At 38.6% G+C, this 120,965-nt stretch overlaps 2 protein-coding genes across 3 annotated transcripts; both read right to left on the bottom strand.

The window, feature by feature from the left end:
- Positions 1-20,528: 20,528 nt before the first annotated feature.
- STPG4 (sperm-tail PG-rich repeat containing 4) lies at positions 20,529-56,064 on the bottom strand. Its single transcript, XM_058169241.1, has 6 exons — positions 55,798-56,064; positions 47,271-47,333; positions 45,682-45,939; positions 39,564-39,628; positions 37,556-37,604; positions 20,529-20,663 (listed from the first exon to the last, which is right to left on the bottom strand). The coding sequence occupies exons 1-6, from the start codon at positions 56,062-56,064 to the stop codon at positions 20,529-20,531; spliced, it is 837 nt and encodes a 278-aa protein (XP_058025224.1).
- Positions 56,065-57,097: 1,033 nt separating this feature from the next.
- CALM2 (calmodulin 2) lies at positions 57,098-73,193 on the bottom strand. Of its 2 annotated transcripts, none has more exons than XM_058165180.1 (6): positions 73,023-73,193; positions 66,096-66,126; positions 59,939-60,082; positions 59,732-59,838; positions 59,207-59,342; positions 57,098-57,724 (listed from the first exon to the last, which is right to left on the bottom strand). In XM_058165180.1, the coding sequence occupies exons 1-6, from the start codon at positions 73,023-73,025 to the stop codon at positions 57,696-57,698; spliced, it is 450 nt and encodes a 149-aa protein (XP_058021163.1). In that variant the 5' UTR covers positions 73,026-73,193; the 3' UTR covers positions 57,098-57,695. The 2 variants fall into 2 exon arrangements, with proteins under 2 accessions (XP_058021163.1, XP_058021164.1); XM_058165181.1 differs by lacking the exon at positions 73,023-73,193 and adding an exon at positions 69,329-69,429.
- Between the last annotated feature and the right edge of the window lie 47,772 nt (positions 73,194-120,965).

Below are 120,965 nucleotides of genomic sequence, written 5' to 3'. Positions count from 1 at the left end.
CAGTGATTCACTTGATTTCAGATATTTTTATTAGGATATTTTTTATAAAGTTTGACTTGTTCTTGAATTTATTTATTTCATTACATTTACAAATATGGCCACTTGTCTCACAGACAAGTGCCTCTTGAAATTTCCTTTGTAATGCAAAATTAAAACCATAAACAATTAAAATAATATGAACCTCTTTCAGATTGGCCCACTTTTCAGATTTTACCTTTATTTTTTTCTAAGAAAATATTTAATATACAATGTTTAGCTGCTAATTTCTTCCCAACTCCTTACATGCTAACACGTAAGCCTGTAAGCATGTTTTCCTGCCTGCCTATTGCAACAATATTCAAGTTTACTATTCTGACCCCTTCAGAAATCCTTCTTGCCTCATTCTCCAACACCTGAACCCCTTGACATTTGCTTCCCCATGGCCTATGGTCCAGAGCTGTATTTTCCTTTCTGCAGATCCTTTGCTGTTTCCTATTAATTTATCTTCTTTGAAGACATACAATAATGCAAGTCTCATTTATCCCAGTGGTTAAGACCTTCTCGAAAACGATGGACTAATAGGCGTTCTGACCAACCTCATACTTTACCCGCCAGACGCTTGAAGTCCCAAATGTACTCCTTAGCAGGCCGTCCTCTTTGTTGGACACTGTACAGGTCTGCCTCTGCCTGCTGGGCTCTGATGGTATCCTTGAAACGATCCTGGAGAGCAGCCAAGAAAAGGCCAAGGTCACCTAAATCATTGGCATGCTCTCCATACAGGTTGGCCACCCAATCAGCAGCCTTCCCCTCCATCGCCATCGTAATGGCCATTACTCTGTCCCACTGGGAGGTATAGAGGTGGTCATACTGATCCATGTGGTTTAGTATTTTCCCTATAAAAAGGGCCACCTTTTCCTCACTCCCATTGAATGCTGACCTAATTGCTGATGTATCCCAGCAACCCACAGAAGGCTGGCCTTGGGCATGTCCTGCAGCCATACGTGCCATGAGGCCTGGCCCAGTGGTGGGTTTCAAATTTTTTTTACTACCGGTTCTGTGGGTGTGGCTTGGTGGGCATGACATGGCTTGGTGGGTGTGGGTTGGTGGGTATGGCAGGGGAAGGATACTGTAAAATCTTCATTCCCTCCCCAATCCAGGGTAAGGTACTGCAAAATCCCCATTTCCTCCCGATCAGCTGGGACTTGGGAGGCAGAGAATAGATGGAGGCAGGGCCAGACAGAATTTTTACTACCAGTTCTCTGAACTACTCAAAATTTCTCCAGAACTGGTCAGAATTTGCTAAAACCCACCTCTGGCCTGGGGCCCCATAGCCCCGAGAGTCCTCTGTGTCCTCCCACAAGGCATACAACACTCAGCTTGCCTATGCCATGTCCATTCGGGGCCTATGGTCCTGCAATCCCAGGGGGCTTTGTCTCTCATATCCTTGCCCCTCCCTGGGTTCCCAGAGTTGTCTGGCCACAGCACCTAGAGGGTGTTGTTCCTGTGGAGGATAAACCTCTGTCGTGGATGTCTGCCAGTCCCTGGTCTGGCCTGCGCCCCTAAACCCCATAGCCCCAAACATCTCTTGTAAAACATCCAACGTCTGGTTGTCCACCACTGTGAAGTAACTCCAGTCGTCATCTGAGATCCTCCTCTCCCTCTAATGAGAGAAAGGGACCCCAGAAGGTGTGAGCTGCTGACCGGCAGACTGTTGAGCCTGGCAGTCCCCCAGTCCCAGGGCCCTCAGCAACTCATATGTTTCATGCTACCCAGAGTCCAAACCCTCCTGGCCTTTCTTGCCCCAAGGCCGGGCGGTTTCTTTGGTCTTACTACTGTGGGAACTGCTGGCTCCACAGCCTCCAGCACAGTAACCTCTGTGGCTGCCATGGATTCCTCCAAGTCTGCAGCCTCCAGCCCTGGCACCGTACCTTCAGCCATGGTAGTCGTTGTGAGCTCTAACAAACTGTCAGATTCCGGTGTATAAAGAAAACGCCACACACACAAATTATGGTTTGAATCCTTTACCAGCACGAACTAACATCCATAAAATAATACAGGAAGATTTTGTTGGAGCTAATGCTTTGTGCTCCCCACTACCTTATAAAGCTTTATCACCCAGGTGACCCTTAACCCGGCTCCTCCCTACTTATTAATCATTGTTCCATTAGATATCGCAGTTAGGCATTACTCCCTCACCCTCCCAGCCCAATGGCCACTCCTCCAGATTGGCCAGCATTCCAGCCATTTCCAAGCCTCTCCAAGTTAGTCATCATTACAGCCATTTCCAAACTTCTCTGTAACTCTCAGCCTCTCAGCCACCTTCAACAGCTGCTCAGTCAGGTATCTGAGAGGGATCTCTTTTTTAAAAAAAGTTTTTTATTTTATTTCACATAAACAAATTATGAATGTACAGTCTCTTATCCATTGTTATTCATATATAAACTCTTTAATTTTTCATTTTAATTCATCATCCTAAGGAAAAAATTAATAATATAATTATATATATATGTATTTATATTCGGGACTGCTTTTTTACCAATTCTTCTCCCTTATTTTACAACCATCCTTCTTTCCCTTCTTCTCTCTTTCCCTTCCCTCCCTTCTTCCTTTTCTACTTTCTTCTTTTCTCCTATCCTTCCTCTTCTCTCCTTCCCCTTCCCATCCCCCACTCCTCGCTCCTTCCCCCCTTTCTAACCTTCTCTCCTACTCTTTTTTCTCCTTCCTTTCCTCCTCTCCTTTTCCTTTTCTTCTGTTCCTCAGGAAGAGGGATCTTCATATTGCTTGGTGGCCGAGTGGTAAACTGAGGCACCAGGGCGCCATGGGAGCTGCTGCATTGCCAGAACCTCCGCACACACCGGAGTGGCAGCCCCGACACGCGGCCACACATTAGGGTTGACATACTCTAGAAAACTAGCTGATTTCTCATGATCTTATCATCTCACAGGGTTTAGTTATAATTATGTTATAGCTGTAAACCTTGACTTGTTCTTATCTGTCCTCTATTGCATGTTGGAAGACTTTGAGCATGCAACAATTTTGCCCCTTGAGTAATTACCAATATAATTTCCAAACAAACATGGCCTTTTTGGAAATCCCACACCTAATAAAATCAAAGTACCATACTGTGTGTGTGTATGTCTGTAACTCTGTAAATCCCTCCATAACAGATGTTATGTATACTGGAGTTTTTGGCAGTGGTTTGCTCTCCAAACTTGTTTTTACTGGAGTTTTATCCTTCTCTCCCTCTCCTCTCTCTTTCTCTCTCTTTCTCTCTGTCTGTCTCTCTCTCTCTCACACACACACACACACACACACACACACACAAATTGTATTTATGTGTCACACACATAAGTACAAACGACTACAACTGAGAACTAATTCCATTATATATGTGGTGGCTGCCTAGAGTCAGTGGTTTGACAAGGGAAGCTATATACAAATAAAGAAGACAAGTACTGAATGAAATTTCTCCCACAAGTTCTCCTTCTGGTCAACAATCTCAAGCCACTCCCTGGCTCTCTGAAGAGCTATGAGAGATGAAACATGTTAAAAGATGCCTGTAATAACAATGGCAAAAGAATGAGATTTTATACCTTAATTGGACCTATATGCTGGCAAGAAGAACAGCAGAGCATGTGTATTATTTTCTTTTTCTTTTTTTATTTATTTATTTATATTTTATTTTGGGGAAATCGCGGGGGTCAGCACACCCGGAGTGCAATGGATGAGCTTCACCTTGGGAAAACCTCTTCGTGATCAAGGTATTCCCCTGCCAGGTAAGTAGCATGTGTATTATTTTCATTCTGCCCTCCAGTTCTTGCCTTGCATCCATTCTCAGGCTAAATCTTATTCTTTTAGGATAGGTTTGGAAGACAAGTTGTCTGCAGGCTGGTCTGCTGTTGTTGCAGGCTTCTTTAAGGATAAAGTCACTCTTATTCTCTTAGGTTTAATGCTCAACTAGACAGAGTTATGTGAGGAGAGAAGGGATGATGCTTCACAATATTCTTTTGAGTTTGTGGAACCTGAGGACATGGATAAGGTGCTCAGTAATATTAGCTTTGCCTCTTGTGGGTTGGATTCATGCCACTTCTGGCTCTTCCAGGTTGCCAGATGCGATATGTGCAGCTAGAGCTGGAAAGTGATTGATACCTCTCTGAGGGAAATGAGATACTACTTGTCTTGAAAGAGGCAGTGGTGCCTCCTCTCTCGAGACCATCTCTCTTCTAAGCAAAACCACACTCCATATACTCAGATTCCAATTTTCTTTTTTCAGTGAATTTTTGTGAGAAGGCAGTGATATAGGAATTTCAGTCAGGATTCAAAACAAGAACAGAATGTTGTGGCCATGCGAACGTAGCAGCATTTTGCTATTGTTATTATCCTTTTAAACTGACTACATTGGCTGAGAAACTGAAGGAACCATTTTAGAGCATTTCAACTCCTTCAATAGGCAGATCCACTTGGTAGTAATAGAGGCAGAGCAATCAAACCTGTGGTTGCTCCAATATGGAGTGTCTTCTCCATATGCTATTGAACATTTATATAAAAATGCTGAGAGAAGTCATTTGTTTATCTAAGTGAAGTATCATCAATGCACAGATGACTAGCATAAGCCAGGAAATAAAGATTTGGAAGGATGTAGGCTGTGAGAGATTGGATAGTGAATAGCAAGTTCAGACTGAACCCTAGTAGTAAGATAGAGGTGGGGTTTTTCTGTAAACATCTAGTCTTTCCAGAAATATCCATTATGGTCACTGGTCTGATAGCTCTCCCTCTGAATGAGCAAGTCTGTGATTGGGTGGGGGGGCTCTTGGCTTCATGCTTCTTATTTGGAGCATATGGAGTCTGTAGATAAGGGAGACTTTTTTCCACTTTAGCTAGTATGCCCTACCTAGATCAGGAAGTATTGGCAACAGAAATTCACACTCTTATCACCACATGTTCAGGCTCTTAAAATGTGCTTAGGTACATTTTCAAATGTGCTTTGAAGATGACTCAGAAACTATGAGTGATAAAGAATGCAGAGGTCAGGCTCTTAAAATGTGCTTAGGTACATTTTCAAATGTGCTTTGAAGATGACTCAGAAACTATGAGTGATAAAGAATGCAGAGGTCAGGCTCTTAAAATGTGCTTAGGTACATTTTCAAATGTGCTTTGAAGATGACTCAGAAACTATGAGTGATAAAGAATGCAGAGGTCAGGCTCTTAAAATGTGCTTAGGTACATTTTCAAATGTGCTTTGAAGATGACTCAGAAACTATGAGTGATAAAGAATGCAGAGGTCAGGCTCTTAGCAGGAGAAATCCACTATTGCAAAATAACACCTTCTAGAAATTAGGAGGCCATGATTCTGCATGGACTGTAAGCAGTGGTGGATTGCCCCCAGTTTGGACTGGTTCTTGCGAACCAGAAGTAAAACCAGGGAAAGTTCCTCCCACCGACCCTGGCATCATCAGGAAGCTTCTGCGCATGCGCAGAAACAAGCAAGCATGCGCAAGCAAAGCAAGTGCATGCATGTGATCCCACTGCGAACTGGTAGTAAAGGTAAGTAGAACCCACTCCTGACCTTAAGGACACTTAGAGAAAGTCCACTCAAACTCCAGGTCTCTGAGACATGTGCAAGAGCTTCAAGTCACCAGGTGGACCATCTCAGTGGTTGCCCAAATATTATGGAATATAATGACTACAAAGGTAAAATTGGACACTTCTCTCTTGGCATTCAGAATAACCTTTTTAAAAACCATTCTTTACTAAACAGGCATTCAACATTTAGTTGATTATTATTGGGGAACCATATTTTAATTATGGTCTAATGATGACTTTATGCATTGTGTTTGCCATTGTGGGGTGTTTATTTTGTCTATTGTGTTGTTATTTTTGTGAATAAATGAATAGCTAAAGTGAAGTAAAATAAAATAATACGAAGTAAACTGCTAAAAAGTTAGGAATTAGCATATAATTAGAAGATATAATTAAAAATCAAACAAGAAAGAGCTGTGTTCCCATGAAAGAATCTTTCCTGGTTCATCCATTTTTTGATGTTGAAGGTACCAGATAATTTGATTAGCAGAAAAGCAAAGAATTGTCCATGGCAATAGTAGTGCCTGTGGCAAATGATTGATGATTTATATAAAATGCTGAGAGAAGTCATTTGTTTATCTAAGTGAAGTATCATCAATGCACAGATGACTAGCATAAGCCAGGAAATAAAGATTTGGAAGGATGTAGGCTGTGAGAGATTGGATAGTGAATAGCAAGTTCAGACTGAACCCTAGTAGTAAGATAGAGGTGGGGTTTTTCTGTAAACATCTAGTCTTTCCAGAAATATCCATTATGGTCACTGGTCTGATAGCTCTCCCTCTGAATGAGCAAGTCTGTGATTGGGTGGGGGGGCTCTTGGCTTCATGCTTCTTACTTGGAGCATATGGAGTCTGTAGATAAGGGAGACTTTTTTCCACTTTAGCTAGTATGCCCTACCTAGATCAGGAAGTATTGGCAACAGAAATTCACACTCTTATCACCACATGTTCAGGCTCTTAAAATGTGCTTAGGTACATTTTCAAATGTGCTTTGAAGATGACTCAGAAACTATGAGTGATAAAGAATGCAGAGGTCAGGCTCTTAGCAGGAGAAATCCACTATTGCAAAATAACACCTTCTAGAAATTAGGAGGCCATGATTCTGCATGGACTGTAAGCAGTGGTGGATTGCCCCCAGTTTGGACTGGTTCTTGCGAACCAGAAGTAAAACCAGGGAAAGTTCCTCCCACCGACCCTGGCATCATCAGGAAGCTTCTGCGCATGCGCAGAAACAAGCAAGCATGCGCAAGCAAAGCAAGTGCATGCATGTGATCCCACTGCGAACTGGTAGTAAAGGTAAGTAGAACCCACTCCTGACCTTAAGGACACTTAGAGAAAGTCCACTCAAACTCCAGGTCTCTGAGACATGTGCAAGAGCTTCAAGTCACCAGGTGGACCATCTCAGTGGTTGCCCAAATATTATGGAATATAATGACTACAAAGGTAAAATTGGACACTTCTCTCTTGGCATTCAGAATAACCTTTTTAAAAACCATTCTTTACTAAACAGGCATTCAACATTTAGTTGATTATTATTGGGGAACCATATTTTAATTATGGTCTAATGATGACTTTATGCATTGTGTTTGCCATTGTGGGGTGTTTATTTTGTCTATTGTGTTGTTATTTTTGTGAATAAATGAATAGCTAAAGTGAAGTAAAATAAAATAATACGAAGTAAACTGCTAAAAAGTTAGGAATTAGCATATAATTAGAAGATATAATTAAAAATCAAACAAGAAAGAGCTGTGTTCCCATGAAAGAATCTTTCCTGGTTCATCCATTTTTTGATGTTGAAGGTACCAGATAATTTGATTAGCAGAAAAGCAAAGAATTGTCCATGGCAATAGTAGTGCCTGTGGCAAATGATTGATGATTTATATATCACTTTCTTGTATTACATTTTCTTAAAAATTCTGCATGATGCTACCCAGGAGAAAAGATGCTAGGCTGCCCAGAAATTGATGAATTTCTCTCCATTTCTGCTTTCAGTTTTCCACTCTCATTTGCCTCATTTCCATATCAGCTTGAGATTGTTTTGATTGTACAACAATATTTCTTTTTGTATGCCCCTCTCTTTATTTATGTACACTAGAGGATTTTTACAGTGCAGTCTTGGCTTTTATATACATGTTTTTTAATTTTGTAATTTAAAATACAATGTAATGTATTTTTATGTTGTTTCAGTAATATATTCATTGAGGGTTACTTTTCCTAGATTAAAGGTCTCCACTTCAGCAGGATGCCTTGAACCAATTGAACAATCTATGGCCCCAGAACTGCCCATCAGGGATGGCTGCAATGTCACAGTCAAATAAGCAACCCATATTTTTAAAAGGGGAGGAGAGGCGTTAACCCACTTCTGTGAATGCCTTGGTTTCATAGTCTGGTGAGCTTGTTTTCATGGCTTCCAGAACCCATTTAAGTTCTGCCAAAAGTTAATGGCAAGCCCTGTGCACTTTTGTGTGCAGTCTCTAGACCAGTGGTGGGTTTCAACATTTTTTACTACCGGTTCTTTGGGTGTGGCTTGGTGGGCGTGGCATGGGAAGGATACTGTGAAATCTCCATTCCCACCCCACTCCAGGGAAGGATACTGTGAAAGCTCCATTCCCTCCCTACTCCAGGGGAAGGATACTGTAAAAGCTCCATTCCCACCCCACTCCAGGGGAAGGATACTGTAAAAGCTCCATTCCCTCCCTACTCCAGGGGAAGGATACTGCAAAATCCCCATTCCCTCCCTAATCCAGGGGAAGGTTACTGCAAAATCCCCACTTCCTCCTGATCAGCTGGGACTCGGGAGGCAGAGAATAGATGGGGGCGGGGCCAGACAGAATTTTTACTATTGGTTCTCTGAATTATTCAAAATTTCCACTACCGGTTCTCCAGAACTGGTCAGAACCTGCTGAAACCCACCTCTGCCCTAGTCCCCAAAGGGCTCTTTCCCTCCTTTCCAGTTGCCTAATATTGTCAGTCTTCACTGACTCCCTCCCTGTATCAAACCTGGCACGCTTGTTTCATGCTGATTTTATTGCCACCGTCAATCCCTAAATTTTGCACATTGTTGTGCAAAATACAGGTAGTCCTTGATCACAATTGGGTCCAAAATTTCTGTTGCTAAGTGAATCACTGCAGTTGATCAGTTAGTAACACCATGGTTAAGTGAATCTGGCTTCTCCATTGACTTTGCTTGTGAGAAAGTCACAAAAGGTGATCACATGACCTCGGGACATTGCAACTATCATAAATACATGCCAGTTACCAAGCATCTGAATTCCGATCATATGATCACATGACCTCGGGACACTGCAACTATCATAAATACATGCCAGTTACCAAGCATCTGAATTCCGATCATATGATCACCTGAAGATGCTGCAACAGTCATAAGTGCGAAAACCCGTCATAAGAAACTTTTTTCAGCGCCATTGTAACTTTGAACAGTCACTAAACAAATGGTTGTAAATTGAGCACTACCTGTACTTAGGGAGAACTGGGGAATTCAAAGGTAGAGACTGAACTGAAAGAACTGGATTCTCCTGCTGCCAAACCAGAAAGTCTCTGAAGGACCCAATCTAAAGTAGACAATAGGAAGGGGGCAGATCCCAGTCACTCGGAGTTAAGTCACCGCTTACCCAGCAAAACAGCCAAGGAAGCATACCAGATTTATTGGGTTAAGTCAGAAAAGAATATTGTTAAACCAAGACAGCAAAAGATCATTTAAGGCTTCTTTTGCCATACACAGAGAAGCAGATGAGAATGAGAAGGTGCAAAGAAAGAAGGTGCTGGAGCACCTTGATGCTATGAAAAGATGCAAGCAAAATTCTAGGTGTGGCTCTCCTCTGCTGCATACAGTTGGCCTTCATTCTCAAGAGTGAGCTATCCATTTATCACTGCCACAGCTCTCAAATCTTCTTCAAGTCACACCCAGCAAAACAGCCAAGGAAGCATACCAGATTTATTGGGTTAAGTCAGAAAAGAATATTGTTAAACCAAGACAGCAAAAGATCATTTAAGGCTTCTTTTGCCATACACAGAGAAGCAGATGAGAATGAGAAGGTGCAAAGAAAGAAGGTGCTGGAGCACCTTGATGCTATGAAAAGATGCAAGCAAAATTCTAGGTGTGGCTCTCCTCTGCTGCATACAGTTGGCCTTCATTCTCAAGAGTGAGCTATCCATTTATCACTGCCACAGCTCTCAAATCTTCTTCAAGTCACACCCAACCCCACTGCAGAGTTGTAAAAATCCTGCAACATTGCCACAATGCTACCACAGCTTTTTCAACAAGCGAACAAGCAGCTTTCCCCCCACCCGCAACCTTTCTGACACATTCATATTATCGCTTGATATTCTCATTTGACTACAGAAGTGCTGAAGGGCTCTGCCAGCTGAAGTTTCTGAACTTTGAGGCTTGCTTTCAAGTTAATGAATTTTAATAGCACATGGGGGAGGGGGGCTGGGTGCAATTAAGATTAGGGAGATAGGTAGTAAATTAATGTTAAGGAATAATAAAGGACTATACTTTATTCTGAGAAGTCGATTAGCAAGATCCCCTTTGATAACGATTAGTAATCCGGAGAGACTTTGCTCCATTTATCAATGATTTGCTTCCACTGAAATTCTTTGCTGACTCAGGTTCTCCATGTTATATTGTACAAAGTGAGGCAGATCCTTTCACAAAATGGCTGCCACTATAGGCATGGCCAATCACAAGTGTTTGCCCAAAGGACTAGGGCTAGGATTGAGTATTGGCTAGGGAGAACTGGAACAGTAACAATTTAATCATTAAAGACATGAGAAGACTATGAGACAGCCACCATCTCAGATTAGCCTAACTAACAAAGCAAACATACCAGTGGTGGGATTCAAACATTTTTCTACCGGTTCTGTGGGCGTGGCTTGGTGGGTGTGGCAGGGGAAGGATACTGTAAAATCTCCATTCCCACCCCACTCCAGTGGAAGGATACTGTAAAATCTCCATTCCCACCCCACTCCAGTGGAAGGATACTGTAAAATCTCCATTCCCTCCCCAATCCAGGGGAAGGTTACTGCAAAACCCCCATTTCCTCCCAATCAGCTGGGACTCAAGAGGCAGAGAATAGATGGGCGTGGCTTGGTGGGTGTGGCAGGGAAGGATACTGTGAAATCTCCATTCCCACCCCACTCCAGGGAAGGATACTGTAAAATCTCCATTCTCTCCCATTCCAGGGAAGATTACTGCAAAATCCCACTTCCTCCTGATCAGCTGGGAGGCAGAGAATAGATGGGCGTGGCTTGGTGGGCGTGGCTTGGTGGGCGTGGCTAGTCAGAGGTGGTATTTACGGTTCTCCAAACTACTCAAAATTTCCGCTACCGGTTCTCCAGAACTGGCTAGAACCTGCTGAATACCACCTCTGCCCTAGTCCCCAAAGGGCTCTTTCCCTCCTTTCCAGTTGCCTAATATTGTCAGTCTTCACTGACTCCCTCCCTGTATCAAACCTGGCACGCTTGTTTCATGCTGATTTTATTGCCACCGTCAATCCCTAAATTTTGCACATTGTTGTGCAAAATACAGGTAGTCCTTGATCACAATTGGGTCCAAAATTTCTGTTGCTAAGCAAGACAGTTCTTAAGTGCATTTTGCCCTATTTTACCCTTTCTTGCCACAGCTGTTAAGTGAATCTGGCTTCTCCATTGACTTTGCTTGTGAGAAAGTCACAAAAGGTGATCACATGACCTCGGGACATTGCAACTATCATAAATACATGCCAGTTACCAAGCATCTGAATTCCGATCATATGATCACATGAAGATGCTGCAACAGTCGTAAGTGTGAAAACCCGTCGTAAGAAACTTTTTTCAGTGCCATTCTAACTTTGAACAGTCACTAAACAAAAGGTTGTAAATTGAGGACTACCTGTACTTAGGGAGAACTGGAACAGTAACAATTTAATCATTAAAGACATGAGAAGACTATGAGACAGCCACCATCTCAGATTAGCCTAACTAACAAAGCAAACATACCAGTGGTGGGATTCAAACATTTTTCTACCGGTTCTGTGGGCGTGGCAGGGGAAGGATACTGTAAAATCTCCATTCTCTCCCCATTCCAGGGAAGGATACTGTGAAATCTCCATTCTCTCCCATTCCAGGGAAGATTACTGCAAAATCCCACTTCCTCCTGATCAGCTGGGAGGCAGAGAATAGATGGGCGTGGCTTGGTGGGTGTGGCAGGGGAAGGATACCGTAAAATCTCCATTCTCTCCCCATTCCAGGGGAAGATTACTGCAAAAACCCCATTTCCTCCCAATCAGCTGGGAGGCAGAGAATAGATGGGGGCGTGGCTTGGTGGGCGTGGCATGGGAAGGATACTGTAAAATCTCCATTCCCACCCCACTCCAGGGAAGGATACTGTGAAATCTCCATTCTCTCCCATTCCAGGGAAGATTACTGCAAAATCCCACTTCCTCCTGATCAGCTGGGAGGCAGAGAATAGATGGGCGTGGCTTGGTGGGCATGGCAGGGGAAGGATACTGTAAAATCTCCATTCCCACCCCACTCCAGGGAAGGATACTGTAAAATCTCCATTCCCACCCCACTCCAGGGAAGGATACTGTAAAATCTCCATTTCCTCCCATTCCAGGGAAGATTACTGCAAAACCCCATTTCCTCCCAATCAGCTGGGAGGCAGAGAATAGATGGGCGTGGCTTGGTGGGCGTGGCTTGGTGGGCGTGGCTTGGTGGGCGTGGCTTGGTGGGTGTGGCAGGGGAAGGATACTGTAAAATCTCCATTCTCTCCCCATTCCAGGGGAAGATTACTGCAAAAACCCCATTTCCTCCCAATCAGCTGGGAGGCAGAGAATAGATGGGGGCGTGGCTAGTCAGAGGTGGTATTTACGGTTCTCCAAACTACTCAAAATTTCCGCTACCGGTTCTTTGGGTGTGGCTTGGTGGGCGTGGCATGGGAAGGATACTGTGAAATCTCCATTCCCACCCCACTCCAGGGAAGGATACTGTAAAATCTCCATTCCCTCCCTAATCCAGGGGAAGGTTACTGCAAAATCCCCACTTCCTCCTGATCAGCTGGGACTCGGGAGGCAGAGAATAGATGGGGGCGGGGCCAGACAGAATTTTTACTATTGGTTCTCTGAATTATTCAAAATTTCCACTACCGGTTCTCCAGAACTGGTCAGAACCTGCTGAAACCCACCTCTGCCCTAGTCCCCAAAGGGCTCTTTCCCTCCTTTCCAGTTGCCTAATATTGTCAGTCTTCACTGACTCCCTCCCTGTATCAAACCTGGCATGCTTGTTTCATGCTGATTTTATTGCCACCGTCAATCCCTAAATTTTGCACATTGTTGTGCAAAATACAGGTAGTCCTTGATCACAATTGGGTACAAAATTTCTGTTGCTAAGCATTTTGCCCTATTTTACCCTTTTTTGCCACAATTTTGCCCTATTTTGCCTTTTCTTGCCACAGCTGTTAAGTGAATCACTGCACTTGATCAGTTAGTAACACCATGGTTAAGTGAATCTGGCTTCTCCATTGACTTTGCTTGTGAGAAAGTCACAAAAGGTGATCACATGACCTCGGGACACTGCAACTATCATAAATACATGCCAGTTACCAAGCATCTGAATTCCGATCATATGATCACCTGAAGATGCTGCAACAGTTGTAAGTGTGAAGACCAGTCATAAGTCACATTTTCAGATCCATTGTAATTTTGAACAGTCACCGAACAAATGGTTGTAGGAATATCCTGTTAATTTCTCCATTGAGGAGTATGTTTCAAATTGAAACATTGAAATATTGAAATAGGGAATGTAAGACCTGGTAACTAGCTATTCTGAATCTCCTACTCTTTTGGCCCTCCCTGTCTACTACATCGTTTCTCAACCTCAGCAATTTTAAGATGCTTGGATTTTGAACCCCAGAATTCTCCAAGCAGCAACACAAATTTACAGCGTAGTAGGCTTGTCTAAGCTGTTCTTAGCAACCATAACCAAATTCAACTTGATTAGAATTACAGTCCTTGAATAATAGACTTGGAAACAGCCCATTCAGGCTATCAGGTCCAACTCTTTTCTCAGTGCAAGAATCCAAATTAAATTATACTAACATTATGGTAATGACTCATGATTAAAGATAATGGATTGTATTCATCTACCAAACTAAAATGTAATATCACAAAATTCACAGACATGCCTAGTTTTCACAGTAGCTTTATATTTACTTCCAGTGAATATTAGAAAACAGAATGAACAAGCTTGCTACTGCAGGATGAATAGTGCTAAATGAAATATTACACAGGTTGTCCTAGATTTACAGCCACAATGGAGCCCAAAATTTATGTTGCCAAGTGAGATATATATATATATATATATATATATATATATATATATATATATATATATATATATATATATATATATATATATATATATATATATATATATATATATATATATATATATATATATATATATATATATATATATATATATATATATATATATATATATATATATATATATATATATATATATATATATATATATATATATATATATATATATATATATATATATATATATATATATATATATATATATATATATATATATATATATATATATATATATATATATATATATATATATATATATATATATATATATATATATATATATATATATATATATATATATATATATATATATATATATATATATATATATATATATATATATATATATATATATATATATATATATATATATATATATATATATATATATATATATATATATATATATATATATATATATATATATATATATATATATATATATATATATATATATATATATATATATATATATATATATATATATATATATATATATATATATATATATATATATATATATATATATATATATATATATATATATATATATATATATATATATATATATATATATATATATATATATATATATATATATATATATATATATATATATATATATATATATATATATATATATATATATATATATATATATATATATATATATATATATATATATATATATATATATATATATATATATATATATATATATATATATATATATATATATATATATATATATATATATATATATATATATATATATATATATATATATATATATATATATATATATATATATATATATATATATATATATATATATATATATATATATATATATATATATATATATATATATATATATATATATATATATATATATATATTATATTTATTTATTTCTTGCTACCAAAATAAAATAAAATAAAACCCACCTCCAGAGCAGGTACTACTTGGACCTGTCTATCTGGAATCAGTATGAATTAGAATAGAATGGAATAACAGTTGGAAGGGACCTTGGAGGTCTTCTAGTCCAAACCTCTGCCTAGGCAGGAAACCCTACAACACTTCAAACAAATGGTTATCCAACATCTTCCTAAAAATTTCCAGTGTTGGAGCATTCACAACTTCTGCAGGCAAGTTGTTCCACTGATTAATTGTTCTAACTCTCAGGAAATTTCTCCTTAGTTCTAAGTTGCTTCTCTCCTTGATTAGTTTCCACCCATTGCTTCTTTTCCTACCCTCAGGTGCTTTGGAGAATAGCTTGACTCAGTGGTGAAATCCAATTTTTTTTACTATCGGTTCTGTGGGCGTGACTTGGTGGGCGTAGCAGGGGAAGGATACTGCAAAATCTCCATTCCCAGCCCACTCCAGGGGAAGGATATTGCAAAATCTCCATTCCCACACCACTCTGGGGCCAGCCAGAGGTAGTATTTGCTGGTTATCCAAACCTATCAAAATTTCTGTTACCATTTCTCCAAACTGCTCAAAATTTCCGCTACCAGTTCTCCAGAACCTGTCAGAACCTGCTGGATTTCACCGCTGTCTTGACTCCCTCTTCTTTGTATCAGCCCCTGAGATTTTGGAACACTGCTATCAAGTCTCCCCTAGTCCTTCTTTTCATTAAAGTAGACATACTCAGTTTCTGCAACCGTTCTTCATATGTTTTAGCCTCCAGTCCCCTAATCATTTTTGTTGCTCTTCTTCTCTGTACTCTTTCTAGAGTCTCAACATCTTTTTTACATCGTGGCAACCAAAACTGGATGCAATTTTCCAAGTGTAGCCTTACGAAGACATTATAAAGTGGTATTAACACTTCACGTGATCGTGAGTCTATACAATACCTCTGTTTGTGTAGCCTAGAACTGTGTTGGCTTTTTTGGCAGCTGCTGCATACTGCTGGTTCATATTTAAATGGTTGTAGGAATATCCTGTTAATTTCTCCATTGAGGAGTATGTTTCAAATTGAAACATTGAAATATTGAAATAGGGAATGTAAGACCTGGTAACTAGCTATTCTGAATCTCCTACTCTTTTGGCCCTCCCTGTCTACTACATCGTTTCTCAACCTCAGCAATTTTAAGATGCTTGGATTTTGAACCCCAGAATTCTCCAAGCAGCAACACAAATTTACAGCGTAGTAGGCTTGTCTAAGCTGTTCTTAGCAACCATAACCAAATTCAACTTGATTAGAATTACAGTCCTTGAATAATAGACTTGGAAACAGCCCATTCAGGCTATCAGGTCCAACTCTTTTCTCAGTGCAAGAATCCAAATTAAATTATACTAACATTATGGTAATGACTCATGATTAAAGATAATGGATTGTATTCATCTACCAAACTAAAATGTAATATCACAAAATTCACAGACATGCGCCTAGTTTTCACAGTAGCTTTATATTTACTTCCAGTGAATATTAGAAAACAGAATGAACAAGCTTGCTACTGCAGGATGAATAGTGCTAAATGAAATATTACACAGGTTGTCCTAGATTTACAGCCACAATGGAGCCCAAAATTTATGTTGCCAAGTGAGATATATATATATATATATATATATTTACATCAGGACCTCCAACTACATAAGTCATGGCTTTTGCATCATCATTCACATCTTGTCGTTTCCCCCTCTACCCCACAGATGCCCTTGTGTCCACCACACTGAGACCCTACCTATGAGAACGTAGAAAGGGATGAGAAATGGAACGGTCCAGTTAATTCATCCCCGCTGCCTCCCTGGGCATAGGGAACCCAGAGGAAAAGAGCTGTTTTGTTCTAAGAAGATTAGGAAAAGCTAGGAGCTAAGTAACACTGACTGATTTTGACAGGTTTGCAAGCCCCTGGAGTAATTACAGGAAATCAGCTTTTGGCTTGCAAAAACAAATAACCATATTTTAAATGTACAAACAATTGACACCGATCTTTTGCTGACTCATTTGGTATCAAAGGCATTTGCACTGATCAATCTATTCTCAACTATCTGGAGACAAAAGTGACAATGCCCAGCACTTCATTTTGTGGACTTTTTCAACTTTGGCAAGTCTATGATGTATGGACTTCAGCCCTGAGCTGGCTGGGGAATTCTGGGGGTTAAAACCACACTTCTTAGAGTTGGCGAGGTTTGATAACACCGTCTTAGAGTAATGCATGTTGATCCCTGACTATGGGAGAAGCTCCAGAGTCTGTACTCTTGAAGATGGTAGGACAAGAAAGAAATGAGTTATATCTATTGGTGTCTTCTCTCATTCCATGTGGACCTCTGCACAACAGTCTCTGCAGCAAACCACAGTGATGCCAAAATGATAACGAGTACAATTATGTAATCATGAAAATGACACAATTATATATTTACATCAGGACCTCCAACTACATAAGTCATGGCTTTTGCATCATCATTCACATCTTGTCGTTTCCCCCTCTACCCCACAGATGCCCTTGTGTCCACCACACTGAGACCCTACCTATGAGAACGTAGAAAGGGATGAGAAATGGAACGGTCCAGTTAATTCATCCCCGCTGCCTCCCTGGGCATAGGGAACCCAGAGGAAAAGAGCTGTTTTGTTCTAAGAAGATTAGGAAAAGCTAGGAGCTAAGTAACACTGACTGATTTTGACAGGTTTGCAAGCCCCTGGAGTAATTACAGGAAATCAGCTTTTGGCTTGCAAAAACAAATAACCATATTTTAAATGTACAAACAATTGACACCGATCTTTTGCTGACTCATTTGGTATCAAAGGCATTTGCACTGATCAATCTATTCTCAACTATCTGGAGACAAAAGTGACAATGCCCAGCACTTCATTTTGTGGACTTTTTCAACTTTGGCAAGTCTATGATGTATGGACTTCAGCCCTGAGCTGGCTGGGGAATTCTGGGGGTTAAAACCACACTTCTTAGAGTTGGCGAGGTTTGATAACACCGTCTTAGAGTAATGCATGTTGATCCCTGACTATGGGAGAAGCTCCAGAGTCTGTACTCTTGAAGATGGTAGGACAAGAAAGAAATGAGTTATATCTATTGGTGTCTTCTCTCATTCCATGTGGACCTCTGCACAACAGTCTCTGCAGCAAACCACAGTGATGCCAAAATGATAACGAGTACAATTATGTAATCATGAAAATGACACAATTATATATTTACATCAGGACCTCCAACTACATAAGTCATGGCTTTTGCATCATCATTCACATCTTGTCGTTTCCCCCTCTACCCCACAGATGCCCTTGTGTCCACCACACTGAGACCCTACCTATGAGAACGTAGAAAGGGATGAGAAATGGAACGGTCCAGTTAATTCATCCCCGCTGCCTCCCTGGGCATAGGGAACCCAGAGGAAAAGAGCTGTTTTGTTCTAAGAAGATTAGGAAAAGCTAGGAGCTAAGTAACACTGACTGATTTTGACAGGTTTGCAAGCCCCTGGAGTAATTACAGGAAATCAGCTTTTGGCTTGCAAAAACAAATAACCATATTTTAAATGTACAAACAATTGACACCGATCTTTTGCTGACTCATTTGGTATCAAAGGCATTTGCACTGATCAATCTATTCTCTACTATCTGGTGACAAAAGTGACAATGCCCAGCACTTCATTTTGTGGACTTTTTCAACTTTGGCAAGTCTATGATGTATGGACTTCAGCCCTGAGCTGGCTGGGGAATTCTGGGGGTTAAAACCACACTTCTTAGAGTTGGCGAGGTTTGATAACACCGTCTTAGAGTAATGCATGTTGATCCCTGACTATGGGAGAAGCTCCAGAGTCTGTACTCTTGAAGATGGTAGGACAAGAAAGAAATGAGTTATATCTATTGGTGTCTTCTCTCATTCCATGTGGACCTCTGCACAACAGTCTCTGCAGCAAACCACAGTGATGCCAAAATGATAACGAGTACAATTATGTAATCATGAAAATGACACAATTATATATTTACATCAGGACCTCCAACTACATAAGTCATGGCTTTTGCATCATCATTCACATCTTGTCGTTTCCCCCTCTACCCCACAGATGCCCTTGTGTCCACCACACTGAGACCCTACCTATGAGAACGTAGAAAGGGATGAGAAATGGAACGGTCCAGTTAATTCATCCCCGCTGCCTCCCTGGGCATAGGGAACCCAGAGGAAAAGAGCTGTTTTGTTCTAAGAAGATTAGGAAAAGCTAGGAGCTAAGTAACACTGACTGATTTTGACAGGTTTGCAAGCCCCTGGAGTAATTACAGGAAATCAGCTTTTGGCTTGCAAAAACAAATAACCATATTTTAAATGTACAAACAATTGACACCGATCTTTTGCTGACTCATTTGGTATCAAAGGCATTTGCACTGATCAATCTATTCTCAACTATCTGGAGACAAAAGTGACAATGCCCAGCACTTCATTTTGTGGACTTTTTCAACTTTGGCAAGTCTATGATGTATGGACTTCAGCCCTGAGCTGGCTGGGGAATTCTGGGGGTTAAAACCACACTTCTTAGAGTTGGCGAGGTTTGATAACACCGTCTTAGAGTAATGCATGTTGATCCCTGACTATGGGAGAAGCTCCAGAGTCTGTACTCTTGAAGATGGTAGGACAAGAAAGAAATGAGTTATATCTATTGGTGTCTTCTCTCATTCCATGTGGACCTCTGCACAACAGTCTCTGCAGCAAACCACAGTGATGCCAAAATGATAACGAGTACAATTATGTAATCATGAAAATGACACAATTATATATTTACATCAGGACCTCCAACTACATAAGTCATGGCTTTTGCATCATCATTCACATCTTGTCGTTTCCCCCTCTACCCCACAGATGCCCTTGTGTCCACCACACTGAGACCCTACCTATGAGAACGTAGAAAGGGATGAGAAATGGAACGGTCCAGTTAATTCATCCCCGCTGCCTCCCTGGGCATAGGGAACCCAGAGGAAAAGAGCTGTTTTGTTCTAAGAAGATTAGGAAAAGCTAGGAGCTAAGTAACACTGACTGATTTTGACAGGTTTGCAAGCCCCTGGAGTAATTACAGGAAATCAGCTTTTGGCTTGCAAAAACAAATAACCATATTTTAAATGTACAAACAATTGACACCGATCTTTTGCTGACTCATTTGGTATCAAAGGCATTTGCACTGATCAATCTATTCTCAACTATCTGGAGACAAAAGTGACAATGCCCAGCACTTCATTTTGTGGACTTTTTCAACTTTGGCAAGTCTATGATGTATGGACTTCAGCCCTGAGCTGGCTGGGGAATTCTGGGGGTTAAAACCACACTTCTTAGAGTTGGCGAGGTTTGATAACACCGTCTTAGAGTAATGCATGTTGATCCCTGACTATGGGAGAAGCTCCAGAGTCTGTACTCTTGAAGATGGTAGGACAAGAAAGAAATGAGTTATATCTATTGGTGTCTTCTCTCATTCCATGTGGACCTCTGCACAACAGTCTCTGCAGCAAACCACAGTGATGCCAAAATGATAACGAGTACAATTATGTAATCATGAAAATGACACAATTATATATTTACATCAGGACCTCCAACTACATAAGTCATGGCTTTTGCATCATCATTCACATCTTGTCGTTTCCCCTCTACCCCACAGATGCCCTTGTGTCCACCACAGTGTGGGCTGGCAATATTCGTGGTACTTTTGATACGAAGGACGATCGTATTGGAACTGGTGGGTCATACTTTATTTCATACTCCCCTGGGCCTGGACCTTGTTTCTACAATGTGATAAAATGGTTCTTTTTTTACAAGTTCCATATACATAAATAAAATAAAATAAAATAAAATAAAATAAAATAAAATAAAATAAAATAAAATAAAATAAAATAAAATAAAATAAAATAAAATAAAATAAAATAAAATAAAATAAAATAAAATAAAATAAAATAAAATAAAATAAAATAAAATAAAATAAAATAAAATAAAATAAAATAAAATAAAATAAAATAAAATAAAATAAAATAAAATAAAATAAAATAAAATAAAATAAAATAAAATAAAATAAAATAAAATAAAATAAAATAAAATAAAATAAAATAAAATAAAATAAAATAAAATAAAATAAAATAAAATAAAATAAAATAAAATAAAATAAAATAAAATAAAATAAAATAAAATAAAATAAAATAAAATAAAATAAAATAAAATAAAATAAAATAAAATAAAATAAAATAAAATAAAATAAAATAAAATAAAATAAAATAAAATAAAATAAAATAAAATAAAATAAAATAAAATAAAATAAAATAAAATAAAATAAAATAAAATAAAATAAAATAAAATAAAATAAAATAAAATAAAATAAAATAAAATAAAATAAAATAAAATAAAATAAAATAAAATAAAATAAAATAAAATAAAATAAAATAAAATAAAATAAAATAAAATAAAATAAAATAAAATAAAATAAAATAAAATAAAATAAAATAAAATAAAATAAAATAAAATAAAATAAAATAAAATAAAATAAAATAAAATAAAATAAAATAAAATAAAATAAAATAAAATAAAATAAAATAAAATAAAATAAAATAAAATAAAATAAAATAAAATAAAATAAAATAAAATAAAATAAAATAAAATAAAATAAAATAAAATAAAATAAAATAAAATAAAATAAAATAAAATAAAATAAAATAAAATAAAATAAAATAAAATAAAATAAAATAAAATAAAATAAAATAAAATAAAATAAAATAAAATAAAATAAAATAAAATAAAATAAAATAAAATAAAATAAAATAAAATAAAATAAAATAAAATAAAATAAAATAAAATAAAATAAAATAAAATAAAATAAAATAAAATAAAATAAAATAAAATAAAATAAAATAAAATAAAATAAAATAAAATAAAATAAAATAAAATAAAATAAAATAAAATAAAATAAAATAAAATAAAATAAAATAAAATAAAATAAAATAAAATAAAATAAAATAAAATAAAATAAAATAAAATAAAATAAAATAAAATAAAATAAAATAAAATAAAATAAAATAAAATAAAATAAAATAAAATAAAATAAAATAAAATAAAATAAAATAAAATAAAATAAAATAAAATAAAATAAAATAAAATAAAATAAAATAAAATAAAATAAAATAAAATAAAATAAAATAAAATAAAATAAAATAAAATAAAATAAAATAAAATAAAATAATAAAATAGAATAAAATAAAATAAAATAAAATAAAATAAAATAAAATAAAATAAAATAAAATAAAATAAAATAAAATAAATATAAATGTACAAACAATTGACACCGATCTTTTGCTGACTCATTTGGTATCAAAGGCATTTGCACTGATCAATCTATTCTCAACTATCTGGAGACAAAAGTGACACCAACTAGTAAAGCAGTAATTTGTTTATTGTTATAAGACAAGAAAATAAATCTATTTAGAGTTTGGAGATAGGCTAATATTTTGTCTGATGTTATTTCCGTGTTCCTATGTTAGCATCTGTCATGTTCCTTTGAGCATAACACTCCTGCTTTTGTACATATTTGAAATAATCGCATTTTCTATGCAGGTGTGTTCATACCTTTTTTCCTTTGGGGCAACTCAGTTTTATTCTGTTTATCCAGGATAAAAGTTTAGGAGGATTTTCGATGCAAATATTTCTGAAATTTTCAAACAGGCATAACACAGTGGCATTTCTTAAAAAGCAACCAATGGGAAGTGAATCATAAGGAATTGTCACGGATTGTAACAACAGATAATTTAAGAGCCTTTGATAAGCATGTGTTCCATTTTAGGTTAAAAATAATCACGTAGCTAAAATAAAAAGACAAAGACAAAATAGAAATTTTCAGGACTATAATATTATAATAAAATACAAATAGGCCTATCAAAATATAATACAGGTTGTCCTCGGTCAAAGACAACGATGGGAGTCATAATGTCCATCACTTAGTGAGAACAGTCAAAAAGTACAATGTCATGTGACTGCATCACTTAGCAACATCAATTCTAGCACCTTCAGTCATTAAGTGAATCACTGCAGGTCATCAAGCAAGGACATCATGTGATTACAATTTGCAACCTCCTGCCAGGTTTCCCATTGATTTTGTTTATAGGAAGCTGGCCAAAAAAAAAGAAGTCACAAATGGCAACAGCATGACCTTGGAACACTGTGAGGGCTGGAATTACTGAAGGATCAGTTGTATGCACCATTCAATTCAATACCATCACAAGTCTGAACAGTTGCTGAACAAGTAATTTTAAGTGAGGACCATCTATATGTCAGCATAATGAATACATATACAATGTACTTTTATTTTTGTTCTATTGGTTGTAGAAATATATAGTTTTTGATAATCAGCTTTTACAAAATGGTGGGCCCCAGATGATTTTGAGATAAAACTCTACCACACAATGATTTTAGCATACCTAAAATCTAAAATTAGAAGGAATATGCGTTGGCAGAAAGAGCTGAAATTCCTCAGCATACTTCATACTGCCACAGCTTTCCCCTCACTGCACAAAATATCTTCACCTACCAGACATACCTAAAAAAGATCCAAAGCATCTAAAGCCAAGGGAGGAGGAAGACTGTTAAAATAGTACTTTGACTCAAAGAACTCAAGAGGGGTCCACGGAGGTTCTCCTTATTGTTGATTTTATATGCTTAAAGTAATAAATCTAATGATTCTTGATACCTTGATACCTTGATGTAGGTATTTTTTTTCTTTTATGTACACTGAGAGCATATGCACCAAAACAAATTCCTTGTGTGTCTAATCACACTCGGCCAATAAAAATTCTATTCTATTCTATTCTATTCTATTCTATTCTATTCTATTCTATTCTATTCTATTCTATTCTATTCTATGATTCTTTGGATTTTCCCAGTTCACATATAGTGGTCCCAGCATTCCTCCATTTTTCAGCTACTTTTTTTTAATTGCCATTTTTTTCCCTCCATAATCCACCTTGGAATATGTTTCAGGAGAAAAGAATGGAAAATATTGACCTAGTAGAACCTCACTGAACTTGAATAAATTTTATCTCTAAAAATAAAATAAAATTAAGTTAAATTAAAAAACAGTGGTTAAATGTTGGTTTGCTTTGCTTTCTAAACCAACTTCCTGCTATACCTGAGACAGAAATTACAAACAGAAGTTCACTGCAGTGCAAAGCTCGTTAATGCAGAATCTCCATCCTGTCCATGCCTATCCCAAAACAATGGCCACTTATTTCCGACACAGTGACCAACACATGCAAAAATCACTCTCTGGGCATCAATAGCTTTCACCTGCAAAGAACATCCAGGTTGCAGCTGTTCCAAGACAGGCAAACACTAAGACATCAGTTCCAGTTCATTTGTTGCAAAATATTGGATAGCAGCTGTATCAATAACTCATTTAAAGAGAAGTTGTTTACACGGAACGGCTCTTCTGTCACAAGAGGCCACCTGGCACCAGGTCATTAATGAGATCCTCAAGGATTTTCAAATGAAAGGTTAACATCTATTTAAAATCCTCAGACAATTCACATTATACCTAGTTTGCTGCTGCTCTTTCAGAATAAATTCTGATCAGCTACTGTAAAATTATAGAATATATATATGTAAAAAAGAATATATATATATATTTGTTTTCTGAGGCTTAACACAAGGAATGACACCAGACCCACACTCACGAGGTCCACACAGGATGTCACCACCACACATCCACCCAGAAAGCACACCCAAACCCACACTGATCAGGAAGCATGACCAAGGACCAGAAGCCAGACCGCAGCTGCAACATTAGCCATTTCAAACCCCTCCAATCCATACATGCAGCAGACTGACACCCACTACGAAGATGTAGCACGACCACGAACACGAAGCCAAACAGCAGCAGTGCAGCTCACCAGCTCAGATCCCCCTGCAACTCAGACTAATTTAAGCACAACCAAGCCCCCACCCAAACAGGACACACCTCCATCCAATCAGAGCACAAAAAAAACCCCATCCAATCAGAGCACAGCCAAGCTCCCACCCAATCAGTTCAAATCCCCACTAGCAGTTAAAAAGGAAGAAACAGCTGCAATCACACATTGCTCCCAGAAGCACGAAGCTGAAGCCTGAAGATGACGAATGAGACTTCGTCGAAACGTCGCCAAGACACTTCCAATTTTACGCGGGAGAAAACCCGAATAACCAAAGACCTACACACACACACACACACACACACACACACACACACACACACATATATATATATATATATATATTCTTCCATTATAATCCTTAAAAAATGCTAACCTGATCTGGAAAATAGAAGAACTAGGCTCTTGAAGTTAAATTTGTCCTCTTGTTTTTCCAAGGCTTATGACCTGGCTGATACCTCAGAATTAGCCATCTATTTGAAAAACTACAGGCATTTAAATCCTAATCCAAACGACAACAAAAACAGTCATATGTTGCATTTTAAAAAAAATGCCATGCAAGCAAGCATAACTTTCTTGAAAGGAAAAGGGTGAATCACATCTCCCAGGGAAGAGGCCTAGCCTATAAAGCCAATGAAAAATTCAATATGTTTTAAAGCTTGCTGACAGCATCCTTCTAATTACATAAATACTATGGTGATTATAATTCTCCCTACATGCACCTTCAAAATAGGGCCATTTCAACCTTAGAACTCAGCTGCATAGGTGGTAAAGTTGATATAGATGCAGAACTCAGAGAATGGTTTGAGAAAGGACCTGCTTTTCAAAGAATATGTTTTTACACCTTTTCTCTTGCTGTTGCCTCAGGGTGAAAGCATATTATGTTCTGAAACCACACAAAGCTTTACTAAACCTATTTATAGGATACAAAACAAAGGTGATTATACACACAAGCAGTAACTGAGTTTCTATCGGCTTCACTGCAAGACAGAAACAAGTTTGGGATTCCAAACAATCAAATAAATCCAGCTACAATATTTTGAATTGAAAGCATAAAAGATGTTATGACACAATGGAGGAAACAAATTATACACGTTTTACTCAGTTTTCAACAAACAAAGGTTTACAAGGCCCTAAGAAGTATATAGTTTCACTCAATGTTGTATAGACCAGCTTTACTGGCTGAGGGACTCTGGGAGTTGAAGTTCACAAGTCTTAAAGGGACCAAGGTTGGAGACCCCTGGTATAGACATATTGCCTCACCTCAAGGAGAATCCATTGGGTCTTCATGAAAAAGTATCCATGCATGTTTAAATATGTAGACAGACCCCAAGGAAGTATCCAGATTAAGCAACAGCATTTTCTCTTTCATCTAACTCCCTGCATATATATTTACATGCTTGGAGAAGTTCTTCCTATCAAATCGAATAGATACGTCAGAGAAGGGTGGGAAGAGGCTTAAGTCCACTGGAGTTGGGAAGCTATAATAAATTTTAATAGCAAAAGCACTTAAGACTTATATACCACTTCATAGTGCTTTACAGCCCTCTCTAAGTGGTTTACAAAGTCAGCATATTGCCCCAAAATCTCAGTCCTCATTTTACAGACCTCGTGAGGATGGAAGGCTGAGTCAACCTTGAGCCAGTCAAAATCGAACTCCTGGCAGTGATGAGTGAGTTAGCCTGCAATAGTGCATTCTAACCACTACTCTACCATGGTTCATAAATAAATATGTGATAGTCTCTGTGCAGTTATTCAGTGCTGAGTGGGATGGAGGAAAGTAAGGTTCATGTGTAATTCCCATCAACAGAATCAGAAAGTGAGGTTGTATCTTGTTTATTTACCAATTCCAGGTTTAGTATAACTAAAAGCAAAATTTTGCAAACTTTGAGGGGAAAAATGAAAGGTATCAGTTTAAATTACACTACAATGATTATATTTTGTGGTCTGTATCTCTCTGAGATCCTTCACAGCCCAATGGCTCAACTGGTAAAAGATTCTAATTTGGTGGGCTGCCAAAATGTAGATCTTAAGTTTAGCTAGGTGGTTTCCCATTTTGCTATACCAGGGCTGCACAAGCTGTTTATGTGGCAAATACTGGTAAGTTTTACATGGTGTGCTGGCAGATGCCTAGGCCCAAAAACAAAGAAGACGCAGGGGAAGAACAAAAGTTAAAATTGATTTGTTTAGTGTAATAGCAACTAAAGTTAATTAAAATTGCAACTATAGGTAATAAAATTAAACCTATGGATCCATCAATTTAATGCACTTAATGAATAAATCAATCATATATAATTTACCTTCTCATTAATGATAAGAGAGAAATGTACCATAGCTTTAAGGTAGTACTTACAACCATGGACCGCACATTCCTTTTTAGCATGTGTCATACATGATAAAACTGATAGGGTTTGATCACAGCTGCTGTCATGCTTTTTTAAACCAAGGCTAATGGTGAGCAAATATTTGAAGGGTCACTTTACGGCCTAATACTATTAATCATGGACCAGCTGAGGACAAAATTAATAATATAAAGGAAGAAAACAGTGTCATCTGACATTTCCACTCAGAGAAGATCATTTATTGCTTCCCAACAGCTTGCATGGATTCCTTCTCAATAGCTTAGCTGATTATCTTCCTTTCCATAGTGCAGATTTTTGATGGCTAATTTAAGCAAAATATGCCCCTTTTTCTGCTCAGCTGTAAAAGGCATGTGGGAATAACTGTCATAAACTGTCATTTTCTGTGCATGAACATGTGTTAGGAACGACGGCACTGACACATTCATTCCCCCACCATCCTTTGTGGTACAACGCTTTTACTTGATAACACATTTTTACAGACAAATATGAAGTGGGGAAGTACAACATTGCTTTGTAATAGAGGGAAAAGACAGACAAATGTAATTAGAAAACTACCTCAGAACAACGGAGATAATATTCTTGCAAGGCCCCATGACCCAATACTTACAGTACATGTTTTTATAAACTTCTTCCCTAAATACACCCTCATTGATTTGACAGCTTGGCCATTAAATCATTAAAAAGTCACAATGCGTTTAAATCAATGGACAATCTAGTCCAGGCTCCTGTTATTCAATCATGGCCATCCCCAGGCATATAGGAACCCATCACAACTGCCAGTTGTGTTGCTTTACAGATGTTCCAAAGCATTTTGGAGCAGAAAAAACCAACTAGAAAAGGGCAGGTACTTTTGATTCAATGCCCATCGATCCCAACATGTGGTGAAACCTACCGCGGGTGTTGTATTCGCAAAACAACAGCAAGAAGTGAGGCAATGCAGGAGAACCATTAACAGTTCTTTTATTAACTACAAACAATTAACTGAGGTGAGCAAGCGAGCAAGCTCTAAACTGACAGCCCTTATATATTGGAGCTGTAAACAGCTCAGCCAATAGCAGCTCCTTAATTCTCCCACCGGCTATAGCATCGGCGGTTAACCAATCAACTGCTGGTTACTGGTCATGTGTTCTCCAGCCGAACACAACACCGGGAATTATAAACCTCAAGACACACCTTGATTCAGAACTGTTGGCAACACCTATGTATAATACCGTTCTCATTCTAATTTTTAAGTCAGAGAACCACAGTCATCATCCTACTTGAAAGCAGCAAAACTCCACAAATAAATTATGATCTAGGTCAAGCAAGAGCTTTTCTTTTCCATGAATGAAGAACCTATTTCTTATCGTCCCTACTCTTGTAACAGAAAACAATTGCCCAAGTCTTCACATTACAGATCAATCTAAGTTTTTCTGCTTATTTCAATGTTTTTGGAATTTCAATTACCGGTATCTTGCTACTTTATTATAATGAATTAAATTCCTTCTATTGCCATTATAACTGCTGTTCCTGATTATTGCCTTCTCTATAACATCATTGCCAATGCTGATTTTTCTGTTGTTTTTTTATATCTTTTTTCTAATTCATACACCAACAAGGTCCATATTAGAATAGAATTTTTTTTTTATTGGCCAAGTGTGATTGGACACACAAGGAATTTGTCTTGGTGCATATGCTCTCAGTGTACATAAAAGAAAGATCGTTCATCAAGGTACAACATTTACAACACAATTGATGATCAATATATCAATATAAATCATAAGGATTGCCAGCAATAAGTTATAGTCATACAGTCATAAGTGGAAAGAGATTGGTGATGGGAACTATGAAACGATTAATAGTAGTGCAGATTCAGTAAATAGTCTGACAGTGTTGAGGGAATTATTTGTTTAGCAGAGTGATGGCCTTGAGGAAAAACTGTTCTTGTGTCTAGTTGTTCTGGTGTGCAGTGCTCTATAGCGTCGTTTTGAGGGTAGGAGTTGAAACAGTTTATGTCCAGGATGCGAGGGATCTGCAAATATTTTCACGGCGCTCTTCTTGATTCGTGCAGTATACAGGTCCTCAATGGAAGGCAGGTTGGTAGCAATTATTTTTTCTGCAGTTCTAATTATCCTCTGAAGTCTGTGTTTTTCTTGTTGGGTTGCAGAACCGAACCAGACAGTTATAGAGGTGCAAATGACAGACTCAATAATTCCTCTGTAGAATTGGATCAGCAGCTCCTTGGGCAGTTTGAGCTTACTGAGTTGGCGCAGAAAGAACATTCTTTGTTGTCCTTTTTAATGATGTTTTAGATGTTAGCTGTCCATTTGAGATCTTGCGATATGATAGAACCCAGAAATTTGAAGGTTTCTACTGTTGATACTGTGTTGTCAAGTATTGTGAGAGGTGGAAGTATGGAAGGGTTTTTCCTAAAGTCTACCACCATTTCTACGGTTTTGAGTGTGTTCAGTTCCAGATTGTTTTGGTTGCACCACAAGGCTAGTCGTTCGACCTCTCGTCTATATGCGGATTCGTCATTGTCTCGAATGAGACCAATCACTGTTGTGTCATCTGCGAACTTCAGTAGCTTAACAGATGGATCATTGGAGATGCAGTCATTGGTATACAGAGAGAAGAGAAGTGGGGAGAGCACACAGCCTTGGGGGGGCCCTGTGCTAATTGTACAGGTATTTGATGTGATCTTGCTTAGCTTCACCTGCTGATTCAATGCCCATCGATCCCAACATGTGGTGAAACCTACCGCGGGTGTTGTATTCGCAAAACAACAGCAAGAAGTGAGGCAATGCAGGAGAACCATTAACAGTTCTTTTATTAACTACAAACAATTAACTGAGGTGAGCAAGCGAGCAAGCTCTAAACTGACAGCCCTTATATATTGGAGCTGTAAACAGCTCAGCCAATAGCAGCTCCTTAATTCTCCCACCGGCTATAGCATCGGCGGTTAACCAATCAACTGCTGGTTACTGGTCATGTGTTCTCCAGCCGAACACAACACCGGGAATTATAAACCTCAAGACACACCTTGATTCAGAACTGTTGGCAACACCTATGTATAATACCGTTCTCATTCTAATTTTTAAGTCAGAGAACCACAGTCATCATCCTACTTGAAAGCAGCAAAACTCCACAAATAAATTATGATCTAGGTCAAGCAAGAGCTTTTCTTTTCCATGAATGAAGAACCTATTTCTTATCGTCCCTACTCTTGTAACAGAAAACAATTGCCCAAGTCTTCACATTACAGATCAATCTAAGTTTTTTCTGCTTATTTCAATGTTTTTGGAATTTCAATTACCGGTATCTTGCTACTTTATTATAATGAATTAAATTCCTTCTATTGCCATTATAACTGCTGTTCCTGATTATTGCCTTCTCTATAACATCATTGCCAATGCTGATTTTTCTGTTGTTTTTTTATATCTTTTTTCTAATTCATACACCAACAAGGTCCATATTAGAATAGAATTTTTTTTTTATTGGCCAAGTGTGATTGGACACACAAGGAATTTGTCTTGGTGCATATGCTCTCAGTGTACATAAAAGAAAAGATACGTTCATCAAGGTACATTTACAACACAATTGATGATCAATATATCAATATAAATCATAAGGATTGCCAGCAATAAGTTATAGTCATACAGTCATAAGTGGAAAGAGATTGGTGATGGGAACTATGAAACGATTAATAGTAGTGCAGATTCAGTAAATAGTCTGACAGTGTTGAGGGAATTATTTGTTTAGCAGAGTGATGGCCTCGAGGAAAACTGTGTTCTTGTGTCTAGTTGTTCTGGTGTGCAGTGCTCTATAGCGGCGTTTTGAGGGTAGGAGTTGAAACAGTTTATGTCCAGGATGCGAGGGATCTGCAAATATTTTCACGGCCCTCTTCTTGATTCGTGCAGTATACAGGTCCTCAATGGAAGGCAGGTTGGTAGCAATTATTTTTTCTGCAGTTCTAATTATCCTCTGAAGTCTGTATTTTTCTTGTTGGGTTGCAGAACCGAACCAGACAGTTATAGAGGTGCCAATGACAGACTCAATAATTCCTCTGTAGAATTGGATCAGCAGCTCCTTGGGCAGTTTGAGCTTACTGAGTTGGCGCAGAAAGAACATTCTTTGTTGTCCTTTTTAATGATGTTTTGATGTTAGCTGTCCATTTGAGATCTTGCGATATGATAGAACCCAGAAATTTGAAGGTTTCTACTGTTGATACTGTGTTGTCAAGTATTGTGAGAGGTGGAAGTATGGAAGGGTTTTCCTAAAGTCTACCACCATTTCTACGGTTTTGAGTGTGTTCAGTTCCAGATTGTTTTGGTTGCACCACAAGGCTAGTCGTTCGACCTCTCGTCTATATGCGGATTCGTCATTGTCTCGAATGAGACCAATCACTGTTGTGTCATCTGCGAACTTCAGTAGCTTAACAAATGGATCATTGGAGATGCAGTCATTGGTATACAGAGAGAAGAGAACGGGGGAGAGCACACAGCCTTGGGGGCCCTGTGCTAATTGTACAGGTATTTGATGTGATCTTGCTTAGCTTCACCTGCTGCTTCCTGTTTGTTAGGAAGCTTGTGATCCACTTACAAGTCTGTTCCGGTACCTGTAGCTGGTTTAGCTTAGTTAGAAGAATGTCTGGAATGATGGTATTGAATGCTGAACTAAAGTCTACAAAAAGGACCCTTGCATAGGTCTTTGGAGACTCAAGATGTTGTAGGATGTAGTGCAGAGCCATATTAACAGCATCATCTGTTGATCTATTTGCTCGGTATGCAAATTGCAAGGGGTCTAAGAGCGGATTCGTGATGGTTTTCAGGTAGGAAAGCACTAGCCTTTCAAAGGTTTTCATGACTACAGATGTTAGAGCAACTGGTCTGTAGTCATTCAGTTCCTTGATGGTGGGCTTCTTGGCACTGGGATGATGGTAGGCGTTTGAAGCAAGAAGGAACATAGCACATCTCTAGTGATTTATTGAAAATATGGGTGAAGATGGGGGCCAATTGGTCAGCACAGACTTTTAAGCAAGAAGGAGTTATCTTGTCTGGGCCTGGAGCTTTTCCTGGCTTTTGTCTGTGAAATAGGTCCTGCACTTCCTTTTCTGTGATCACTAGGGTTGTGAACCCAATGAAATGGGGTCAGTTGTAGGAGGCTTGGCTGTTGTTGGTGTGTCTGAGATGGGGATTGTGGAGATAGGTGGCTGTAGTTTCCTTTCAAACCTGCAGTAACACTCATTCAGGTCATCTGCCAGCTGTTGATTACCTTCAGCCTGGGAAGGAGGTTTGCCATAGCCGGTGATATTTTAAGAGTTTTCCACATGTTTGCTGGTTCATTTGCTGAAAACTGATTCTTTAGCTTTTCAGAGTAGCTTCTTTTTGCTGCTCTTATCTCCCTTGTTAGTGCATTTCTGGCCTGATTGTACAGCATTTTATCACCTTTTCTGTAGGCTTCCTCTTTGGAATGTCGTAGCTGCTTAAGTTTAGGTGTAAACCAAGGTTTGTTGTTACTGTGTATTTGCAAGTTCCTTGTAGGTACACATAGGTCTTCACAGAAGCTGACATATGATGTTACAGTATCTGTGAGTTCATCCAGGTCTGCAGAGGTATCTTTAAAAATATTCCAATCAGTGCAGTCAAAACATGCCTGTAGCTTTAATTCTGATTCCTCCGTCCAGGTTTTCACTGATTTAATTATTGGTTTTATGGCTTTAAGTCTTTGCCTGTAAGCAGGTACAAGGTGAATCATGCAATGATCAGAGTGTCCTACAGCTGCACGTGGTAAAGACCGATAGGCATTTTTTAGTGTTGTGTAGCAGTGGTCTAGAGTATTCTTGCCTCTGGTAGGACAATTGACATGCTGAAAGTATTTTGGTAGTTCTTTCCTTAAGTTTGCCTTGTTTAGATCTCCCAAAACAATGGCCAGTGAATCCAGGTGTTTGGCTTCAGCCTCCATGATTTGGTCAGCTAGAGTTCCTAATGCCTTGTTTACACAGGCTTGTGGTGGGACATAAACAGCAATTAGAAGAAATGAGGAAAATTCATGAGGCGAATAGTAAGGTTTGCAGTTGATAATTAGTGTCTCTAAATTGTTGTCACAGAATTTGTATTATCAAACTCTGCTGGGGTACAGTTGCCCCTTTCCTGGGTAGGACAGCTTAACCACTATGCTCAGGTTACTGTGATATTCCTTTTCGCAATAGCAATATCACTTAGACTTATATACCACTTCATAATGCTTTATAGTTCTCACTAAGCAGTTTAGAGTCAGCATATTGCCCACAATAATCTGGATCCTCATTCTACTGACCTCGGAAGGATAGAAGGTTGAGTCAACCTTGAGTCGGTCAGAAGGAAACTTCTGACAAGTCAGCAGAATAAGTCTGCAGTACTGCTTTACTGCTTTCTATTCATTGCATCATCACGGCTCTTTTTGTGAAACTATTCTTGTGTGTGTTTCCTCTTACTAAGTTGGAAGCGGCAGATGATGCAGAATGTTAAGTGGAGTTCTTAGCCATGCATATATCTCATCAGAGCTGACATAATTGCTCCAGTTGCCAAATGGCTATTGACAATTCAGGATCCAGGCAATCCATTTTTCTATTTCTCTGAGATTTTCAGGGATCTTGCTAGCTATGCTGCATTTCAAAGATGATGGGCATTCTGGGATTACTCAAGAATAAACTGCTCCTTGGCCTCTGGAATGCTGTTACATATGAATATTTGCTTTTCACCTCCATTTTTCTAATATGAAAAGCAATACTTGCTTTTCATCTCCATTTTGTAATCATTTTCTGTATACTTCCATTGCTATATTTTTTTTAAAAAATTCTAAGCACATGCGTACTTTCAGATGTTTTAAAACATTAGAATATGATACCAAAAAGAAAAAAGTGTGAACAAAACCCAAAACAAAACCAGCATCTTTCTAAATTCATTTAACACAATTTGGAAACTGAAGTGAACTTTGATCTGATTACAAAATGTAAAATGCCATTAAGCAAATTTTTCTTCCTATCATAAATACAGGGAAGAGGGCTTGGGAGGCTCATTTATCTACAACAGCTATATAGTTCAAGGTCTTCTGTGTAATTCTGACACTCTGAAAAGTGACAGCTTTTCAAGAATATGACTGATTGGTCTTTTGAAGAGTTTCATATGGCCTATGCTTCTATCTGTTCCTTCAGGATTGAGTCATTTATCAAGATTATGGTTGGGTGACTCATAAGCTCTCCATCTAATACATTTACTTAATATTGATGACCAGTTCTCACTACTTCCTCATTGCTTTGCTCCTGAATCTAGGTATTATTAACTGAGGAACAGATACATCAAAAACATCAGCCTGCTTGTTCCTCCGAACCATATTTGGACAACTGCAATCAACACATCTGTCAAGTATGAAAGACATGATCCTAGATACCTTATAATGAAAATGTTCAATTCATGAAGTCTGGTGTTTCCTACATGGATTCTTTTACTCAAGAACCTATATTACTCAGTTGGCAATATGTGCTTTTGGTCCATGGAAACACTGGCTGTCCAACATAAGGACTAGGATTGTGTTACACAGATGTCAAGAGCTCCAACTGGAAGTGCAGTAAGACTAGTGACTTACCAGGGAAGGTGAATACCCTGGATTTATAACTTCTTATATGCATAATAGGGTCTTACAAAATAAAACTTTTGGATTTGCCAGGATTTGCATAAACATAGTATTACCAATCTGACTAGTAAACTACTAGTGATTGTACAATGTTAGAATGCTTATGGTTTTAATGGTTTCAATATAACTTTAGCATATATTTAGCACTGATGAAGATTGCCTAGTTTAATTTGATAATGAAACATCTGCAAGAAAACAACCAAGCTCAGAGACCACTAAGGTCCCCACAGGTCAACCCTGAAGTATAAATATACTATAAACTATAAATCAGTTTAGCATATATGAACTATAAAAATTCAGGTGATCATTAGAAGGCAGAAAAAAATACAAGTTTCCTGCCATCTAATAGTTGTCAACAATTCTGGATTCAGTTTTGGTCGCCACGATATAAAAAAGATGTTGAGACTCTAGAAAGAGTGCAAAGAGCAACAAAGATGATTAGGGGACTGGAGGCTAAAACATATGAAGAAGAGTTGCAGGAACTCAGTATGTCTAGTTTAATGAAAAGAAGGACTGGGGGAGACATGATAGCTGTGTTCCAATATCTCAGGGGCTGCCACAAAGAAGAGGGAGTCAAACTCTTCTCCAAAGCACTTGAGGGTAGAACAAGAAGCAATGGGTAGAAACTAATCAAGGAGAGATGCAACTTAGAACTAAGGAGAAATTTCCTGACAGTTAGAACAATTAATCAATGGAACAACTTGCCTGCAGAAGTTCTGAATGCTCCAACACTGGAAATTTTTAAGAGCAATTATCATATTCCATCATTTATTTTCCAAGTGATTTTCTTGATTTTTTGACCTATGTTAAAAAGGGTAGGGCATCAACTGCATGGTTATAGACCAGCTTCTTGGCTTTTTTGGTCCACCCATCCCCCTGCAGCTGGAAAAAAATGATTGAAACTGACTACCTGGATGTCATGTTGCTGGCAGGTAGAAATATGTCAGAGGGGCAACTGGGTTAGCCATGTCATGCTAACATGGCCACCGTATGATATTCATTCATTCATTCATTCTATAACCATCTTAGTAAATTTTCATTCTTCTTTCTATTGGTATGCTGCTTTTCCACTTTCTTTGCATAAAAGGTATAGAATAAATTCCTGTCACTTTTGGCAGACAGTTTTCCACAGGAGAGCCCTGAATGGGAAAGAATTTCTGGAAGACAAAAATACCTGATTTGGTCTTAGACTGCTAAAAAGAAAAGAAAGAGGAAGAGAAGAGAATGGGGCAAGAAGAGAAAGAGGATATATCTGTCTGAAGCATATGCAATTGTCATGCAAGTCAGTTCTCTGATGTACTATTTTTGTGGGGGGAAGCGAGTTCTAACAAGAAATGTGCATTTTCCTGACATGTGTCTCAAAAAAATGAATTTTTTAAGGGAAAAAACGGATCTCTGGCCTCTATTTATGTTTTTATAGCACCATCCCTCAATGGGCATTGTAATTAAACTGGAATCCATCGGACTGGGTGGGGGATAACAAAACTTGAGATGGCAGATTGGCGAAAATGTTTCCAAATAGATCGGCAGAATCTTGGAGATGTAACTACAAACAAGGAACATTCTTCCATATATGGTGGACTTGCCCAAAAGCTAGGAAATATTGGGTCAAAATAAAGAAATGGTTAGAAGAAATTACAGAACAAAAAACTGAGTTGAAACCAGAATTATTTCTATTGGGCATAATAAGAGAAAACTTATGTTAAAAAATTCCAATATATTATACATATAATAACTGCAGCTAGAATTACTTTTGCTCAAAATTGGAAACAAGATAACACTCCTTCTGATGCAAAGATAATAAAAAAGGTGCTTGATTGTGCAGAGATGGATAAGTTAACCAGGGAACTAAAAGATAGAAAAAAACCCGGAATATTATTTGAAATACATGGTACAATTGGCTAGAAAATAGATGTAAAGTCCATACATAAAGATTACTTAAGAGTTATATTAAAATGGGAAAATATTGTATATATTTGAAAAGATGGCTACAATTTAAAGGTAAAAGGCATTATGTATGTACATAAATAAATAAATATAATCATTTATATATAAAAATATATAAATTAATTAAATATATAATTAAATTTATATAATTAAATAATTATATAAAATATAGAAGAGTAATCCATAAAATTGGAAACTATGTAAATATGAGTGATACTGATACTGGAACCCTGTAAAGAGTGGAAATGTGGTGTAAAGGTTGAAATACGTTTTAATAAAAATTTATTTTTTAAAAAAACCAAAAACTTGAGATGGCACGACTAGCGCGGTTGCAAAGTGTACAGCTGTGGGGCTAGTCGTGAAAAATCTAACTATTCCCTAAAAAATTGTTAAATGTTAAAGTTAAAGAGTTGGGAAGGGAAAGTATTAATGGTTTATTTTGAAGAAAAGAAACATTTAAGAGTGGATTTTTCTCTTCTTTGCATGAAACTCCAACAAATCCACAAAGCTTTAACCAAAAACTATCTACTATTGACCTCACCCCATTCCTAAGGGGTCTGTAAGGGGCGTGCATAAGAGCCCCAATGTGCCTACCGTTCCTGTCCTAATGTTCCCTTTCATTGTATCCAATTTCATATAGTTATTACATACTTATTATATATATGCTTTATATAGTATACTTTTTCATGCTTATGCTTATATATACTGTTGTGACAAATAAATAAATAAATAAAATAAAACATTCTATAGTCATTAATCAATAGAACTTACCAGAGGAAAAATGGGATGTCTTTGAACTGCAGATCGAAACATATAACTCCTGCATAGAATAAGGAGAGAAAATAAAATTCTTTTAGCATTTCAGTTGTTTTGAAACAATGGGGAATTTTAATTTTATCTACATCTCAATGAATGCAAGGTTTCTTTTTTTTCAATGTACAGAACATAGGCTCCTATGCCCCTGAGTACAATCTAGGATATGTAAAAAAATCCTTGAATGGCCTGTACCAACTTCTCTCCCAATTCAGTCTTCTTCAAAATCCTTTTCTGGAAGTTCTGCTTTGCCCTCTTAATAGTCAACTTCCAAAACACTAAAGCTGAGAGTTGCTACGTTGTAAAGGTTTGAATATTGTACCAACTTAAGAAAATCCACATTTGAAACATCATCTTCTGCTAAACTTGGGGTGGGGGGGACAATTACATAAGATATAAATTGTGTCTGTGTTTCTAGGCAAGTGTCTGCTGTGAAATGTTTTGTTCAGGAAGCCTGAATGAGGGGTGAAATCCAGCAGGTTCTGACAGGTTCTGGACAACCGGTAGCAGAAATTTTGAGTAGATTGGAGAACAAGCAAATACCACCTCTGGCTGGTCCCAGAGTGGGGTGAGACTGGGGATTTTGCAGTATTCTTCCCCTGGAGTGGGGTGAGAATGGAGATTTTGCAGTATCCTTCCCCTGCCATGCCCAGCAAGCCATGCCCAGCAAGCCACGCCTACAGAACCAGTAGTAAAAAAAATTGAATTTCACCACTGCCTAAATGGTTTCTAAACTGAATTGATTTTAATTTGTACTTATTTTTTTTATTTCTAGTTGTTTTAATAGTATTCTACTTGTTTTAATGACTAGCTTTTATTCGTTGGTTTTAACTTGAAGGACTTACTGCTAGGAACCACTCAAAAGTGTTTAAATCAGTAAAACGAAAGTTACTTTAACATTATCATTTAATCCCTCCAGTCTGTGGTAGGATTCAAGTAATTTAACAACCAGTTCTCTGCCTTAATGTTTTCTTCCAACAACCAGTTTGCCAAACAGCTCAGAAAGTTAACAACCAGTTCTCCAGAAGTAGTGCAAACTGGTTGAATCCCACCACTGCCTCCAGTATATTTCAAGGCTATTGACTTGTAACTCTTTTCTCATCATCCAACTGAAGTCAAGTGGACGGAACGAATGACTAAGTCCTACCTAGAATAATACTGAGACTCAAAGGAAGGTTCAAGCCTACAGTCCCAGAAATTAAGTTTAACTGATTCTTACAAGCTACACAGATGCAGTATGATTTCATAAAATTATATGCAATTGACATACGTGCCAGTCATTATTTTTAAAAACACACACATTAAATTTCATTCCTTGATCTTTCAACCACAAAAGAGCCTCACCTTAATAATATGCCAAAATATTTGGAAATCCAAGGTACAACAGAAGGCCCAACCTCTCCTCCTTGTAGTGAACCTATAATCCAATTTTATTTCAAACATGCCTTTGAAAAATCTGTATTTTTCCCAGCTGTTTCTATAGCGATGCAATTTATTTGTCCAACTCATCACAGCAAGGTGAACAGAGTAAGACAAGGATAAACAACCAATTGTGTGTGAGATGTTTGGCTGACACTTTCCATAAGTCAACCACTAGCCCCTCTGGATGGACTTATGAGAATTACAGTCTCAAAAATCTGTAAGTAACCAGCCTGGCAAAAGGAACAGTTGCTTTGACTACTTCTTTTTCATCTTGTCACTTCTTTTAGGCTCTTTATCTCCTGCTGACTTTTTGCATCAATCTCAGAGAAAATGGAAGGCATTTCTCCAGTAAGAAAAGATCTCAAAAAAGGCTAATTTTTCATGGAAATCAGCAAGAATCTATTTTGGCCTCTGACCACAGTGGTCTGGCTTCAGGCAAGGGCTATTCTATGCTTGGAAATGCAGCCAAATTCAAGAAATATTAAGACTTTACATGCCAAAATAATCTGTTTAAAAAGAAAAGTAGATCAGAAAGTATACTTACTTAGTAGGAAAAGTCGGAACTGGACGAGGGAAAAGATCATACTGTCCAGGATCCGTGCTTATATTCTGTGGAGAATTAAAAATACAAATATAAGAATGTAGGCTTTGTTTTGTAGTCTAATTTATTGATCAATTTTTCCAAGAGAAGTCTGCCTTGTCCTACCTTGTCTTGACATGGCTGAAATAAACTAATGGACTGCTGTACTTGATTGCAGATGTGAAGTCACTTTTCTCTTTATCTTTAAACACTCTTTGCAAATAGAAAACTAAGACACCAGCCTAAGGCCAGATTTTTGTTTCCTCTAAAGTCTTAATTTTCTATTTGCAAATAGGTTTTACTTATACATCTTTAGGAAAGATTTACTTTCTTTTAGTTACTACCTTGCTGAGTAGAGTGAAGTTGTATTCACCATTTGCAATCAGAGATGCTACAATTCATTCTACCATCTGAACAGTTTACATTTCTGTTTTTGACACCTTGAAACTTTAAGATGCCACAAGATTCTTCATTACTTTGATTCTTCAAATGTTGACTAGAAATGAGCAAACTTGCTATGTGCAATCTTATTATGTATTTGATAAATTGCACTGGTTGATAGTTTGCTTCCAGCTGTGATTCAAGGTGATGATCTTTACCTACAAGGCCATAAACAGCCTAGGATCTGTCTCCCATAGCATCTGCCAATTCATTCCTACAGAGTTAGGATGCTCTGGGCTCCTTCAATTAAACAAAATAATCTATCAAGACCAGGGGTGGGTTTCAAAAATTTTAACAAGGGGTTCTCTGTCCGGTTGCTGGGTGAACGTGGCCATGGTGGGTGTGGTCTAGTCAGCCTCTTGCACCATGGCAGGGGGGTGTTTTTGCCCTCCCCGGGCTCTGGAGGCTTTTTTTTTTTGAGCCTCCGGGAGAGTGGAAATGGCCTCCCCAGGCTCCAGAAGCCCTCTGGAGGCTAGAAACCAAACTTTCGGTAGGCCCATTTTTCACCATCCCCAAGTCAGCACGTGCACCCTGCACTTACCTGCATCCAAAATGGGCCACGTGGGGACTCCTGGGAGGGGAGGGGTGGGTGGGGCCAGCCAGGAGTGGGATTTGGGGGTTCTCCAAACTGCACAGAATCTTAGCTAGAAGTTCTCCCCAACCCCTGTGAACCCCCAGCAGCCCACCCCTGATCAAGACCCCTGAAGCACACTTTCTCAGTAGTAGTGCTTACCCTCTGAGACTAGGCTCCCCTATCACTCCAGATCCAGACGATCCTCATTCTGTCATTGTTTAGAAGAGCCATGGGGATCTGGTTCTTCAACCAGACCTCTGGTGAGAGAGAGAAAGAGACCACTTCCTCTACCCTTGTCTCTTTTTATCTTTTATGTTTCACTGATTTTACTATAATTCCTTTGTTTAATTGTTTTGAACCACCCAGGGTCACTAAACAGTCAGGTTTAGTGGGATAGGCACATATTGTTGTTTGATGGTGTTAAAGATATTAGGACAGAATATAGGTACGTTGTTCCAAATAAAGCTGCCTACAATTGATTCTGTCAGTGTTGATGGTATTCAAGTGGTGATCCTGATGTTGTGGATTAATTACATCCAAAGGCACTTAATTACTATTCATGCTATCTTTGCTCTCTTTTGCCCCAGTCATTCTACTTCTATTTGCAGGTATTTGTACTTTGTTATTTTCTTCTTTTTCTTCTATTCTGCTGCCGTCAGATACTGCCATGTCCACTATTCACACTTTTTTGGTTTTTTTAGCAACAATCATTAACTCTGGAATGTTGGGTGGCAGGTCCTTGTCTATTTGAATTCTAAAGTCCCAGAGCAATTTAGCTTCTTCATTTTTTATTATGTTGCCTATTTTGTGATCCCACCAGTTCCTGCTTGAAGCAAATTGTATTCCTTGCAGATATTCCAATGCACCATAGTTGTTACTTTCGCAAGTCATTATTTGTAGTCAGCCTGTAGGATCTTCTTGCAGCAGCTAACTAAGCGATCCATCATTTCTTCAGCTTCTTTGCAGGGATGCATTTGCTGTCTGTTGCTGTCCTCTCAAATCTGACTTTGTATGCATTTGGTCTTAAGACCTGGTCTTCGCAACCAGAATTAGACTTTTTGTCTCTTTCTTAACTTTCCTGCTCTGAGTCATTGTCAAGTCTTGCTGTTAACTGCTTTGCCTGCTAGTTTTCATGTCTTGCTCATGTTATACTTTGTCTTGCCACGCACTTTTTTTCTATTTTTCATTTGGTCCTTCTGGTAGGCCAGTTTTGTCTGTCCAGTATTCAGTAAGCCTTTATGGCATGCTATTTTCTTCACTGCCCTTCAAATGTTCTTCCAATACGCTTTTGTTTCTTCAACTGTCTGATGTACTTGCAACATTCCACATTAACATTCTTTTTCTTCATAAATAGAGTTTGTCAATATCACTGCATGGATGAAGGACATGATTCGTAGTCATTATATTTCCATTCTTCGTGTCCAGGGCTTTCAGTTCTGCTTGAGTCCAATCCACTATTCCAGCTATGTATTTAATGACTGGAACTGCCCAGGAATCAATTGCCTTGATGGTATTTCCTCCACTGAGTTTAGATTTTAAGATCTTCTTCCCTCTCACAATGTATTCACGTCTAATCTTCTTTTTGACTTCAGTGTGCTTGTTATTGTCAGCTTGAAAGATGTCCAGGTATTTGTAGTGATTGTCTTCATCCAAACGCTTGATATTATTTCCACAGGGCATCTTGATTTCTTCAGTATTCAGAAAATACCCCTGTTGATGGTGATGGTGGCACAGTTGTCTAATCTGAATTCCATTTTAATAATTTGGCAGTATATTTGATGATGAGCAGCAATTCTATTTCAGATGGTGTTTTTCCATACAGCTTCAGATCATCCATGTAAACGAGGTAGCATAGCCTGGCAGATATTTTTGATGTTTGTAACCTGACTTATTCAGTATCATTGACAGAGAAATCAGTGCAATGATAACCAGTAGTGATGAGAGTGAGTTTCCTTGGAAGATTCCTCTTTCTATTTCTTATTTCAAGATACTTGATTATCCAGTCACATGGCAGGGAGTCAAATGCCTTCTTGTAATCAATCCAAGATATATTCTCTTGCAATTTTCCAAAATCATTTTATCAATTAGGAGCTGATATTTTGCTCTTCTGCTGTTTGGGTGGTTTCTTTCTGCTCAGGTAATACCAGCTTATTTTCAGCTAGACTAGGGCTGCCAAACTCACGGCCCCCGGGCTAGATGCATCATGGCCACGCCCACGCCCAGTTTAGCGAAGGGGAAGAACTCATGATATGTCATGTGATGACATCATGATGATGCAAGTTTGACATCCCTGAGTTAGATGCTGTTGGACTACACCAGTTACCACACCAATCAGTAATTTGAAAGTTGCTGGTAAGCAGTTAATTGGACTGTAGTTGTTTGATGCTGCCCCCTTTGTTGCATCTTTCATTATCAGATGTTAACCAATCTTCAATTTCACCTTCTTGGAGCTTATTGTTAAACTGCTTGGCAACAAATGGGTGTAAGACCCATCAAGATGTTTCAACCAAAAAATATGTAGTTCATCTTTATGCACTGCTGAGCAATTCTTGACCTTCTTTGCTCTTGTCTTCACCATTATTATTACAATTTCTTTCATTTCAGTTCCTTCTTCTTCTTCTTTTTCTTCTTCTTCTTCTTCTTCTTCTTCTTCTTCTTCTTCTTCTTCTTCTTCTTCTTCTTCTTCTTCTTCTTCTTCTTCTTCTTCTTCTTCTCCTCCTCCTCCTCCTCCTCCTCTACCTCCTTTATCCAAGATGCATTCTTGTTGTATTTCTTTGGGTTGTCCCATATCTGTGCCCAGAACTGTCCTGTTTCTTCTTTGTCAAGTGCTGATTGGTTCGCTGCAAACTCTCCATTGATGAATTGGTAGAAATATTTCTGATTCAACCAGAGGTGGGTTTCAGCAGGTTCTGACCAGTTCTGGAGAACTGGTAGAAGAAATTTTGAGTAGTTTGGAGAACTGGTAGTAAAAATTCTGACTGGTCCCATCCCCATCTATTCTCTGCCTCCCAAGTCCCAGCTGATTGGGAGGAAATGAGGATTTTGCAGTAACCTTCCCCTGGAGTGGGGAAGGAATGGAGATTTTACAGTATCCTTCCCCTGCCACGCCCACCAAGCCACACCCACCAAGCCACACCCATAGAACCGGAGTAAAAAAAATTGAAACCCACCACTGGATTCAACTGAAATTGGAGATTCTTGAGCTTCATATCTGCTGATCTCCTGTGTTTCCTTACTTTTCCTTATTTCTAGGTGATATTTCTTGATCAGAGTTTTTCTTTTGCGTCTTCTGGTTCTTTACATTTCTTTCATTTCAGTTCTTCTTCTTCTTCTTCTTCTTCTTCTTTTTCTTTTTCTTCTTCTTCTCCTCCTCCTCCTCCTCCTCCTCCTCCTCCTCCTCCTCCTCTACCTCCTTTATCCAAGATGCATTCTTGTTGTATTTCTTTGGGTTGTCCCATATCTGTGCCCAGAACTGTACTGTTTCTTCTTTGTCAAGTGCTGATTGGTTCGCTGCAAACTCTCCATTGATGAATTGGTAGAAATATTTCTGATTCAACCAGAGGTGGGTTTCAGCAGGTTCTGACCAGTTCTGGAGAACTGGTAGAAGAAATTTTGAGTAGTTTGGAGAACTGGTAGTAAAAATTCTGACTGGTCCCATCCCCACCTATTCTCTGCCTCCCAAGTCCCAGCTGATTGAGAGGAAATGAGGATTTTGCAGTAACCTTCCCCTGGAGTGGGGAAGGAATGGAGATTTTACAGTATCCTTCCCCTGCCACGCCCACCAAGCCACACCCATAGAACCGGAGTAAAAAAAATTGAAACCCACCACTGGATTCAACTGAAATTGGAGATTCTACTTGAGCTTCATATCTGCTGATCTCCTGTGTTTCCTTACTTTTCCTTGTTTCTAGGTGATATTTCTTGATCAGAGTTTTTTCTTTTGCGTCTTCTGGTTCTTTACATTTCTTTCATCTGTACTAACTTGAATGCATCTGATCTTAGCATACTGATCTTATTTTCCAGCCTGACCTTCCATTTTGGTGGTGCTATTTGAATGTTGTTTTTTTCTTGTTTGTTGATTTTACAGCCCAAATTGTCAGTTATAACTGCAGCTGTATTATTATATATTAATTGGTTTGGTTCTTGTAGTGAGTAGTTGCTCATGTTTAATTTTACAGTATTGGCATCATTTAAAATTTGCGCTAGTTGCTTCTTTATAATGAACTTCAATATGGACAACCTTATTCAGTTGTGTGTATGCTATTCAAGACACTCAATTGTTCTTTGTTCCAATTCCTCTTGCCTTTTACTTAGAGGACTTTGGAAGATGAGAGGATACCTGGTTTGGGAGTGAAAACAATTCAATAGCTATGTTGACCCATTTTACTGTCAACTTTGCCTGGTTTATTTCTACCATTTAGCTACTTCTGGCAAGGCTTTGATTTCTTTGCCCTGGATAGCCTTTGTAGTTCTTCCAATTCTACTTTTGTGAGTACCTTAGTTTGTATTATAAACAGGCATCGATCCACTAGCTTTTGTTTTGTTTTTTCTGATTCCTTCTCATTCCTTGGACAATGACTGAGCTGCTATGGGTTTCTATAAATTATGTCTCACCATATATTTTTTTTATGGAAAAGACAATCTTTGTCTGGTTTTCTGATGAAAAGACTATGGTTGAACTTCTGGCATAGCTCTCATTCTCCTTACCACACACAAGCCCCACAACCATGTCAAGTTAATGCCTCAGTGGACATTATTATTATTATTTATCGAATTGTCAGCCAGATTTTTAGATTGAACTATTATGGTTACTTATTTATTCTAAGGTGATGGTGATAACCTCTTTTGAGATTCTCCATTCCAGTTCTAACTCTCTCTGGTTTTCCATTCCCTGCTCCTTATTTGTTGGCCATTAAACTCACTCCGAAGAACTTGCCATTGGGATATAAAACAGGATCAGAATATTAATGGTAGGTCCTGAGTGAACCAAAACCATATTTTAGCTATTTACCTTTTCTTTTAAAATGGCAATTATTGCAATAGAGCCCATTCCTAACTTCATTTTACCTTATCTCCGCTGACTGGATAGTTGCTTTGCCTTGAAGTACTCTTAAAGGAATAAGTAGCAGGTCTTTTCTCTGCCAGTTCCACAAATGAAGGCGGATAGTACATGAAAGTATTTGGCAAGGTCAAATCAGGTAGTTGCTCATAGATGGATGCTCTCTTTCTCCCTTCACTTTTAAAATTATAGGTTGCTTTCACGGGGTTCAACTGAGCTTCTTCAAGAAAATCTCGTACAGGATAAAACCCTGGGATTGGGGTTGGCTAGTAGAAGAAACAAAGAATGTATAACATGTTTTGCATAATCTGAAAATATAAATATGGATTTCAGCAATGTCTTTAAGCAGATCATTATGTATCATTATTTTTTTGCTGAAGTTGATCAGCAAATTTAAGATGTGTGAATCTCAGTCCCAAAATTCCTCAGCTCATCTTGCTGAGATTGTAAAACACTGGGCTAGACTGACCATTCTTGGTACCCCAGGGAAATTAACATCATCTACAGTGTAAATAATGGTCTTCTTGCAAAAAAATAATAGCAAATCTTCCAAAGCACAGTTTAGTTGAGGACATATTTCACTTACGAGCTAATAATTCATTTGGATAGCTCACCCCTTCTTATTTCATTCAATTTCCTTTAATAATTCAAGGACTTAACACAGAAATCCGGTATCCAAATGTTAATGTTAAATATTCAGGCATCTTAGAGTATCTGTGGCTCAATTCAAATATATTGCTTGGAAGACAAGGAAAATATTTTTATTCAGTTATTCTCAGAAAGATCAGAACAATCATCACCCAGGTCAACAAGGAATCAGAAATAACAGAACAGAGGCTAGTAGATCAACGTTGATTTATAATGTAAAATAAAGGATTCATAGAAGTAAAATTGGAGGAACGGGAAAGGTCTATCCAGGGCAAAAAAAATCAAAAGCTTGAGGGAAGTAGCTCAGATCTTAGAGGGAAACCCGGGGAAGCTTACTCTAAGATTAACTCTTTTTTATTGCTGGGCCACAGGCTGTAAACTGAACAGACCCTAGTCAATATAGACATCTCAGTGAAAAGTGGAAAAATGGAAAGAGACAAGTCCTTTATTGTCAATGATTCATAAGAGTATCTAGATTATAGGAGGAGCCATACTAGTGCATCTCAAGGACTAATTAGTACAATATTCTGTGCTCGCAGAACTAGATACCTCCAGGAATATGACTGCAATAGCATTTATGAGTATAATAGCATTTTCAATAGGCTAAGAATAATTCTCAATTGGCTTGTTTTAATCTCATGCCTTCCATATATATTAGGCTATAATTATCAAAATTCCAAACTAACATGACCAGTTTTGGAAATTGTAGGATGTCCGGTTGGAGAAGGCTGTTCTAAAGTATCACATGATATCCCTAAACTCTACTTTATGCAAGAATGGGAATGCAAAACTATTAAATAATTTCACTTGTCTTAATTGCACTAGTTCCCAAATTGGGATATAATTCAGTAACATGCAATATTTTGGTAGCTATACAAATTTGATAAATAAATAATTTTTATGCTTGTAAATTAAGAACACAAGAATAAATAGATATCATATTACATACCTTTAGTGAGTCTCTCCACCATGTATCTCTTCTTTGATATGGTATTTTTTCATGTTCTACTATCTAGGGGGGGAAAATCAGGATTGTTAAGGAATGACTTTAAGTGTAAGTAAGCATCTTAATATTTTTTCAGAAAAAATTAAAATGGTTTCATATATAGAATAGCAGTAGGTTTAGCACCTAACCAAACAGGGCTGATTACTGAAGCAAGGTGACAATCTGATCAATCAGATGGAAGTCAACCAGGAAGTCAAGGGCTTTAGGGTTAGATTAAGAACTTGAAAAACAGCCTGAAGAAGAAATTGGCAGAATGCTTCCATGCTGCTGCCAAGAAAACTTTAAGGATGTCTCCAGGAAGTCACTAGAAGTCTCACTGGGTGAAATGTTTAGTTTTACCACACATTTAAAATGTTTGCTCTTACAAGAGAAAATATAATAAGAGCTACAATTGCAGTAAAATAGCAGTAGAACATTTACTGTAGTATGTTTGCTTGCTTTACTGCCCAAGATGCTGCCAACCATGCTCTCCCTCTGGTTTTTTTAAGCGGATTATTGCATTGAATCAGCAATAGTTGTCTATGACATCACAATCCACGTGCTAAGGATTTGAGTATTCTTACTTGGAAGAAGATACAAGCATCTGGGAACAAAAGGTAGCTTCAGATAAAGAATTGATACAAGATTTTAAGATATGGTTCCTGCTTTCAAGTTGAGAAATATGTATTTGTGTAAGGACCTGCCTCAGCTGTCTTCTCACTCTTGAAACAATTGGTATTTCAAAAGGAACTTTTACTGAGAAAAGTGATTGCAGAGAAGTCCACTCTGTGAGTCCTCCACTCCTCTGCTCACAATAGAATCCCTCATGCCACCAGGCTCGAAATCTTGGGCTTGGACAACCTGCAACTACGCTGCCTACGGTCTGACCTAAGCATGGAACACAAAATTGTCTGCTACAATGTCCTACCTGTCAATGACTACTTCAGCTTCAACCTCAATAATACTCGGGCAAAAAATAAATACAAACTCAAGGTAAACTGCTCCAAACTCGATTGCAGAAAATACAACTTCAGCAACAGAATGGTCAATGCCTGGAATGCTCTACCTGACTTCGTTGTTACGTCCTCAAATCCCCACAGCTTCAACCTTAAACTGTCTACCGTGGACCTCACCTCATTCCTAAGAGGTCTGTAAAGGGGGTGTGCATAAGCACACCAGCGTGCCTACCGTCCCTGTCCTACTGTCCCCATTTATTTGTACTCATTTCCTATGTTCATGTCCATGTTTATACTTATACCTGTTATCTTGTACATGTTTGACAAATAAATAACATATAAATAAATAAAATAAGTCAGGCGGAGTCTGAAGATTCCCATGTGAAGCGTTAATTTCCCCTGTTCAACCCCCACCAGTGCCCCATGTCCACCAATAGCTAATACGATGCCACAAAGGTGTTATGAGAACTCCAAGGCAGGATGGTGATAGTAGGTCATCCTCAGGATGCCACAACCTTGGGTAACAGGCTGGAACTGGCTGGGAGGGAGTCCATCCTGACGGCTGAGTCCCCCTCCCTAATTCCCATGCAGTTACAGCAAAAGGAAAAGCATTCAAAGCATTCAACCCCAAGAAGCATTGTCCCTTTGGAAAGGCAGTGTTCTGGCAGGGACCTGACAATTTGTAAATTCCCTAAAAGGAGTCTGTGTGGGTTGTTTTTTTTTTCATAAACCCATGAAAATGTCAATCAGAAGAAACAGATGGATTAAAAAAGTCTGTTCATTAGGACAAGCAAATTATCCTTCCCTCAATGACCTTCTAAAATGAGGCAAATTGAATATATTTAAACCCTGTTCTGTCTAGTTCTAAGGAATCCAGTCCGTTCTTTTTGCAAGTTGGTTGACTTGCAAGTTCTCTTTTTGGTATTAAGATATATAGAGAAATAGACACTGATATCACAGCATGCTTAGTCCAATTAGAGATTACCTCATTCACACATGCATACCTTTCTGGCATCATGTTAACATACTAAGGAGATCAGAATCACCAGCTGGAAAATACGAAGGTCTCACTTTTTCTCCAAAAGGTGTCTGTTATTCCAGAATCCTTCCTCAAAAAATTATTGAGGTTTTATGACATCTCTAACCATTTCCCATTTATCAAAAACAGAACAGTGAGTGAAACTTGAGCTTGGGCTGTAAAAAATCAGGTGTCCATGTAATGGCAGCTTGTTTGTGTATCTCTTTGCCACCACCTTGTGATTGTTGGATTGTTGATTACAAAGCTCAGCCAGCACTGTCTTTAGAAACTGCAACAAATTTATATTTTAGAGCAGGGGTCTCCAACCTTGGCAACTTTAAGCCTGGTGGACTTCAACAGAATTCTGGGAGTTGAAGTCCACCAGGCTTAAAGTTGCCAAGGTTAGAGACCCCTGTTTTAGAGGGGTCATGTTATGGACTGACAATGATTTCGATAATAGGAAGGCTTGCTTTCTCAAGCACTATTTACCCCATGGAGGAACTACTACGTACACAGGTGAAAGATTTGGAGGAATTTTATTGGGTCTGATAACAAACTTTAAAAAAAAAATAACGATAATGGAAGATTTCACTCTGGCAAGAGTCAGAGATTCCCAAAATGTTATCCTCTCTTGTTAGAAGCTCAAAAAAGGAATTACCTGAAGAAGTGAAGGTGACCAGAAATGAGAGAAAGTGTTCTTGTTATCCTTGAATTTGTGCTATCAAAGATAGGGAAGATACTTGCATACTAGATTTCAGAAAAGTGGATTTTGGTGAAGTCATCCAATGGCTTGACATTCTGAAGAGGAAAACTTTCTGTAAAGGGTGAGAAATTCTGAAAAATGGGCTATTGAAGCTGTAATTGTAAACAGTGGAAATTAAAACGGGAGAAATCTAAAGACACCAGCATAGATGAACACAGGGTTAGCAAAATGCTGAAAATAAAAAATAGAAAAGAGCAGGGATGTATAACCAAAGAAGGAAACAAGAAGTTGGCAGAAACTAAAGCACAGAATGAGTTGAGCCTTAACATACTATTACATAATCATGCAAATACCCCAATTATATGCTTGTGTCAGAACGTTTGACACATGTATGTAAATTCCAGCATTTCAGTGATTATGTAATTATACAGGACATAGTTCCCTTTGCCCAACCCTTCAAATGTAATAGAATGTGAGAATGACCTTGGGAGATAGGAGGGAGAGGTGTAGATGGGACAATTGGCATGTAAAAGATGTCGCCAGCTTTCTGGAGAATAAAAGATGGGAGAAATCCAAGATTCTGTTTAATGTAACTTTACAATAAAGATAGTGCTAGTATTCTCTGGTTGTGCTTCTGGTCTAGACTACCTCACAAGGTTTATAGATATCCATGCTAGCTGGGGCTTGTCACAAATAAGTCACACTAATCATATCTTCTTTTTTGACAGTTATCAGGGAAACACAATGGATATAGAGTATTTTGACCTCTGCAAAACATGTAGGTTAGTCATTGTCTCTTAACTCTAGCAAAAGGGCAATAGGAAATCAGTTCTGAAGCCATTGCAAGAAAACTGCATGGTCTTGTCCATGTACTAATCAGGAATAAAGTTTAACTCTGAGATACAAAGAGAGAGAGAGAGGATTAGATGATCTAATTGTATTGGCTAAATGACTGCACCCAGAGCGTAATAGAATAGAATAGAATTTTTATTGGCCAAGTGTGATTGGACACACAAGGAATTTGTCTTGGTGCATATGCTCTCAGTGTACATAAAAGAAAAGATACGTTCATCAACGTAAACATTTACAACACAATTGATGGTCAATATATCAATATAAATCATAAGGATTGCTTATTTGTAATCACAAATTGCTCTACATTACTTCAAAAGTTGTTATTAAATGACTAAATCCTGGGACTTGTGTTGTTTAACATTTCCTGGGACTTGTGTTTGTTTAACATCTCTACATGGGGCTCCCCTTGAAGAGCACCCGGAGGCTCCAGTTAGTTCAAAATGCAGCTGCGCAGGTGATAGAGGGAGCCACACGTGGCTCCCATGTAACACCACTCCTGCGCAGACTGCACTGGCTGCCTGTGGTCTCTCGGGTGCACTTTAAGGTTTTGGTTACGACCTTTAAAGTGCTCCATGGCTTAGGGCCAGGGTACTTACGGGACCGCCTTCTGCTACCGAACACCTCCCACCGACCCGTACGCTCACACAGAGATGGGCTTCTCAGGGTGCCGTCCGCCAAGCAATGTCGGCTGGCGGCCCCCAGGGGATGGTCCTTCTCTGTGGGAGCTCCTACCCTCTGGAACGAACTTCCCCCTGGATTGCGTCAACTACCTGACCTTCGGACCTTTCGCCGCGAGCTGAAGACGTATTTGTTTATGCGTGCGGGACTGGCTTAGAAATTTTAAATTTTATAATTTTAAAGAGTTTAATTTTAATATTCATATTTGATATAAATTTTAGGGGTTTTTAATGGTATACTGTTTTAAATTTTTGCCAATCATATAATAAGTTTTTTAATCCTTGTTTTTATCTGTATATTGTTCATTGTTTTTATTATGGCTGTGAACCGCCCTGAGTCCTTCGGGAGAAGGGCGGTATAAAAATCTAATAAATAATAATAATAATAATAATAATAATAATAATAATAATAATAATAATAATAATAATAATAATAATAATAATAATAATAATTATTTCTATTGATGACCCGGATGAACATACTGATGAGATGATTATCAAACTGGCAAGATAAAATTCATAAAAGATCTAGACAGACTTAAGCAGTGGGCCAAAATGAGTAAAATGATATTTAACAGGGAAAAATATAAAGTTCCATGTCTAGGAGATAAAAAAATGAAAGGCACAGGTATATGGAAGAGACCTGGTCTGGCAGAAAAACTTGGGAAAAGAACCTAGGTACTGTGACAGATGACAAGTTGAATTGGATGCACAGCATGAGCATCGCCTCCATATCGTAATTGTCTCATTTGGTTTTACCTTGGAATAGTGTTTGGAATAGCGTTTCTAGTTCTTGGCACTGCAGTTCTCAACAATGAAAAAAAAAAACCTGGCATTTAGAACAGGGGTCTCCAACCTTGGCAACTTTAAGCCTGGCGGACTTCAACTCCCAGAATTCCCCAGCCAGCTTTGCTGAAGTCTGCCAGGCTTAAAGTTGCCAAGGTTGGAGACCCCTGGTTTAGAGGATAATACCATGGTAGTAAGGGGACCAGAAACCAAGTCCTATAGAGGAACTAGAAATATTGGCCTGAAGAAAAGACTGAGAAGAGATGCAATGGCAATCTTCAAGCGTCCAGACGTCTGTGAAAAGGAGAGAAGGCAAAATCAGACAGGACCAGAACCAGTGAGCTGAAACAACAGGGAAGTAGATTTCATGTTAAATAGTAGAGTAACTTTCCTGGTGGTAATAGTTGTCAATCAATGGAATAGTTTAGCATTGGGAACAATAGCCATTTGTCCAAAATGCTTTAGGTGGCCCTGCACTGAACAGGGGAATTTCACTGGAGTTCTTTCCAATTCTTGATTCTATGAGTAGACAGACTGGTGCCTATCAGTGATGGGTTGCTACCAGTTCACCATGGGTCAGGCAAACCAGTAGTGGCGGTGGGAAGCTCCACCCGCCAACCCAGACGCTTCTGTGCATGCACAGAAGCCTCATGCGCACAAGAATGTGTATGTGCCCAAAAGCAAACTGGTAGCGACGGGATTTGAAACCCACTACTGATGCTTATGCTAGGTGTTCCCAAGATATTACTTTATGGAGTTAGCTTAACCCTGTTTTTGGCTGGATGTGCTGGAGTTACATTTCATTACTGGGGAGAGGGGAAGTTAAATGATTGGAGCATTTCACCTATTTTGGTACCTCCCTGGTTAATTCAGTTAAGTGGATTGTGAGCTCATGGTCGTAGTCACACATCAGTTTTACAACACAGAATTATGTATTCTAGGTCAAAAAATGTATAACATACTACAATGATCTCTTCCATTATTGATTTTGTATTAGCATCCATCTTCCATCCCTCATTTACATGGATAGTTTACTAGCTGATGCTATTAATCCCCTTTTCCACATCCAAAGACTGATGAAATGGATCAAAGGGAGAGTGACCCACAAACTTATAATGAACTTAGGGCTCTGCATTTTTAGTTATCAAGCTACATATTACCAAATAAAAAATACTGGTATCCCAAGACTAGTTTCAGTATTATTCCGCTTCTGATCCTCTGTAAACTTTTTTAACGGGCAGGAAGGTTATGTTACATTGAAACTAGCCTTTTTTATTTTTTAGGAAAACACCTCTGGAACCATGTCAGAACTAGAGATGATATTAGAAGCAACAGCAGTGAAAGTTGTACTAAAGTTTAGATAAATGGCAAATTGTGACTTATTTGAAAATAAAATCTATTTTTTGTTTAAAAGCAAATGGGGTAGGGATTGCTGGAAGCATAGTATTACTGAACTTTTGAAATCATTCATTCACCATAAATTTGTGTGAATCATACCATGTATATCAAAACAATTAAACGTATTTCTTAATAAGTGAAATTGAAGACCCATTCATGGAAGATACATAGAAGACTTTTTTTTTTGTATGCAACTTGTGTTTTATTCTTCTAATAGAACCAAGGTCCCCGGTGTTTACCATGAGACTGATGTCTGCTGATTTCCTATCCCTTTTGCTTCATCCTACAACTTTGAAAAATTTCTTTAAAAACAAAAATGTCATGTAAATTGAAAGATGTACACTGTTGCTCAGTCAAGAGTAAAGATCAGCAGGGTAGTAGGGAAAGGAGCAAGTAATACTCTGTGAGTTGATGCTTCCTAAATGGTTGCATTTTCCGTGAGTAGACATTTTGCTTAAGTGCCCATTTTTTCTTACAATTCAACAAATATCTTTAGCCTTTTTCACCTGGTAAGATAAAAGAATCATCTGTTCCTGACATAGTTGCAAAGGCGTTCTTACAAAATAAAAAATACTAGCATCAACTAACATTTTAATTTACCTTCCTGTCCTTTAAGTACTGGGTAGAAAAGTACTGCACCCAGTCTTTTTGCTTACTTGTGCTTCGTACTTAGCAATAGGCAGTATAACTATTTTCTGATACATATAACGAATTTAGAAGAAACTATGTACCCATTGATCCAGCAACTTTTAAAGAAATTTCCTTTGGAACACAGCCCAAGTGAAAACAAAATGCATCACTCACACTCAGCCTTTCCACAGAACCTGTATCTGTTGGTTCACCCTTTCGTCTTAAGAAGCGGCCACCAATCATTTTCACTTCTTGATCTTACGTGTATTACGGTCTACAAGCAGATTTTTGTTGTGTTCTGCTCCCAACATGTGGCATGACTCACAAAATTGATGTGTTGGTCAATCTTTTGAAGAAAGGGGTACACAAGTGCTCTTGACTCATTTTCAAGCTATTAGCAATATCACAATCACAACTGTGATGCAACGTATTAACTTCCAATCAGTGAGGGCAGCTTTAATGAATAACCCATATCAGTTTGTCTTCATTACACAACCATGAATCAAGAATATAGAATTTGCTTGGCTCTCACCCTCCTGACTTTCCTCAAGAGCCTGAAGACCTTGTTCTATCAGTTGGCCTGAGGTCCCAATGGAGGAATATCATACTGGAGGTGGTAGATCATCTAATAGAAGTTGCCACCTCCCCCCTGTATATTCTGCTTCCTTCCTCCCCAGCTTTAGTTATAACTTGCATTTTATTGCAATTTTAATGTGATTTTATACTACACACACTCTCTCTTTCAATGTTGTAAACCACCGAGTCACCTTGTGGAGAGATGGACAGCAAACAAATTTAATAAATACATGTATACATTTCTCATTTAATTACACCAATTCCAATATTAGACAATGAGATGTATTGTGCAAATGTGTTAGGCAGTTGTCTAAACATGCTGTAAATTAAGAATGCTTTCAGAAATAGAATTAATAGTTTTATCAATTAACAAAATGAAAAGTAAATGTACAGAAGACAAATCCAAATCAAATCAAAATTTGGTGTGACCACCCTTTACCTTCAAAACAGCATCAATTCTTCTAGGTACATTTGCAGTTTTTGAAGGGACTCAGCAAGGCTCCCTCAAGATTGTTCCAAACATCTTGGAAAACTACAGCTCTTCTGTGGATGTAGGCTGCCTCAAATCCTTCGGTCTCTTCATGTAATCCCAGACTCAGATATTGAGATCTGGTCCCTGTGGGGGCCAAACTATCACTTCCAGAATGTCTTGTTCTTTACACTATAGTTCTTAATGACATTGGCTATGTTGTCCTGCTGCAGAATAAATTTGGTGCCAATCACATGCCTCCCTAATGGTATGGCATGGTGGGTAAGTATCTGCCTGTATTTCTCAACATTGACACCATTGATCCTGACTAAATCTACAACTCAGTTTGCAGAAATGTAGCCCCTAACTTGTAAGGAACCTCCACCATGCTTCATTGTTGCCTACCAAGACTAATTATTGTACTGCTCTCCAGCTCTTTAGCAAACTGCTCCCTGCAAAAGCCACATCTTTCAAATTTTGATTCCAGTCCAGAGCTATGCTGCCATTTTTATCCACCCCAGTTCCCGTTCCCTTCGAAGTTGTCAGTCTCATTTCTACTTTGGAGGTATGGCTTTTTGGGCACAATTCTTCCACAAAGACCACTTCTGGCCAGATTTCTCTGGATAGTAGATGGGTGTACCTGGATCCCACCAATTTCTGCAGTTCTTTGCTGATGGCACTGCTGGACATCTTCCAATGTCCAAGGGAAGTAAGCCTGATGTATCTTTCATCTGCTGCATTGTTTTCTTGGCTGACCACTGTTATCTACGGTCTTTGTGCTTCTTCAAGACCTTGAACAGCACATTTTGAATCCCCCGTCTGCTTTGCAATCTTTGCCTGGCAGTTACTTTGTTGATGCAATGTAACTACCATGTGTCTTGTTTCTGTCCTCCGTTTTGCCATGGTGTATGACCTGTGACCCTAAACTTGTCTTCTACAACGTCAGAAGCAGAATTTGGCTGTTCCTCACCCAGTTTTAAGCCTCTTACACGGCTGTTTCCGTTTCAGTTAATGACTGTGTTTCAACCTACATATGGAATTGAGGGTCATTAACACCTGCTTGGTATAATTGGTTAATCTGCTAATCCTCCAAAATTCCCTGACTTTGGGATGTGTACAAGTATAAGAACTGAAGCTGATTTGAACCAAAAGGTAGTCACCCCAAATATTGATTTCATTTAGATTTTTCTTCTATTTGCTCACTTTGCATTTTGTAAATTGATCAAAATAAAACAATTAAAATATATATTTTGAAAGCATTTTTACAATATTTTTGCACAACTGCCTAAAACATTTGTGGAGTATTGTTGATATTATCTGTATTCACTGTACAGATTTCTAGATTTGAAAAGGAAAAGGGTGATTCAGGGGCGCTATACCTGCCCAAAATTCTTTAAAGAAACTATCTTTGATGCATTTAACGGAACGAAAACAGTTGCAACATGCATGCTCATGCACATTTCCAATTACGTTTCACTTTCAAATCTCATTTCTGCACAGCCCATGTCTCCCACATGTTTTATTTTGAAACCCCTGCCATGCCTTGCTATATGCCATGCTAGATAGAATTTAACCAAGTTCAAGCCTTGAAGGCAAAAGTTGCTACTTTTGCTATGCCTAAACACAGCCTTCATTTAGAGTCTAAAAGGTACAAGGATTAATTTCAGAAGTAGACACATTAAAAAAACAATGTATAAGCATTCAACAAAAGATTTAGACAATGTGAGTTAATTATTTTTTATTGGAAAACAAATATACAACTTGGAATGGATTTGAGGCAAGTTGTGCCATAAGCGGATTCTTTTTAAAATAAGTGGCTGAACAAAAGTTTTTAAAAGCATAGTAACTATAGAAGAAAAATGTCTTCTGGTACATGACCAGGAGTACAAAAAATAGTGTACGAGTACCTGGATAATACACCCGTTTTGCAATAGTGCAAACTTTTTGAAGTTCCATATTGTTGACTGTCCATAGTCCACAGAGTTAAGACTACATTTCAACAACATGCTAAATTTCCTAAAATAACTAATTTCAACAGGCATAACCTAGATGATCCCTCATTTAACCAACACCATCTAACTTTAGAAGTGTGGAAGGGCTTAAATATCCAGAGTAAGCCACATGCAAACATTTGTTACTTTGATCATTTTCCCAAAATATCAGGATGACAGATAAAGGGGAAAACATGGAGGAATGAGTTTGTTACTATACATGCATCTCTCTCAACAGAAGGGGAAAACCTTTTACAGATAAGTTACAAACAGAGAAAAAGGCAAATAAACAATTTGTACAAGAAATTTAACACGTTCTGTGCAGTGCCTTCACTTTGCTGTCATCATTTGTACAAACTCTGTAGAAGAAAAAAGATGATAATGTTATTCCAGTATCTGTGTGAATATTCAAATAAAAAGCAGGCAATCTGCCATTCTAGCCAATAAATGTATGCCAGTTTTAGACTACCATCTTGTTTTCTGTATATTTGTGCAGCACTTCTCACCAGTTATGGATTTCAAGACTAGGTTCACTTTAGTAAGCTATTATTTCTAAATAATTTTTAATCGTTTCATTCATTTAATTAGTAATTCTTTCTAATACACAAAGAATTCATACAAAAAGCAACAAGTCAGTTGTTCATTAATATTGTGATGTTCAGCTCTGTTTCTTAAAGTACCAACTAAAATACTAAGCCTTGTTATGTGCTAAATTTGCTGGTCACTCAATGCTTTATTTTTTAAGTGTCACACTAAAATACTTTTTCCAGATACAATTGTGAAGGATTCTATTTAAGTAACTTTAAAAACTGCAGCACTATAAATTTTTTAATTTATATATCACAAAGTATTAATATTAGATAAACCACCTTCATGTTTGCGCTCTATTTTCTACAGATCCATAACCAATTTGTCAAAAACTGCTACACAATGAATATTTTTGCTTGAGCAAAGATCTAAATACAGTTTAGCCCCTCAGTCTAAAACCTATAATTTACCTCGAACGTCTTTGTTCAAGCATAATTGAAAGCAGAGAAAGAAACCAACCAACAGTGCAAAAATAACGGGCTGTCAGAATCCTTGCTGATACACTGCAAGCCCTACTGGTATATCTTCTGTCTCATATCTAATAAAAACTAATAATTTTGATCAGATCTATGTTGTAATGTTATTTCTGGCCAGATAAACATGCACTTCAATATTTATAACACGAAGTATTTTTGAAAGTTCATAAGCAAGTAATTAAGAACCATAAGGCCTGCAAATAGCACTTTTCTATTTTTAGTTTCAGTTAAAACTTTACATTGACACTTTGCAGATATATTTGGCACAAAGACATGATTTATTCCAACTATTATTATTGCAGAGAATCCCTGCTTCTAGCTGTTTCTAAAGAGAAAATAAAATGGTGCCAATCTTCTGACATCACACTGGGGGCAGGAGAATACTAACATTTTTATTTGATTAGCCAGATGCTAGAAAAAGACTACTTACCCGATTGGCAACTACTTTATTGCTACTTTGAAAGTATGTTATGAGAAAACAAGATTAGTTGGATTCTAACAGTGCTATTCCTTTGTATTACCTTTCCGTTTTTAATGCAAGCTCTCAAAAGGAGAAACTGCACATTGAAAATAATTTTACTGGGTTTTTCAGACTGCCAAATGCAAAAAAATGCACATCCGCTAGCCAACAGAAGTGTTTTTTACTGCTTTTAAACATAAGCCATTTTATCACTTCTTTGGCCTTAATTATGCAGGTGTGTTAAGGCCAGTGGGTTTGACTGTTTGCTAATAGGTTCAAGACAACTTACATTACTAAAAACTATGTATAACTTTTACCTTCATAGTTTACTTGACCATCACCATCAATATCTGCTTCTCTAATCATCTCATCAACTTCTTCATCTGTTAGCTTCTCTCCGAGATTTGTCATCACATGGCGAAGTTCTGCAGCACTAATATAACCATTACCATCCTGGAAAATATTTGGTATTCACTTAATTATATTGCATTGTCTTAAACTCATATTTTAACAATTACACAATCAGAAAGCTTTGTTTTTAGACTGTATTACAGACCAAGCCGCTTAACTGACATTATTTGACATTAGTTACATACTTTAATTAGGTTTGGCAGGAATGAAAAAAAAGTGCACCATTATGATAGCACCAATTCTTCTAAAATTGTATAGAACAGATTGCAGGCAAGTTAGGAAGGCTTGAATTAAAAGTCAAATGTAAGTCCCTGAAAACTATACATCATTGCTCACTGGCATGAGTACAGAATTTGTTCTTATCAAAGTGGAAATTTCCCTTGGTTTAAGGCACACAGTACTTTGAAAACTTATCAAAATATCTGGAATACCTTATCAAATACACGGAATGCTTCTCTAATTTCTTCCTCACTGTCTGTGTCCTTCATTTTTCTTGCCATCATTGTCAAAAATTCTGGGAAGTCAATTGTGCCATTACCTGGAAAATAATTTATATATTAATAAAATTCCTTTCAGTTATATCTAGGTATTAATGCTGATTTAATTTTAACTACTGAATTATTTTAAATAAAATTTACCATCAGCATCTACTTCATTGATCATGTCCTGTAATTCTGCTTCTGTGGGATTCTGACCAAGTGACCTCATCACTGTCCCCAATTCTTTTGTTGTTATTGTGCCATCTCCATCTTTGTCGAATAGTGAAAAGGCTTCCTTGAATTCTGTAACACAAAACAGCAAACCATTTATATATGCAAACCATTCAACTTATTTTTATTTAAATTTTAATTCAATTACTAAAAAGCCAATGTAAGGGATAAGACAATGAGTAAAACAAGTGAAATCCAAGCATCAGAGTAAAACACCTACTGATTTCAATAGGATACTGTGGTGCCTGATATTTTCAAAATTTATGTAATTAATTTCCATAATAAAACTTTGTGATAAGTCAACTAGCCAATGTTTTTAAATTAGGAAGTAAGTAGTCAATCTTGGCTGAACTTGAAAGCATAAATAGGATTAATCCTGGTTAGTATGCAAACAAAAAACACCAGGCAATATCAAATTGAAATTAAATACAACAAAATAATCAAGAAGACATTATTTTTGTACTCTTGCTAAGAAAGCTATATGGCTAAGACCACGAAACCATCGTTAAGATGAATGTGACTCTAAAAATTATTTTTTAAAAAATGCTTCCATGATAGTTTCTTTCCATCTTTTCTCCAAATTTAGTTGCAGGAAAAGAAATTTAAAAAAACCATGCACCAGTTCCAAATGAAAGTACTTTTCTTTTGGAAATGTGAAGTCCCTTTATTACCATCAGATGAAAAAATCCTTTTATCGTTTGATGCTCAGAAAACTACTGCCACAATGGAGATCAGCATATCACTTCTCTTTCTTTTGAAGTTCCCAAGTATCATTTATACTATCTAACCTCTCATGTTCCCTACCTTTGGACCTTTTTGTTTTGGGGCTCTGAAAAAAGATATCAGATGCCAAAATAGCACCTTTGTGTGACTACACTGGAATCACCTATGTGTGAGCTAGGTAGGTATACAAATTTGTTTAATATTATTTAATAAATACATAAAATCTTCTAAACCTCACAACACCTACCCAAAAAAAGTCAAGCCCTTTAAAAAAAGGGTAGTGCTTATGGAACACTGTCTTATTTTAATAAAGTTTCAGCTTGCTTCAAAGAAATTTTCATCGTGGAAAATGGAAGCAACAAAATAAGATATTCTGCAAGTAATTATGGTCTTTTAGTAATTGAATTCTTGAGTCAATTCAAACTTCAACTATCAGTTTCACAGGATTTTGTTTTCTCCATCCCCACTATCCCTTTTAACTTGTTTTTAATTTTTGATTTAGGAAATCACTTTTGAATAACCTCATTTTTTCTATAGCTCAATAGTTGGACGAACATGTTCTAATATTAATCCAATTAATACATCTCTTATTGGATCAATTACATTTAAGCCTTATTTAGCTTTAGAATGTATTATAATACCTAGCCAAAATAAGTACAGTGAACTATTGCCTAATTGGTTTTAAGTTATCACTAATACCAGTAGGAAGATAATTTGTCTCCTAGACTATGTTGTCAGGGAAAAATAATATATAACCAAAATTGATTTTTGTAGTTAAATTTATCTATATATAGGATCATAGTTCCTCTTGCTATGAATGTGAGATTTACTTCCTTGATTATCACTGATTCACACATTATCATTATTTTTATATTTCTAAACATTAGTTAATTTATCATGCCATGGAGGGTTAAACTCCTTGTATTTGATGTTTGAAGGATTATAATTGTCTCTCCAGAACATAAAATGTCTCCATTTTTAATAGAAATCATATAAAACTATTATCACTTATCCAGGGATAGCCTGTTTCAATATTTAAAACTACAGAATGTCTGAACAATTTGATTAAGCAAGGAAAGAAGTTATAGGACAAACTACTTTGAGTAAACCAATGAAGTTCCAGGAAGCAGTGAAATGTATGAATGTAAAAAAAAGCTGTTGTTATATTTACTGATTTACACATGTAAGAAAATTTAGAGTTTATGAGAAGATTTAGCACTATGATGAAGTAAATATATTGGACCGGAAGTTGAACTGGAAGTGAATCTACTAAGAATATATGATAGAAATTGTTATGCATAAATGCAAGCTGCTGTCCAATTTATTGTATTGGAGGAAGAGCTGACTGCAGGTACTCCTTGACTTAAACTGTTCAGTTGTAACTGTATGAAGTTACAATAGCACTGAAAAAAATGACTTATGATGCTTTTTCACACTTGGTACAACCTTTGCAGCATCCCCATGGTTACGTGATCAAAACTTGGGTGCTTGGTAACTGACAAGTATTTATGAACCTTGAAGTGTCACAGGATTATCTGATCACTTTTTGCAACTTTCTGACAAGAAAAGTCAATGGGGATGCCAGATTCACTGAATATTACTAATTTAACAACTGCAGTAATTAACTTAACAACTGTGGCAAGAAAGGTTATAAAAATGGGGCAAAACTCACTTAACAACTGTCTTGCTTAGCAATGGAAATTTTGGCTCAACTGTGGTTGTTAAGTCGAAAACTTGCCTAATATCCCAGTAAAGTGAACACAGTGGGAATGTCAAACGTGTTCTAGAGGTTCAAAAAACAACAACATAAGGACCTCTAGATATAAACAATCAGATGGGAAGGTTTGTTAATGGTTTATCTAGTAAATAGTAGCTCAGTCTGGATAGCACAAAGCCCAGGAAAAAGTGATTCAAAACTTTCAAATAGCACAATTCTTTCCAGAATTTCTCCGAAAGAATTCACTAATAAAAGAGGACTCGCAATTACTAGGACTTTATACTTTATATTCTTAACTTTTGCTTTAAAACGTATTAAATTTACCTAATGATTGCTTCTTCAATAACGCCCTATGGTATGGAGCTTGACAAGGAACTGGCTAACCATCAAGAAATAGGGTCAATACATATGGAATGAATGTACAGAGTACAAAACTGAAAATAGTTTTGAAAGTATTCGTATGAAATCAATAAATAAGATTCAAATTGCAAAACAAATATATGAAGAGTAAATGTGGCTAACTATTAGCATAGGAGAGCAAAAAGAGAAAAGCAGAAACATAATCAACAGGAATAGAATAAATTAGATCTGTGTTTATTTTTTTCTTATATCACAACTTTGGCTTTCTATTTCTAATTTCTTTTTGGGCTTTGCATGTTATTCCGAAAAGGCAATAATATAGTATTATAATAAACATGTATGTAGAATGGGGCATCAAAGAATACACACACACACAAATTAGAACTATATTTAGACAGGGAAATATGTCAGAGTAATTTAATTATTTTTAAAGTTGAATCAATGATAATCGGTTTCTATAACTTCAACACTGCTTAACTCCCCCAAATACCAGAGAGTATAGATGTGGATATAACTGCAGAATGTGCCCAATAAATCAGTTTTGGTATGATATATTACTACAATATATGTTCATTTTTAAAGATTACTTTTCATTTACATAAAAACTATATGTAAAGAACAGAACTAAAAATAAAAAATATTTTCAAGGAAGGAATTAGTAATAACTAATAAACTAACTTTAAATATATCCATTAAAAATACTAGAAATAATTATATATTGCATCATAAATCTCCCTCTAAAGGATGCATCATTTTAAAATGTTTTAGAGTAGATATTCTAATCTCTTAAAAGTGCATGTAACCAGGCACTTAAATGTAAAAAGAAAGGCTATGGCCCGATATATTAAATGCACAAATTCATACCACCTTTTGCCTACTAGGTATATTACATTTGCCTATTTCATTAATTAAAAGTTCAGGAATTCTATTACAGAATACTAAAAATGTTTTTCTCATGTTCTTTCATTTCATAAGGAGAAAATTTCATCTCCTTACCCTTCCATTAAAGAAAATATGTATTTTGACAAATTATGCATAATTGACAATATGCATACAATTGCTTTATTAGCTTAATATCACTTCCTCAACTTAACTTGGCTTTCTTGTGTATATTATTGCTATGCTGTTACTTACTCTCTTACATGATCCTATAATTCTACGTGTACAGGTAATACTTATCATTTGCTCAAAGACTTACAACCAGTTTTCACATTTGTGATGGTTGCAGTATCTCCATGGTCATGTGATGAAAATTTGAGTGGTTGGCAAATGGCATGCATTTGTGACAGTTGCACTGTCCTGGGCCATGTGATCACTATTTGTAACCTTCCCAGCTGGCTTCTGACAAGGTCAATGGGGAAAGCCAGATTCATTTAATTATCACGATTCACTTAACAACTGTGACAAACGGTTCGTAAAATGGGCAGTGGAAATTTTGAGCTCTTTTGTGGCTGTAAGTCGATGACTACCTGTATTCAAGATTATCACTTCAAGTCCTCAAACAGAAATACGGTATGTAAGCCAAATAAATAAATAAAAATTATTCCTGTGTCATGTTGTGTGTCTACAAAAGCTTCAACAAGACTAGCTTTTAAAATAAAATAAAAATCCTAGCAAAATGAAAAGAGCATTATCACACTTGTTTCCATGAGAATGGAATCTGATATTGATTTTTACTGTGCTGCTATGTAATCTCAAGCATAGAGCTGGAGTATGGTGAGAATTATCAAATACGTTGGGCTCTGCCTCTTGACACAAGAAAGCAGAGCTTGTTATGGGACTGGAACTTTTGCCAGGTAAGCTTTCATTATTGCCTATGAATTAAACAGAGACCTTCCTAAGATGTATCAAGAAAAACTCTGGGTTTCTGAAAAGACTAGTTGAAAATTATATTGCTATGGGCGAAATTTCTAATACTTATTCTACACTTCTAGGTAGGATGTCAAATGTGAATATAAATCTCAGATGCTGATTATCTTTTTATGCCAATTTTTCCCAGTTCAGAGCTACTCTGGAATAAGAAAGTAAGCACATTTCATCTGGAGAGAGAACTAGCATAATAGCAGTTTCACTCAGCATCTTATACACTTTATTTAATGCACAATTGGGTACAGTTTTTATGACTCTAGATTAATATTATGCACAACTTTAATAAGTCTATCTAACTAGGTTTGAATTATCTTGGGATATTTGTAATGTTTTAAGATTTAAAGAAATTTTAACATGCGATAATCTATTGATTTTAATGCCTTAACTCTGGTTATGGTCTAGCTATTCATCAAATAAATAAATTAGACTTTCCATATTGAATAAATTTCTGTCAGCCCACCTAAGGTAAATCAGATAGAAAATACAACTAGACTAGCTAAATCTACTAAATTAAGGCTACATTACAAGAATCTTGCAAGTCTGAAGCTACAACCTTCCTGCCACCACTTTTAAGCATTTGATTAATTAGGGCAGATCCTTCTTAATTTTCTTTCTTTAATGCTAATTCCATTTCAGCTACATTAGAGCACCAAAGTAACTGTTCAGCTGGATTGCAATAAATTAACGTTATCTCTTCGGTATAATAAATATTCTAACAGAACATATAACATACTTTGAAAGGACACTATTCTGTTTTATTATTTTAGCAACTCCTTTAAAATGCTAAACTAAGGAACAAATATAAGATGTAAGTAAGATGTAAATATGGAATTACATATAACTGATCCATAAATATATTTCTGGATCAACCTTTTGAGATTTGGAAGCAGGAAGTGGATCTTATTTCTGTCTATTCCTCTTCTCTCTAGAGTACCAAACATCCACATTAAAATTTGCTTAGGGAGGGTAGACTTATGGTCATTGTGAGCAAATTGAATAAGAGTCTATAGAAATGGCATTTGCAAATACCATTTTTCTCCTCAAGGAATAGAACCCAAATATACACACCCAAACAACTTTTATGTACCTTATTTAACTGAAACTAACAAAGAATATATGCTCCTAATAAGTTATGTGTAAGAAGCACAGGCATACACGGTTATAATATAAAAAAGTGACATAATTCATGCAGTTCAAACTTTAGGCATGCAGGTAATGCAATATTCTTATTTCAAGTTTAAGCATTTCCTGTAATTAAATTATAGCTATATGGTAGAATTATAAACATAGTAGTAGCCAGTTATGAATTAAAATGATCCAATTAGTAGATAAAATATTCAATTTCTAGCATTATACTTTTACTGAAATATATTTGAAATTACACATTAACACAGCAATATAAATCTGGCATCTCACCTGCGATCTGCTCTTCTGTCAGTTGATCAGCCTAGAATATGTAAACATAATGAGGTTAATATATCTTGGCAAACTAGTTTTATATTTACTATTCTTACTTTTTTTTTCAGAATATACACAAGCTACATTCAGGCTTATAATTCTGAAAACAAAGCAAACACTTTACAAGGGACTGAAAAGATAAAGGAACTTTAAGAATACAGAGCCAGAATCAAACTATAAATAGACATATAAATGTAGCTGTATTTTATCTGTACTGTTCCTTGAAAGGAGGGAATAGGCAATATGCATCCTGCACATAGTGCCCTACATCTTTTTAAGCACAATATTGAAAAATCAAATGTAAACCACTGAAAAGTACTGAGTTGCTATTTTCTGCTGATTTAGTTACTAAATAAGACAAATAAATGTCTTAGGGAGGCTTCACCATGACAAAAAGCCGCAGCTTCAAGCCACAAAGACAGCCCAAAACCTTTGACATAACTCTTCTAATTCTAACTCTGCAATAAAAAAAACCCCAATAGCTGCAGTCAACTGGTGGCTACAGCTGAATTCTTTATATAGAGAAAAGGAAACAAGTTCTATATAGCCAGCAGTCCTCAGATCAACAGTAAGGAGAAACTTACCAACTACCTCTATTATCTCTTCCATTAAATAGTAGCTTTAAATTACAAAAGCAAATTCACTGGGTATCAATTAATTTAACTTGATTCTATTCATGTCAGTGGACTCTAAACCAGTGGCCCCCAACCTTTGAGCACCAGGGACCAGTTCCATGGAGAGAGGTTTTTCCATGGAGGGGGCGTGGTTTTGCATACTGCCTGCATGCCGCGGATGGGGTTTCACTTCTTTGTGCAGCCTGGTTTCTGGCATGCCGCAGACCGGTGCCAGTCCAGGGACAGGGGTTTGGGGACTCCTACTCTAAACAGAGCCACCTCAAATTTCCAGAAGATTACACAATTTGGCAAATGCGTATGAACTATAATAAAGTTATAAGAAATCAGAAAAAAATGATTTTGCAACTAGTCAATATGTGACATAATGAGAAATTGTTCACTCTTATCTATGGAAAAGCAAATGAGCAAGCTAGTTAAATAAGGTAACTTTAATTATCAGATAGCACTCTGTTGCATATTAGAAAATTTTAAGACTCAATTGCACAATTTTGCATAAACACCTATAATTGTACTGGAAACTTTGCCAAAATATAATTTCAGTCCTTGTATGATACAGTGAAATGAGATATAATGCATGTCTTGTATATTAGACTTGTTATTGGTCATTTTAAGTAGAATTTGAATATACTGAACTGTTTATAGAGAAAAATTACAGCCAGACTCAATTGTCAACCATTAATTTCACAAACAGGCTCCCAACTGACTATTTAGATTTTTTTTTAACAAGCTGACAAATTTGATGCAGGGTTTTATTTTAGTATACTGAAAAGTTATATATATATATGTGTGTGTGTGTGTGTGTGTGTGTGTGTGTGTGTGTGTGTGTGTGTGTGAACAGATTTATCTAATAGATAATAAAGAATATAGCATATACAAGACTAATCCTGAGCATATAACAATCCAGGAAATCTGCTCTTATAAAGAACAATGGTTACTCTAAGCATAATGCAATTTCCTATGAAATGCTCTCCACAAGTAAAATGATTTGGGACAGTTTCCTCAAGCATGAAACATCAGCCATATATTGAATTTTAAACAACTCTGCCGTCTGAATCAAGTATGTAACTTTACCTTAACATCTTTAGAGACTATCAATTTACACACACACACACACACACACACATATATATATATAACTTTTCAGTATACTAAAATAAAACCCTGCATCAAATTTGTCAGCTTGTTAAAAAAAAATCTAAATAGTCAGTTGGGAGCCTGTTTGTGAAATTAATGGTTGACAATTGAGTCTGGCTGTAATTTTTCTCTATAAACAGTTCAGTATATTCAAATTCTACTTAAAATGACCAATAACAAGTCTAATATACAAGACATGCATTATATCTCATTTCACTGTATCATACAAGGACTGAAATGTAGATTCCAAATGTTGTCTAATGGGCAAATCAATGTGGAAGATTTGAAACATTAAGGCCTGGAAAAACAAGTAGAAAATGGCTGTTAGGATTCTCAGAATGTTCTCTGCATTGCATAGAGAGGAAAAATAATAAGTGAGGCTGGAACATCAATGAAATTTGATTGTTTTAATCACATCTACTTGAACTCAAGATCAATCTTATTTTTAAGGACTATCAACTTATCTTTTTTGCAAACTTCAATTGAATTTGAGAAAATTTAATTCACATGATCATTCTGTCTTGATAATGCAGAACAAAGGTATCTCCTAAAAAACCATATTTTGAGTCTTCTAACAAATAAGGATTTATGGAATCTGAACAGGTGTTACATTATTAAAAGACTTTAGAAAAAGATCTTGTGAGTTACAGGATGTGCAGAAAAAAAGAAAATACAGAAATCAGAACTAGGAAGGGAAAATGATGCAGTAACTTTCTTCATGAATTAAAAGCACTGTACCACTATACTGAGTCCAACACCTCTATCATGCTTCTATATAAAGCTGTATTTATCAATTTGATCTCTTTACTATTATTGTATTTACATTATATTTTACCCACAACTTATTTTCATTTTGTGCAATCTCAATTCTTTTATGTACACTGAGAGCATATGCACCAAGACAAATTCCTTGTGTGTCCAATCACACTTGGCCAATAAAATTCTATTCTATTCTATTCTATTCTATTCTATTAAGCAGTAAATTGATAGTCATATCCTTTCAGATTTAATACTTAGGTATTCTAGTAACATAAAATAAAAGCAGCTTTTTCAAATCTTGGAGCACTATATATAGCTGACTAGATTGGTCATTTTATCCATGCCCTGGTACAGCTCAGATTGGAGCTGAAATTATGCAAAGTTAGGCAATTGGATATATTTCTGAAGTTTTCAACTACAATTCCCATAAATACATAATTATTACGCATATTAAGGCTTTAAAAACTGCAATATAAATCATTGTTTATTAAGTAAAGTTATACAAGATTGTGAAAAATCACAATCTCTTCCTCAAAACAGGTAACAGCATTCTCTGGAAGGCTCAAACACTTTAAGAGCTTTATAAGGTGTTTTCCACATACATGTGCACACACTGTCAGAAGTACCAGTAGAAACTCTGAACAAGGATGAATACAGACTCACTTAAATTGGAGAAGTCTTTAAAACAGCTATTCAGAAGCTTCGGAAAGATGCAGCTACTGGATACCTTCAAAAAGTTTTCTACAGCCATGTCAGATATCAAATTACCCATCTACCCATACCTATTGAATTAAAGGGGGCAGACAAGCGAAGGAAGTTATGCTAGTAAGTAAAACAGCTGGAAGAAACTCTTTTAAGTGCTGTACAATATCATGACCACTATCACCTCACTTAACATAGCTTCAATTGGGCATTTTCTGAAGGCCCATAAAATTGCTAGTTGGTTGTCAATTGACAGAACCACATTCTGCAGTAGAATGTACATCCCCAACCACCCACAAATGTATTCTATGAGTTGGAAGACTCTTCTATTCCAAGGTGATTTGAGGATACAACAATTAAAGAAAAACAAACTCCTGTTGTATAATTTAAAATATGATGTCCTTCATTTCTACAATGGGAAAGTGCCTTTCAAGAAACTTAAATCTAATGAAAGCAACTACAACTCTCAATGTTCAGGAATTAAAACTTGTTTTCCTTCCCTAAATAATTTCTCATCTACCAGTTCTCAAATTCTAGAAAACAGAAAATTCTAGATACACAATTAGAATGAATCTATTCTTTTACTCTTTTGTCACCCTTTTCATTTTTAAAAAAGGATTATAATGGAGCAATAGGAGGAAGGGATATTAGATATGCTTACTATCTTTAGTTACTCCTAAAAGTAAAGCTGAGACAAAAATAAAGCTTTAATTAAAATTAAGATGTCTAAATGTAGTATGTAAGCATAACAAAACTGCATGGTATCAAATATCATAGACAATGTAAAAATGTTTAACTGAGAAATATGCATTCTGACAGTGCATTCTTCAGCAAAGTTGTTGCAAGTTATTACACAGATTGGGCACATGAAAAAGAATACAAATAGTAAAACTGATGTTAGATAAATAATCCATCTATTCAAGAACAGCTCTATCAATAGATAACAAGCAAAAACTGCTTAAACAGACATTAGAATTATTCAGCTATTGCTATCAATTACTCAAATCTGCCTTTTACACCATGTACTTCATTCTTCATTGCTGGAAAAAATCACTTGTGACCTTCTACAGAGGCATAACTGCACTATGGCCTACAGATAAATGTTCATGACAAATTCTAGATTCCCAGGTGAAACTCTGTTGAGATCTTGATTTCTCCCTAGAACACAAAGCAACAATCTGAAATTTCATCCAAAATATCCACAAGGCTGAGAGCAACACAAATAATTCTATAATAGAAAACACTCAAGAAATATTTCAGCAATTCTAAAAAGGTCAAAAACAGGCTAAAGCCTCTTAAAGTTAAAGGCCCAAGGGGAAAGAACATATCTTACAGCTGTCATTGAAAATGAAATAAAGCATCCCTGTATTATAATTTTATGCTTTCAAAAAATCCTTGTTTCCATGAAAAAAGGGGTGTGTGTGTGTGTGTGTGTGTATGTATATATATATATATATATATATATATATATATATATATATATATATATATGTATGTATGTATGTATGTATGTATATATAAAAGCCTACACACACAGTTAGCCAATAGTTCTAACTTGAATGCACATTGTTTATTCACTCCATTTTAAGAATTCTTCAATATGGAATCTTCAATTGGCCATTTAACTCATATTTAAATTAAGATGCAAAGTGTCATAAATACGGAATCAGTACAGAATGGCTTTTATACTTCTAATCTCTAGAAATAAACCCTGCTACAGATAAGCAAGTTAAATTCCTACATGTTAACATGTTTTTAGCCTATGTGATCTGGTAGCTGGGATTTTTCCAAACTCCAGCTAAATATTTATATTCTAAGCATTGCTTTAAAGTAATCTATCACAGTCTATGGGGGCCATTCTAAAGAGCACTTATTGCTGAGATCATGTAGCAAAAGTAGAAATCTGTATATAGGTTACTTGCACAAATATTTGCAAGTTGCTTAGAAAATCATCTGCATTCCTGAGATTCTTCAGTTTCTTCATACTCCATTATCTCAGTGAAAAAATTATACAGTACAAAGATTTATATTCAGAGAAAAGATTGTTTTAAATTCAGAAATATTTATAACAGTCAAGTTGAAATGTTCTGCAGAGTAACAGAAAATGAAGTGATTGGCTCTGTCTAGCTGCTGAGGATGTAGAAATTAGAATCCTCTGATACTGATGTTAAGAACATCTAAATTTATCCCGTGCTCTGAAGTTCTATACTTTTTATGGCCACTGAGAAGTTTGTTGTCCTGGATAAACTTTCATTCAGCTTTAGTATCAAAACAAATAATTTAGTATCATTAATCAAAAAGAAAAAAAATCAGTCATCTCAACTATTTCCACTCAAGAAGAGAAAATTCACTTTGAAAGGTAGAGTTGAGCACAAAATCCACATTTATTTCAACATCCAGCAGAACTCAAATTTAGCACTAGGACTTTCTTGCTCAATTTCCAGTCTTTTCAAATTTCAAGCATTTCTTTATAGGTATGAAACTATATTACCAGTTAAGCATATTACTTGTTAAAATATAGAAAGTACAATCAAATCTTTTTTGAATGGAAGGTACAGTAAAATAGCAGCACCTTAGCATTTTAAGGTATTCCTTAGATTACCATATTTTCTTTCCTGATGAAGTGCCTATATCCAAATCATACAACTTTCTGATGATTATTTCTCCCCATACTTAACATTCCTCAAAATTCCTTATTATGGCTTCACTTGCATTAACCTAGAAACCTCAGAGCATAATGCACTTACTCAACATCCAATCCCAAAAAAAATCTACACAGAAATGTTACAAGATTTTTTTCCAGTTTTTACCGAGATTCCTCTTTTAGCTTCTTGCAACTCCTGCAGTAGGAAGAAAACAGTCTCTCTACACACACAAAAATATTTCAATGTAGATCCACGCTTTAACCCAGATTTTTCCCCGTGGCGCGACTACACCTTTTTACGTTAAACGAGTCTTACTTTTCAGGGAAAGCAGAAACTTTGCACCTCTTTTTTAAAAAAGCGCAAAGCGGTTTAAGCTTCAGGTGTGATTTTTGCAAAGCCGATCCCTGCTTTACTTTCTCCCCAAACATCCTCTGCGAACACAAACTGCTCCCGATTTCCACCCTGCGCCACCGAAAAAAAAACAATCCGGGGCGCCGTCACTTTTTCTGACAACTCCCGCCTCCCACCCGCGACGCCTCAAACGTTGCACGAGCAGCGGCGACAACTCGGTTGCTACAGCAACGGAACTTACCCGCGCCCCCCCCCAGCTGCTGCCTACCGCAAACGGTGTTCTCAGGACACCCCCTTCCTTAAACGAATCTAACAAGGGAAGAGTTACCACAGACCTTCTGTTCCTTCCCCCCCCCCAGCATGGCGCCGAGAAAAGCAGTCGGCGTCCGTTTGAATTCTGAAGTTGTCGGAGGACGTTGACACGAGCGCGCGAGAAAATCGGACTTTCTCAACTGGTCTCAATATATCCAATGTCCTCCCATTTAGGATCGACCCCCACCCCGCAACACACACGATGCCTATCCGGGTCCCCGCATCGCCCCACTACTTTTAAAAAGCGACATTTAAAGCAATCCATTCCTCGTTCTGCTGCTAACTACCGCGATGACGCCAAATGCCCCCCCCCGACCGATTCTCGCCCTCCCTAGCCATTTGCTAACCATTTTGGCTTTTGCCGGGCCTGGCGGCGATTACTGCAGGCTAAGGATCACGACCGGTGCCGCCTTGTTCGGCACAGAAGACAGGAGTGGCGCGCCGTCTGCTGCCTCGTCAGCTCCTAAAACCCAAACGCCTCGGCGATTCACCTCACACTGAACGAAGCACGCCTGCCGGCAGCGCCTCATAAACCACCTCACTGCTTTCTCAAATCCATCCGCACCTTCTCCTCCCCCTCCCCTCCATACCATAGCGAAAATGAAAAGCGCGCAATAAAGGAGATCCGGTTTCGCAACTAGCGTATCAACCGTCGCTCCCGCTATGTATTCCGTTCCTTCTCCACGAGTTTTATTTTTTTTCCCCTCAGACATACATATAGGTTCCTTTCCCTAAAGATAAAAATGGGAACGGTAAAAGAGTAGCTCTCTCAAAGTAAAATTGTCGAGTAGGGTTTATTTATTTATTTATTAAGGGGGGACTTTTTAGCTCGGCGAAAGAAGATAGACGAAGGAAAACGTGTGAGTGAGTGAACAACGAACAGGCTCCTCTGATTGGTGGCTTCGTACCTGCAATGCGTCACTCGGGCATGCACAGTCTGGCTCGGGAGCCGTGCGCCCTCTATTGAGGAATCCATGCGGGCGCGGGTGGGAGTGTTAGGTGGTAGGCGGTTGAGGCCGCCTTTGAGTCTCGGGGAAAACCGGCGCTGGCGCAGTACGCGCACCGCGACTGGAGGGCTTCTCGCGGTGAATGGAAAGTTCTCGGGCTGAAGCTTTGGCTAAGGGAAGAGAGGAGTGAGCCTTCCTGGGGAAAGAGGAAAGGGGATTTGCTGGATGGAAGATTGTGAGTGGCAATAAAGTCCTGGAGGGCAACATGCAAAGCAGAGCAGTTTCCGAGCCTCAGGATCGGGCTGGAGGTGGAGCCGAAATGCGTAGTGCGCCGTATCGTCCTGCGCTCGCCAACGTTGCAAAGCTGTACAACCTGAAACACCCTTTCAGGACAATTCAGCCCTATTAAGCATAATGGAGTTTACTCAACATGCAGAGCCAGCTGCTACTGCACCACTCTAGGCGGCTAACAATGCGACCAACATCCAACGGGGCTTCCTTTTTAATAACCCAACAACTGTGTCAACCCAACCGCCCAAATGTAGGTTCCAGGCAAGCCTGGGGTGGAAAATAAAAGTTCGGAAGAGATTTGCTGAGGACTTAGGTCGTCGGAACAGATACCGGTCGTCTCCGTTCTTGGAAGGGATCACGGGGTGGAGGGTCCCATTAGAAATGACCGAATGGAGGCACAAAAATAGATCTTGACGGGGAGCCACGAGATGTTAATCAATAGAAAGCAAGGGCGCTGCGGTCTCCTGTCACTGCAACTCGGCTCTCCCTTAAAGTGGGCGTGGGGGGGGGGTTAGAAGGGTTTCGGTGGAGACCACATACGCTTTCCCCTGTCCATTTCATGTCAAAAGTTTGGATACACGTACCTGCTGTTACTGCAGTATGTAGCAGACGTGTGCGATGTGGGAAATGTAGTGGCTCACGTGCTTTTGTGCAATGCGAAGAGACAGGGAGCAAGTTGGATGCAGTAGTGATAGTAAAATACCGCCTAAAGTGCCAACTGTTTTCTAGTTGGAAAACAAGGCTGGGAAGAGTGTAAAGGCTGAGGAGAATCATGAAGGTTGTCCAGGGTTTCCTATAGGAAGGGAAACCAATGAATAATCTGTTCAAAAGACTTAAAAGATTTTTACACGTTCTCTCCCTGGCATGCAAACTTGAATATTAGCTTCAGAGGCAGTTTGTAAAAGTAGGTGTTGGCCAGTCTTTCTTTAAATATGATTAATTCAATGTAGAAATTGTAAGGGTATAATATGTGGGGGTGAAGGACTGTGAATGTTGTATGCATCTTTAGTATGTGGACAAGAGTTGAGTATATATTGATTGTCAGTTAAATCGATACTGTGTCTACTTGCGAATCATGGCTGGTGAAAGTTGTCTTTTTAAATTATGTTGCAGCCAATAAAGAGGAAGAGTAGGTTGTACGGTTTTAGATTTTATATACATATATAAATAACCTTGTAATTTGGTGGGTTAAAATGGTGAAGGTAAATAGAAATGTTGAAATCAGAATTAATTTGCAGACAACTGAATATATTTGATTCCCCGGCCCCATCAATGCTGTTTTTGTCAATGTCCTATTAACATGTTAGATCATTGCCTCTTTGGAGCCAGTGAAATTTTGGCTATGTGTTATAGATAGCACAAAATGGCTGCAGTGGAAGAGCTTCTCCATTCACAAATACTGGGACTGAAATCAAAGCACATTTTCTGGAGTGTAAACATGAAGTAATATAATTAAATTTCAAGTATAAATCTGAAGTGGAAATCTGAGGCCTAATCCATTAAAATGTTCCTGGTCTTATTTTTTAATTCTGTTCCAGAGAAAACTAATGAGCCTTGTGGTCCTGGACCTGTGATGGCGAACCTATGGCACGTGTGCCAGAGGTGGCATGCAAAGCCTTCTCTATGGGCACACGTGCTATCACCAACTGCTCTTCTTGTTTCTGGTGCAGGCATGCACGCTGGCTAGCTGGTCTTCGCACGTGCCGGAGCACCGGAATCCCGAAGACCTGCTGGCCAGCGCGCATGCTTGTGTCAGAATGCACATGCACATCAGCCAGCTGGTTTTTGGCACGCGTGCACGCATTCCGGTTTGGGCACTTGGTGCTGAAAAGGTTCACCATCACTGTCCTAGACCTCGGTATAGTGCTGGTCTGAGTGCTCCTGGTGCCAAATCATAAAACAACAGAATACCTCTGTCCAGAAGGCGTATTGCTTGACATTCTAAGGAACATAAGATCCCAAGAAAGAAGAGAACATATCAATAGAAAAACTGTCAAGTATACCAGAATAAACCAGTAAATATAGAGTAACATGATGCAGAAGTATTTGAATGAAACAATTATTTTTAATTTTTAGAAAGGTTTTGGAGCCCTAAGGGAACCCAGAGTTATTCTTGGAAATAAAGATGGTTCTGAAATTGTGCACTTCATTTTCAACACGACAGAATCCCAGTTAAAAATAATGTATTTAAAAATCCAAATAAAAGGAAATAAGCATACTGTGTACTAACGGAAGCGTAGTAGACACTGCGATGCCCATTGATATCATGCTGAAGGCTTCACTGTTTTAGCAATGTAATTCTTGTGAACAAGCATTTTAAATATTTGACAATTTGGCTTATTTCTTATGCAGTCACACAATATGAATATGTTTCATGTGAGAAGATGGGTTTTTGATGTAATGTTCCCAAAATCTACAAAAATATTTTTATTTTCAAACCTAACAGATGTTAAAAAGACAGAAATTAGGATTAGGTTAATATCTTTCCTAGAATAGATATTAGAAATTTTATTTCGATGTTAGATAATATTAATTACATTAATTTTAATTAGATAATAGATATTAGAAATATTAGGAATTAAAGTTGAGTAGGTATTCCAGATACACCATATGGTATATAGATTTAATTACAAATTCATTACAGATTCTATTAATATATATATATATATTGTTATGATCCAAAGGTGCTTTTTAAAGGATGAGGGAGATCTAAACATAAAGCAGCTTTAGCAAGTTTTGCTGAATCATTAATTCTTCATTATGGGAAAAATTCTATATACTAACTATACCATTTACATTTCAAACAGATGCACATCTAGAATGCTATTAAGTTTAGCTACAGTGTTTAGCTATTAGCTACACAAATATTTGTGTGGCAAATATTTAAAATTCATAAAATAATGATAGATAAGGATTTTCTATTTAAAATTTCTGAAAAATCTCTAAACATTAGGCATTTTAAATAATCTGTTTTCTAATGAAGCATTCATAAGTGATTAAAGACAGGGTATTCTACTACCATGAATTGTATGCCTCATAATTTATGTATTAAATCAGCCTCATTTCATAATTTAATGCATATTTTGCATATTTTAAATGTGCTTTGAAGTGCATCATGTTACAAACTGCAAAAAAGGCAGAACAATTATAAACAAAACTTATAAACAAACATCTTACATATTTGTAAGTCCTTATGTCTTTAACTATATTTAAATCTGACAAATTTAAGAGTCCCAAGTACTCAAATCATATAGTAAACCTCCATAGCTGAGGTGGGCTTGAATCAGAGTTTCTACATCTGACACTTTAACCATTATACCACACTTGCTTTCAGTATGCAAAATAAATGTATAAATAACGTTAGTAGTGTCATGATGGTCCATCTGGCCTCCTGGAAATAATTGGTCTATTCTAAAAAATAATAAATCTCACAGAGATAGCATTCAGTTTAGCTTACTTTCAACACTCTCTGCTCCTTTTTATCAAAATTGTTCCCCAAATTTTTTGTTCGTTTTGAAATACATTCTTTTTACATATAAATGCTTGCAGAGCAATAAAAGTACTGTCTGGGTCTACCTTAATGTTACTGCATTCTTGCAGAAATGACATTTGCAACGTATTCACCAATTCTGTTACTGCAGAGTTGTATTCAAGGTAAGTACGGTACCTTATTAAATGTCAGCCATTTTGCTAAATTTCTGCCATGTGTAAATGCATCCATAATAGCTTGACAACTTCGGTTCTCTGAAAGAAATGCTGATATCTAAAGAAGCTTTTCAGATAAACCTACCATAATCACAGTTAACTGTAAGCAGATGCAAAGAAAAGGGTTTCTGTTTCTTCCACCAGATTTCAGGTGGAAAACTCTTGGTTGGCAGCAAAATCATACAGGAAATTTAATTTCTTGAGGCCATCTAATAGATATCTGGATTTTTGTAACTAAGATCTGTAGCGATATGTAAAAGCAGAATAGCTTGACTGACCCTCTTGTCTCTTTGAAAACCAACAGCATCAGTCCCTCTATAGCAGTATTGCTAGAACTCAGCAAGTTTTGAGATGTGTGGACTTCAGCTCCCAGAATTCCCCAGGCAGCATGCTGGCTGGGGAATTCTGGATGTTGACATCCACACATCTTAAAATTGCTGCAGCTGAGAAACACTATACTATGGTATTTCCTCAGCCCCAGGAATTGCCAATCTCTTCTGGAAGCATAACTTATGCAATAAGAAAAACAACCTATCCAAGAAACTATAAAAATGTTCAAACTAAATATCCCAAATTAAATACCAACTCGGATCGAGCCTGGAAAGAGAAAAATAAATGAATATCCCTGGATTTCCCTCCTACCAAATCAATAAACAAAGCAAGAATACAACTGAAAACTCACCAAAATTGGAGAAGTACACTGCAAATGGAAGAGCCATATGGTAGCTTTTTGTACCAATTGGATTTGTAACTCATCAAGGAACTAATGAAATAACACTTATCAGACTATTACAAGTACCCATAAGGTTTGTCCTAGGGCTTTTTTAAATTCCAGAAGCACCATAGTCAGTGGTTTCCCAACTTCCCATACAAATCCAGGTTTATTTTTGAACTTGAGACAAAAAAAATCCACTACTTTCTTGCTATTCTGACAAATAAAATCAATAAACTAATGCCAGACAATTTACAAATCGTGACACCCCAAATTTGATGAGGGAATCAGGCAACCCGGCTTTCATTACATGCACAGAGTGCTAAGTTGTTCTCTCTCGCTCTCTAAATAATATATTACATCATATATATCATATATATAACGCAATAAGAAAAAGCTAAAAGTGCAAAAAAGGAAAAAATAGAAAAGAAAGAAAAAAGGTACAAAGAAGTGGCTTCTGGTATTCTTTACAGCAGTTATCAATATAATTATAAATTTATCTCTTACTCTTAAGGACCAGGCTGTCCTTTAGTAAGTGATTGCCTGGTTCACACTGTGACTAATGCAGAGCAAATCAGTGCTACATTCCCTTAAATATATTCTCCACACTGAAAAGTTGAGAACTGGAAAAAAAAAAAAAAACTGGAAACGCATTTCTGGAAAATTGAACATGAATGCACTGCTGAATCAAGTAGCAAGAAGATTGCCCATAATTCTTATTTAGAACCCAAGAAATACCGTAGAATTTGCTAATGGAATCCTGCCTCTGCAGCTTGCCTGTTATGGTAGCTGAATTATCTCTGAGTGGTGGGGGTTAGGAGTGAATAGGCAATGGTTCATTAAGCAAATCTTTGATTCCAGTAAACAGACAAATGTAATATTCTTTTTAAAGTATTGGGTCTTGTATTCATTGGCAGACATGGACTTTCAAGAATAGAATAGAATAGAATAGAATAGAATAGAATAGAATAGAATAGAATAGAATAGAATAGAATAGAATAGAATAGAATAGAATTTTTTATTGGCCAAGTGTGATTGGACACACAAGGAATTTGTCTTGGTGCATACACTCTCAGTGTACATAAAAGAAAAGATACCTCCTTCAGGGTACAACACTTAATGATAGTCATAGGGTACAAATTAAACACTTAATGATACAACACTTAATGATAGTCATAGGCTACAATTAAGCAATCAGGAAACAATATCAGTATAAATTATAAGGATACTAGCAACAAAGTTACAGTCATAAGTAGAAGGAGATGGGTGGTGGGAACGATGAGAAAATTAATAGTGCAGATTTAATAAATTGACAGTATTGAGGGAATTATTTGTTTAGCAGAGTGATGGCGTTCGGGAAATAGAGGGAGATAGAGAATAGAATAGAATAGAATAGAATAGAATAGAATAGAATAGAATAGAATAGAATAGAATAGAATAGAATAGAATAGAATAGAATTTTTTATTGGCCAAGTGTGATTGGACACAACAGGAATTTGTCTTGATGCATATGCTCTCAGTGTACATAAGAGAAAAGATACGTTCATCAAGGTACAACATTTACAACACAAATGATGGTCAATATATCAATATAAATCATAAGGATTGCCAGCAACAAAGTTACAGTCATACAGTCATAAGTGGAAAGAGATTGGTGATAGGAACGATGAGAAGATTAATAGTAGTGCAGATTTAGTAAATAGTTTGACAGTGTTGAGGGAATTATTTGTTTAGCAGAGTGATGGCCTTCGGGAAAAAACTGTTCTTGTGTCTAGTTGTTCTGGTGTGCAGTGCTCTATAGTGTCGTTTTGAGGGTAGGAGTTGAAACAGTTTATGTCCAGGATGTGAGGGATCTGTAAATATTTTCACGGCCCTCTTCTTGATTCGTGCAGTATACAGGTCCTCAATGGAAGGCAGGTTGGTAGCAATTATTTTTTCTGCAGTTCTAATTATCCTCTGAAGTCTGTGTCTTTCTTGTTGGGTTGCAGAACCGAACCAGACAGTTATAGAGGTGCAAATGACAGACTCAATAATTCCTCTGTAGAACTGAATCAGCAGCTCCTTGGGCAGTTTGAGCTTTCTGAGTTGGCGCAGAAAGAACATTCTTTGTTGTCCTTTTTTGATGATGATACGAGCCCTATTCTTGTAAAATGTCAATACACTATTTTTCTTTTACCTTGTTCTCTTCCTCCCTTTTTTTTTTTATAAAAATAGAACACCGCCGTTAAGATATTTTTTTAAAAAGCTGCAGTTAAAAGATCTGGCCACTTAATTCTTGTTTGTCATTCTTCTATCCTGTTCAACATCAATTTAAAAGAAATTTGTCCTCATTAAATTGAATTTTTCAAATGAAGTTACAGCTGACATCTGCCATTTGGGTCGTAGGTTGTTATAGCGGAGTGTCAGATAACATGAGGATTATGGTGGATGGAAAGGCAGCACATAAATGTTTTAAATAAATGAGTGCTAGAAAATTACAAAATTCATTCCCAGACTTTGCAAAAACCATTGCAGATAATTTACACTAGCTACTGTATATGCATCTGTTTTCAACTCGTAAATCCTTTTATTTTCACAAGAAAGCAAAATAATGATAGATGGAATTTTAAAGTACACATCAGGAGGTACACAGGCCAAATCTTTTTCATGCAAACTATTATCAGTGGAGGGAAAATCCTACAGGTGCCTAATTTCTCTTGGAAGGACATCCCTATAGAGCAGCAGAATTATAAAGCTAGAGCATGGAGGATCTTCCAAGTATGTAATTGTAGAGAAAGACTATGACCAATTTCCATGTATCTGGGGCCACTTGATACTCTGGTATGAATCATGCAAATTAGCTTATAAGTTACATATTTAAATTATATATAATCATGCAAATTAGCCTGTAAGTTACATATTGAAATGATATACGTTGACATGGATGAAACAAACCAATTTAGCGTCAAACGCTGTGATATTTAAATCTAACAAAATGAAGTGTCAAACCGAAAATCAGCAAAATGAACAGTCATAGAAGGCACATCATAACTGGTTATGATTTGATTTCTGCCTCCAAATGCTCTCCCAGATACTTGAGCTTTTCAGTGATAGGAACTGGACAGATACTTGTACAGTATATTTCCCCCAATAAACCATAGGATGTGTTGTTGGAGAAGTGGAATTTTGAGGTTTAAAAACCAAGCAGAAGAATTGATATTCCTCACGCGATGCTAATTCCTTGTTGGAAATTGTGGCCTAAGAAGCTGATCTCATTAAGAAAGCACTGGGAAGAGCAGACTTTATTGACTGATATAAGTAGTTTCAGTCGTGGAGGTCAGTAATGATCTTTTCCTCATAGGTAATTTTTAACATCAATGGATAGAAACGAATCAAGGAAAAAAGCAACCTGGAATTAAGGAGAAAGTTCTTAACAGTGAGAACAATTTATCAATGGAACAGCTTGCCTTCAGAAGTTGTAGGTGCTTCATCACTGGAGGTTTTTAAGAAAAGACTGGACAGCTACCTGTCTGAAATGGTATAGAGTCTCCTGCTTGAGCTGGAGGTTGGACTAGATTTCCCAAGTCCCTTCCAGCTCTATTCTGATTGATAATAGAACCAAGCTTTTGCTTGTGTACGTAGAATTCTGACGCAGGGATGCATTGTCCTGACTATCTTTGCTCTTCTCTAATGTTCTGTTGGCTGCTATTTTGTGATACAGTTTAGGAGAAATTTATCTTATATGATTTTGTTTAGTAGAAGAACACTTGTCAACAGAAGTTGGTGGGGAGAGGAGCTGGCAGTTGCAACTGGAGTGGCCATTTTCAGCTTCCATCTTCCCCAAAGGTACCGGTACAGAAGTAAGAATCACCCCTGATGAAACCCCCCCTCTTTTTTTTTTGGTCACAACAGTATACACAAGCATCAACATAAAACAACAACACATCATATAAGCATATATATGAGCAAAAGTTAGCAATAACTATGTTAATTTGATATAATGAAAGGAAACAATAGGACAGGAACGGTAGGCACTTTTGTGCTCTTTTGCACGCCCCTTATAGTCCTCTTAGGAATGGAGTAAGGTCAATAGTAGACAGTTTTTGGTTAAAGCTTTTGGGATTTTGAGAAGAAACCACAGAGTCAGGTAGTGTGTTCCAAGCGTTAACAACTCTGTTACAGAAGTCATATTTTCTGCAGTCAAGATTGAAGCGATTAACATTAAGTTTAAACCTATTGTTTGCTCTTATATTATTGCGATTGAAACTGAAGTAGTCTTTAACAGGAAAGACATTGCAATAGATGATTCTATGTGTTAAACACAGGTCTTGTCGGAGTCGGTGGAGTTCTAAGTTTTCTAATCCCAGGATTTCAAGTCTGGTGGTATAAGGTATTCTGTTGATTTCAGAGGAGCGGAGAACTCTTCTTATAAAATATTTCTGGACGTGTTCAATTGTATTAATGTCAGAGATGTGGTATGGGTTCCAGACAGGTGAGTTGTATTCAAGAATAGGTCTAGCAAATGTTTTGTATGCTCTGGTTAGTGGTGTAGAATTTTTGGAAAAGAAGCTACGCAAAATTAGGTTTACAATTCTTAGAGCCTTTTTTGCTATGTAGTTGCAATGGGCTTTGGCACTTAGATCATTTGATATGAAAACTCCAAGGTCTTTAACAGGGTGGGGGTCATCTGTAAGGTAATGTCCATCAAGGTTTTTTTTTGTTTTTTTACATTTATATCCCGCCCTTCTCCGAAGACTCAGGGCGGCTTACAGTGTATAAGGCAATAGTCTCATTCTATTTGTATATTTACAAAGTCAACTTATTGCCCCCCCAACAATCTGGGTCCTCGTTTTACCTACCTTATAAAGGATGGAAGGCTGAGTCAACCTTGGCCGGGCTTGAACCTGCAGTAATTGCAGGCTGCTGTGTTCTAATAACAGGCTTCTAACAGCCTGAGCTACCACGGCCCAGTTTGTACTTAGTGTTTGGGTTCTTTTTTCCAATATGTAAGACTGAGCATTTGCTGTTTGAGATTTGGAGTTGCCAAGTTTTAGACCAATCGGATACAAAGTCAAGGTCTTTTTGAAGGGCAGTAGTATTGTTGGTGGTGTTAAATAGTTTGACATCATCAGCAAAGAGAACACAATAACTTGAGATAAGTTATTATCCCCTTGATGAAACCCTGACAAGATTTTGGGAGCATCTTCAAGGCTGCCACCCTGCTTGAAACGTTCATCTAAAAACTCAACAGGTGGATCTGGGTACAATTTTAGAGCTCTGATTAGTCTAAAACACAAAACGTCTTGCTGGAGATGAAGCCAAATTCATGTATTAAGGCAGAACCTGGTCATTCACATAAAAGGGGGAAAAGCAGAGCTTCAAGCTGCTGCTGCTGCATCATCATCATCAATTTTGCCAAGGGCTACCAAAGCTTCCTCAACTGCTTAGGATGAGCATTTTCAAGCCCTTTCAGGCCATTGGATCTCTTAGTTTAAAAAAAAATTCCCAGAACCTTGGATAAGAACAAAGCTCCAGTGAGAGAAAATGGGCTTCATTTAAAATGGACTTTATTTAACTTTTGTTTTTTGTTTTGAAAAACTCTGCTCTCATCCAAAGTATAGATGTTGCAAAACAATGTTTCCTGCAAACAGAAACTGGAATTCATGAGTGAATCAACTGCAGGCATACAATTTGTGAAATATGAATGGCTAGAGAGTCATACAAATACTGCAGAGTATCTCAATCTCAGCTACTTTAAGATGGACTTCAATTTCTGGAATTCTCCAGCCACCCATGCTTGTTTTTTAATTTCATACCAAATAGTAGAAGGAATTTATCCTTCATGACTTTGCTTAATAACAGAGACCAGAATGCCTATCAACAGAAGCACAACCTGCATTTATTGGGTACAGAGGTTGCATAGCAAACCTAAAATATGGCAACTCTGTTGCATAAGTTTATCAAAGTATCCATGCAAATCAACTTGTACATGTAATCCATGAGGTCTGAAGTTGTGACATAACCAAGCTGGGACTACAAAAATAATGGCTTTACTAAGAATACAGAAAATGTGTGTTAAAATAATGATTACTCTCGGATGTTTCTGCTCTTGTTATCTCCCTTGTCCTTGCTTCCCACGGCTTTCCTTGCCCACAAGTAGCCCTTCTCCTTGTTATCAACCTTCCTTTGCTTTCTAAGCATTTTTATGACTGTACTGACATATTTATTGCTTCTGTAAGAGGCTCAGGAAAAGTGAGGTGGGGCGAAGAGAGCGGAAATGAGCTGTTTAGCCTAGCTAGCTCCTTTTTTCTCCTTCAAGAAAAATAGGGTAAGTCTACTTAAATCATGGCTTTACAGTAAAACAAGGTGGTGGGGGCTGGTAAAATGGAAATTCCCTGGCCACTCCAATCACCCTGTAAGTAACTATTAGAAAACAGATTATGTTCTTAGACAAGAAACCAGTATAAATATTCCCATTTCATGAACTTTGATTGATGTATATCCTCTTCTGAGGCTGTCTGAATACCAAGTGTTTCCTCTTTAATTCTTACCTAACCCTGACTAAAGCTGATCTTCATAGCTAACTAACAAAGCAATCAGTTTTAAACTGGTCTATGAAGACAGCTTGATTTAATACCTGTATATTAGCTTAAACATACTTTATGGCTTGGACTCTGAATTCTGATTAGTTGGAAATGAAACCAAAAACTAAGAATGTAATGATTATATCAGAGGGGAAATCAAGAAGGCATAAATCTAAGGGTCATGAATGCTATGCTAAATCTTAATTCATAATTGTACCCAAATAAATGATTGTTTTTCTTTAAAATTATTTTGGCTTTCTGCCTTGCTTTTTCCCCCTTTCAATAATAACTTCTGAAAAAACAATAAGTTTAGTAAACATCCAGGAAAAAATACAGTTTAATGCTTTCAATAATTATCATCATCTCCAGGCAGAACTTTGGGGATACTAGGAATAGCATATTTGGAGGGAACCAACTAGGAAAAAATTGAGCTAGAAACTTTGGAAACTTTTGACTGCTGTGACTTATATACTTATGCCTATAAGAATTTTGATTACAATAATAAAATCTAGTGCAAACTAAACCTATAGAAAAAAAAGAATAGAAGAAAAGTATAACAAGTGCAAAGACAAAAGAAAAAAGAGCAAAGAGCAAAGCAAGAAAATAATAAAGAGAAAAAATGCATATAAAGAAATTACTTCCAACATTCATCAAAAGTATAAACGAACTTAGTTTCAACATAACTTGTTTTGGCCTTGATCAAAGAAACCAACATTATATCCTTCCTTTTATTTCTAACAGTCTTCATCTTTAGTTCATTTGAATATTCTAGTAGGATTTGGTTTTTCTTCATTTTTTTCTTTATCCCATCACCAAATACTTCAACAGCAATAGCAATAGCACTTACACTTATATACCATTTCATGGTGCTTTTACAGCACTCTCTGTGTTATTTACAATGTTAGCATGTTGCCCACAACAATCTGGGTTTTACCAACCTCAGAAGGATGTAGGGCTGTGCCACTCAGACTCAAACTCCTAGTATTGAGCAGTGAGTTAATCTGCAATACTGCATTCTAACCACTGTGCCATTATGACTCTTACATCAAAAGGAAATAATTGTCTTCTTGGTTTGTCATTTGTATTTCCCTTTTAAATTTTAAAACCTCAGTTAGTTTCTTTTGTAGATCCAGTGAAACATCTTTTTTGAAGTCATTCTCTTCGCCTCTCAGCTATAAGTCTACTTGCAATACCATCTCTAATTTGTTAGATGAAATTTGTTCTATGTCATTTCTTCAATAATATCTTTTGGACATTGTCTAACCACAGAAGCAGATTATATTACTGGTATTGTTGATACTGTACTATTATGGATTTGAAACACTGGCTAAACAGACAGGGTGTATGGGAGGGGTTCTGTGAGCCTGATAGACTAGCTTGGAGGAATCATGAACTGACATCTTTTGCCAATAGCTTGTCCTAGATTCTCTATCCTAACAAATCCCTTTGAAATCAGATCATTATCAACTGTTAGTATCACACACAGTATGAATAAATGACAGAAGAAAATCAGTTTGGCAGCCACATGTTTCAGTCATGTTGCACAGTATTTTTTTTTCTAGTAATGGCAGATAAAAGGGATCGTCCTCCTCTTTTCTCACCCTTGGGTCAATAATTTTCTTATTGTTTTGAATCTTGCCAACAATTTGTTTCTTGAAGCCTCAGTGGCTACAGAAATGAAGACAGCATTGCAGAATACATCTCAATAGCATTAGCTATTAACCAATCCAGCACAGAGTTAATGTTAGGAAACGCTTTGGATTGATGTTTATACTGGTATCCAGAGCTAGGGAAACTTTGGCTTACAAGCCACATGCATGCCCCATACTCTCATTGTTCTCAGTTAAATTTCAGCCACGTGTTTCACAGAGAATCAGTGAGAAAATAAAGGTAGTAATAAAAGTGCCAAACTTCTAAGAGGTGAAATATTCCCATTCTCACTTTTACCCTCACCATCCCCCAAAGCCCTGAAAACTTGACTGCTGGAATTTGGTGGCAATATGGAATTTGGTGGCAATGTCTTGCACATTGACAAAAAAAATCAAAACATAAAATACAAATTAGATAGACATGACCTTATAAATAACCCTCACTCTGTCAAGGACCTTGGAGTACTCATTTCTAAAGATCTAAGTGCCAGAGCCCACTGTAACAACATTGCCAAAAAGGCACTAACAGTTGTTAACCTAATCTTGCATAGCATCTTCTCTGGTAATATTGTACTACTAACTAGAGCATACAAAACATTTGCTAGATCAATCCTTGAATACAGCTCATCTGTCTGGAACCCGCACTGCATATCGGACATAAATACAACTGAGAGAGTCCAGAGATACTTCACAAGAAGAGCCCTCTACTCAGTGGTGGGATTCAGCCTGTTCGCACTACTTCGGGAGAACCGGTTGTTAACTTTCTGAGCAGTTTGGCAAACTGGTTATTGGAAAAAATCATTAGGGTAGAGAACCAGTTATTAAATTACTTGAATCCCACCACTGCCTCCACTCCTCTGCTCACAATAAAATACCTTATACCACCAGACTCCAAATTTTGGGCTTAGACAACTTAGAACTAGACAGACTTCAATCTCACCTAAGCATAGTACATAAAATTATCTACCACAATGTCCTACCTGTCAATAACTATTTCAGCTTCAACCACAACAATACACGAGCAAATGATAGATATAAACTCAAGGTAAACTGCTCCAAACTTGATTGCAGAAAATAGGACTTCAGTAACAGAGTGGTCAATGCCTGGAATGCACTATCTGACCCCGTAGTTTCTTCCCCAAACCCCCAAAACTTTAAGATTAAACTGTCTACTGTTGACCTCACCCCATTTCTAAGAGGTCTGTAAGGGTCATCCATAAGTGCACCCACGTGCCTACCGTCCCTGTCCTAATATTACTTTTTACTTACTCTTCATGTATCCAAATATGAAACAATTTTGGTAGTCTGCTTTTTTAGTTTTAAAATGGGAGAATAAGCTCTGGAAGAGATGTGAAAGGCCTCTGTGAGGTGTAATAATTTTATTCCCACCCGCATCTCTTCCCCCCACCCCCACCCCAGGAAATCAACCAAAACTAGGGCAAATGACACACACCTCAGTTCGCTCCTTCTGGTAAGGAAACTGTGTCACTGAACAGCCCTTTTCAGCTTGTTAGCCTGTTAGGAAGAGGCCCTTAGGCTAAAATAGTTGCCTATTTCCTGGCAAGCCAACGCCTGATCCAGCTCTTCCTACAGCAAAGCATCTATTCTCCTTAGCACAACCCTATTTTAGTCCAGTACTTTTGGCAAGATGTTCTGTTCCAACATAATAGACAGGGACTGCTCTATTTGCGTTTGCCTTTTTTTCTTTTCTGTTTTAAATCAGGGGCAAAGTGTGCTGCAATATCAGTTAGAAGAAAACACTGCAGCCAAAGAGCTAACTCGAAAAGCTTAACAAAATGCTGGCTCAGCACTGCAACACATTGGGTCTTCCTGTTGAATTATGCAGATAGTGTGTGTGTGTGTGTGTTTGTAAGAGGGATGCATAATCAGGTGTTGGATATTGACGTAATTCAAAGTCACTGTTGGAATTTTGATTGAAGCATTTGGACAAGACTTTCTGCACTGTCCAATTAGAGATCTGCCATAAAAGTATGTTGAAAGCAAATACCCTAGAGAACAGTATCAGGACTCAGGAGGACTTTAGCAAACTGGAAGAGTGAAGCACAAAGCCGAAAGCACCAGCCTGAAGATGATGAGTGAGACCTCATCGAAACGTTGCCAAGATACTCTCAACCTTACACGGGAAAAGACCCGAATATGCCAAGACCTACATACCTATACCCGTGAAAACCTACAAAAACAAATATATATGTGTGTGTGTGTGTGTGTGTGTGTGTGTGTGTGTGTATATATATATATAGGTCTTTGGTTGTTCGGGTTTTCTCCCGTGTAAAATTGGAAGTGTCTTGGCAACGTTTCGACGAAGTCTCATTCGTCATCTTCAGGCTTCAGCTTCGTGCTTCTGGGAGCAATGTGTGATCGCAGCTGTTTCTTCCTTTTAACTGCTAGTGGGGGTTTGAACTGATTGGGTGGGAGCTTGGCTGTGCTCTGATTGGATGGGGTTTTTTCTGTGCTCTGATTGGATGGGGGTGTGTCCTGTGTTGGTGGGGGCTTGGTTGTGCTCAGTCTAGTCCGTGCTGCAGGGGGATTTGAGCTGGTGAGCTGCATAGGTGTTGTTTGGCTTTGTGGTTGTGCTACATCTTCACAGTGGGTGTCAGTCTGCTGCATGAATGGATTGGAGGGGTTTGAAATGGCTAATGTTGCAGCTGCGGTCTGGCTTCTGGTCCTTGGTCGTGCTTCATGATCAGTGTGGGTTTGGGTCTGCTTTCTGGGTGGGTGTGCGGTGGTGACATCCTGTGTGGACCTTGTGAGTGTGGGTCTGGTGTCATTCCTCGTGTTAGGGACTCGTTTGTCAATAAGGGCGGGTTTCCAAATGGCTGGTAGGCGGGAGGTGTCATCTCGTTTGTTCATGCTGTGTGGGCGTTTTTCTATCTCAATGGCTTCTCTGATTATTCTGTTGTTAAAGTGTTCAGTTTTGGCGATAGTTCTGGTCTTTTTAAAGTCAATATCATGTCCTGTGACTTTAAAGTGTTGGACCAGGGAAGAGTGAATTTCCTCTTCTTTTTATGAGTTCTTGTGTTCTTCAATGCGTGCACTTATTCTTCTGTTGGTTTGTCCAATGTATGTGGTGGGGCAGGCGGTGCATGGGATTTCATATACTCCTTGATTTTCTAACTCAATTTTGTCTTTGGGGTTTCTTAGGATGGTGGATATTTTTCTGTTTGTGCAGAATGCTGTCTTGATGTTGTGTTTGTGGAGGATCTTGCTGATTCTGTCTGTGGTGCCTTTTATATATGGGATATCAAACCCCTCCAATCCATTCATGCAGCAGACTGACACCCACTGTGAAGATGTAGCACGACCACAAAGCCAAACAACACCTATGCAGCTCACCAGCTCAAATCCCCCTGCAGCACAGACTAGACTGAGCACAACCAAGCCCCCACCAACACAGGACACACCCCCAGCCAATCAGAGCACAGAAAAAAACCCCATCCAATCAGAGCACAGCCAAGCTCCCACCCAATCAGTTCAAACCCCCACTAGCAGTTAAAAGGAAGAAACAGCTGCGATCACACATTGCTCCCAGAAGCACGGTTGAAGCCTGAAGATGACAACCTATATATATATATATATATATATATATATATATATATATATATATATATATATATATATATATATATATATATAGGTTTGTCAATAAGGGCAGGTTTCCAAATGGCTGGTAGGCGGAGGTATCATCTCGTTTGTTCATGCTGTGTGGGCGTTTTCTATCTCGATGGCTTCTCTGATTATTCTGTTGTTAAAGTGTTCAGTTTTGGCGATAGTTCTGGTCTTTTAAAGTCAATATCGTGTCCTGTGACTTTAAAGTGTTGGACCAGGGAAGAAGTTAGTTCCTCTTTTTGAATGAGTTCTTGTGTTCTTCAATCGTGCACTTATTCTTCTGTTGGTTTGTCCAATGTATGTGGTGGGGCAGGCGGTGCATGGGATTTCATATACTCCTTGATTTTCTAACTCAATTTTGTCTTTGGGGTTTCTTAGGATGGTGGATATTTTTGGTTTGTGCAGAATGCTGTCTTGATGTTATGTTTGTGGAGGATCTTGCTGATTCTGTCTGTGGTGCCTTTTATATATGGGAGGAGGGCTGTGCCATTTTCTTGCTCTCTGTCTTGGGTTTTAGTGGGGGGTTCTTTTTGGATTAGTTTGGTAATCTTATTTCTCTGGAATCCATTGGATGTTAGTACGTTTGTGAGAGTGTGTAGTTCAGGTATTAGGTGTTGTTCGTCAGCTAAGCATTTTGTTCTAGAGATGAGTGTCTTGGCTACGGAGTTGATCTGTGCTGGGTGGTGGTGTGAGAGTGCATGCAGATAGCGGTTTGTGTGTGTTTTCTTCTGGTAGATGGTGTGTCCTAGGGAGCCATTGGGTTTCTTGTAGACTAAGACATCTAGGAAGGGAAGTTGGTTGTTAACTTCTGTTTCCATGGTGAACTGTATTTTGGGGTGTAGGCTATTGAGGTGTGTGAGGAAGTTTTCAAGTTTTTCTTTCCCGTGTGGCCAGATTATGAAGGTGTCGTCTCGTATCTGAGCCAGAGTTTGGGTTTGTGATCAGATTTTTCTAGTGCTTGGGTTTCAAAGTGTTCCATGTAGAGGTTGGCAATGACAGGTGAGAGGGTGATCCCATGGGTGCGCCTTCTATTTGTTTGTATTTTTGTCCGTTATAGATGAAGTATGTGTTGGATAGGCAGTGGTTGGTCAGATCTAGTATGTGCTTGGGGGTTATATTTGTTTTGGATAGCTGTCAAGGCTTCTTTGATTGGCACTTGGGTGAAGAGGATATGACATCAAAGCTCACGAGTAGGTCGCTGGGCTGTAAGTTTTGTTTCTTTATGATCTCTATGAACTGGAATGAGTTTTTACGTGTGAGGCGATGGATTCTGCATAGGGCTGTAGTTGTTTGGCGAGAAATTTGGCTAGGTTTTGTAGAGGTGAGCCTATGGAGCTGACTATGGGTCTGAGTGGGGTTCCTTCTTTGTGTATCTTTGGGAGGCCGTAGAGCTTAGGGCATCTGGATGATTTCTCTCTGGGAATGATTCTTTGTTGGATTTCTTCGCTGATGGGGAGGCTTTTATTTTGGATCTAGTGGTTTTTCTAGGTAGGTGGTGGGGTCTGTTTTAGGGGCTTGTATGCAGGGTCTTGGAGTAGGTTGGTTAATTTGGTTTGGTAGTCAGATGTGTTCATAACCACCGTGGCGTTGCCCTTGTCTGCTGGTAGGATTATTATGCTGGTATCTTTTTTCAGGTTAAGTAGTGCTGTCTGTTCCTCTTTGGGTAAGTTGCTTTTGGGTGGCTTGCTGCTGCAGAGGATGTTGGTGATTTCGAGTCTGATTTTGTTAGCGTCATCGGGGTTGATTTTGGTCAGGCTGGTTTCAACTCCGCATATAATGGTCTCAGTGGGGATGTATTTGGGAGTGACTGCAAAGTTGAATCCTTTGGAAAGGACATCGGTTTCAGCTTTGGTGAGGATCCTATCTGAGATGTTATGCACTGTTTGTTTCATGTGTTGCTGTGAGGGTGGAGGGTTTGTTTTCTGGCGTTCTTGTAGTCTTCGGAGTTTGTTGGTGTGTGTGTCTGTCTTGAGGGTGGTCTGTGTTTCGCCTCAGACGGCAAGTTGTTTGGATTTGTCCCAAAGTGCGGGTGCATCTTGTTGCTGAGTTTGAGGTGAAGTGTGAGGAGATCTTTGTTGATTTGATCTAGGAGGAATCTTTTTGTGTGAAGTTCATTTCTGATTAAGGCCAATTCTGTTCTTTTTAGGATGCGTTTGGTGGCTGCAGAGTTGGAGTGGAATTTCAATTGGAAGCATTTGGGGATTAAGTTTCGTAGGAATGCGAGGTCACATAAAATGGAAGCTCTTTGGACTTCTAGTTTTTCATAGGTCCTGGTCAGATGGTGGATTTCCTCCCCGTAGAGGTGCAATATTTGTTTTCTGAGGTTTTCACGGGTGTTTGTATATAGGTCTTTGGTTGTTCGGGTTTTCTCCCGTGTAAAATTGGAAGTGTCTTGGCGACGTTTCGACGAAGTCTCATTCGTCATCTTCACTGTAAGTTTTGTTTCTTTATGATCTCTATGAACTGGAATGAGTTTTTTACGTGTGAGGCGATGGATTCTGCATAGGGCTGTAGTTGTTTGGCGAGAAATTTGGCTAGGTTTTGTAGAGGTGAGCCTATGGAGCTGACTATGGGTCTGAGTGGGGTTCCTTCTTTGTGTATCTTGGGGAGGCCGTAGAGCTTAGGGCATCTGGATGATTTCTCTCTGGGAATGATTCTTTGTTGGATTTCTTCGCTGATGGGGGAGGCTTTTATTTTGGATCTAGTGGTTTTTTCTAGGTAGGTGGTGGGGTCTGTTTTTAGGGGCTTGTATGCAGGGTCTTGGAGTAGGTTGGTTAATTTGGTTTGGTAGTCAGATGTGTTCATAACCACCGTTATGAACAGCCCAGCGACCTACTCGTGAGCTTTGATGTCATATCCCTCTTCACCCAAGTGCCAATCAAAGAAGCCTTGACAGCTATCCAAAACAAATATAACCCCCCCAAGCACATACTAGATCTGACCAACCACTGCCTATCCAACACATACTTCATCTATAACGGACAAAAATACAAACAAATAGAAGGCGCACCCATGGGATCACCCCTCTCACCTGTCATTGCCAACCTCTACATGGAACACTTTGAAACCCAAGCACTAGAAAATCTGATCACAAACCCAAACTCTGGCTCAGATACGTGAGCGACACCTTCATAATCTGGCCACACGGAAAGAAAAACTTGAAAACTTCCTCACACACCTCAATAGCCTACACCCCAAAATACAGTTCACCATGGAAACAGAAGTTAACAACCAACTTCCTTCCTAGATGTCTTAGTCTACAAGAAACCCAATGGCTCCTAGGACACACCATCTACCAGAAGAAAACACACACAAACCGCTATCTGCATGCACTCTCACACCACCACCCAGCACAGATCAACTCCGTAGCCAAGACACTCATCTCTAGAACAAAATGCTTAGCTGACGAACAACACCTAAAACCGAACTACACACTCACAAACGTACTAACATCCAATGGATTCCAGAGAAATAAGATTACCAAACTAATCCAAAAGAACCCCCACTAAAACCCAAGACAGAGAGCAAGAAAATGGCACAGCCCTCCTCCCATATATAAAGGCACCACAGACAGAATCAGCAAGATCCTCCACAAACATAACATCAAGACAGCATTCTGCACAAACCAAAAATATCCACCATCCTAAGAAACCCCAAAGACAAAATTGAGTTAGAAAATCAAGGAGTATATGAAATCCCATGCACCGCCTGCCCCACCACATACATTGCACAAACCAACAGAAGAATAAGTGCACGCATTGAAGAACACAAGAACTCATCCAAAAAAGACGAACCAACTTCTTCCTGGTCCAACACTTTAAAGTCACAGGACACGATATTGACTTTAAAAGACCAGAACTATCGCCAAAACTGAACACTTTAACAACAGAATAATCAGAGAAGCCATCGAGATAGAAAACGCCCACACAGCATGAACAAACGAGATGATACCTCCGCCTACCAGCCATTTGAAACCTGCCCTTATTGACAAACGTGTCCCTAACACGAGGAATGACACCAGACCCACACTCACGAGGTCCACACAGGATGTCACCACCACACATCCACCCAGAAAGCACACCCAAACCCACACTGATCAGGAAGCACGACCAAGGACCAGAAGCCAGACCGCAGCTGCAACATTAGCCACTTCAAACCCCTCCAATCCATACATGCAGCAGACTGACACCCACTACGAAGATGTAGCATGACCACGAACACGAAGCCAAACAGCAGCAGTGCAGCTCACCAGCTCAAATCCCCCTGCAGCACAGATTAGACTGAGCACAACCAAGCCCCCACCAACACAGGACACACCCCCAGCCAATCAGAGCACAGAAAAAACCCCATCCAATCAGAGCACAGCCAAGCTCCCACCCAATCAGTTCAAACCCCCACTAGCAGTTAAAAGGAAGAAACAGCTGCGATCACACATTGCTCCCAGAAGCACGAAGCTGAAGGCTGAAGATGACGAATGAGACTTCGTCGAAACGTCGCCAAGACACTTCCAATTTTACACGGGAGAAAACCCGAACAACCAAAGACCTATATACAAACACCCGTGAAAACCTCAGAAAACATATATATATATATATATATATATATATATAGGTCTTTGGTAAATTGCTCCCAGAAGCACGAAGCTGAAGGCTGAAGATGACGAATGAGACTTCGTCGAAACATCGCCAAGACACTTCCAATTTTACGCGGGAGAAAACCCGAATAACCAAAGACCTACATACAAACACCCGCGAAAACCTCAGAAAACATATATATATATTTTTTTTTTCAGCAAGAAGGTTAGGCATTTACTTGTTTAAGTACCGTATATACTCGAGTATAAGCCGAGTTTTTCAGCACGTTTTTTGTGCTGAAAAACGTCCCCTCGGCTTATACTCGAGTCTACGTCTTCGGGAACCCCGCACAGGGGGGGGTACCGAACGGACTCCCATGGGAGGGACGGGGAGCGGGCCCGCCGAGGTCTCGCGGGATTTGTCGCCCCCAGGCCGGCCCCCATTCCCGTGTCTGGTGGGCGGACGGCGCAAACTTGGCGGACTGTGCATTGGCGCGGGGAAGCCCTGGTGGTGCAGTGAGAGGGCTGGGCAGGGCCAGCCTTCTCGGCTGAGGGAGGAGGGTTTCCCGACCGCGAGCTCGCCGCAGAGCCACCCAAAGGCCAGAAGAAAGGTCATTCCATCGAGTAATGGGCGAAGGCTCCTTCCTCTCCCGCCTTACCCATGCTGTGCGAGCCCGGCTGGGCTGCAACCCCGCCGCCGCTCCTTCCTCAGCCTCCCGGGCTCGCGCTCTAGCAGCCGCCAAGCTCAGGCGGACTCGGCAGCTCCCCATCAGCCGCACGGCGCGATTCGGGCAGGAGGAGTCGGGCTCGCTCTGTGGCGGTGGCGCCCGCCGCCGCGCCGCCGCCGCCGCCGCCGCCGCCGCCACGGAGCGAGACCGACTCCTCCTGCCCGAATCGCGCCTGCGGCGAGTGCTGATGGGGAGCTGCCGAGTCCGGCCTGAGCTTGGCGGCTGCTAGTGAGCCCCGGGAGGCTGAGGAAGGAGCGGCGGCGGGTTGCAGCCCAGCCGGCTCGCACAGCATGGGTAAGGCGGAGAGGAAGGAGCCGCCCATTACTCGATGGAATGACCTTTCTTCTGGCCTTTGGGTGGCTCGCGACGGCGAGCGCGCTCGGGAAACCCCTCCTCAGCCGAGAAGGACTGCACCGCCAGGGCTTCCCGCCAATGCATAGCCTGGCGGGAGTTACTGCAGCTCACCCGGCTCCCGCCCCAACTGGTGGTGTTGGGGCAGCTCGCTTTCTAGCAAAAGGTCGCTCGCCCAAAACTCCTCGCCTTCTCCTGGGAAGGGCTGGATGGCTAGCCGGGAAGGGTTGAATAAGCAAGCCAACCTCCTCCCTCCTCCTCCTCCCCCAGGCGAAAGAGCGTTTTCCGTTGGAAGAGAGAGAGAGAGAGAAAGGAGGCCGTTCCTCCTTCTTTCATTCTTTCTTCTCCTCCGTGCTTCAGAAGCTGGGCGTGTGTGTGTGCGCGCCTGTGTGCTCTAGTCCTGTGTCTCTCTATGGCGCTGGAAGAGAGAGAGAGAGAGAAAGGAGGGCCGTTCCTCCTTCTTTCATTCTTTCTTCTCCTCCGTGCTTCAGAAGCTGGGCGTGTGTGTGCGCGCCTGTGCTCTAGTCCTGTGTGCTCTAGTCTCTTCCGGCGCTGGAAGAGAGAGAGAGAGAGAAAGGAGGCCGTTCCTCCTTCTTTCATTCTTTCTTCTCCTCCGTGCTTCACCGTGCTGGGCGACCTGGAGCAGCTGCTCTTCAGCCAGATGCTCGTGAGTCAGCCTGCCCCTTCCTTCCCGTGGGGGTCTGCCTTGCTGGTGAAGGTTATTGGGGCTTTTGAGCAAGGGAGGAGGAACGCGAGCACCGCCTTCGCTGGCATTCCGGGATTTCCTTTGTTTAGAGCTGGGAATCCTCCTTCCCCCTTTTGCACTCCCTCCCTCCCTCCCTCTCTCTCTCTCTCTCTCTCACACACACACACACACACACACACAGACTTCTAAAGTCGATTGGCACAATGCTAAGCAAACACAGCAGTGGGTCAAGGGTGAAGGGCTAGGAACCTGGCAGGTGAAAGGTTGAGCGACATGAAAGGCAAAGACCACAATTGTTTTAAGAAAGAAGCTTTAGCAGGAGGGGGATGGGAGGGTGTTTTAAGTTTTGGCAAACAGCCAGGCCAACTGTATTGGAGAAGGTCACACAACTGGCCTTAACATTTTAGCTGCTGTCTTTTTCCTCACACTTGGGTTTAATGATATTAGAGATCCTTATTGCCCTGCCAAAAAAAAAAAAAAGAGCCACCCCAACGTCTATGAAAATTAACCTTCTCTGCCAAGAGACACTGTGCAGGGTATTTTCACTATTGGTGTGCATACAGGCTTAGATTTGTGCTGGGTTCTTAGTGCTTAGAGCACTGACCTTCAGAGGCACCCTGGTCCCTTGGAAGCTAAAGGAGGACTCATTTTCATGCTTGCAGTTGTATTGTCAATTTCTGTGAGACAATGTTGTTGAAGTAACTCACTCACTCATTCATTCATTCATTCATTCCTTGTGTGTCCAATCACACTTAGCCAATAAAAATTCTATTCTATTCTATTCTATTCATTCATTCATTCATTTTATTTTGTCAAATACATATTAAATAATTATATAAATATAAGCATGAATTGAATACATAAAAGGAATACAACTAAAGGGAACATTAGGACAGGGACGGTAGGCACGCTGGTGGTCTTATGCACGCCTTACAGACCTCTGAGGAATGGGGTGAGGTCAATACTAGATAGTCTTTGGTTAAGGCTTTGGGGATTTTGGGAAGAGACCAGAGTCAGGTAGCACATTCCAGGCATTAACAACTCTGTTACTGAAGTCACATTTTCTGCAATCTAGATTGGAGAGGTTCACTTTTAAGTTTGAATCTATTGTGTTCTCGTGTATTGTTGTGGTTGAAGCTGAAGTAGTCATTGATAGGAAGTACATTGTAGCAGATAATTTTATGAGCTATGCTCAGGTCATACCAAAGGCGGCGTAGTTCTAAATTTTCTAAAGCTGGGAATCCTCCTTCCCCCTTTTGCACTTTTATTGTTTTTCGTTCAAATAAATATTCATGTTATTTTACTTGGCTCTATCTTTATTTTTTACATTGACCAGTAGCTGCCTCATTTCCCACCCTCGGCTTATACTCGAGTCAATAGTTTTTCCCAGTTTTTGTGGTAAAATTAGGTGCCTCGGCTTATATTCGGATCGGCTTATACTCGAGTATATACGGTAATATGATTAAGATTATGTTTTGATAATAGATGAGGTTTCAAAATTATCCAGTTATATACAGAAGAGTTACTAGTGCAACTAACTTTTAAATGTCCAATAGGTTCATGGAAGGCTATTAAAACGCTGTAATATTGAGTAAAAAACTCTGCAAAAAAGACAATTCTCTCACAGTGACAGATTCATATCTCTTTAACTACTCTTACCAGATAAAAGTGTCAGATTCAAAGATCAGTCCAAAATAGTAATATTTATCCAGCCAAAGTGCTATTGAAAAGCTGAAAAGTTGAAATAAAAGCACAGAACAAAACATCAGTGAGATGTAAGATATCCAAATGCTACTTATCTGAGTTATATGGAATGGCATCTAATCAAGAGCTGGACAGGGTAATGGAGCATGTTATGTTGCATGTATCTGTTACTTTATTTAGAAAGAGAGAACCTGACAAAATTGCTATTTACTAAAAAATTGAACCTACTCAGGTTACAGAGATGTATTCCAATATTCTTTGTAATATGTTAAATTCATTTTTGTTCAAACTCAAAGTTGAGTCCAAGCTAGTGGTGAAATCCAAATTTTTTTACTACTGGCTCTGTGGGCGTGGCTTGGTGGATGTGGTGTTGCATGGTGGACACAGCTTGGTGGGCGTGGCAGGGGAAGGATACTGCAAAATCTCCATTCCCTCCCCACTACAGGGGAAGGATACAGCAAAATCTCCATTACCACCTCACTTTGGGACCAGCCAGAGCGGGTATTTGCCGGTTCTCCGAACTGCTCAAAATTTCCACTACCAGTTCTCCAGAACCTGTCAGAACCTGCTGGATTTCACCCCTGGTCCAAGCTGATCTTAATAAAACTCAGGTCAACTCTTATGTCAACGCTCTCTCATAAATAAAGAATCCATTGTTTGATTTCTGACCCTTCATTTTCCTTTGCTATCTGTTTTGGGAGTAGGTGGACTGGAGATGACAGGTACTGATACTACGCCACTAATTTAATGGCACAACCAAAGTCATATTTTTATTATGCCCTAATCAATCACATATGCATTTCCTTCTATATTTTAATTCAGTAGATTCACATAAAAATGCAAATAGGTTGGGGGTTTTTTTGACCAACCAAAATGCATATAAACTTTCAAGTTCTCCAGAACATCTTGTTAGGCGTTCAGATTTTATACCATCAACAAATTAAAAATTCAGGAGAATGAAAATTTACAGACTCTTCTGAGGCATGTTCTTTTAGTCCTAATCTAGGTAAAGTGTAATGGACAATAAGACTTCAAAAATACATTTATTTTTGCTTTATTAGTTAGATTACAACATTTATGAAAATGCTAGATTAGAAGAAGTCTATTCCTGGAAAAAAAATATTAAGAAGATTCTGAAAATATCACTTTAGTGGCTAGACATGAACCAATGTTTTGTTGATGGCAAAAGGGGATTTTCAAAAGCAATTCTGATGTTTTAAAAAAAATTCAGTTGCTGGAAGTAAGGAAACCTTAACTTTTGTTGAAGGTAAAAGAGGAGTGTTCAAAAGCTCGTCTAGTGCTCAATATTTTTTAAAAATATGTCTTGCTTCCAATCCAGTGCAAATTACTGGAAGTGGTAGAAACTTTATCCTCCTGGGCTCAAACATCTACAAGAATGGTGACTGTAACCTTGAAATAAAGTGATTTCTTGGGAGGACAACTATGACAAATCTAGACAAACAGTTAAATCATAGAAACTTCATTTTGACAACAGAGGTGAGTATTTCAAGGTCACAGTCTTACTAATCTCAGAATACAGCTATGAAAGCTGGAACATCCGAAAGATTGGATGAAGAAAAATTGATGTCTGGCAACTGGAGAAAATTGCTGAGAGTATCTTGGATCATAAGAATAAGAAATGCTTACACAATATGGATAATCCTCCCTTAACAAAAGTAATTGGGGGAGCAGAATTTTTATTGCTAATTGATGAGATCCTAAAGTGCAATGTCACATGACCATGCTGCTTAGTAACAGAGCTGTTGGTGGCCCTGTGGTTAGAATACAGTATTGCAGGCTAACTCTGCCTAGTGCCAGGAGTTTGATCCTGACCAGCACAAAGTTGACTCAGCTTTCCATCCTTCCAAGGTCAGTAAAATGATGACTCAGATTGATGAGGGTAATAGGCTAACTCTGTGTAAAGCACTATGAAGTGGCATATAAATCCAAATGCTATTGGTAACAGCAGTTCCAGCAGTCCATGGTTATTGTCATTAAGTGAATCGCTATGGATCATTAAGCAAAACGTCACACAATTGTGACTTTCAACTTTCTGCCAGTTTCACCACTGTGAGCAAGGAAGGTGGTAAATCATAATCACATGACTGTGGAGCACTGCAGTGGTTGGAAATCTGGAAATACCCGGATGACAATCATGTGACCAGAAGGGCATTGTGAAGGTAGAACTTTGAGGACTAGTTGGACTATCACTCATGCAACACCATTATAAATTTGAACAATCACTGGACAAGTAGTCATTAACTGAAGAGACTTGCACTAGAGCCGTGATGGCAAACCTATGGCACGTGTGTCACAGGTGGCACGTGGAGCCATATCTGTGGGAACACGAACATTGCCATAGCTCAGCTCCATTGCACATGCACGTGCCGGCCAGCTGATTTTCAGGCCTTCCGGGCCTACTGGAAGTCAGGAAACAGGCCGTTTTTCGGCCTGCAGAGGGCCTCAGGGGGGTGGGGGAGGCTGTTTTCGCCCTCCCCAGGCTCCAAGAAAGCCTCTGGGGCCTGGGTAGGGCAAAAAATGAGCCTACCAGCCCCACCGGTAACCTTTTTGCCATTGCGTGCCAAAAGTGGGGGAGCACAGGAGGGTCGTGTGGGGGGGAGGGGGCATGGAGGGGCATTGAATTATGTGTGTGACACCACCACCCCACATTCCCCCTGCTTTTGGCACACGATGGCAAAAAGGTTAGCCATCACTGCACTAGAGTAAATAAAAACAGAAAGTTCACTGAAAGCACTAATAATGAAGATAAGCCTAAATATTTGGGATACAATATGGAAGCAAGAGTCTTTAGAAAAGACCCTTTAAAAGCATGAGCTTTTAAAAACGCAAGTCAAAGAAGCAGTTACTGATCACTGCTATGGCAGACTCCTGTTCATCGAATCATAAAGACAGAACTGATTAAACATGAACAAATGTAGAAATCCAAATTTGTTGGGGGAATAAACCCAAAACATCTTCTTTTTCCACTCTTTTCATACATAAACATTTTCTGCAAAGACGAGCTGGTAATGAATATTACATTATATTCACAGCCAAATGTCATTCACGTTGACTCTTTTGGCATTACTTGCATGCAGCTCAATTCCACATTTTTACTTCTTTGTATCATTCTTCACAGTTCAGAGTGAGTTCCTTTTTTTTCTGTCATAGGCAATATTCCTATAAAAGTTTTATTTCGTATTTTAGCTCTGGGGCTCCTGTCCAATTAATGATAGAGTTCGTCTCAGCACTTTGAGCCTGTCTCTTTAGTTCTTTGCAAGCATTGTCAATGGCCATTTTTTTTTCTTGATATGATTTGTATAGAATCTCAGAGGAGGGTTTTTTTTTTTAATGGTGTCAGATCTCAAGCTTTTCAAATATTAAAGGATTGGAAGTCCATTGGGATTTCATTTAGATAAGAATGAACACAATTTCGGTTCCCCTCTAAAGCAGGTTGCACATTCTGAAAGAGGCTTTGCAGATCTGCAGGTGCCTTTCTCTTCGCTGGAAATCAGTCATACATCCTGCTTTTGTTCTTTTCAGTTTTTCTGAAGCAGGAATGGAAATTTGCACCCCAAGAATGACCAGGCCCATGTGCTAATTTTGGCATGGTCCTCTGCCAATGTTAAATTCAGGCCAGGTGAGGACGGAGGACCTGGAGGAAGAAGATAGACAGAATGAGGACATGAGCTGAAGGGAGTTGATGCAGACAGGGCAATGGAAAGAAGAGCGAATCTCTCTCTATGGGTTATCAGTATAGACCTCTGGCAGCAGAGGAAGAAGCTGGAGAGTAAAGAAGTCAGGGAGGGTAGAAGCCCCTTGAAGAGGTCTCTCTTCTTCCTACTTTCTAGGAAGCCCCCATTCTCACAACCCTTAAGCGGCCATCAATTATATGAGAATATATTTGCCCTTAACAGAATAAACTAAGCTCCTAATATTAGTTGGCAGGAATTGACCACAACAAGTAGCAGATTATGATACCCCGAAGCAATGCAGAGTAAAACCATCAAATACAGAAGGCATTCATTGGTGAGTAAAGATTCTCTTATTTTTGGTCCTGAAGATTCTTAAACAATATCATCTCACATCCAGATCTGAATGCCACATTCTGAAACTGTTCACAATGAAATGAAACAAGCCGAGGGAAGATCCAAGTCCTATATATGAGGCCAAAAGAGTCTTTGCTAACTACTAGAAAGACCTTAGTAAGATGGCCTAATGAATTTTTGACTGATAATTCCAGTGTGGTATAGAAGTGAAGGTATTGTACTGGCACCAGGGATACTTAGGATCTACTCCACCCCCAACCACAGAAGTGATTTTGGCCAGTCTCTCTCTCCTCTCTCTCTCTCCCTCCTCCCTCCCTTTCCCCCCTCCCCCAATCAGCCTAACAGGTTATTGTAGAGAAAATGTGAGGGGGGAAACATTGATATACCATCATGGGTTAGATGTTTTTTATTTATTTATTAGTTATTTATTAAACAAGTTTATATAGATGTGCAACTCACATTTAGAAGACTCCGGGTGGCTTATAAATTTGAAAATTCACTGCATAATAAGAACTCATATAAATCCTAAATTCCTTTATCTCTTTCCTGTCATCTAATGATCAACTGGATTTTTGCAGCCCAAGTATGATAGCTTAGCTACCTGAGAATCTAAATAGCCGTACGGGTCTGGATGGGGAGAAACAGGCTCAAGCTTAATCCCTCCAAGACGGAGTGGCTGTGGATGCCGGCACCCCGATTCAGTCAGCTGCAGCCGCGGCTGACTGTTGGAGGCGAGTTATTGGCCCCAAAGGATAGGGTGCGCAACTTAGGTGTCCTCCTGGATGAATGGCTGTCATTTGAAGATCATTTGACGGCCGTCTCCAGGGGGGCCTTCCACCAGGTTCGCCTGGTTCGGCAGTTGTGCCCCTTCCTTGATCGGGATGCCTTGTGCACGGTCACTCATGCGCTCGTTACCTCTCGCTTGGATTATTGTAATGCTCTCTACATGGGGCTCCCCTTGAAGTGCACTCGGAGGCTTCAGTTAGTCCAGAATGCAGCTGCGCGGGTGATAGAAGGAGCTCCGCGTAGCTCCCATATAACACCGCTCCTGCGCAGACTGCACTGGCTACCTGTGGCCTTTCGAGTGCACTTTAAGGTGTTGGTTACTACCTTTAAAGCGCTCCATGGCTTAGGGCCTGGGTACTTACGGGACCGCCTGCTGTTACCACATGCCTCCCACCGACCCGTACGCTCTCACAGAGAGGGACTTCTCAGGGTGCCGTCCGCCAAGCAATGTCGGCTGGCGGCCCCCAGGGGAAGATCCTTCTCTGTGGGGGTTCCCACCCTCTGGAACGAACTTCCCCCGGGTTTATGCCAAATACCTGACCTTCGGACATTCCGTCGCGAACTGAAGACACATCTTTTTATTCGCGCGGGGCTGGCTTAAATTGATTTTAACAAATTTTTAAATTCTTAGAAATTAATTTTAAATGGGTTTTTTTAGCTTATTATATATTTTACTTCTCAGGCCAATTTTAAAATAAGTTTTTTAACTGCATTTTAAATTTGTATATTGTACCGTCTGTTTTATTCTTGCCTGTACACCGCCCTGAGTCCTTCGGGAGAAGGGCGGTATAGAAATCAAATAAATAAATAAATAAATAAATAGGGATTTAGAAAAAGTGGTTGTGTGTGTGGAAATACAATACTTAATTATGCATGATTGTACATCTGCATGATTATTAGCATTATCATTTGAATATTTAAAGCCCTGCACAATGTAACTACAGATGGACTGATTAAAATGAAATTGATTAAAGATGAGCCCATATTTAAAAACATGCAGCCACATTTCTGCTGTACCGCCTATTGCAAAATTCATATATGTCCAGCTTTGTATGCAGAATCATATTGAGATCATATTGAGATGGAGCAATTTGTTGTCTTAGGTTACAAACAAAACACATTTCTATTTAATTCAGTAAGGTTTGTTTCTATACAGATATCTCTTAAGATTTCCTAAAAGAATCCTTGGAACAAACAGTTGGCCCCAAACAGCTGCTCTTCCTGTAAGTCTGTCAACTATTGTCTTGCAAATAATTACGGTATATCTGATAGAACACAAAAAGAGTTTTCTTGGTGACATTTGAACTTTGAACTATGCCTGCATGAGAAGTAATGGCATCAGAAGAAAGAAAAGCAGATACGAAAGTATTTAGTAAAACCAGATCACTCAAGAATACTTTGGCAGACCATATCTGGTGCCCAGGGCTACAATTGCATTAAAAGTTGAAAAACAACAATAAATCTTGTCCAAAATGAAGAGTGGACAAAAGAAAGAAAGCCTAAACACAACTCTTTTGTCAGTGATTTCATCTGACTTAAGAACATGAATGATATTTGGCATGTAATTCCAAAGAAATTGGTATTGGAAACCTCCATGATTCCTGCTCCAAGGTTTATAAAGGCAGAGATGAGAAAACCATGGAAATATAGGACCATGTTCAGTAAGATTATCAGTTATGCTTCCCATCCTTGCATTAGTTGAGTGACTCCACTCATAAAGAAACACAGTTTTAGGCACAGATGTTTGTAAAGAATGGCCTAAACACATTGATCCCAATGCAGATAGACTTTTAGAGAAGCTATAAAACTGATGGTGTTGCACCTCCAAGAGAAGCATCTGTCCAGAGATATTTTATGACATGTGCCAGTTCCCGAAATGGACGCTCTTTATATGAGGAATAGTATATGTTTCTTCTTCCCAATCAGCATGCCCATTGACCTTGTTGACTAGGGATGATAAGATTTGATGGTAAGAATGATAATCCAGCACTTATGAAACTGGAAGATGAATTTCCAGTGAGTCCAAGTCTTCCACCACCACACTCACCAGTTCTCATCTAACTGGGATTGATTGTAGAAAAAGAAAAGCAGAGGTTCCCTGCGAGCAGGAAGGGCCATGGTGATGGACTGGATAGAATGCAGTATTGCAGGCTAATTCAGCTCACTGCCAGGAGTTCGATCCTCACCGGCTGAAGATTGACTCTGCCTTACTGACCTTCCGAGGTCAGTAAAATGAGGACCCAGATTGTTGGGGGTAATATGCTGATTCTGTAATCCACTTAGAGAGGGCTGTAAAGCACTATGAAGCAGTATATAACTCTTAAATGCTATTGCTATTATTATTACAAAGCAGAATTTTGTGTGCAAATGAAAGCACCCTGGAACGAATCGCACATCTACCTTAGTATTAACTGCTCATCAAGAAAGAACAATCCTTGGGCAGTTTTTTTTAAAACTCTTAAAAAACATTGGCTGACATTGTAAAACTGAACTAAAGTAATGGAAACACTGCAGTGGATAACCTGAAGTATGTTAATGTTTTTATGGCTGTCTGAAAATCAAGGGGAAAGTCAAGAAACGTATCACTTCTCGTCACATCCCCAGTCATAGAAATAGGAGGTAGCTTAGTTAGGGATTAACCCCCCTTCTGTAGTGATGATTGGGCAGCCAGAGTCCATAAGGGTCTCTTGAAAAAACCGTCCAGTTTGGTGGGTTTTTTTTCCATTAAGTGACATTTTAGGGACCTTAGCATTGGCCATCACTGTTTTAAAAAATTAAATAAGGAGAGGGGAGTTTATAGCAGGGGTCTCCAACCTTGGCAACTTTAAGACTTGTGGACTTCAACTCCCAGAGTTCCTCAGCCAGAAAAGCTTGCTGAGGGACTCTGGGAGTTGAAGTCCACAAGTCTTAAAGTTGCCAAGATTGGAGACCCCTGCCTTATAGAATTTAGGAGGAGGATCAAGCCAGACCTTGAGAGACAATAGCTGGTGGGTGGGATGGATATATTTCTAGTTCAGAAGCATGTTACAAATCGAGACAAAAATCACTAAAAACTGGGCCTGCCTTTGTGTGAGGGAGTAATTTGTAAATGTGATTTGTCACCTCAAAAGCCATAAGAAGCACCCTGGGAGGCGGGAGCGGGCGCTTCTGGTGCAGTGTATTTAAGCCTAATTGCTGGAAAGAGAAAGACAAGTCGATGAGAGAGGTGGATCAGGAGAGCATTCTGATGAGAGTGATGTCTTCACTAACTCGGTGGTGCAATGCAGTAAGCTGGGTGGGTAAAACGCTCCGTCTGGATATCAACTGCAAAGAACGAGGGCTGTCAGAAATAGCTGCATAGAAATGCTGGGGGAGAGAGAGAGAGAGAGAGGGAGAGAGAGAGAGAGAGAGAGAGACAGCTGGCAAGAGAAACTTTGCTGGGTGGAAATAGCTGTCTTCCCGTGGGAAATTCTTGATATTGGAGTTCAATTCATTGTTGCTTTTCATTGTCACAACATTTCGGTTTCATTTTTCTTTTGTATACAAATCAGGCTTTCTCAAAGAGGAAAAAAAATGGGCATGCACCAACCCCTTGTTTTGCTCCTCCGTGTAGCATGAGTGCAGAATGACTCTCCTTTGATCAAGACACTTTCCTTTTTCTCTTCCAGCCTTCCCGACTGGCAGCATCGTTCAGAGAATATTTAAATACGCTTTAGGTGGGGTCTCCCTAGAGGTAGATTCCGAAGAGCCAAGACTATACTTACGACTGCATGGCATCACTCTGGATGCTGATGAGCAAAGTGCCTTTGTCTGGCTGGAAAATAAAATCCCTTTTTCTGCCAGTAGAAAGCTGCCGCAATTGTGTTCTACACTAGTCCAGAGCTAACTATTGAATGTATTGCAAAAACAATGATTAGACTAGAATCATTGTGGCAATCACAGTATAGATTGGCCATCCCACCCCATTCCCCGACAGTTCCACAGAAGCAGAGAGGGTGCCTGAGGCTCACTAGCAGATTTCCCTCCTTAGTGCTCCTTGGGGCCCATTTTCTCATGATGAACAGTGCTGCAGCAGGAATAAACAGATCACCCAGGACAGCTTATCCTAGATGCCATCTGGGCAAGGTTTAGAGAGGGATGTCAATGGGTTACCACCAGCACCTAGCCAAAGCATTTCAGCAGAGGTCGCTGTTGGTTCCTGTTGCTTCCTCTCAATTTTCTTCATTTTCTGGCCTGTCACTTTAAATAGTTTCAAACTCCCCCCACTTTTTTTGTTTTAATGAGCAAGCATCATTGTAGGTCAGGATGTGATAGGAAAGACTTGGCTTAAACCACATTTAGCTGCTCAGCACTGCATAAAGCTGTGCTGCATAGCCAACAACAGAGCCCTGCCAAAGTAAGAGGGAGCCCTCTAGAGCAGTATTTCTCAACTTCAGCAACTTTAAGGTCTGCAAACTTCAAGTCCCCAAATTTCCTAGTAATCAAGAAGAGATAAGCTCTCACCTGGTTGGTGGAGGAATTCTGGAATTTGAAGTCCACTCAAACAAAAGATTCCAAGGCTGAGAAACACTGACATATGGTCATTTAACATATACTTCATTTAAAAAAAAATAATTTAGACTATTCATTCTTGTAAACTATCTAAACAACTTCATAGCATATGTTCCCCTTTTCAGTCCTTCTTTTAAAAGAGCCATTAGTCCTCTCACTGTCCCCTCTGTGGAGACCTTATGTTGTCCAGTTTAAATCTGCGGAATAGGTAAGACAATACAGGTAGTCTTCAACTTATGACTACAATTGGGACCAGAATCTTGGTTGTTGAGAGTGAGGAAGTCATTAAGTGAGATGTCACATGAACATTCACTCAACGATCTCAATCCTGGCACTCCCATTGCCATTGTTAAGCAAGAATCATTGGTCACTAAGCAGGCAGAACCCCAGGTGCGGTGCCTTGGTGGGAGAGACTCAATGCAAGCCGTGTGCAAGTTGCTGGGTGCTAATGCGGCCCACTCACCTTTGGCTGTTTTTCTCCCACTATCGATGAACTGTTCTCCATTCTGACATTTGGATGTCAGACTCCTTCAGAAGCCTCATTCTGCAAACCTCACCTGCCAGTCTTTCTCCAAATCACATAATTTGCAGAGTGAGGCTTTCAAAACATTGCAAGAATTGGATGCCAGCATGGAGAATGTTGCGCTAATGTGTCAGCAGTGGGAGAAAAATGGCTGAAGGTGACCGGTTGAGTTGCAGCATTCCTGAGGTTGTAAGTGCAGGCAGACTGCCAAATGCCTAATTTTTAGTCCCATGATTGCTAAAACTACTTTTATTATAAAATTACAGCAATAGAATCTTGAAAGTCTCAACACCCTTCCCCAATCACTCATCTTGTGTTCAAAAGAATTAGGGTGGGTCATATCTGAGATGCTTCTTCAGATTACAACTCGGGCTCAAATTTCTTTTGTCTGGTTGTTGCCTTGGTTGCAGCTCATCCTCCTGTCCTGTTCAAGGTTATTGCGACTGCCCATTACATCAGTATGCTACCAGTACAGATATTATGCAAATCTATTACTTTTTTATTTTTAATACTTTTTATAGTATTACCACTCAACTGTTAATAAAAAGTTCCATCTGTATCCATCCATCAGCTATTAAAGCTGCAATTGTTCCAATATCCTGTCTTCCCTCTAACACCCCATTCTTTTTTTTCTAACATTGCTACTTTACTGCAGCTCTTTAGCAGAACTAATCTTTCCACATCAATAAAATGCTTAGAAACATGCAGATGTTTTATAAATGCTTTATATACTTTTTAAGATTATTGGCATTTAATAACCCAAATGACAATAACTCAAATAAAAATAATTTAATAACAATAACCCAAATAATAATCCTGGAAACAGCAATCTGAGTAGGGTGGGATGGTTGATAGGACCCATAACGGATGAAATGTAAAATTTGTTACTACCAGTTCTGTGGATGTGGCTTGTGGGGGTGGGGTGATAATGTGGATGGGTGGGCGTGGCCAACTTTTTTTTTACTTTTAAAAGCTTTTTTTTACAGCCTCTTCAGCCAAAGAGCTTATAAAAAAATGCTTTGAAAGGGTTCTGACAATCCCAGCTGAGTTGCCTGATCATCAGAGCTTTTTTTTTTTACTTTTAAAAGCATTTTTTGGCCGAAGAAAAAATGCTTTTAAAAGTAAAAAAAAACCTCTGATGATCGCGTGGCTCAGCTGGGCATGCGGGGGGGGGGAACAGGGGGCAGGAATTTTTGCTACCTGTTCTCCGAACCTCCCGCCACCATCGCTACCAGATCAGGTGATCCAGTCTGAACCGGGAGCATTTCAGCCCTGACCCATAAGCAATAAGCATCACACAGCGATTAGGCTCAAATTAAATATCACAGACTCTCAGGAGTTGTTTCTTATATCCTGTAACATCGCCAAAGTAGCATAATGTACATGTAATAAGAATATTAATATCATATAATAAGTAACCCTTTAACCAGAGCCTACTGAAAGGTTTGGGAGCCTACAAACTCACAACTTAGACATGGGATTGGACTTTTCAGAAAAAGACCCCAATATTGTACCAATTCCCTTGTCCCAAATTCTCTTGGCCTTGTAAGTGATGCTGAAAATACAGGCTGCAACGAACTGAAGGTCATCCTGATGAGGAAAAGCACAGCTGCTTAGAGCCCATATCATCATTAGTACTACTCACAGACTATTTGGACTGTTGCCCAACTTAGAGAAATTGGAGAGACCTGCATGACGACCAAGGATGAAAGCTAGAGGACAAATAAATATTCTGGAAGAAATTCTGCCACTTAAAATTCAGCCATCAAGCTTAAGGATTATTCCATTAACACCACAGTTGTATCGTCAGAGACAAAACTACCTAAACATACTGCAACCCCCCCGCCTTTCATTAGTAGTAATGTCAATAAATATTTTTATATGGATTATTCAAGTTTAGCTAATCCCTTTTCAATATACAAATTGCTCCATATACAGTAAAACCTGGCCTTTCTGTGATCCTACTTGTGCCAGTCTGGACATCTCCTTAGAGACCACACCTGTTTTTCTTTCTTTCATTCAATCAATCAGTTTCTTTTATTTTAATGCAAAATAGCATATTACAAATCAAAATAGTAGCTTTGCTCTTTACTTTTTATATGCAGCGCATCCTATCAGATTCTAGCATCTTCAGCTAAATAAACCAAAGGTAACATGGCTGGAACAGTCCTTCAGCCTTACTCCAGAAGAGCCACAGATGGTCCAGACCAGGCAGGGTAGGCTAGAAACATTCAGTTTAGGAACTTTTGCTCACTTGCACCAATCTATGACTCAAATATATTGTGTAACTTACTGTGGTTGTGGGTTTTTTTGTTTTGGGTTTTGTGTGTGTGTGTGCTCTGGCTTCACCATGTTGCTTTTAAACCTTCCCTGGACCATAAATGAGACAGCAGTACATCATCCTTAATTGTCAAGAGGTTAAAGTAATATTTTCCCACTCATTCTGACACCTTCCAAAAGTAGCCTCAAGGCATTAAAACCTATTAAATTTTATCATTCATTAAATTAGAGAAAAGTTAGGTGATTGCTGCTCTTTGAAACAGAGGCCATAGTGGCAGGCCAGAGAAGAGCAATTGAGACTATAAATCTCACTCAAATCTAATTTTCAGTTATCTCAAGCATGGGTGGATACCTCTTTAACTCAGCAGCAGGTAAATGCCCTAAGATCACCTTGTGTTCAATTGGCTGGCTCTACTATTTAAGTCTTAAATAATACTGTTGAGACTGCAATTATTTATTCCCACATTAAATAAACATTGCATGGGAAATAATCTCACCTCTTAAAAGATAATCAGGGATAAATTTGGCCACAAAATTCAGAATGGAGAAATGTATGAATCTCTCCATATTCAGTTGAATTTGGAAAGCACCAAAACTGAAAACATAATTATGTAATCTGTGTGCCCCATTCTAAATTGATAAACTTTTCATTGCACTGTTTCAGCCCCCAATACCTTCCTGTTGTTTTCAAGTTGGTTCATGAGATCATCTTATACCACTGCAGATCTCAGAATGCAGAGAACACCCCAATCTGGGCACTGAACCCACCCACTGCATCCAAGCATTTTTTTAAAAAAGAAGAAGAAGTAGTAGTTTGATGCTTTGCAGCTGCCTGGTATCTGCCAAAGAGAAGGGCAAAACAGATGGCACCTTTCTAATTTCACCCCAGTTCCTTTTGCCTGGAGTACTGTTTGTGATAGCAAACAGTTGTAGCATCTAGAAAGAGTGAAAATAATCCAGATTAATTTCAGTAGAGTTTTAATATGCAATCAACTAGGCAGTGTAAATGTGTTCAGCAATGTGCAAAAATATATTTTTTAATCTGAGTGGTTGCTGTGATGGGGAATTTGGGAAGTCATCAAGCCATCTTTCTTCCTTAAGGATTCATTTAAAAAAATATTTTATCAACTGAACCCCAGAAACCAGAAGGTTGGGTGAGACAGGGTTCATGCTAATAGAAAAGCAATCATTGCTTTGTATAGTGTCTGTATAGTCCCCTTCACATAGCTTGGCGTATAATGAGTCAAGAAATCGAAGAACTTCTTGTCTCTCTTCAAGAGATCCCATATTTATTTATTTATTTATTTATTTTGTCACAACATCATACAAAAAGATTATATAGTATATAAACATATAAACATATATAGGAAGAAGAAAAGAAAACCATCCTTATAATTTTTATAAATTTTTTATAAATTTTTATATATTTTATAATTTTTATAAAAAAATATCTTTATAACTCTGTTCCCATCGAGTCTTAACACCCACCCACCCACCCCGTTACTACATGGCCAATATATTTAACAAAATCTACCTTAAAGTGGATCTTACTTTTATTAAGCTTAATGTTTTTAGCATGCACTATTGCTATTATCTGATGCAAAATATGAGCATGGTCTTCTGGAGTCTTTGCTGCAATAATCATATCATGCCCAGTTTTTTCTCCTCTTCTCCTTTGCTTGTTGAAATAATTCAGCAGAGGACTTTAAGCCAAATAGAAGGCAATAGAAAGAACATTTTCCCCAAGGACCATAAAATATCCATCACCAGGATCACTCTTTCACCTAATCTAAATTCACTTGCCAAAACCTATTCATCTCGTACATATCTTTATATCTGCCAAATGCCCCAAAATTTCTTCATTTGTGGGAATGGTGCAATGCCATCTCTATATAGCCTTATTTAGATCACAAGAATCAAAATATATATTTAACTCATCTTTCTTTTCTGTAGTGACCAAGTTACTAACCCAGTTTGTGAGTCCTGTGACCAGAAGTTACTCCTACTTTCTCCATCCAAAACAGTGTCTTTCAATCTATCCCATATAACAAATCTTTCTGCACTCAGGCATAACAGGAGTAACTTTTGGATCAATGTGAATATGGTAAGACCTTCAGAGTCATCCAACTCTTCAAACATATCAGATTAAACAGCAATCAGCTAATGTCAAATTAATGGTTTAGCTGTGTTCCTCATACCAACCTGCTAAACAAGATGTTAAAGTTTCCCAAGCTGCATTTCCCAATGTTGGAATTGAAACCTTTGTTACATAAACAGAAATCTTGTTTTCTTCGCATCTTGACTCTTCAAATTATTCCCAAGGACTACATAACAGTTCCTCTATAAATTACCAGGGAAATACTACTCATGATTAATCAGTTTAGTAGGGATTATTGGTGTTTCTTCCTCCAATTTTAAAACCACCCTCATTGTCTTCCACTTCAACTCACAGTTATTAGCTTTTGCTTTAAGTTGAGTAACAAAATTTTCAACAGTATGTTGCAAGGCACAAACAACCAGATCTACACACGAAGGGTTCAAAATGATTGATTTATTGCTCAAGCTTATACCCATGAATCTTCTCAGGCTAATGATTTGCATGTGGGTAACACTAAATAAGGGCCAATAGCGCTCAAAGGGGGGCGGGGTTGGACTTATTGAATTAAGAAATTAAACACAATACAACATATTCTAATGCAATATTACTCATATTTGGAAACTCATGTTATCATCCTACAATATTCCTTATGTTGGATTTCTTCAAGGGGTAAACCTATTTTGTTTTCTATAGGGAGGAACATTTAAGGCCAAGTGGTTGGAGGTTTTTTGTGTTCTGTTAGACATCACATTTTATATGAGATAATAAAGTTATAAAGTTATAAAGACAATTTTTAAAAATGAAGAAAAATAAAGAACAAGTAGGGGAAAATGTGGTGGGAAAAAGAGAGAGTGGGAAATTCCAATGTGGACAAGCAGCATACATCAACAATCTACTGCTGTAAATCAGATGTAAATTTGTTCTTTTAGTAGCATGTAACAATTCTTTTGGCCATTTTCTTGTACAAACAATCTACAATTCTTGGCAAACATTTCAGGTACCAGGGACATAGCCAAAAAGAACATGTGCAGCTCTGAAAAACAATAATTACCCTGGAGTCACGTGAACAGTTCTGTGGATTTCAGCTCCAAATATGTCGATCCTAGAATAAAACTAATCCATATAAGCCTATTCTAATATTCCAACTTCCAAACCATTGTTCCAAAAATCCAGCCCAAGTCTAGGTTCTTGTGTGGTTAAAATTCACTGCTCCTTTTGTAGTACACTTGGCAACTCTGTGCTATGAAAAACAAAGTATGATGGTAATTTCCAATGGTGTAATCACGCAGGTAGCAAATTTCAGATGATAATAGTGTATGACACTTATGCATTGTTCTTGCCCGTGTTTAGATGGAAATTGCATAGCCTCTTTCCTGGAAGAGTCATTCTCCTGCTTGGGAGAAAAACAACATTTTTCCTGCTGTTTCTTTACAGGACAAGTCCTGTCCCAAGCAGCAACATGACCAAGGTAGCTAAAGATAGAACAATCATGACTAAAGAGGTCGATATGGCTCAAAGTTGAACCCAAAGCAAAATTCAGATATGATTTTCTTTCAGGGGTTCAGACTAAAATATATCTGCCTCCCTCTTTTATTTTGGCTGATCTCATCAAGTCCTGGGAAATTCAAAGAAAACAAATCAAACCTGCAAAATGCAAAGGAAATGCTTGGAGTGGACATTATTCCAATTGACCATATTTCAGGATTACCTGATTTATCTTTGAGACTAGGGGATTTTTTATTTTTTTTTTGGTCCAAAACTAAATATCCAGTTACTAGGCCAACACTATCAGAGGGGAGTCACCAAAAAGTTGTATATACAAAAGGGGGTGGGATTTGCATCTCAACACTGCACCAGTCACCTTGTCTTTTGTAATCTCCCTCCCACCAGATGCCCCTGAACCAGAACAAAAGAATAAGAACATTCACTTAAATTTAAGAAAATACCTACTCATATACAAAAGGTACCAGGCAGTGATGAAATCCATTTTTTTTACTACCGGTTCTGTGGGTACGGCTTGGTGGGTGTGGTGTGGCTTGGTGGGCATGGCAAGAGAAGGATACTGCAAAATCTCCATTCCCTCCCCACTCCTGGGGGAAGGATATTGCTAAATCTCCATTCCCACCCCACTCTGGGTCCAGCCAAAGGTAGTATTTTCCAGTTCTCTGAACTGCTCAAAATTTCCGCTATCGGTTCTCCCAAACCTGTTAGAACCTGCTGGATTTCACCCCTGGTGCCAGGATAGTTCTTTCATTCATTCCCACTTCCTCTATATACTGTAAGATAAAGGTTCCCCTCACACATATGTGCTAGTCGTTCCCGATTCTAGGGAGTGGTACTCATCTCTGTTTCAAAGCCGATGAGCCAGCACTGTCCGAAGATGTCTCCGTGGTCATGTGGCCAGCATGACTAAATGCCAAAGGCGCACAGAACACTGTTACCTTCCCACCAAAGGTGGTCCCTATTTTTCTACTTTCATTTTTTATGTGCTTTCGAACTGTGAGGTTGGCAGAAGCTGGGACAAGTAACGGGAGGTCACCTCGTTACTCGGCACTAGGGATTTGAACTGCTGCACTGCCAACCTTTCTATTGACAAGCTCAGCATCTTAGCCACTGAGCCACCACATTCCTTCTATATACTGTACATACAGTAAATATCCTAACTTGGTGTAAAGGTTTTGTTTTGCTTCTGGTAGTCAAAAAACTTGACTCGAATCATCCGTACATGTAAAATAAAACCCAGCCTAATTTCTGTCCAGTTCCAATATGCCATAAAAAAAAAGCCAAACAAACACTACCTTAGTGAGTATTATTTCATTACAGAATAAAGCCGAAGATACCAGAAATATATAACATTGTAAGAATGATGGCAAGGGAGAAATTAATCTTGAACAGAGTTTAATGTACAATTACTTAATTGTCAATTTTCAAATCTATACATGATCTGGAAATTTCTATTTATAAAATTATATTCAAGGACTCAAGTACTGGGACTCTCCATAGACACTCAAGGACTAACTACTACCACTGTATATTTGCCTGAAAGGAAAATTATCTGAATTCAAGGAAATTCTCCCCGCAAAGGAAACATTAAATGTGTGCCTCCAATGTGTATGGGTTGGTTTGGATTTCTATAGTACAGCCACCCATCTCAACAAGTTACAAGTTCTCTGTGAATTTCAGAATGCCATCCCACAGTATAATTAAATTGGGGGGGAAATAGTATTTCTTCAAACAATAAAACTCATCAGCCACCCACTGGTCTGTCAATTAATTCACTCAAAGACCTGTAAAGGAGTATATTGGGGTAAAAAGTAAATCACCTCCCTTTCTTGTCCCAATTTCTGCAATCAAGTTGCTTTAACACAGTCTCCTCCAATTTGAAGGCCTCCAGATAGTTGTTGGGATTTTAAGTCTCAGGATTCCAAGGCACGCTGCCATCAAATCCATCCAGTTGTAATTTATTTAGTAAATTGTGGTAAACAATCTATGGCTAAGCAACAAGGTGCATGGACTCAATTTGACAAGATGCTGTTAAAGGCTATGAGCAACAGCAAAAGAACAAAATACATAAAAGCATAGTAAGGGCTCTGTTAAATGAGATCAGAGGCTTATCTTGTTTTCCCCACTGGCCTAGTTATCCAGTAGAAGCTATGATGATATTACAGGTATGACATCAAGTCACAAACGATGCTGTTAAATGAGGGAAGCAACATCAGGTCAAGAATAGTGAATAGCACCACTTCGGGAGAACCGGTTGTTAACTTTCTGAGCAGTATGGCAAAGTGGTTGTTGGAAGAAATCATTAGGGCAAAGAACCAGTTGTTAAATTACTTGAATCCCACCACTGGTCAAGAAGGAAGGAAAAGTAGAACAGCATGTTATTGAATGAAGTTAAAACTCTGCATATGATAAAAAGGACAATATAGAGACCAAAGCAAGGAAAAGAATATAATGTTATGTTATGGTGGTTATGTATACGTTCCAAATTTAGGGTATATAAAATGTCTTCCTTTCAGATGATCGGGGCCGAGCATTCAGTATTCTTCACTGATGCTTTTATAGTCATGCAGTTCTCTCATAAAGCATCCTATATTTGAATTCCTTCACTGAGGAGGAGACTGATTCAATTGCCTAAATAGTTCATTGCACTGTATAAATCTATGATTCTGTATTATAGACCAGGAAATTGTTACTACATTTTTATTTCCTAGCTGGGATTAATTTTTATTTAAATTTATCAAGACCAGTAAGAACAATTCCACTACTTATTATAAGTTCTGTGAGAGCTGTGTTGAACTCAAGAAAACACAAATCCAAACCAGTACAGTGTTTGTTCTTGTAATACCCAACCAAAGAGAAAATGGACATGGAAGAAAAGGAAGGAAGTAAAAGTAACAAGAGTCGTACTAGAAGAAATTATACAGGTTCTAAATGAAAAACTTTTATAGGGTAGCTAAATCTCTGAAGAGAATGAATAGAAAGGGGATGTATGGAAAAAGGAGGTGAAATCTGTTAGTAACAGATAGAAAAGAATTCTGTCTCCAAGTGCCACAAAAGTGTGTGAGATTAGGAAATTTGCAAAAGTGTGAGTGGTGAGATGATAAAATGAGCTGTGGAAGAGGAAGAATATATAAGGTATCTAGGCATTTTGCAAAGCCTGGTTAAGATTAAAAGCTGTAGAGAAAATGCAGACTGGTCTTCACAAAAGAAAATGGGTTTTTTGGAAATGGGTGAAAATGATTTTAAAAGGAACCTTCAGCAGAGTGAATGGAAGTAAGAATAAAAGTGATAAAGATTTGAGTTTAAAGTGAAGTAAGAATTTCTGGGCTAGAGAAATCTCTAGAGCTTCCTATGTGTATATTGCAGAAATTAAAAAATGTTCCTTCCAACTCAGGAGACAGAGGCCATTTCCTCACTAGTGATTTATGGCTCTTTCTAGCGTCATCCAACCATTGTTGCACTGATATAGCAGTAATGAAGGCAGCCTTTACATTGCCTCAACAATAGCTGGATGACGCTTTTAGACGGGCTTTAGAAGATACCAGAGAGGAAATGACCAGAGAAGAGAGATGGCGTTCCTTGTAGTGGTGGTGGGAAGTTGCCATCCGTAGACAAAGGAAGCTGATTTCCTCTGCTTCAGCTGTGCAAGCCTTTAGGATTACTAGCATTTATAGCTACACAGGAGATACAGTTGGCTAAATTAATCATTCCAGTAGAATCCACTGAACTAAAAACAGAATGACACCAAGGAAAAACTTGTCCTTCCTGGTTCTTTTTTTTCCCTTTCACTTCCGCTTTTGTCTGAAACTGCAGAAGACCAAATTAGCTGTCACCGAGTTACTAAATTTAAACCGTTTGCCACAGCTTTGAGGGTTATTCTCTCTGTCTGTGTTGTTTCACTTGGCAATTTGTTCTTTTTAATCACATTGTGTGATAAGATGACAATTACAGGCAGAACCTCCAGCGCCCGAATCCGGCCGCCGCCGAGGCCTCAGGGGCCAGGTGTTCGAAAAGGACACCTGCCGCGCAGACGGCTCGCCAGGGGTCTCCCAGCCGACATACAGGACTGTGGGGACCGATGCTGGCGCGTCCTAGGCTTGGCGGGGTTTGGAGGCCACAGGCCGCGGCCATTATTTTGGTCGTCGCCTGGGCGCTGTGCCCGTGACACGGGGCATTGGATTATAACTGCAGCAGCCTGGTGGTGAACAGGGAGCGGAGAAGAATTGAGGAGGAGAAGGAAGGGAATATCGGTGGCGTGGTGGAGTGCTCCGGTGCGGGGGTTTTCTCCCCTGCGGTTGGAAGGAGCACGAGTTATTCTGGAGAGAGGAGAACTTAAAATAAGAAGATTACGGTTTTGTGGAGCTCTGGAGAAGAGGTGATGGAGAAATTTAGGAGGGAAGGTTTGAGGCCCCCTCCTTCTGGGGAACAGTGGTGGCGTCCAGCTTCCGCCTTCACTATGAGAATTTTGATGACATCACTTCCCTTGACTTCCTGGTTGACTAACTGTACTCTGGACTCGTTGCTCCTGTGAGTGCCCCTGGTGGATCCGGAGGAAATTACAAGGATACTGTGCCTGCCTGAGGATTTTGTATTTTTTTTCCTTAATGGCAAAGGTCAGAGACCAACTGCTGGAGAGATGGAAGAATTTTGGAAAAGTTATCTAATATGGACAAGAAATTGGATGAAATAAGAGCAGAAATTGTGACTATCCAAAAGGATTTAAAGGATACTCAACAAGTTTCAGCAGAAAACAAGCAGAAAGTGGAAGGTTTGGAGGGTGAGATCGGGCAGTGCAGAAAGAGAGGCGACAGGCAATGCTGTGCTTGGACTACAGATGGATAAAATGTCTTATTTCCTTAGGTTTCAAAATTTGGAAGAAGTGGACCAAGAAGACTTGAGAGATGTTGTGACTAAATTGTTGGGAGAATTTCTTGGGAGAGGTGTTGATTTCATGAATTGGGATGTGGATCGAGTTTATAGAGTTAATTAGCAATATGCACGCATGCAGTTCCCAGAGAGGTTCATGTCAAATTTGTGAGAAGAGGCGAGATGAAATTCTTAGAAAACATAGGAGTGGGGCACTGATTTACAGGGGCAGGAGATAGCCATTCTGAGGCAGATTCCCAGACAGGTGCGTGAAAAAGAAAGAAATATTATTTTTGTCAAGCAAATTGTACCAGAAGGGAGTGGGCTTCAGATGGCTGATGCCAGAGGATTGATGATTTTCGGAGGGCATTACGAAAAAATCAGTACAATTGCGGAGGCTACGGCCTATGTGGAGGAACACAAAGCCCTCCTGGAATCAGATGACCCAGGAATTGAAGAAGGAGGTTATAGATCATGGGGCTGAGCGGCTGCCGCTGTTGCGGCCCTGGAGTTGGGTCAGGCTGAACCCAGAGTTCTGAGATCCAAAACTAGGAAGTGATAAAGATATTTGGGATTGTGTTGGTTTTCCTTATTCTCTTTTGTACGATATTCTGTTTATTCTTGACTCTTCTTTATTACGTATTTAAAATTTGTAAACTTAGCTACTTCGTGTCACCTGCTTGCCATATGGCTGTTGTATGTGTTAAAAAATTTGAGTAAAATTCTTATTTTAGATAAGAAAAATGAAAATTTACCATACCTGATATGTATTTGTATAAACCTTTTTTTGACTAATAAAAACTTTTTGAATAAAAAAAAAAAAATCACATTGTGTGATAAGATGACAATTACAGGCAGAGATCCAAGACCTGCAGAGCAAGCTGACTCACCCTAAAATTATTACAATTTTCAGGATCTTCCTTTGCTGCCAGCTTTAAGCCACCTTCCTAATTTTCTGATTCTTGATTATATGGGTAATAATAATAATAATAAAACAATCATTATTGTAGTGGTGTGACTATACCACCATGGTTAAGGCTGAGTCAGTTTTCATTTTAACTGGTCAGAGGAGCTCATGTGTGGCTCTTTGTGTGTGTGTGTGTATGTGTGTGTGTCTATGCTTTAAGTGATATATTTTGAGAAGGGGTTTGGGGGTTTGAGGGTTTGGGTAACTGTCCTGAGAGAACATTACTCTGCATCACAGGAGATAAAAAACATGTTTGTTTCCAAAAAGGTTGCCCACTGAGGATCACAATGACAGGAGATGACTGTAAAATGTCACTAGAATAGGCAGATTTACATGGCCTCACCACCTCATCACTCTACATTCTAGATACAATCCACCTATTGAAAGTTTAGCATATCTATATTCCTTCCCTGTTGAAAATCAGAGAAAACCACATCATTTTTATCCAGCTGTTTGTGCCATATTTTGGCTGCATTATTGAGTAGGGGATGCTGAAGTCTGCAGAAAAAGCTTGGGTAAGTTATATACAGCTTGGGGTCCACAGTTAGTATATCTACTAAGAAGATTTAGTTCACTGGAGTCATTGCTAGGTAAATAGTTGTAGAATGTATTAATCCAGTGTTAGGAAAAGCTTATTAAAGATGGTATCATGCATCAATGTGATTATAATCTTGCCAATACAATGTAAAACTTTCATGCAATTTTAGCAGAGGGTACTACCACCTATGGATTGTTTTCCTGGTCATTTGTTGATAATTTCCTGAAATAGGTTTAAAAAGATAAAGGTTCCCCTCGCACATATGTGCTAGTCGTTGCCGACTCTAGGGGGCGGTGCTCATCTCCGTTTCAAAGCCGAAGAGCCAGTGCTGTCCGAAGACGTCTCCGTGGTCATGTGGCCAGCATGACTCAACGCCAAAGGCGCACGGAACGCTGTTACCTTCCCACCAAAGGTTGTCCCTATTTTTTCTACTTGCATTTTTACGTGCTTTCGAGACTGCTAGGTTGGCAGAAGCTGGGACAAGTAACGGGAGCTCACCCCGTTACACAGCAGCACTAGGGATTCAAACCACTGAGCTGCTGACCTTTCGATCAACAAGCTCAATGTCCTAGCCCCTGACCCACTGCATCCCTT

This window comes from Ahaetulla prasina, chromosome 1 (genome assembly GCF_028640845.1).
Source record: "Ahaetulla prasina isolate Xishuangbanna chromosome 1, ASM2864084v1, whole genome shotgun sequence".
NCBI classification, from domain to species: Eukaryota; Metazoa; Chordata; class Lepidosauria; order Squamata; family Colubridae; genus Ahaetulla; species Ahaetulla prasina.
Note: the sequence above shows the minus strand (reverse complement) of the source record. Positions and strands in the feature narration are given on the sequence as shown.

What these genes read in the sequence shown, in the direction of transcription:
- STPG4 (XM_058169241.1), bottom strand. Translation starts at nt 56,064, where the DNA reads ATGTCCAGCAGTGCCATCAGCAAAGAACTGCAGAAATTGGTGGGATCC. An exon ending in TGCTAAAGAGCTGGAGAGCA is followed by an intron (nt 47,334 to 55,797) that starts GTACAATAATTA and finishes TTCCCCCCCTAG; the next exon opens with ATAGTAGAACATGAAAAAAT. An exon ending in GTTCCGACTTTTCCTACTAA is followed by an intron (nt 37,605 to 39,563) that starts GTAAGTATACTT and finishes TATTCTATGCAG; the next exon opens with GAGTTATATGTTTCGATCTG.
- CALM2 (XM_058165180.1), bottom strand. An exon ending in CATTCCGTGTATTTGATAAG is followed by an intron (nt 59,343 to 59,731) that starts GTATTCCAGATA and finishes AATATTTTCCAG; the next exon opens with GATGGTAATGGTTATATTAG. An exon ending in TGGTCAAGTAAACTATGAAG is followed by an intron (nt 57,725 to 59,206) that starts GTAAAAGTTATA and finishes TTTCTTCTACAG; the next exon opens with AGTTTGTACAAATGATGACA.